This window comes from Ambystoma mexicanum, chromosome 13, assembly GCF_040938575.1.
Source record: "Ambystoma mexicanum isolate Mex_15411 chromosome 13, UKY_AmexF1_1, whole genome shotgun sequence".
Taxonomy (NCBI): domain Eukaryota; kingdom Metazoa; phylum Chordata; class Amphibia; order Caudata; family Ambystomatidae; genus Ambystoma; species Ambystoma mexicanum.
In genome coordinates, this window is record NC_090938.1 from 720761031 (window position 1) to 720905209 (window position 144179).

Genomic DNA, 144179 nt, shown 5'->3' on the forward strand with positions numbered 1-144179 from the left:
GCTGAGACATAGAGCCTTCCCTACACAGTATCTGGCCTCCAGTGGGACTAAAAAGCGGGGAGTAGGCATCTTATTAGCAAAAGGTGTCAGTTTTAAGGAACGATTTATTAAAAATGACATGGAAGGCTGCTATTTGATGCTGGGGGGGAACTGATGGGCCAACTGGTTACGTTGATTTCAATTTATGCCCCTAATGCGAAACAGGACCACTTGCTACTGAACCTATTACCCAAAATTGCACAATGGGGAATAGGAAAAATTCTAATTGGAGGCGATTTTAACGGGGTGATGGATGCAGCAATGGATAAAACACTCCCAGCCACCTCCAACGGTCACACATTCAGACAAGCTCTGGCCAAATTTCTAAGGGAACTACACCTGTTGGAAACATGGTGATTCTTTAACCCACGAGATAGAACATATACCCAATATTCAGCAGTACACAGGGGTTATTCCCCTATCGATTTGGTGCTTATTTCAGAAACAGTGGTCCCACAGGTTACAGGCTTAGAAATCGGAGTGCGATGCCTATCAGACCACGCTCCGGTACTCCTGAAAATAGAACCAAATTACCTGCAACAACAACCCCACAAACCCTGGTGATTAAATGAGGTAATATTGAAAGATCTAACGGTTCGGATAGGCATGGAGCAAACCTTACAGAACTATTTCCGGGAAAATATGACACCGGGGTGGACTGGTCGACTATCTGGGATGCCAGCAAAGCGGTAATACGGGGGGAGTTCATCGCACAAACATCCAACTATATTAAGAGTCGGGAGAGGGTGAGACGAAACATGGAGGCCAATATATGCAAGGCAGAGGTGGAATACAAAGACAGGGGCTCACAGAAGGCGTGGCAGGAATTAAAAAAGGCCAGGGCGATCTTAGAAACCCACCTAGCAGATGATGCAGCACGCCTTCTGGTACAAACAAAACAATTTTACTATATACATGGGGGTAAAGCTAACCGATTCTTGCTGCTAAACTGAGGCACCAGGAACTCCGGAACCGTATAACCCAACTTCGTAATGGAGACGGGGATTTAATGATGTGGGAGAAGGAAATAGAAGAGGCGATGTTCTCATACTATACCAACAATCTGAAAAGGGAAAACCTAGAGGGGGAGGCACAGGTTGCATTTTTAAACCAGATATTGTTACCGCAAATTAACGAGGCTACAGGCAAAAGTTGGAAGCTCCCATAACAGAGGAGGAAGTAGGGGAGGCAATAGGGGCACTAAAAGGACATAAAACCCCGGGCCCAGGTGGGTTAAGCAATGCATATTATAAAACATTAAGGACCATCTTAACAGGCCTCCTAACACACCTATTTAACTTCATTAGGGACACTGGGCGGGTTTCCGGGGACATGTGCCCAGCGACTACGGTACTACTGTTGAAACCAGACAGGGATCCAATGGATTGTGCAAGTTATCGCCCGATCTCCTTATTAAACGGGGATGCAAAGATATATTCAATGGTACAGGCCCGGAGATTAGGAGTGGTACTCCCGGAGATAATCCATTCAGATCAGGCAGGCTTTGTGAAGGGGCGGCACACATACGATAATATTCATAGAGCCATAGACACGATAAACTGGGGACGGAGGACGGTTCAGAGGTTTTCGGTGGTGGCTCTGGACGCTTCCAGAGCCTTTGGTAGCCTACACTGGGGTTTTCTACGGCTAACCCTTGAAAGATTTGCATGTGGACCCGTCTTCACTCACATGGTAATGGCCAATTTTACATACCCATCCACACGGTTAATGGTCAATGGGAAACTTACAGGGAGTATCCCCATTCAGAAAGGCACAAGACAGGGGTGTCCGCTGTCACCTCTGATCTTTGCCATGGCTATGGAGCCATTTGCATGTAGGGTTTGTAACCACTCGGGAATCCAAGGGGTTGAAGTGGGCACTGCAGGACCTCAAAAAGTAGCACTCTACGCGGATGATATTCTTCTGTTTCTAAAAGACACAGCGAACTCCCTACCAACGGCCATACTAATATTGAAAGAATTTGCGACGGTCTCAGGATTCCATATTAATTACCCCAAATCCAAAGCTCTTAATATTACGGAAAAGGCATAACGAATCACAGAATGGGAGAATCAATACCCCCTGAAGTGGGAACATAAGGCAGTAAAATATCTTGGGGTACCATTGAACCCCAGATATGATAGACTATACCGGGCAAATATTCCGGACCTCCCGAAAACACTAGCAAGGGATCTAAAACGATGGGAACTACAGGAACTGTCTTGGCTGGCACGTATTACAGCGGTTAAAATGACCCTACTTCTTACATTTCTATACGTAGTGGGCGCCCTCCCAATAAGAATCCAGGGCCCAGCCATCCAGACATTACAGAAGTAAGTGATGACCTTTATCTGGGGGGAAGGGGGGAGGAGAAACCGAGAATTCCCCAAAAAGTACTATTTAGACCACAAGCCTTGGGGGGACTAGGGGTCCCAGAATTTCATAGGTACCTATGGGCAGCACAGGTAGCACCGATGCTACAATGGACATCTGGGGAAGATTGAAATCAGTGGGTAACATTAGAAAGAGCAGCAACCAAGATACCCCTGGGAAACCTAGGCTTCCTCGCCACACGACATAGGGAAAAAGGAGCTATGCTACTAGAATCAACTAAGACTACTCTGTGGTATTGGGATAAGGTATTGAGAAATAGGAAGATCAAAGTGGGGGGGGACCACTCACACTGATTGCTTATAACCCGGATTTTACCCCAGGAACGCAGGCTAATTTTTGGACACATTGGGGGGCAGGGAAAGTAACATGGTTCTAAAAGACCTCTATACAGATGGGACACCCTTAACGTTTGAAGACTATAAGGCCAAGTTTAACATACCGGAGCGGAAACGATTTCACTATGTTCAGCTCAGGCATTGGGTCTCAAACGCAAGGGTGAAGGAAGGGGCAGCTAGAAGCCCAATAGGAGTGGAGCTAACAGTACAAGAAGGCCAACCAGATAAGGGAATAGCTAGATTATATCGTCTAATGGGGGCGATGGATCCTGAAGAGAACATCACATATATGCAAAGGTGGGAGACAGATCTAGGGAGACCAATCTCTGGGGAAACTTGGGGCCACATTTAGCATAGAACTGCTAAGAGCTCTAAATGTACCTCAATTAAGGAAGCAGCATACAACCACTGTCTCCGATGGTATATGACGCCCGTACGTATGCATTCCATCAACCCAGAATACCCTGCAGCCTGCTGGAGAAATTGTGGACAGCCCGGGGATCTTATTCATATGTGGTGGTCCTGCCCACTAGCACAGACCTATTGGAAGGAGATCTTAAGTCATATTAAAGAAATAACTGGTGTAGAGCTTCCCTTCGATCCGCTTGTGGTGCTCCTGGGAGAGGCGGTTAAGGGATGCTATGTGAACTGAGGGCCTACAGCCACGCTTATCACCCACATGCTGAGCGCGGCCAGAATTACTGTTGCACAAGCATGGAAGAATAAGGAAGGGCCAATAGCAGCCATGTGGTGGTTGAGGTTATGGGGAGTGATGGCCATGAAAACGGTGACGGCAATAGCCCATGGTTCTTACTCAAAATATCTGAATACTTGGCTACCACTACACGAGTTTACAGACGATAAAGAGCAGATGTACTTTAAGCCTAGGTTCCTCCGTGCAATATCTATCATTTTATAAACACGAACTTCAAGCTGGAAAAGCGATCCAACCCGTTGAACTCTTAAAATAAGAGCAGGACACTTCTTCACCCATAAATTGGGGATATGTTTGGGGGCAGTGGGGGATAGTTTGATGGTTATTATATATGGTTATTATATATGAGCAAAGGAATTGAACTGCACTGAAACCCCAAGATGGGGCAGGAAAGAGTTGGCATGAGCAAAACAATGTAAAATTTGTCATTAGCTGTTTATTGATATATACATGCCTATGATATATGCTCTAAAAATTAAATAAAGATGGTTAAAAAAATAAATAAAAAAAAACAGAATGAATAAAATAGAAACCCTGGCTCAAAAATGTATCTAGTTGGAACGCCTATGCAAGAAGGAAATTAATAAATATTCATGATACTATAAGTGGCTACTTTTGGTTCTTTTTTTTCTATTTCTTAATGTTGACTTTACTGGACATCTGTAGGAAGCACGGACAGTGAAGACACACTGGTTAATTATGTTATGGGGGATTAGCGGTCAGTAGTTTACTTCTGGGGGGACTTGTTAAGGGGGGGCAATTACTTCTTTCGGAAACTGCCCTGTGATGTTTAAGAAGTGCAGGTTACTGTTTTAGGGTGGGGGGGAGAAATGAGGGACGGGGCTTGGGCACTGTCCTCTGATTTGGGAGCCGGGTCACTGTCCTCTATCAGAAAGGGAGGGGGGCTGTAAGGCCTCACGGCCACACGGAATAACGGACACACACCAGCTTCGTTAGATACAACCTCTTTATTTCACATACAGGCATAAACTGCCAACTCCTCCCGTTCCTCCGTTGATCCTCCCCTCTCTCTACCATCACATCCGCTGGTGACGTGCACAGGGGAGCACTGTCCTCGCAAGGACAAATGTCCTTGCGAGGGTTAATTGTGAACTCAATAACTGGGGCTTAACATTCTTCAACTAGTCTCGGCGGTCTCTTGATGGCCCTTTGAGGGCGTCCTCGTGGCTCTTGACCTAAGCCACGTCAGTATTGTCAACCTGATCTAACTGACGTAGAACCTGAGGTTCATGGGGGACCCACTCCTCGTCACATACATCATAATGTTCAGGGTCCGGGTCAAGAGGCGGAGGTCTCTCCTCATCTCCTCTTGTGGCGTGCTTGAACAAGGAACTGTTCCTAGTTACCTCCCTTGTATCGCTAGCCGTTTGTTATCATTGTTCCTTTAACAGCAATCACTTGGAGAGGTTCAGGTACAAACTGTGAGTCTGTTTTCTTGTTCATGTTTTGATGGACCCACACTTCATCCCCTACATTGAACTCCTTTGTCTGGGCTCTCCTTCTTTCGTCCGTCTCAGCTCTGGTCTTTTCCTTCCGTTCAGCATCCCTCTGGATGACCTCTCAATCTGGTTCAGGCTGGATTGCCGGGTTGCTGATGATTCTGGTACGAACTTGATATTTGATCATGAGTTCTGCTGGGGTTCTGTTGGTGACCTCATGAGGTGTGTTACGGTAGCTTCTCAACATTCGGCACAGCGCCTGGTGTGGATCTGAGCCGTCAATTCACGCTCTTTGCATCGTCTTCTTGATCGAGGCCATGAACCTTTCTGCCATCCCGTTAGCTGGGGCCAGCATAGGGTAATCTTTTGATGAGTAAACCCCATGTGCCTTGCAAACACTCCGAACTCGTGTCCACTGAAAGGCGGCCCATTGTCAGACTTTATGGTGTTTGAGATTCCCCATTCGCTGATGACTTCATCGAAGACGGCAGCTACGTGGGCGAATGCTGTGGATTTGACCTTCTTCACGATGGGGAATCTGGAGGTTCATCAATGAAGAGCAGCAGGTATTCGCACGTTTCAAGCGGCCCGTAGAAATCTACCGCAACTCACTCCCCGTGGTGTTCTGGGATTTTGGTCGCTCTGAGCGGCACTGGAGGTTCTGCTTTGGCAGTGCACTGACAGGCTACACAGTTTTTTTACCCACCGGTCGACCATGTCATACAAGAACAGGAACCAGACATGACATCTTAGCTGGCTTTTGGTATTGTCAGCGCCCCTGTGGCCTTCATGGGCAGTCTTGATGATTTCCGACCGGAGTGTCGCTGGAATGACTATTTTGCATCCCCTTAGCAGGAGTGATTTGTCCTGGACTGCGAGTTCTGTGTGCACCTTGGCTAACCTTTCAAGTTCATCCCTGCAGGCACATTTGTGTCTGAGCACTGCTAGGCGAAAATCCTTCCACCTGTTATTTTCCGTGAGACTTATTACAAAGGACATGGAGGGGTCTGCTGCTGAAGCAGAGGCAATGGACTCAATCGAGATGGCTGGGGGCAGTTCATTGGCTGTCACATAGCTGATGTATTCGGCGTCACCAGGCCTGGGGACCGGTTTGCCAGTCGGGTGGGTGGTCAGTCAAAAGACCGAAAAAAAAATCTCGAATTACAATAATCTCGAAAAAAAAATATCGAATTTTTTATTTATTTAATTATATGCTTTTTTGGGGTCAGGTAAGTAAAAAAAAGGGGTAAAATAAAAAAAAATGAAAAAAGGGGGTTTGGGGGGGAACCCCCCCATTTCGAACAAAAAACGTCATTAAAAAAAAATTCGACTTTTTTTTTTCGACCTTTTCATTTCGAGATTTTTTTTTTCGGGATTTGTTTTTTCGGTTTTATGACCATGAACCGATGAATGCCCCATCGCTCGATCCTTGGGGGCATTTTCGTCCTTGGGTTCCCGAAGAGGGACAGCAGAGCTTGATGGTCCGTTATGAGTGTAAACCTCTTTCCGATTACAAAATTGTGAAAGTGTTCGCAGGCCCAGACGGCTGCCAAACTTTCTTTCTCCGCCTTGGAGTAAGCAGACTCTGGGGGAGCCAGTGCTCTGCTGGCGTAGGCCACTATGTGTCTCGGGTTGGTATCAGGGCTGCTGGCTTGTGCTAGGATGGCCCCTAGGCCTACCGGGCTGGCCTCTACAACAATCTCAGTGTGCCAGTCTAGGTCAAAATAGGCAAGCTTTCGGGCTTCAGCTAGAGCCTGTTTGATTGTGTCAAAAGCCACATGACATTCATCGGACCAGACAAATGGGATCTCTTTTTGTAACAGGCGTCTCAGAGGTTCCGTGATGGTGGCAAAGTGGGGAACGTAACGGGGGCACAGTAACCAGCCATCCCCAGGAATGATCTTACGTTGGCAACTTGGTTGGGTTTCCGTAAGTTGAAAATGGTGGAAACTTTGTCTGGATCAGGGGTCATGCCATCAGCTGAGAAGATATGCCCGAAGAATTTGAGCTTGGACTTACTGAATTGACACTTATCCAGATTAAGGGTCAGTCCTGCGTCCTGCACGGCGGCACACGCAGCACAGAGGGCTTCATCATGTTCTTTGCGAGTCTTCCCAAATACGAGGATGTCATCACTATAATTGAGTGTCCCTTTCACAGGTCTGATGACCTGCCTGATGGCTTCAGGGAAAATTTCAGCCGCTGACGAAATCCCAAAGTTTAATCGTTTATAACGGAAAAGTCCATCATGAGATGCAAATGTGGTGATCACTCTCGAGTCGGGATGGAGTACCATCTGATGGTAACCTTGGTTTAGATCAAGTTTCAAAAAGAGGACCGCTTTATTGAGTTGGACTATCATGTCCTCAATCCTGGGTCCTGGATGCCCTTCCCTTTGAATGGCCGTGTTGGCCACCCTCATGTCCACATAAACGTAGGCGACCTCCTTCCTTTGGAACAATGACTAGTGGAGAGACCCACGGCGTCGGGCCAGTGGCTGGTTCAATGATGTCATCTCTTAGGAGCGGATTGAGTTCGCTCGACACTGCCGACTGGAGGTGGAATCCAACCCTGTGCGGGTGTTGCCGGACAGGGCGGACTGCTGGACCAATGTGTAGCTTGACTGGGGGACCCTTCATCTTGCCCAAGCCCTGACACAGGAGTGGGAATTCCTTTAGGATGTCATCTTTTGTGATGGTTGGAATTGTGGGTGGTTTGTGATCCATGTTGTAGATGTAACCTTGTGTCTCACATCCGGGTGCTGTTGAGCGGATGGCATCTCCTTCTTGTACATGGATGTTAATAAGACCTAGGCATGAGGCAGTCTTATAGCTCAGTAGTTATCGCCCTTTTGTCAGGCTTCGTATTACATGAATGATGGTTGTCGTCGACTTGTCGCCGTGGATGAGCCGTCGCTTGAACGACCCACCACTGTGCAGAGGGGTGTCGGCACCCCATTGAAATATTCTGGAGGACAACTGTGCTAGTGTGGGTTTGACTTGGATTTGTTGAAACTCCTTCTCCCCCATGATGTTCACTGTGGCTCCTGAGTCAATGAGAAAGCAGAATTGCCTGCCGCAAATGTCTACCGGTATCATTGGTGCTTCTCTTGCCTCGCCGTCATCCATGATGAGGTTCACAAATTTGTCTTGTGAATATAGATCATATTGTTCGCTGTCATAGTCTTGGTGGAATTGTGGCATGGCGTGGTGGCTTAGTCGTGATGGGGGTGGACCATCATATTCGTCTCGAATTGGTGGGTTCAGATCTTGTGGCTCGTATTCCTGGGGTTCATCCTCTGGATAGAGTTCTTCAACTACTCTCACATACCTTCTTGGCCATTGTTGGTATGGGCGTATCTGGTATGAGCAGATGTCTGTGACGTGGGAAAAGGTCTTCCTTCCCTGCAGAAAGCTTGGAAATGTCCTTCCCTTCTGCAATTTCTGCACTTTTGGGTGAGTGCGTGGCATGAAACAGCATGGGGGAAAGCCATGCCACACAGGTAACTCTGCCGTTGCATCCTTGGGACCGATAAATAATTGAGTCCACTGTTCTTTTCACCGCCTCTTACATTACTTGTGTGAACTGCTGCTATCACATCCCCTCTATCCTGCTTGAGCGCCGTCGTGCTAGTCATTTGCGTTGCCTGTTTGTCGACCCTTTCGAGGATTCTGGCCATTTCAATACATTTTTCAATGGTGAAGTTTTTTTAGCAGCTTCTTCTTTAGTGTGGGCGAGAGACACCCTTCTATTACTCTTAAGTGAATGGGTTCCTCTAGGGAAAATGCGTGAAATTGGCAGTGTGCCCCTTTAATTTGCAGTCTGGTGATGAATTTGTCCATGGTTTCGTCTATGCGTTGGGTACATTGGTTGAACATATACCTCTCATAGTCTCTGTTGGGTTCTATTACTAGTCTCTTGTTGAGGGCTGTGATCAATGACGCAAAATCAGGGTGTTCGGCCGCCGGGATGGTTTTGATTAATGTTTTTATTTCAACACCAGCAGTATTGATGAACATGCTACGTAGGCGTCGAGAAGTTTCTTCGCCTGCGGCTGCAATAAAGTTGTTAAAGCCCTCAAGCCATTCCACCCACCGGGGCCCTTTACCTGCCTGCGGGGTCATTGAGAATGGTGGGGGCATGTGCCATGCTGTGGCCGTTGACCTCGTTGCCGGTGCGGGGGTTGGCAGGGCCTGCCAGCACGATCAGGGGATATGCTCATGATTGTAGTATGTCCAGTGGTGGCCCTGGGAAGTTTCCGGGTCAGTTGTCCCTTTTGTGTGGCAGGTGTCACTTCCCCTTGTGTGAATGTTCACTTTGTGTCTTGGCCGTTACACACCACATGTGTTTAATGTTGCACGTTCGGGAGTAGGCCCTGTGGGGGAGGGACAGCACCCACCTGGGACCGTGCTGATAAGATGTCTGGCGGCTCCTGCAGCTGTCAACGAGGGTGAGGAGACCTCTGCCGCAGGGCAGTCTTCCCTGCAGAGTTTGTTTGATGTGCAGTGAAGATGGGGACCGAGTGTGATTCTTAACACACTGTCCGGGCTGCGTGCGGCATGCACCAAGCAGCTGGAGGCCCCGGGAGTGGTGGACCAGATTGCATCCATCGGAGGAGGAGGAAGCGGGCCATGTGCTTCAGGCCAGCTCTGCAGTGCAGCGGGTCGCTGGTGAAGCCTTGCTCATCAGGAGGAGGAGGCGGATGCAATGAGCCGGACCGGCTCTGCTGGACAGCGGGATCGCTGATGTAAATCGGAATTCGCGGCTGGCTGGAGCCAGCGCTTGGCGCCCAGTGGGATCACTGGCGCAGGAACAGGGACGCGTGGCAGGATTGCCAGCGCACGGAGGAGGACGCTGGTGTGCTGGATGCGCCTCGTCGCCAGCTGTAAGGCCTCACGGCCACACGGACACACACCAGCTTCGTTAGATACAACCTCTTAGCGTGGGCACTCAGCGCCTTGCCTCCCCCCCCCACTTTATCCGGCCCTTCTTGCCCCCCCCATCCCTACTACCCCCCTTACCCCCCCACTCCGCATCAGTCATCCCATGCAGGCGGAAACAAAAAATTGACACGACACCAGTTTATGATTGGAAGGTTAACATGCCTCAGCAGCTTTATTTGCATAAAGTCTTGGAGTTATCTTACAGGCGATCCGTAATTCACCGTCACTGATATACTATTCAAAGTGCGGCTACCTAGGGCTTACCCCCCCTCCCCCTCCCCATCGTCCTCGTCCGGTGGACGCATCGGATTGAGCCCGGCCCTGGCTATCCACCTCTCTCTACCCCGGCCGTTGGTGATGTCAATTTTGCCCCCATTTCCCCCTGCCCCCCCATTTGCTAGGTCTTTGTTGCGGATGCCCGACCCCCCCGCACACTTACCCCGTGTCCTGATCGGGCTCTAGCTAAAACCGGCAGCCACTCGGTGCCTCGCTAATGTTCAGGTTCCTATACCGGCACCACCACAAGTGCCCTTACAATTTCCTATACCGGCACCTCCACAAGTGCCCTTACAATTTATTAACGTATCCGTATTTGGGCCGGCACCGCCCTCCGATGCCGTCCCCCACTTTCTGCCTGCCTAGTTGGTCGTCGCTTGCGACGTCCATCTAACCTTTTCTTACCAAACTCTACTCAGCCCCCCCTACGCCTTCGCGTTGTTCCGGTTATTGGCATCCCAGTCCTACCCCCGCTATGCAAAACCCCCCCCCAGGTCTCCCTCCTGTGTCCCCGAGCCCCCAGAAACTTCGCAGTTCCCTCTCACTAAAGGCCCCCCCCCCTCCAACTGCAGCCTTAGCAGGTGTCCTCCCCCCCTTAGCTGGTGTAATATCTCTTCCGGATTCCCTGTCCCTCGTACTATCTTCCTTTCCCAACTGTCTCCCCCATTCCCCCGGTCCCCTTATGCTGCGCCCCGCCAGGCCCCCTCTTTCCTGTCCTTGCTGGCCCTCCTTGTCCGAGCTCCCCTCCCCCGATGTTCCTACCTTTCTTACTCCCTCCTCCAGCTCCCCCCCTCTTGCCCCCCCCTTCGTGACGACTTCCCCATGTTGTAATTTTGTCCCGGTAGCATAACCCCCCCGTATTCTCCTCTTGTTCCCCCCCAACCAGCTTCACTTGCTGCCCTCTTTTAGTTTGTTGTTCGTTCCCTCCCCCCCCCCGCAATTTGGGTCTTGGAATTGTCTCCCAAGTCCCCTACATCCCTCCCCTTTTACCCCAGGGCCTCCCCCAAGCCTATTGCTCTTGGGGCGCCGTGCATTTAAACTCTTGGCTGCTCATTCCCCTGTGGGTCTGGCAGTGCTTTGTTCAGGTATTGGCCTGTGATTCCTCCAAGACTCTCTGCTGGCTGCCGGCGGCGGAGAGTTCCCCCCCAGTTTGCTTCCACAGGGCACTCCCTGTATTTTTAATGGCTGGCATCTTGGGAGGTGCCCCCCCCACTCGGGCCCCTCATACACATCCCGCATTCTGAAATGCCGTCATCCATTCCAAAGACATCAAAGCAGTGCCCACCTCGGACAAGTGGGTCCCGTCCCCTTCAAAATACCCTGGTACTTTTATAGTGATGAGGGGATGCCAAATCCAAATCATCCCCCTGTTTTTCAGAAAACCGCCCATCCGATTATTTGTTTTCCGCCGTGCAGCAACATGGCGACCCATCTCAAAATAGAAACCACATGTTGCTTCCTTTCTTGCCTTAATACACACATGTTGCATTTACTCGAACCTGTGCCGCGGTGGTCATCAGTTTTCGTAAACATACCCTGGTCCCTGCCGCCTCCCCCCCACCCCTGAGCTGCATTACTCGGCCCACCGCCGCCCCCACCGTGTTTGTGCTGCTACCTCCAGTCCCCTCCCCAAGCCAACCTGTCTCCATCGTGTTCCCCAACTACCCGTGTCCCGTTCTGTTGTCTCTCCAACGCGCACCTCCCCACGTCCTGGTTTAGACCAGTTGTTCCCCTGCCGCTTCTGGACACCTGTACCACGCGGTAAACAAAATACAGCCCTAATACCTGGCAGCTTGGCAGCCAGCCAAAGTGAAATCGTAAACCCATTGAATTTTCAAAGACCAAGAGGACGCTGAACCTAAAAATAAAAATTAAATTAATTTAGCATTTATACAGCGCTACAAACCCTCCGGTGTCTGAGCGCTGCTTATTATTGACCAGTGTGTGGTGCTCATTTATCGACCTCGGAAGGATAAAAAAGGCTGAGTTTGCCTCTGCCGGGATCCATTGTCTTTCAGCCTTGAAGCCTGAAACCGTATTATCCCACAAAAGGTTCCTAATCTTAGACCTTAAACTTATGCTTATGGCAGCAGCTCTGAGTCATTCTGGGTGTAATTACCCTTAATTGTCACATTAAACTGGCACGGAGGCCGGGAAGCGTGCAAGTGTTGACCGCAATAACCTACGCCAAATAAATGAATCCACTTTAAACTCTTTATCCTTCATAATGGTGCGGCATTGCATGGAAAAGGTCCACCCCTTAGCTACACCAAAGCCCAACCTGCAGACTTTTTCAATGCTTGTTGATGCATTCGAGGTTTCAGACCTATAAAGCGAGGCAATGGGGAGAACTCTGCCCACCATTAAAGTCAATTCAAATGTGCAGCGCCCGAAGCCCATTGGGACATAGACTATGGGTACTCAGCACCGCATTAATTACCTTATCCTTTCTGCTGTGCCTGTTCTCTTGGTATGCCACCAAGAAAGCAGTGCACAGCCACAGTACCCTGTCTACCCTTCTGTGCTACGTAAAACGCAGATATAGTGCTCAAAGAAACATGTCAACCCTGCCCCTCGAATATTCTCAGCTTTTTCTGTCCTGGAAAATGAACTGAAGCGTGCTTCAAATCGAGGAGATAAAGCATTGCCCTTTGTATTTACTCCACCCATTCCCCGCAGCCCGTTTCAAAATTACCCCAACGGGATTTGTCCAAGATCACACCATTCCGGTCACGAGGGAATGCTGACTCCAAAGTAATCACTTTAGTCTAGAACTGAAAGATAAAGGAACTGGAGTTCCTGGGCGGGTGGCTGGGGTGGGGCATTGTGACTTTGTCATTCAAGTTGAGAGAAAGAGATTGCAATCTAATCGTAATGCATACAGCGCATAAACCGTGACACTGAAGCTCACACCAGAGCGCCGAATATCTCTAAGCCACCCCTTACCTTGCACTGCCAACGTTGAACCACATAATTCCAATTCACCCATCATGCCGACCGCTCCCCATTAGTAATAAACGGCAAATACCTTCAATATGTAACTTGCAGGCAATTGGACAATACAACTCGCACGACCGCATTGCGTTCGCCTGTAGACTTGCATTCCGTTGGGGAGCCCGCGGGAACCGCAATCTGTGCATGTAGACAGGGCTCTGGGGTTCCCCTCGCGCCTCTCTATTAAACCCCTTGCTATTCATGAAAACCCCTGCGAGAACGGTTTGCCCCACACCGTGGGATTTGTCAAACCTTAGGTAATAAGTAACCCCCGTCACCTGTGCCCCCAGTGCTGGTTCCTGAACAAACTAGAGAGAGCCCCATACGCTATATATTTCAGACAAAACATCCACTTCTTCAGATATTCACCTCGTTTTAAGACGCCCCTTGCCTGATTACAGTGACTGCACCCGCGTCCAGCACCATAACTCCCTAGCAGTGGTATTTACCTTGCTCTTTGCAACAATCTGGTGAGTTCCGCTCCCTCCTCACTGCAACTGGCCATCTCCTTCCCTGGAACGCTTCATCCTAACCCTCAATATTGCTTGTAACAGCAATTCCCACTCCCATCGCGCGCATTTTTCTGTTCCCGTTTGCCGACCTAAGCGCGCCCTTGCTTTGAATGCTGCGCCCAACGCCGTTCACCCAGAGGTCCCCAAAAGCGATCGGTGGGGTGTTCCACCATTTGCCCCACCCATCTACCCGGATGTGGTATTCCCCGCCTCCCCCTTCCTATCTCTGGCGCCAGCACCCAAATTGCTTCGATGCCGGAGATTCCAAGTAAACCCCAAATCCGTGTCCAGTGAAGCCCGAAATCGCGCATTAACTGTTTAAATATCTCCTTGATGTCCCGTTGCACATCTCCTACTCCCCGTGGCTTCTGATCTAAGAGCCCCTTGTTAGTACCTACTCGTATCCTTGTTGGCAGTATACTCTACACGTTACATATAGATTCAGCGTCGTTTTTTTTTTTTTTATTATATCTATAACGAATCGCCACGTTCACGTTCCTGGGAAAAACCTAATTCATAGTACAATGCCACACTTGTGACGAACTTGTACCTGCCATACAGCCTACTGCCTCGCCGCCATTGGCCGCGTGGCTTCACCTCACTCGCCCCCTAACCTATAGCCGCACAGGGTCTCCAGAATTTCGGTAGGGCGACCGCTGCAACAACACCGACCAGCCCCACTGGACCCGTTGCGCACATACTTCCCGTCACCCATCCGCCCGTTACTTCCAACGTATTGCGGCCACCAAAACAGACTCGCCAGCTGGGCACCTTGTTGCCACTTCATTCGCTTACCTTACCCACATTATACCTGTGCCTTGGCGCTTTTGCCCACTGCATTTCGGTGTATGTAGTCCCGGGGGTGCATGTGTAATATCATTACTTAACTCATCCTTCCACACCATCCCCGCCCCCATATTATATTATCATTGTTACCCAACCAAGGCCGTACTTAATGGTAGCACCGAGGAATATGCTTGCTACCTGTTCCCCGCTCCTACTCTTTGCCACGGCTGCACTCTTGTATGACCGACAACTCCTTACCCTGATCTGGCTCATTGGTGTTTCGCCCCTCGCCACAACGCTCCATCGTATCCTCTCCTTCTTCCTTCGCTCCGCTCACGCATGGACGGACCCTCCTTCCACGAACGCTGCACCCGGAGCTCTTCCCTCCCGGAACGGCAGCAGGATCAACTCGAACCAAAACGAAGTCCTCTGAAGGCAGGCAGGCGGGCGTCCCACTGGAAACAAAATGAAACCAACAAAATCCCCGATCCGGTGGGGGCAGGAAACCAAAACGACCGCTGCTCCGGCGAGACGGGAAACCGAGGGAGGATGTGTGATTGCTCACACAAGTCCGGCCTTTTATGGCCGGTTTCCCGCCCTGCGCCTCCGCTTTCGCGCCCTTCAGGGGGGGGCGGGCCCGGTATGACATCATCTTCCCGCCCCCCGGCGCGTTATTTCTTACGGGTGGGGGGGGGAGGGCGGCCTGGACCGCCCCCACTAAGGGGCGGCGCCCGCCATGCCAGCTTTCCTGGCGCATTCGCCCGCCGTATTTCACTTACAGGCATAAACTGCCAACTCTTCCCGTTCCTCCCTTGATCCTCCCCTCTCTCTACCGTCACATCCGCTGGTGACGTGCACAGTTGAGCGCTGTCTTAAAGGGGCATGCCCCTGTGACAGGGGCACTGTTCTTTTGAGCAAGGGTTGCTCATCCGTCACCTGCTTCTGCAATTTTCAATGTTTATCACAACTGCAATGTCACCCATAGAGTCTTTTCCTTCAGTAGGGAAAGAAAAATAGGGAAAACAATACTGGTGGTGACGAGTAACAGGTATTATTACTAGCCCATGTAATGCTACTCTATTCATTAGAGTCAGGAAGATGAAAGGCTGTGTCCGCCCCGGCCTCAGATTGAAACTTGCAACGTGCAGGCCACCCTGACGTCATAGACCAACAGCCTTTCACTTGTGAACTATCCATCTGGAGAAGCCTATCCATGACATCATAGTGCAGATGTGTAGTTACTGTGTATGCTTTTTATATCTATCTTAACTTTAATTAGAATTTATGAATTTGCGATATTTTTTTAATTTTATTTGTTGATTGTATTTCAGGGATATCTGTGATCTGGTTTTACATAGTAATGGATAAAGTTTATGATTTTAACCAAAAATTATTTAAAAAAAGAAAAGGTAGTCTGCATGTAGCCGGTGGTCCATGTATTGATGCACCCCGACTTTTGGAAACAGCAGTTAATGGGCACCATGATACACATGGATTTTGAACAAAATAACTCTGATCATTTGTATGTTTTGTTTCCTGCTGTTATATAGCAAAGTAATAATTCATATACATTATGTTTCATTTTAAGTTTTAGTTGGCTCTTCCCTGCTGTGTTCACTTCCCAATGGCCTCCAGTTGCTAAAAGAGCCTCGCTTGCAGTGTGCGAGCTGTGCACCTCCATTCCCAGGATTCATCTCCATACATTTCCCGCTCGCAGTGTGCGAGCTGTGCACCTCCATTCCCAGGATTCATCTCCATACATTTCCCACTCGCAGTGTGCGAGCTGTGCACCTCCATTCCCAGGATTCATCTCCATACATTTCCCGCTCGCAGTGTGCGAGCAGTGCACCTCCATTCCCAGGATTCATCTCCATACACTTACCGCTCGCAGTGTGCGAGCTGTGCACCTCCATTCCAAGGATTCACATTTCCCCCTGTTACGTTCAGCCAATCAAAGCACAATGCAAGATATGTTTCCAAGCTTAAGTGAATGCAACTATGATCAGTGGTGGAAATGGGAAACAATTGGTGAGGGATCCCACAAGCGCCGGGGTGGGGGTGGAGTTTGGGGAGCGGGGCCGAGGATTTAGGGTTTGGGGGGGGGGGCGGGGCTGGCAGTTGACCTCCGATCAAATGAAATGTCCAAGATAATAGTTTAAAACAGCGCTATTTCTTTCATGCTGCTTCTTTTCCAAACTATAGATCAATTCCACTTCCATGGCACTAGTGATGAGTTACTTCACTATGCGGATAATAGTTTTGACCAATGTTGCTGAGTAAATATTCTTTAAAATGCACAATTTGCATCCCATTTTAATTAAAAAAAAGAAACTCCCCCTTGGGTACTATTGGGTACTATTCAAACAGGGTGATTTCTGTTCGCCATAAACAACGTTTTCTTTTACTTGAACCACACCCGGCACAGCTCCTGCAGCTCCCCTCTGAAAGCAGTTGGGTGGCTGCATCGTGTGGGATAGTTTCAATGTTAATAGGGGTATTTATTTATTCATGCAATGTTTGTCGGATACCTGTATATTTATTTATTTATGCAATGTTTGCCAAATACCTGTATATTTATTTATGCAATGTTTGTAAGATACAGGTATCCGACAAACATTGCATAAATAAATAATCAAGGTCCATGTATCTGACAAACATTGCATAAATAAATCAACTGGGTCATGGCTGAGGACCTTAACGTCCTCTTGTGATCCCTTGCACGGGGTCACCAGAGGAAGTTAGAGCTTGCTTGCGGGCACTTTCTTTTTTTCTCCCCTCTCCCCTCCCTGCCCCCCTTCCTCCAAAGCAGAGCGTGGTTTTGGGGCGGCTAACTCTAGCTCGATCCCGAGATCCGGCTACACATCTGGTGCCGGATCTCGGATCCAGTGAGAGCCAGCCCAATCGCCAACGCTGGCTATGAACCTCGTGTTACATGCTGTTTGCATATTCCTAGCAACTATACATGCTGCAGCCGGGGCTTTAGGTGGGCGTGGCCAGAGATTCAAAGCAGCCAAAAGTTCAGGCCCACCCTTGCTGCATTAGTAGCATTTGGACCTCTATACCTCAAACGCAACGGTACAAAAATGTCACTAATAATAAGCAAGCACGCTCGCACCCAGACATGATTTCGCAAGCGCCACTAGGTGGCAGATCCGGACCAAAGATGCTGAATGAACAGAATGAACTCGCGCCGGCTGCGTCCAACAGGGTGCGCCGAAACATGACTTGTGCCCGAAAGGGTGCGCCGAAACGGTCACGGCCCAACGTTCTGCTCTGCTCATTAACTGCTAGTTTCCCATTCCCTAGCTAACACTGACTCTTACTGGAAAATGGAGGAAGGGTTTATTTACATTAATTGGTAGGGCTTAAAACATGTTAGCATTTATTTTAAAAACTGTTCGATGGGTTTCTTGGTGTTATCTCGGTAACATCTTTTCACACACCATGGTCTTCAGCTCTATATCTGTTTTATTTGATCCCGTCAGACAGCTGCACTAACTACATACACATTCATGTTTGCAATTATCTGCTCCTTTCTATGTTTGGATTGTACTTATGTCTCACTATTGACTCATGGCAACTATCAAATCATTATTAAACAGTTGCATAAAACTTAGATTATTTTTCTCCGTGCTAATTTTAGCGCCTTTTCTTACTTTCTTCACTTAATCTTTATATCTTCTCCAGTTTATCACATTAACAGTGTGCACAATATATATTCTGTGCAGAAAACGTTGTTAAAGGGACGTTATGGTTTAGTTGCTCCAATAAAAACCTTTGAAATTCAAAAAAACAACATTAACGTGACGTTATGGTTGCAGCGTAAATTTGACAAAACAATGAAATTCATCAGTTATGGTAAGTTACACCCCACCATGCACTGCATAGAATAACACCCAGGACATCAAAGATGACATCACAAATGGCATCATCGATGACATCACTGATGAAATCTCATTTCCTGGAAAGTTCTTTTTGTTAAGTGACAGCAAGCAGTTTAAGCATTACCTGAAGGTACTGCATTGAAAACATGACAATAATACTTAGAAGGTGCTGTTATATGTAACCCTTCACCTTGCAGCATGTTCCTAAGCTAATTCCCTTGGGGTTTGGCCTCAGCACATGGTGCCCACACATGGAACAGTGAGCAGGGCCCAGACAGATAATACAGTTTGTATCCTTTATATGTGTGATGACTGACTCTAATCATAGATTCATTCGCTGGCTGTAGTATTTGCTTCCCACTTACTAGATGTTACCCGTCTGCGCATCCACCCACGTGTCTAGTAATTCTTGCATACTTAGCCCGTGGCTACACGTTTAACATAACTCAAGGTCCTGATAGGCTTGGACTTATAATCTTCTAGATCTACTCTACTCGTACAGTCCATGCTGGAGCCATTGCCTATATTCATGGATTGTTAGATTGCTATATTATCCACAGACAGTTTCTGTTTGAATGAGGACATTTTGTGATCCATGGACTATTCATGAGATGCCGACTTATCACCCTTCATATATTGGTAGCAATTCCATAAACACAGCCCTTTGTAAGGACTTTGTCAAGATTGGTACACATCAGTGATGTCATCGAAGATGCCATTTGTGATGTCATCTTTGTCCTGGGTGTTATTCTGAGCTGTGCATGTGGGGGCATGAGTTATGGCTGTATAGGTTACCATAGAATCCTGCCCCTGCCTTCAAACATTGGGGCTCATTCTGAGCCTGCCGGTCTGGAAACAACAGTGCCGGTAAGCTTACCGGCACTGTTGTTTCCGGACCAGCATACTACAGGTCTGCCTGCCGGAGCCGCCATGCCCAACAGATCTGATCGTTCTGGGCACAGAGTTCATGGTAGGCAGACCGTCACGGAAGCACCGACACCATTAACAACGGTGCCAGTGCTTCCGTGGTCCCACTCCCATAGAGTTCTAATACCTGTATATTTATTTATTCATGCAATGTTTGTAAGATACAGGTAGCCGACAAACATTGCATGAATAAAGAAATAATCAGGGGGAATGGGGATTTATAATGTACCGGTGCCTGACTTTCCGGGCCGCCAGGCAGGGCTTTAAGTGGGCCGGGGCCTGCCGGGGCTGGGCCCCGGCAGTCTCCGAAATTTCGTTTTGAGGCGGGGCCCTGCCGGGGCCCACTAATCTCCCCTGTCAGCCCCGGCCACTACAGGAAAAAGCATTTTTTTCTACAGCCTGAAGCTCTCGCTCGTGTGCGAGAGCTTCGGGCTTCAGAAAAAAATGCCTTTCAGCCATAATGGTGGCGCCGCACCTGCGAGGCATCCCTTTAATCAAGGGATGCACGTGGGCCGGCGCCACCATTATGGAGAAAACGTGAGGCCGCTGGAAGCAGAGGCCTTGCTTTCTAAATACTGAAGCTCCCGCGGATTCTCGGGAGTTTCAGTCTTTAGGAAAAAGGCCTCTGCTTCCAGTGGCCTCACCCTTTCAGCCTTAATGGTGACGCTGCCCCTCCCCAGCTGGCGAGGGGCAGCACCACCATTAAGGCTGAATAGGCGAGGCGCTATCCCCTGCCAGGCAAGCCTATACAAAATAAATGCAGAGATCAGCACCCTCTCCCCGATAGGGGAGAGGGTGCTAATCTCTACAAAAGGCTGCCTGGCAGGGGTGCCAGTAGCCCATTGAGCTGGGGCTCGTCAAGGGGGCGTGGCCTAACGGCCCATCAAGACCCCCTTGTTAGGCCACGCCCCCTCGATGGGCCCCGGCTCGATTTGTAGTGCCACTTAAGGCACTGCCGCCAGGGTTGTAATCCCCCGGTCGCACCGGGAAGTCAGGTGCCGGTAAATATTTACGGGTCTGGCGGCAACCCGCAGGTATCACCGGCACGGTTACCACTGGACCTGTAATGAGCCCAATAGACTTTTAACATTGTGAAAATTATTAGATGTACATTTTTTTTTATATTTCTTATTCTAACGTATATTTACTTGTAGCATCGACAAAAATAAAATCACATAAATTAAAATTACACTTAGCTTCTCCAAGGATAGTTATAACTTCCTTGGTTCCGCAACTTACATCGTTTGTTGTAAGTCAATAGCTCATTAGTGTTCATAGCAATCTGTCACTTAATGATACCACACATTAATCTCTGCCTACACGTGTGTCAGCACATAGGGCATGAAAGTCAGCTATCCTATGGTGAGCTTATTCAGGGCTATTTCATTATTTACAGTATAAGTCTAATAATAAAAGAAAATATTGATACATTTTTTGTATAGAAATGAAATTGCATAGACTGGTATGGGGGGGAGAATTCAGGAAGGCATTAACATAACTGTGTTTTAAGTATGTAAAAACTCAAATAGTTACCCAAATAATATTCAATGTATATTTACTTGTGGTAATTCTTGTCATAATCGAAAAATAATTTTAAAATAAAGGTCCTACCTGTACTGCATGAATCATCTAATGTTCGTCTGCAGCCTCCAAATGGCTCTCAAATTTGTGTGACCGGCAACTAATTTAGTTTATAAGAATATGTTCATAATTGGTCTGAACCCATTCTATTCATCTAGGTGGATATTTACTCACTGCAATCTATAGTCACACTCTTCTTTGGATTCCTGCGCAATTTATTGCGCTCTGAGTCATTTTTAAGTTCTTCACTTGCTCAAATTCTTTCACCATATAATTATCTGTAAATGCATAATTATCTTTGTTGTCTATTCTATACGGCATATCTGTGTTTACAAACTCCTGATAAATTTACTAGTTGCCTACTTCTTACCTGGTTAGTTGCTTGGGACCTCATCTCTCCTGGAGCATGGTAACCGCGGTTGTGATACCCTAAACACAAGGTGTGGTACAGCAGTGTCTCTCCTGGACATTGCCCACTCTGTTTCTTTATGCTTGAGACAGCAGTGTCTCATGCACTGCTAAGTGTATCTCAAGTTCTAACCCTTTCCGATTCTAGAAAAAGAGCACATTCACCTTCCGTCCGCGTTACCGAACCTGGTTAACTCACACTGTTAAAACTACAGAGACCAGAGTTCCCTCTACCATCATCTAGCTGATATTGAATCCTCGCCCTAGGATCCTCCCACCTAGGACCCTCCCACCTAGGACTACGATCTTTGTGTAAACAGCACAGCTAACTGGATATTCTATCATACTCAGCAAGTCCCGCCCTCCCTCACCTGACCTCCCGGAACTCCTCAAATAGCCCAGCGCTCGCGCCTGTGGATTTCGAAAGGAGCATGCAACGACTCATCAGCTACTGAGAGTGGTGGACACCATCAGCCACGGATTCAACATCAAGAAGTCCACAGGAATCGTCTTCCTGGATGTCGCCAAAGCATTCGACCGAGTCTGGCACAAGGGACTGCTGCACAAGATGATTGGCCTGGGATTTCCGAACTACCTGGTGAAGACGATTGCAAGCTACCTGGGAGGCCGCACCTTCCATGTCACCATGCGGTCTGAGATGTCCTCTTCACATCCCATCCGAGCAGGCGTGCCACAGGGATCGAACCTCGGACCCTTCCTGTTCAACCTCTTCACCAACGATATCCCGACAGATCTCCACAAGACGAACCTGGCGCTGTATGCAGACGATGTTGCAGTCATTCCCAGTCATTCAGCGAAAAGGAAGTGGCGAAGAACCTGCAAGCTTCATTGGATACCATTGCAAAGTGGTACAGCGACTGGCGGATAGAACTCAACACTAGCAAGACAACTGCAACGCTGTTCACCAGAAAGAAGATCAAGGAGCACCCACACATCAGCCTTAACGGGGAGACCATCAAATGGGAGAGCAGCAGCCGCTACCTTGGTGTGACCCTGGACAGCAAACTCAACTGGGAAAGCCACATCGAGAATACTCAGCAGAAGGCAACAGGAAAGATGGCAGCGCTGTACCCACTCCTGAAGAGCAAGTCCATGCCCCTCCGGACAAAGATCAACGTCTACAAGGCGATCATTAGACCAACCCTGACTTATGCCTCCCCAGCATGGATGACCTGCCATGAGCGACACCGGAAGAGTCTTCAGATAGTCCAGAACAAGGCCCTGCGGATATCGTCTGGAGCTCCAATCTTCACAAGTATAGCAGACCTTCACAGAGACCAGGACATCGAGATGTTGGATGAACATTTAGCGAAGCTGAGTAAGAACTTCTGCCAAGAACTGGATCAGAACCCGAACCCTCTGATCAGAAGACTCACTGCCACCACTGCAAACCCCTTCGACCGCTACCCGCGGCCCATCACTGCGAAGACCCTGTGAAACCAGCCCTACTGTGACAAGACCACACAGACCAAGAAGAATACAAACCCACGACTACACACTCAACCTGAGAAGATGGAGTAATGAGGCTCAGGACCCCCCTTGTTATTTGCATATTTCAAGTAACTTTGGGTCGCACCCTAAATTACTAGGGTAATCCAGACGTGGACCCCTTGCTCACTATTCTTAGAGAGACACAGCTATACCCTACTGATGAGGTTCAACCAGACCGAAACACGTGTCTGGGGTTGCTGTTGGTACTCTTGTTCAGAGGAGAATTGCCTATCATTTCGGTGCTGGACTGCCCCAGGGCAGGACAAAGACTGATATGTTTGGGATATTTCTTCTCTGTGAAAGATAGTGAGCTAAAGACTCTGGGTAAGGCTCTTGTAACCAGGACTCATGTCTGGCAGAGAGTCTCCCAGGACCCCCCTTGTTATTTGCGTAATGAGGCTCAAGCCTCGGTATCCAAAAATCACTGCTGATGGATAAGAATCTATCAGCAAGAAGAAGAACAAGCGCCTGTGAAGCCCTGTTGTGAAGCCCTGTGTGGAAGGGCTGTTCCACTGACTTTTCACTTGTACGTGGAACACTTGAAATGATATACTCATTTCATTGTGCAAGTGTTTGGACTATAGACTTGTGGTACGTCTTATTGTTTTTTTTCTCTGCAAATACGTGTAAAAATATGAACATTTCAGTATCACAAGGGTAAAATCTGTTCTTTATTGCAGGTAACCCACACTGTTAAAACTACAGAGACCAGAGTTCCCTCTACCATCATCTAGCTGATATTGACTCCTCTCCCTAGGACCCTCCCACCTAGGACCCTCCCACCTAAGATCTACGATCTTTGTGTAAACGGTACAAATTTATGATCACACGTTTTTGTGGCTGAACACAACTGCCCCCTTTCGCTAGATCACTAAGAGTTTTATTTTTATGTTCTAGGGGCAGCTAACTGGATATTCTATCATCCTCAGCAAGTCCCGCCCTCCCTCACCTGACCTCCCGGAGCTCCTCAAATAGCCCAGCGCTCGCGCCTGTGAAGCCCTGTGTGGAAGGGCTGTTTTGCGGCTGGTCAGGTGAGGGTTTTAGTCTCATAACATACTATTCAAAAGATTATTCACAACTGAGTACGCATAACTGTGTTGCTAAGAGAGCGTGTGCACTCGAGAAGAGGCTTTAGGAAGTGGTCGGTTTAATCTGTAAGGTTTGGGGGCTGGGACGACTGGGGTTGTCCACTCAATCAAGGTGTATTGCTATAGTGAAAAAGGAAAGGGAAAAAGGGAAGAAATAAAAAATAAAAAAAAGGAAAACAAAAAAGAAATGGTGAACAGGTTGAGGAGTGGTAGAAAACTCACTGCAACTCCAGGCACTGCTATAACCATGAATTCTGAAATTAAGGGTGTGGTAGATTCAGAGGCCCTTGAGGCCGTAGAAAATGTAATGGATGGACTATGGGATTCCACACAAACAAACGACAATCCTATGAATCGACCGAGCGGGACTCCCGTATCGTCCTCCACTGGTATTCCACCTTTAACTTTTACATCAAAGGAAGTAAATGACCTGGCACAAGACAGTGTTTCCAATTCTACTGACAGCATACGTTTCCACAACTCTTTTATATGCGGTGAAGAGTACGAGCAGTTCAATAATAAAATATCAGACTGCTCTATCATAGCCCCCGTCATTGAGACTGAATTGGGAAGGCGAATGCGACTCTTAATGGGCCCCTCAACCCCAATCTCACAAAGCAGGGTAGGAATTGAAAATGTCTTCATGTATAAAAATACTGATGTTAATGAGCTTTGCGGAAATAGGCCTTTAAAGACGTTTCCATTAACTTTAGATCATGGAGCACCTAAAACAAAAGAATCCCAGGAAATAACTGATATTCACATTACCAATGCAAGTTCCCCTGTCTTTGGGTTGGAGAATAAATCTTTCCATTCTGACTATGAAAGTCAACGGGCTTCGCAAGAGGGAATCAAGACAGGGATTAAGGAAAGGGAGCCAGAGTACCTTCGACCCCAGGGTCTGCGATCCTCTCCCACTACAGCGGAATGTATTACGAATGAAGATGTTTTGTTCCCTGTAATAACACGTATTTTAAATCTGCTCGATAAGGGGCACGAGCAAACCCACTGGGAGATAAGGGCTATGAAGATGGCATTGGCTGAAATATTGGACAAGATTAGTAAAATTGAGGGTTCGATGTTTGCATGTGACACTATAGCCAATTTGGCAAAAGATGTAAACAAAAATTGACCCACGCATGAAAAATCTGTTCAAACTGGCAGAATTCTTTTCCACAATCAAAGTCTTATGCTGATATTGCAACCAGACCTAAATTGATTGGGGTAATTCGGGAAGAAAAGCCAGTGGAAATGGTAATACAAGCACGTATTCAGACTGCACAGAACAACAAGGACAGGGTTGTTGGTGAGGATAGCTGGGTGGGTAAGATATTAAAGGAAGTGGCATCTAATTCTGTGAAAATTGAAGATCTTACGAAGGTACACACGCATTTCGTTGCCTGCATTTACATCGTGGGACTTTTCATCGCCGACCGTCTCATCGCCAATTTTTTTATTTTTTATTTTAATTTTTTAGGGGGGGGGTGTTTGTGCGGGTTGGGGTATGTTTATTTAAGTAAGGGAGGGTTTTGGGGGGGCAATGAAAGGGTGGCGATGAAAAGTCCCACAATGTAAAATCAGGCGGCGAAATCACGTAGAACCCTTACGAAGGCCGTAAATAACTTGATTGAGGTTACAAAGGCGCTTCAACATCAACAATTTGAAGGGTTGATTACTGGAATTAATCCTTATGAGGATACAGAACGACTAAATAGTCATTCGGCCCTAACTGATCTAATTGATTTACAGTCTGAAATAGACGGGACTAGTCCCCAGATCAATTTCGATTATGAGGAGGGTGAAGATCCACCTCTTGAAAACCAATGGTTGTCCTTACCCGCAAAGAAAGGCGCTCGGCTGCGAGAGCTGAGAAATGAAGAGCAAAACAAAGAAAAATTCAGAAAAAACAGAAAAATCAATTTAGTGATGATGTGATGAAGGTTCTACAACAACTAGATGAGGAATCTAAATCTTTATTAGGGGTAAGGCGTGAGGAGGATGGTAAGAGCCCCTTGAACCCCCCAAATATACCCCAAGTTAACCCTAAAGATAAAACATTTAAAAACATGAAGCCTGTGGCCACCAGGGGGCGCACAGATGAGTGTCTTCTCCGTGTGAGCGCCATCCCAGGGTCCCTAAAAAGTGGTTTGAGCCCCCACTATAAGTACCCCCTCCTAGAGAAGTCGACGGAAATCAGCGTCGGAAGGTGACAAGAGGCAAGGAAACACCCGAACGAAATCGGATGTGATTTCGTCGAGATATCTGCATACATTAAGTCGAGCCCCAGCTGCGTAGTGGCCGCTGGCCTTGCGCGAGGTCCTGCAGCTCCGGTGTGCTGCTATGAGCACGGAAGAAAGCGCTTCCTACCCTAACGGGACCACAATAAGAGCTGCAGCGTCTTGCCGAGACGGATCCCCGTGGCACTGCGGGCGGAGGACACGTGCATTGAAAAGCAGCAGTGAGCAGAGCAGCGATCTCGCTACGGGGAGACGCGACTCCGGTGCGGGGGGCTCGAGGCCTTGGCCCCGTGCGCCACAGTGGGACGTTCTGGCACCCGAGGTGAGCAGCGTCCTGCGCAGCGATTCCTAACGGAAAAGGGTGCATAGTGGCTGGGGGCGCACAGGGCCTTCCGCTGCGCCCCATCATTACTGGGTGACCGTCTGTGAGCCCAGAAGGCAGCTAGGAGGAACCGGGTGTTCCAGCGGCAGGGCGGCCCCACTGACACTGCCACTTTAAACAGAGTGATGAGACCACTGCGACGTCCTGAGCCTCGGTCCTGCAACGGAGTGCCTGGTGAGGGTGTCCGCTGATATAAAATGTGCATAATATTGTGAAGCATCTCACCTCCACGCACTGAATATTGTAAACATCTAGGGGAAAGGACCCTCCCCAGGCACGGGCGATCACTGTATAACCTGGCAGTGGATACCCGGATCCGTACACTGGCTTGGCACAGGTGTCCCAAATAAGCTGGGGACTGGAGCACACTGCGAAGACCTGAACCTACCACATAAGAGACTTCCCAATTGAAATACCCGGTGCGTTTTTGAGGTGAACTAGCGCTCCCATTGTTTTTGTGGAGGAGCGCACGGGCTGAGTTGGTACAGGAGTGAGTACAGCCGCTCTACAGCGGTCTTAAAACAGTGGAGGCGCACAGGAGGGAAGGCTAAAGGCTAAAGCACTTAAGGATTTGACTCACGTGGAGTAATGGAATGGTAATGTGTCCATGCACCTGGAATAACTCTAAAGTCATCCACATCAAGGGCTGACCCGATGGTGGCAGCATAGTGATGCCGGATCGATCAGCACGCTGTACTTAAAGAAAAGTATTATCAAGGGTCACACAATTGGGGGCTCTAATGCACGTGGTAGTTCATCGCAGTGCCCATTACGGAAGACCTGCCTTTCAATCCAACGTCTGCCTGCACATTTCATAGATTGGTGGTCGGCACCAAATGAGGGAATCCACAACTTGATTTCTGATGCCTCTTCCCCATGGGAAGGTGGGAGGGCCCGTCCTGCCATACTAGGAACAACGTGCAATTGAGTCCCGGGGATACTGAACGGACTCCACGCACCAGCGCGAACACAAAGGACTGAGAGCTGAAAGTGGACCTTAGAGGGTTGGGCCCCTGCATATCAGGGCGTGTGCCCTCCTCAACATCAAACTTCCTGGAAAGGCAAGAGTGTGGACATTCCGGGGAAACACTACTCTCAGCAAGGTAAAATGTTTTCATCTCCCTCAGAACTGTAGGAGGCCGGTATGGTGGGATAACGGGTCTGCTCTGTCGCTCTGGCTGCCTCCTCAAAGGTGACACACCTAGGCCATAGGGTGGCACCGCCAGGTCTGATACATCACTAACAGCTGAGAAGGTTGGGCCCCCACTCGTGGGGCGTGTGCCCTCTTCTCCATCTATTGCAGTTGGGTGTTGTGTTCTGCCCTGCACGTGAATCTAGAGAGGACCAAGTTGTGCCGAATGCACGCCTTTGAACGGCCCTGGGCTGAACACCTATGAACGTCAAGGAGAAACTTGCACCATACGAATTCACCCTGTGGGCCCCTCACGTTGCTCCCCCCCCAGATCCCACGATGGCTGCCTCGGGGACACACACGGCCGCAACTAAAGCCGATATTGCAGACCTGCTAAGTCAAATAAAGGGCATGAGGGCCGATATAGGTGCGAAAGTAGATAAAATAACGCACAGAATTGACAAGATGGAAGAGAGAATTGAGGAAGTGGAGCATAATCAGTCCTCGCTCAACACACTGGAATCCCATATGGACCAGAGAATAGCGCACATTGAGGCCAGAGAGGAAGAATTTTGCATGAAAATGGACGATTTAGAAAACAGAGAAAGACGCAATAACATACGTATTTTTGGTAGGGGGAAACCGAACAAGACCTAAAGAGAACCCTCATGAAACTCCTGTTCGAGGATGACTACATCGACGAACCAAAACTTGACCGCATACACAGAGCTGGGGGCACTGCTGGGGGCCCAAAGACAGTCCTGGCACGGTTCCATAATTTCGCCCTCAAAACCAGAGTCCTGGAGAAGGCCAAGCGCAGTTCACAAATCCCTCTGGGTACGGAAAGGGTCTCGATTTACCAGAACCTGTCGTCTCTGACATTAGCCCTGAGGAGAAAATGCATCCCACACGATACCGATTGGGCTACCCCTTTTCGCTCACATTTGAATGGGAGGGAAACACGATTAAGTTGAAATCAGAAAAGGATGTTCAGAATGGTACAGCTGACCTATTGTGTGACCAGGAGGAGGGAGCAAACCAAGAAGGCAGACGTCAAGACAATAGACAATGGCGCATCAAAGGTCCGAGGTGGAGGCGAATCCCGGGCTCCAGAAAATTCAGGAGAATGAGTGCATCACCGTATGCGGAGGCATTACTCTCGCGTGAGCCCAGGCAATGAGGAGATCATCTCCTGGTGAGGTGCTGGCGGCTGGGCAGATATGATGGAGCCCATCTGGCTCACCATTGGAGATCAAAAGGTGCTCAGGTATAAGCCTAAGTAACATTGACAAATTGGGGGAATGAGGCAATGCAGGGGTTAAAGAGGGAGGGGGGTGTTAACGAAAGGGGGCTCAATAGTTAGTTAATTGTTTTGTGAAGGGACCAGGGTTTTTCCGGTTCTCACTGGTGGTCCAACTCCGGCGGGGAGAAATTGGCCAAGCTAGATCGGACGCCGTTGGGAGTTCGGGGGGAGAGAAGGCGAGGGGGGGGGTAAGTATGCAATGTTGTACAAGAATGTGACAGGTGGTCTTTTTAGTCCCATAAGAAAACCAGATTTGTGGAAGTTCGCCATGCGCATGAGACAAGCTCCGGATAGGTAATGGCAACAAGCTCTAACATGGCGAAAGGTGCCCTCACTACAATCTGCACACTTAATGTCAAGGGGCTTAACTCCCCCACAAAGAGGTCTATGGTATACAGAGAATTCCGTAGTTTTCTGCAAGAGACCAAGTATGCTCGGGTGAGGAACGTAGGGTGATACATCCCAGAGTGGGGATATAATATTGGGGATCTGGCCCTCTGAAGAAGGCGGGTGTGGGGATACTGGTTAAGAAGGGGATGGACCTTAGGGTTTCAAAGGTATGGATGGATGTAGAGGGGAGAGCTCTGATGGTGGTGAGTACCATGAGAGGCCTAAAGGTCACGCTGGCAACATTGTACGCCCCAAATGTTAGACAGGCCGAGTTCCTGCAGCGCACAACATCGACAATAATGCTCAAAGCCGCTGGTCATGTGATACTCAGATGGGACTTCAACCTCTGGGCGGACACTGATAAAGATAGGCAAACGACCGCTCCGGGCCAAACTGATCCGGCCGTTGCCGGCAGAAAGGCAGTGGCAGGGATGATGTACACATATAGATTGTGAGACATATGGCGGGAACTACATCCAGATACCACGGGTTATACCTTTTATTCTGCACCTCACGGCACATACATGAGGATTGATAACATATACATCTCAGAGGAACTGGTGGAGGTGACGGCCCACTCGGAAATTGAACTCATCGCCTGGTCAGACCATGATATGGTCTCCATGGGTCTAGAGGTGGGGGCGCTACCACGCAGTGGGAATAAGTAGCGCTGCAATGAGTCCTTGTGGAAAGACCCAGTCTTTCGAGCGGAAATGGTAACTGAAATTGAAGAATACCTCAAGGTGAATAATAAAGGCGAGGTATCGAAAAGGGTGGTATGGGAAGCAGGGAAAGCAACCTGGCGAGTGGTGTTGATCAGGGAGGGTGCCAATAAGAAAAGAGAGAGGACCCTGGTAGAAAACAAACTGAGGGAGGAAATAATACACTTAGATTGGGAGGCCCGTACTGCCACTGAAGATAGGAGGGAGAAGATTGTGCTGGCCGGGCACAGACGGGACAAGCTTCGACCCCTTGAAGAGGCGCAGGTCGTTCGGAAGCTTCAACTCCTCAAACAAAAACATTACGAGAAGGGCGATAAGGCTGATGCGTTATTGGCAGCTAGGCTGCGTGGACAAAGAGAGGACAGATGGGTGGCAACAATAGATGAAGGTGGGGGGATAATCAGGACCCACAGAGTGGACACATCCCAGAAGCATTTGCACAGTTCTATGACAACTTATATGAATCCGAAATGATGCAAAGTAGAATCGAAATAGACAACTACCTGGCCGGTGTGGAGATGCCTAATCTCACAAGTGCAGAGGCGGACGAGGTGGATGCCCCAATCATGGCTGAAGAGGTCGAAAATGCGGTAAAAAGGTTGCCACTGAGAAAGGCTCCCGGTAACGATGGCTACACGGCAGGCTTCTACAAAACTTTCCTATCCCCCCCTCCTCCCCTTCTTGGTTGAACTGTTCAATGATATCTTGGAGACGGGTGTGGCACCGAACTCCTTCTCGGAAGCATTGATCTCGGTCATACCTAAGGAAGGGAGAGATCCCAAACATTGTGGATCATATTGCCCAATATCTTTACTTAATATCAATGTAAAGATTTACAAGAGAATCATAGCGTCACGGTTAGAGACATATATGCCTCGGCTCATACACTCAGACCAGGTGGGATTTATTTTGGGGAGGCAGGGGTCAGATACCATGTGTAAGATCTTGCACCTGATACATGAATCAAAGACAATGGCAGGAGAGCCTGCTCTTCTGTCGGTCGATGCAGAGAAAGCATTCGACAGAGTCGAGTGGAGATTTCTAGAAGCGGTTTTGTCCAAGGTACGACTGGGGGAGAGATTTAGGAGAGGGGTGAAAGCAGTGTACACATCTCCTAATGTCTCGGTATCGGTAAACTGACTACTCGAGATGGTTCACCCTGGGCAGGGGAACTAGGCAGGGCTGCCCGCTGTCCCTGATATTGCTCGCCTTGTCGCTTCAACCTGTTGCCCAGAAGATCATAGCTGATCGGATGGTCGAGGGGATGCCAGTACAGGGGAAATAATTTAAGATAGCGTTATATGCCAATGATCTACTATTGCATTTCATGAACCCACCCACATCTATACCCAGAGCAATACAATTGATAGAACGTTATCGCCTTCTCTCTGGGTTTAAAATTAACAAGAGCAAGTCCATCCTGTTCCCCCTGAACAAACCCACACAGAGTGACAAGGAGAGGTATGCCGTCTTGGGCCTAACTCTTGGGGGTGCCACGTTGCGATACCTAGGGATAAACCTGGTGAGACATATATGCATTATACAAGGCCAACTTCCCCCACCTGCTTGAGAAATTCCACTCTGACTTGACCAAGTGGCAGAAACTCACAGTCTCATGGATGGCGAGGGTAAATGCAATTAAGATGGTGTGTCTCCCAAGGTTTCTATACCCATTCCAGATGCTCCCAATCAAGATGCCTAAATCATTCTTTGGGGTAGTGAAGAAGGCTGTTTTGAGATTCCTAGAAAAAGGGGGAGGGGTGGGCTTACCACACCTTGAGAAGTACTATATAGCGGCACAACTGAGGGTACTAATACCGCATTTGAGGAATCAAACACACTTACAATGGGTAAGCCTTGATGACCAGAGTTTTGCTCCAGCCACTTTATCTGAATGGCTTTGGGTCCCGAGGGACAAATTGACGCGTAGGATATGGCAACACCCAATTTTGAGCACCATCTGGGAAATCTGGGGAGAGAGAGCGCGGCATGGCCATACACCTTAAGCCACATCTGGGCACTGGGAATTTGGGAGGAAATCCCGGATCATGGGAGGTTTCAACAATGGTTTGAAGTGGGCCTCGAGAGGGTTGGGCAGCTCTGGAAAGGGATTTATTTTGTAACAATCATTGACCTCGAAAATGCACTGGGTAAAGGGAAACTGTCGATTTTCCACTTTCTTCAATTTAAAGGTATACTGAGAGAATCATGGAAGGAAAAAATACAAGGGGATCTCACCCCATTTGAGGTGCTCCTTGATACTCTCACTAACACCAAAGGAGTGATCTCAACCATGTATAGAACTCTGATAGACGCTGGAAAGGGATCCACAGACATACTTAGACAGAGATGGGAGACGGACATGAATATGGAAATTGATGCTGACTTATGGTCCAAGATGTGCAAGGGTACCTCTAGGGTATCCATTGCCTCCCAGTATAAGTTGCATGCCACTAAACTCCTTCACAGATGGCAATATGACTCCCATAGGCTTTCCAGGATGTTTCAAACAGTGAGACCCCTCTGTTGGCGTCAATGTGGTCAGAGCGCAAATTATTGGCACATGTGGTAGGAGTGCCCCAGGGTGAGAGTGTTCTGGGATGAAATTCTCGGTTGGATCAAGGATATAGAAGGGATCCAAAGTGAGCAAACGCCTCTTCTAGTGCTGTTTGGATTGGAAAGAGATGAGGAGGTGTACGCGAGGGCAACAGGGTTAATCGTCCCCATACTCCTAGCGGCTAGAGCATGTATAGTGATAAAGTAGAAAGCAGTTGGGGCCCGAGTAAGAAAGAGTGGGAAACTGTTGCCACTAGCATTTGTGTGATGGAGAGGATCACTGTAGCTTTGCATGGGAGATCCACACAATATGAGGCACTATGGAAGGACATCCTTGGTAAGTATATCTCCAGGACCTAAATCAAATTGTGGAGTGGATTCTCAACAGTGAAATGTTGTAACATGTAGGAGGAAGGGGTGGAGGGCAGCATGACGGGAAAAGTTGGACACAACTGGATTATGTGAGATAGTGCTCCGGAGGGCACCCTTGAACTTCGTTGCTTGCTGTTTATTAACCTCTAGTAATGTATGGAACGTAAATCTGAATATATGTGGTAGTTCAGGAACATAGACCTAATGAGGGAATCATTTTGAGCATAACATTGCTGCGGGGAGTGGTGGGAGGGAAGGGGAGAAAGGTTGTTTTGAGATATGGTTCTAGGGTTTATGAGAAGGAAGGTTTGTAGGCTTTCATTTCTTTGTTTGACAATCATTTGTCCGATTGCACCTGTACGATGCTATACATGTTCTGTTGAAAACTTAATAAAAGCAAATAAAAAAAAACATGAAGCCTAACAAGAGTATCAATTCTGTAACCACACATATAATAAAAAAATGAAACCATTAAAGGAGTGCAGACCATCTGCTCTCGAGAACATATGGAAAGCACCTCCGGTGTTGAAAGGCATGTAGATCATACAATGGCCAATTTGGTTACAAACACTTTTTCAGAAGAAATGAAGCATAAGGGGAGAAATGATAAGAGTGGATGGGATCAAAGAGACATATCAGCTGTTTTTAAAAAACCCTCGTAATCCTCCACCACCACTTAAAGTCATACAAAAATCTTCAGTAAATAAACAGGAGTTTGGTATTACTCCTTTACCCAAACTGAATCAGACACAGAAATCAGTGTCAAAAATAACAGACTCTGGATGTAAATTTATACTTAAAACAAAGGAAATTCGGGATTCTAGAACTGACAGCTCCAGGGATGGCAGCTTAATTGATGTGCTCCTGTCCTAGGCCTCAACTGATATTCTTACTTACAAATGTCTGTACCAAGCACTCCTGAACCTGCACAGCCAGTTAAGAGACAGAAAGGGGCTTCACAAGAAGACAAAGAAGAATGCAGAGAGGACAAGCATTTGGATTTGCTCAGTGAATTTAAACAGGACATGGCTGAGATAAAGAAGGCCCTTATTAAGTCAGAAGAGAGATTTGAGGCGGTGACAAAAAGGGTGGATTCAGCTGAAGAACATCTTATTATGGTGGATGAAAGGACTTTAAAGTTAATGGATCAGATTAGAGACTTGAAAACAGCTAATGAAAGGATGGCCTTTAAGTTGTCAGAGCAAGATAATTTCTCCCGAAGAAATAATCTCTGTCTGGCTGGTTTTCCTGAAAATGCGGAAAGGGGTAACATGATGGACTTTCTGCAGAAAAATTTGCCAAAAATACTTCAACTGGACTCTGCTGTTAATTTGGAGATTGAGAGAGCACATCGCGCACTTGGACCTAAACCTTCATTAGGTGAGAGACCGAGACATATTATTGTGAAGTTCTTGAGATTCCCAGTTAAAGAACTTATTTTAAAGAAGGCGCGTGAACTTAAAGATCTTGCTTGGGGAGGAAATAAAATTATGGTTTTTGTGGACTTGAGAAAGGATGTCTTGGAGAGGAGGAAGGCGTTTGATAAGGCATAAGATTAAGGCTCGAGAAAAAGGATTAAAATGTTATATGGTCTATCCTGCCATCCTAAAGGTTGTGGTTGATGGACAATTACATGCTTTTAGTGAGTGTAAAACAGCAGAAGCCTTTTTGACTGATTTGGATGTGAATCCAATGGAAGGAACTTCATATGAAATTAATTCTACAAATGTGATGAAAAAGAAGAAGGGATGGTCTGGCTACATTGACTGATGTAGGATCAGCTATGATTGAATATCTTTACTTTAATATTTGTTTATATTGTTCATTTTTATTGATTTAAGATGGACGCCAGCATTTTTTACCATTTCCGCAACTGGTGGGACTTGAAAAGTACTTGAAATTACACAGAACAGTATGCTCGTGAGTTTCCCTTCTCACTCATCCTATGAAATGTTTTTGAGTAAGGCACCTTGCTTGCAGTGTGTACATGATGGCAGCGAGGCGTGACGTGGAGGTTAGTATGGATGTACGGGAGCGGAAGGCATTCGGTATGCTTAAGGCGGAGCAGAAGCGGAATGGCCTCTTACAACGGTAGAATGAAGGTATGTGCCCCATCCATAAAACAGGCAAGTACTTGGCAAAAGTAAAGGCTCCACCTTCCTGCCTCCCCATAAACAGACAATGAATGCCTTTTGCAAACATCTGCCGCGCTTCGGTTCCCAGGAGTAAACATCACTGGCCACTCCCACAGCAAATCAATCCGGATCAGAACTAAAACGTTCAGTACTGTATGGGGCAGTCCAATACAGTGTCATGTGGGTCACCTGCAAAGCTTCCGACAGTCACTCAAATGCCGGTACTGGGGGGTCTGGCGGGTGCAGAGGATACAGGACCGGGGGTCTGCAGAGTGCAGAGGATTCAGGACTGGGGGTCACCGTTTTGAACAGACGCGGAGATGAATTACCGTGGATTTTGTGTTTTTGGTGAGACGCATCAATATCATATGTTGCCTTTGATGTGTGAAGCAAGGGATACGTTCTGCTACATCATTGAACCTCCCGTGGACCTCTGCGCATTCATGTCAGTTCCAGAAAGCTACGTACTTGCTTCCTTAGATGTTATGCCCACTATGATCCGCAATGTCAGTGCTTTTCTTCATTTTCCTTTTCGTTGTCCCCGAAGCCAATCCAGGCAAGAACCTCTAACTAATTTCTGTACTGCATGAGGAACTACACATGGCCAACATGGTTGTGCACTGAGTGTTATCTCAGGGCTTCATGTGACACTATGGCTTCTGACGGCATTGTTTCACTTTCTCTGTGCAAACATGAGTTTCCTCCTTTTTTTAGTCTGCATGGTCGTGAGTATATATCTGGTGGGATGTGCAGATTCCTTTTTTGCCTGGTCTAGGTTTATTCTAATGTGGCAATGGGGTAAAAGGGTTCTGACATTCTCATATCACAACTGCAGTAGGATCTGTAAGATAAAGAAGAGATTGCAGCCAAGATTCCATGAGCTACATTGTGGCTGAGGTTACTAATGCTATATTACAATTGAAAGATGGGAAATCACCGGGGCCAGATGGGATCATTTCAGAATTTTATAAAAAGTTTGAAGATCAAATATCGCCAATTTTATGTGTACTCTTTAATTATTTTTTAGAGTCGGGAACAATATGTGAGTCGTTGACAGATCCGACAATTATTGTTATTCCCAATCCTGATAAGGATCACAAAAAATGTGGTAATTATAGACCAGTTTCACTCTTAAATGTGGACTTTAAGATTTTTACGAAAATATGGGTGAATAGATTTATGGTAAATATGGGAGATCTGGTGGATGAGTCTCAGGTAGGCTTCATCCCAGGAAGGTATAGATATGATAACATTAGGGCTGTTTTGAATGTCATGGGGATGCATTACAATAAGGACTCAAAGGGAGTCTTAGGATTTTGTGATGCAGAGAAAGTATTTGATAGGGTTAATTGGAGATTTATGGTAAATATGGGGGATCTGGTGGATGGGTCTCAAGAAGGCTTCATCCCAGGAAGGTATGGATATGATAACATTAGGGCTGTTTTGAATGTCATAGGGATGCATTACAATAAGGACTCGAAGGGAGTCTTAGGATTTTGTGATGCAGAGAAAGTATTTGATGGGGTTAATTGGAGGTTTTTAGAATGCACCTTGTTAAGAATGGGTTTTGGGCCAACCTTTATGAAAATGATTAAATGTATTCATCATGAGGTTAAAGCAAGAGTGACTGTGAATGGTTCGATTTCTGAGTCTTTTTCATTGTCTAAAGGCACGCGACAAGGGTGCCCTCTGTCACCATTTTTATTTGACTTGGCGCTTGAACCATTGGCTGCCTTTATTAGACAATGTGGGGAAATTAAAGGTTTATGTGTTGGGAGAGTGGAAGTTAAAGTTTTGTCTTATGCAAATGACATGGTGGTTCTGTTATCAAATCCGGAGCAATGTGGTTTGATACTGAGACAGATGTTTGAGGAAGTAGGTGAGCTTTCTGGACATAAGATAAATTGGGACAAGACTGAGATTTTCCCGCTGTCTAAAAATTGCATACTTGCCAACCCTACGGATTTAGGCGGTAGGATACCGCTTTTTAAGCAGTCCTACCGCCTACCGATTTTCATGTAACAGCTACGGATTTACAGGCCTGGTTGCCTCTGTCTGAGGCCCAGAGAGCTGCAGGGCACTGCAGCATCTCCAAGGGGTTTGTTAATGGCCCATAATGTCATTATTTTGATTGATGACAGAGAGTGAGCGTGCCCCTGGCCAGGCTGGCAAAACAGATACTTTCTGCCCTGCGCACTGCAGCCAGTCTTAGTGTCAGAGAGGGGTGACGGCGCTGCCCGTGAAATCCCTTGCCTCTCAGCTGCCAGCCAGGTGTCTTCCGAATCCACTTGCAGGGTGAGCAGCAGTATTCTTCCGAATTGGAGCTGAGCTCTGCCTCTGCTGTAACGCCGGCTCATGACCATATTCAAAGGTAACATCATTAAACTTGGTTTGTTGTCACTTCTGACATGAGTCTGGCGAAGTCCACCCCGTAAGGCCACTATGAGGCTACGGTTCACCCCTCCAAAAAAACCAGTCAGCCCTCAGTCAGACACAGCAGTATTAAGCTCTGCCATAAACACTCAGAAAAAGTGCACCCACCTCCTGGCACCCCACCAAGCCAGCATGGGTCCCCTTCCCCTTTCATCACGTGTGCTCTTGTCTCGAGCCCCCATCCCCCATTCACCTAGCAGGAGGGAAGAACCACGTCTTGGCCACTTCGACCTGGCAGCGGTTGGTTTGTGCGCAGGGCATTGTTCTGCATCAAACCCAGAGCAATTAGCGTGGTTCTGATTGAGTAGAAATCGTCCACCCAACACCTTTCGTTGTGTTTAGAGGCCCACGTGCAGGCATTATATACTCTGTCTATGCAAGGGAAGGGCAGCGCATGGAGGCAGCTACTGAGCTGCTACTCATAGCTGGAATGGAGGCAGATGTCTGGCTTTACACGTAAAATAAACCTAAATAAATACATTCACGTCGTTGCTACCCGCGCATCACACATTTGGAGGTTATCTTCGATATTTTACACACGTTTGTGGTGGACAGATGCTCCCGCTTTGGAAAATTAGCTGGGCGTTTGGAACCGTTGATATTTTATTGGTGCTGAATGTGTTCTGCTAATTGCCTTTCCCCTGCAATAAGGGTGTTGCGTGCTCTGTGAAGTAAAGGAAAGTATTGCAATTTATGGATTAAAGAGGCTCCACCTTTGTATAAGGAGGTGGTAAAGGCTCTGGAAAATGCTAATCTGGGGGTCCCTTCTCCAAATTGTGGGACATTTCTGGCTTTCTTTTCACAGGCTAAACCACAGGCCAAATTGAATACCTTGAGCCATGTGGTACAGGAAGCTACTTGTGATGATCAATTGTTTGGTACCGTCACAGGCTGCTTCTCGGGATGAGGGTGAGAGCTGTTTTCAAAAGCAATAAAGTGGCGTTTACGAACGGCTGAGTTAGATTCAAACTTGCAAAGTTCAGGCACCCATGCTATACAGGAGGGTCAGTTGTGGTTAGGGGCACTACACTCAATTACTAGGTTCTTCGCTCCCGCTCCTCTGCCCAAGGGGAAATGTGCCTGAGAAACTGCTTTCTGAATAGTTACATGTGATATGAAAGGCAGAGCCATCCCATTAGAGGCCTGTATTTATAGCACTCATTTGGCACCTTGAAACATTCACGTTTTCTGTGTAACAACTTTGCGGCAAATTAAGGCAATGATCTATTTTTTGCTTCACATCGCATCATCCAGTATGTACTCCATCTGGGTTATGGACTAAAGGGCACAACAATATATTTGTCTCTATATCACTTTTGTTCTAGGGATTGTTTTAGAAGCGTAACTTCCCTTGGGGTATAGAAGTGTTATCACCTCGCTTTTCACACACATTCCTAATTGCAGAGACTTGCTGACATAGAAGGATTTATAGATTTTCAGTGGGTCTTTCCTGTTTCAGCTCCCTGCTGGCTGGCCATCTTCTCATAACCATTATATTCAACTTTCCTATGATCTCTACAAGGCCATATGTCACTTGAGGCCATTTCCTGTGATGTCATAAGGCCAAAGTTCATGTGACTTTTTCTGTGAGGTCACGCCCTGCCACTTCATTGGGTCACATTAATGTGACATCATTTCCTATGATGTCATCCTTATGCTAATTACTATTTTTGAAACTTTAAGATTCCTACAGATTTTTTGTCACAGAATGTTGGCATGTATGAAATTGTAGCTAGGACATTTTAAAAGTGTGGAAATGTAAATGGTCCCCTGAGAGTGTTAAATATCTTGGTATATATATCATTGGTGATTTGAAGAAAATTATTCAATATAATATTGATAAACTTATGGATAAAATTGTGTACCCTGATAGAATATGGGAACGGCTTCATTTATCTTTATGGGCAAAAATAAATGCCATAAAGATGGTTTTACTACCAAAGGTGTTATATGTTATTCAATCGATTCTGTTATAGATTACCAAAAAGCAAATCTTGCAAATTGATAAAATGTTTCAATGTTTTCTATGGGGTTTGGGTAAAAGATATATATTGATGCAGCAAGTTGAGGAAGGTGGATTTGTTTATCCAGATTTGTATAGGTATTGTAAGGCAATTCTGCTTAAAAAGGGAACTTATTATTATAAAAATGGAGATTTTGAAGGTGGCTCTTTGGCTGCACATGGAGAGGGACATTTGCAGTCCGTATCGTTTAAATAATCTTTATACTATGGGTAAAATGTCGGTCAGTAGGTTGAAATTAAAGCCAATAGTGGCAACTAGACAAGCTATGTGGTTGTGGTTTAGGGAGAATAGTCAGACATATGGATTTAGTGAGGATGCTTCACTCTGGCATAATGAGGTATTACAGCTCAACAATAGATGCCTGAAATGGCAGAATTGGATTCAGAAGGGCATTCTGAAATTGGGTGATATATTGGATGGAGATCGTCTTTTGACATTTGAAGAAATACAGAGAAAATATGAACTACATGCAAGAGAAAGAAGGAAATATGTTGAATTAATTACATTGGTTAACGTCAGGAAAGGTATGGTTAATAATTCCTTAGGGGTCAGACCAGCTTTGTGTCATCTGCTTACTGGACAGGAATATTCTGTGCGTACATACATGAACTTTATGAAATTAGAAAGCAAACATGTGGTAGTGTGGGAAAAATTGAGAACTGTGTGGTCAGTTGATATGAATATGGATTTCACGGATGAGGATTGGAAAGATGTACTTAGGGTGAGTGCCAATGTGGGTACTGATTTGAATTTGCATGTGATCAGACAGAAAATAATAATAGGTAGGGTGTACTGGACACCGGTAAAAATGTATTAACTGGGACTACAAACAGATGATTTATGTTGGGGGTGTGGATAAGAAAGAGGTACCCTTTTACACCTCCTCTGGAGCTGCTCAAGAGTTCAGGATTTCTGGAATTATATGATTGATAGGATTGAACTGATTTTAAGTATAGTTTTACAAAGGTCAGAGGGAAATATAATCTTACTCCTGCATCGAGATAGATGTAAACGTTCTATGAGATACAATAATTGGATAGATAAGACTTTGTTAATAGCAATGAGACTGATCCTTCGGGTTTGGAAAACTAGGAAGAAGCCTTTATTGGAAGACTGGTTAGTGGATTTACGCACTTTGTCGAATTATGAAAAACTCTAATTCAAGGTGAAAGATAAGGAGGAAGAGTACAATCTATTTTGGGGACCATTCAATGCCATATATGACTAAGTACATATGTCGGGGATAATAATAAGAAGTGGGCTATTCCTTTTTTTTCTCTCTCTCTCTTCTTCTCTTTTTACCTTTCTCTTCACTTTCTACTTCTTTCTCTATTCCTTCTTGTCATTCTTTTTGGGCGGTTTGGTTGGGTGTTGTCGGGGAGGTGTTTGTGGCTGTGTCCTAAATTGGGTGTGTTTTTATCCTTGATGATTTGCTCTTATTATCTGCATAAATTTAAAGGTTCTTAGTATGTCGAGGGAGGTGATTTGATTGTGAGGTTTGTTCATTGATATGCAATTGACCAATTTTTTGGGATTGTTCTTTTTTATGTCTGCTATTCACCTCTGTATTATACTGTTATGTAATTTATTTGTTGACATGCTAATAAAAAGATGTTATAAAAAAAAAACAAAGGAAATTCAACCACTAGGTGAAGTTTCTGTTGTTATCAGAGATTCCTCTGAAATTAAGGCTCAAACAAAATGCATTAATATGGTGGCTGGAAACACACATTTAGTAGAAGCCCCCCAAACAGAACTGCAAGTTGGCCCAAATACCTTTTTAGAGGCTTATAACGAACAGATTGAATACTCAAAACCGCCCCCAGTAATGAATTGTGATGAAAAGAGTAGGGTCCCAGGAAACGGACCTTATATGTCATAAATCCCAAAGTAACTTATGAAAGGATACAGTAATCAAAAAAGGATACAATTCATAGGGGTCTTCCGGATCCTTGAATTCACATGACTTGATAGAAGGGATGTCAATTTAGACCTTCCAAATGATACAACTCTCTGACTATTGGAACAGGCAGAGAGAAGGATCACTGGAAAGGGCGTGGGAGAGTTATAGGAAGGCAGCCTAGGAAAAATAAAGCATAATGAGAACCTATCTCAACTGGCCTTTCTGGTAGAATGGTAATCATGAGATTCCAACACTAATCTGTAGGCTAGAACTGTAGTAGTCACCAAAGTCAATGAAGAATCCAGGAAAGAAAAATAAAAACCAACGACAAAGGAGGGAAGGTTAGTAAGGGAGACTTATTGTTACGCTCACCTGGTTCCCACTGGGGCATCGATCGGACCCCGACAGCTGCGGTCTCCACCAATGTGATGCGTAGTGCAGAGATGACAGTCTGGTCTGGCCCGCCTAATCTTGTCTGCTGGACTCGTAGAAAGGGATTTAGCCATCCGTGGACTTTAGTGATGGCCCCCCAACTGTTCACGTTCCCTGACTAATCACCTCCGATATCCCTTCTTGGTAACCTCACCTTATGTTTTTAACTGATGAGCTCTCCATCCTGCATGGCATGCAGGGGCGCGTAGATACCAGTTATTTCACTTGTTTGAAGGTACTGGAGGAGTTCCGGAGGAATATTGACTCCAGTGTCTATACAGTTCAAAGAGTTCAATATGTCCGATGTTCACTCTTGTTCCATTCCCTCGTTAGGTTGCAGCTGGGTCCAAAAGAATATTGCCTGGAGGCAGCTGATGGCGTTCAGGCAAGAGTCTGTATTACCAAACACTGTCCGGTAAAAGTTGCATGAGTTTAACTTGCTGTTTTCTCTCCCTTTATAGGTGCAGCATAGGAAGATACAGCAAATTAAAGGATAATACCTCCGGTGGTAAAGCAGGTAAGCCTATGGTGGCAAGAGATTGTCTTTGTCGGTTTTCTCGGCTCACCTTGTTATTCCTTTTGTTTTCCCCCCAGGTGCTGGGTTCTGACGAAGAAAATGATGGAGGCAGCACCGAGTCGAAAGATGTGGTGGACTGGTGAGTATAACGTGGCGTTGCTGCTGGCGAAGCGACGCGTGCTGAAATAAAGTCCTTTCCAGGCTCGGAGCTGTGCTGGGTCCGGAATCAGGTAAGGAATCAAATAATGTCCGTGATCTAACCTCTTCTCCTTTCTTTTCCTTTTGTCTAGGAGCTCCGGATTCGAGGTGGGCGTGGCAGAAGAATAGATGCTGACTTGCAGACACAGTGAGTGTTACGCTGCTGGATGCAGAATAACACGAAGCATGGGCTGCCGTTCGGGAGTGGTTTAAATAGTCTGCAAAGTAGTCCCTTGTAAGAAGTTCCCCAGAACCACACCCGAGTGAAAAATAATCCCTGTAATAAAATAGTCCCATCAAGGCCTCATGTTGGCTTGGACTCATTTTGCAGCATGGTCTGCATAAGGTGAGTATAGACTATGAGCCTGGCGCCTATGGCGCCAGGACTGATTTCTATGATGAGCCTGGCGCCTAAGGCGCCAGGACTGATTTCTATGATGAGCCTGGCGCCTATGGCTGTTGGGGTTTTAATAAGTATCTGGATGCCTGCTCCCGGGGCTGATGGACTCGATCCGGATGCCCGTGGGTAGGCATCATGACACTTATCCCGAACGGCACGAGGCTCTCGCTAGTTACCGGGTTGGTGCACCACAGGATAGCGTTCATAGTTCTGTGCACAGACACCTTCAAATGAATGTTGTAGAACCTTCCTTTCCCACAAAGAACAGAACTTAAAGCGAAATGAGTCCACCTGTTACTTCCTCACAGGCTTCAATCAACCAGGTGCGGGATACACGTGAATCAAGCACACGCAGCCAGGACAGCTGCGCTTGAAGAGTTCCAGCGTCCGCGTGCAATTTACACGCAAACCAAGTACACGCAGCCAGGACAGCCACGCTTGAAGAGTTCCAGTGCGCGCGTGCGATTTACATGCGAATCAGTTACACGCAGCCAGGACAGCCACGCTTGAGGAGTTCCAGCGTCCGCGTGCGATTTACACGCGAATCCAGTACACGCAGCCAGGACAGCCGCTCTTGAAGAGTTCCAGTGCGCGCGTGCGATTTACACGCGAATCAGGTACAACTCTGCCAGGACAGCCGCGCTTGAGGAGTTCCAGCGTCCGCGTGGGTTTAACACGTGAACAGGAAAACTGCATCCAAATGAAACAGGACCTGCGTGTAAGAAGATACGTTAACAAAACCTGTTGAGGGTAGATGCAGGAGATCGCGTGTGAAGGAAACACGTCGAAGAAGGCCAATGAAGCAACTGACTGGATGCGAGGACGCAGATGAAAAGTTCAGCTACCAGGTCGCAATCAGAAGCAACGAGTGGCGTATCCACGCTGCTTATAAACGTTCTGCCGTAAAACACGTGACTATCCCGAATCACGTGAATGTCAATGACGTGAATAATGCAGACGTCATTTTCCTTGTTATACATCAAACAACCTCCATCTTGAATAAAACGGTCTAGCAGTTCTATGAGCGTAACCTGTTCTACGTACAGACGGAGTTCCAGATCCAGAGGTACAGTGTCTAGCATGCATGACATTATATTAGTTCAAATGACGCTGGTGGGAGTGGCATAATAGACGGAAATTCTGCTACAGGTTTTTCTACACTGGAATTTTGTATTAAGCAAACTATTGAAAAAAGATTGTCACAAAAAATATTACCTACCGGAACGGATGGAGACTCGGTAATGAGTAAACCCATTAAAGAGTCTGTTAGTACTGAAACTGAAATTGAACAATCCTCCCTATAGTCTTCTACTCATAAGCAGTTGGTTAGGGACCCTGCTGATTTAAAACCTATTTCTGAAATCACCCGTACTGCAACACAAACTTCTGGCGTTTCGGGAACGATGGAGCCTCAGAAACTGGGGAAAACATTGAAAATGGGCAAACAAAAGGATAATGTCTCACAAGGCATACATATGCCACACATTATTCCTGATGATTTCTTAGAGACTCCAAACTGTAAACCAACAATGGTAGATCCAAAGACCATTCAGTGTCGTAGACCAATATTTACTGACTGCCCAAGTATTTTTCTCTCTTTAATATTCGATTATGGGGGCCCGCCCTACTTACACAGAAGTAGTGTGTTATCTTAGCGAGATTCTGAATCTGAAACTCCTGACTTCTGCGGACCTAAAACTAATTGATTTTATCCATCCAGAACGATTTGATTTTGTACGCATCGTTTTTCACTCTAGCAGTCCATGGCTTAGTTCTAAAGGAAGCAATGGAGCTAAATAGACTGGGCTATGACATAAAAGATTTCAATCTATCCTTGAAAATAACAAACTACAGTGCTCCATCATTTGTAAATAATAGAGAGGTCTGGACCGACAGGGAAGTAATGCAAAGTAAGAATTTTGTGAAACAAGAATACGTTCAAAATGAGAATGGGAGAGAAGTAGTGGTTGAACCAGCTTCTAAGCATCCTCATTGGAATCCTCCAAAACATGACGATGTACAATCTTGGACATGGTTAGCAACATCTTTAAGGGATTCCATCGTGCAGCTCAAAACTCTAAAGTTAAATCTTTAGTCGCAACAACGACTTACTTCTGGTATCCTGGAACTCCAGGGATCACTCCCATCTGTCTTCTTCAAAAGAGTTGTGTGCCAAAGTAATAAAAAACAATATTATATGCATACAAGAGTCATGGATGACCCAAAAATTCCATATAAACTGCTATGACTCTAGGTTTCAATTGGCAAGAAAATATCTCTCAGAGGCCGTCCATCAGGTGGTATTTTAATAGCAATTACGACAGACAAGGGTATGAAAATCATGGAGTCTATTTCGGTGGTATTAGGGGGTCTGGCAGTGCTGGTGGAACTAACAACTGAATACTCTATCTTAAATTTGTTGATCGTAAACATTTATTGGAATCCTCAGTATGACTTACCATCTACGATCAAGAAGGTGAACTCTCTTTTCCTGAATATGTCCAATAAATATAATGGTCTCCACCTTTTAGCGGTTGGTGACCTGAATGTTGTAATCCCAACAGGTGACAATGTGAATTCCATCCAGGAATCTGACCTTGCAATTCTGTCTATTGCTGAGGTAAAGGGGAAATATCCAATTGATGGGGGTCCGAATGGCGCAACCAGAAAATGCTTGTAGGGAAATATATGGTACTCCTTTTTTTCGAACTGGGGTCTGACCCATGCAAATCCTATTCTTCCGCAAAATAAAGAACCCTATACTTGGTCCAATGGGACAAAAACATCTGTAATAGACCATATATTTATGTCTAAAAAACTGTTCGAAGCTTGTAAATCCTTTAACTTATCAGATACAAATCTGAGCGACCATAGACTGTTGGCAATCGAAATAGATATTAATATGGGTGCAACCGTGGGAGATCATTTTACTGACAACCTAAATGTGAACACCGGAAAAAACGGAATTACATGGCATGAAGGGAATGTGGCGAAGTTAAATGCAGCATTTATTGCCGATTGTGACCATCTGCAGCTTGTGGAAAGACGCCACATATTCAGTTGTGTGAATTTTCCTGTTTACATAGAAAGAATGATTGGCAGCTCGATTAAAGTAAAAAAGGGGCCACCATCGAGGAATACACACTCTCACGTATTTGATTATCTTGTCAACTCACACAAGAATCTATCTAATAAAGAGATTAGAATAATTAGAAAGCTATCTGTGGACTGGGTAGTGATGTCTGTTAGAATCAGTAAAGAGAAATTCAAACAAAAAAATGGATTAAAGCTCACAGATTTTCAATGCTACAAAAGACAATGAGGCTATGTTGTGTGCACTAAAAGAAGGGTCTGCTTGCCAATTTTGGAAGCTGTTAAAAGACATTGAGACCCCCCAAATCGCGATCCAAGCTAAATGTGTACCAGAGGAAGTATGGTTGGGTCATTTTGGGAACTTGTATGCTGCCAGATACGAGCCCCATGAGTCAATACTGGCCTTGAATGCTCAGGTCTGGAAATGTCATTTTACAGTTGCAGACACTGAGCTACAAATCCAAAAATTGAATCCATCAAGAGCCTCAGCCCGAATGGTTTAGCTAATGTTGTTTTTAAGGGTAACTCTGATATGTGGGCCAGGGCTTTGTATTTGTTGTTTTCCGACATTATTATTACAAAACAAATTCCCAGCTCATGGAAAACATCATATGTAAACCTGATGTATAAGAAGGGCGAGGGAAGTAATCCTAAAATGTATCTCACTATAGCGATTATGGACGCTGACTCTAAAATTTTCGCGGGATTGGTTCTGAACTTAGTGGTGGAATGGATAGAGAAACACTATTTTTTTTGAATAGGCAATTCGGATTTAGGAAACATATGGGTACAGAATTGGGAGGCCTAATGTTTTCATCATTACAAGAAAATGCTTGGAAAAAAAATGCTTCACCGACATATGTTGCCACTATAGATCTTTCTCAAGCATTTGACGGGGTAGATCAAGTTCTTTTATGGTCAAAATGACTTGTACTTGGAATGCCTTGGTATATTTTGTCAATCTTAATTAACCTCCATGAGGTTTCACTGATTCAAGTACGCCTGAATGGTGAAGGTAAATTGTCAGTCGCAATTCCAACAATGAACGGCTTGCGACACGGAAGTATCTTTGGCCCAACCTTATTTAATCTTTGTGTTTCTGATGTTGGGAAAGTATTAGATCCTGTACCATTTATCTCCCGCAAATAGAAGGGGCGAAACTAAACTAGTGTGCTTAAACAGACAATTTGTTATTATTTGACAAAACTCAAATTGGTCTGCAGCAACTGATAAACGCTTTTAAAAATTACACCAAGCTTAATGGCTTAATGATAAATGAGAAAAAGTCTATGATACTTATATTGGGATCTAAAAAGAAAACTGTAGCATTTAAGTGGTACTTAAACGGCTATAATCTGGCAACTAGAAACTCATTTAAGTATCTAGGTTACCCAGTTTTTACTAAATTCACCAAAAGTGCCTACTTGAATGTAGCGGAGGAAAGAACACTCTTGTTTAAATCACAAATGGCAAGAGTTAACAAAAAATATTGCAGATATTCACTGCCGCCGTTACTTCATTTCTATAAACTCAAAGCCATCTCTAAATTGAGCTATGGTCTTGAATTTATCCGTCTACCACTCAGCATGGCCTTAGTAGTATGGAAGTGAAAATATGGAGAAGTCTATTATACTGTCTGCCAAAATGAATTCCGCTTTCGGCCCTAAAATACGAGTTGGGTCTTCAGTCATTGACCAGCATTATTGAATGGAAAAAAATAACACTTTTTAGAAAATTGATTTTAGGAACAGGTAATAATCTATATGCGGTATTAGGAAATGAGAGCAGGTAACACACACTCCCAGTTATTATTATCAATGTATGAATGCCGTCGTCTCTCACTGGATAAAATTGGTGTAGATATGGAGCTTTTGCTCACAAATCCAATGAAAGTCAAACGAAGATTGCAATACTTTGACTGGGGGGAAACTAATTTGAGAGTAAAAATCTTGCAGTTGTACGGACATATGGTCTCAAATTGGAAGATTCTGGGTACCTTAGAACCATATCTCACAAAATTTCAGGACCGGAAGTGGATGAATCTGGTTATGCGATTCAGATTTAATGTACTGTTAACGGGAAATTTTGCAAATTCGAGATCAATCAGGGGGTGTTCATGTTCCGTGTCGCTTTTGTCAGAGTGCAACTGTAAAGGAAACTCTCAAGCATTTACTACTAGACTGTGAATCATTGATGACAAGTTGTTTAGAATATTTTGGTAAATTTGTGAGTGACCCTGAGAGAGTGTTTCCTGAGATAATATGGTGGAATATGCTACATGGACAAACTGTTTCTTTGAAACTGGCAATAGTCCGCTTTCTGTCAAAAGTATGTGGATTGATGACTATCGAATGATAAGGTATAAATGTGAATTTTGGATTAATTTTAAATTTTGCCATATTGGAAATATCTAAATAATTTCTTTTAAGACCATTTTAGATCATTTTATGCCATTGTAACTGGATTTGTAATCTTTTTTACTTTTCTAAAGGTTTTCTTTGTAAAGCCAAATACAAATAAAAATAAAAAAATAAAATCTCCAGGTTTGGTACAGCAGTGTCTTTCCTGGACATTGCCCACTGTTTCTTAATGCTTGAGACAGCAGCGTCTCAGCACTGCTCAGTGTCTGGGCTTGATTCACTGCTAAGTGTATCTCAAGGTTTGGTACAGCTGTGCCTCTCCTCGACATTGCCTGGTGTCTCTGCTCTGAGCTTGGGACGCCAGTGCCCAGTCTCTCGCTCTCTCTCTATGCTTGGCGCAGCGGTCTTTCCTGCAATGCTCATTTTCCTGAAGATCTTCTTCGTCACAGTACTGTCGCCCTTGGATGCATATATGGAATTAGCGTAATACATAGGTACGTCCTCACAATTGTTATTCAGCAAGGAAAATGGGGCCAGTGATCTTGGGGTTCTTACTGCTTGGGGGAGGCTGTGACCCACATGATCGTCTTTGACCGCAGGAGGGAAGTCCCTACCTATGAGGCCCTCCTGCATATTACCACCCCTAGGGGTAGAGCGTCACCCTCCCTGGACCCATAGGAAAGGGTTCCCCCTTGGTAGAAGTGACGACACCTGGTGTATCGTCGCACAACCCTTAGAAGAGCTGGATCAGCAGATTAGCCGCCCTCTCGATATATGTGTTCCTTACACAAAGAAAACAACTGCAGCGTCCCCAAGAAAGAGCAAACAAATAGTTCAATGATATGTGATATGTAATTTGTGTTTCAAGGCGCGACAAGACAAGGGAGGGAAGACAGAAGGAGGACAAGACTAACAATCTTACTAGGCCATGTGTCATTCAGATCGTGCAATTGTGACAGCGCTAAGTGCAGGGGAAGGGAGAGGGAGGAGTGCAGAGGAGGGGGTTGGGGGAGTCCAGTCGGGGCAGCATTGCTCTGAGTAAATGCAAGGAGGCAGGGCACCGTAGAGGTTACAGTCACAGCCACTAAGTGTGCAGTAAACCCAGAGGCAGTGCAGGTGAGACTGATCAGGGGGGGCTGGTCCCCAGTGAGACTCTGAGGGTAGCCAAGCAACCAGTCGGCGTAGCAAACAGGTAGCTCAGCAGGGGAGGGTGAGAGAGAAAGCAAAGGAGAAAGGGTAGGTTTTGAGCTGCTTTCGGAAATTCAGGTGGTCCATCTTAAGTTTGAAAGGGGCAGGGAAGCCATTCCAGAGGGAGGCACCTGCAGAGGAGAGAGATCTACCCCCCACTCTCTGCCTGGAGAAGCGACTGACCCATAGAGAGTTGGAGGTAGCTGAGCGTCGAGCTCAGGAAGGAAGGTATTTTGGAAGAGAGAGTTGGATGTAAAGCGGGTCATGGCCCCAGAAAGCCTTGTGGACGACTCAGAGGGTCTTTTTTAATTTTATTTATTTTTATTCTTTTGTATTTGTAGAGCGCACTACATCCCGCAGACATAGAGGCGCTAAAGCGAGCGTGAGAAGGCTTAATTCAGGGTTACAGGAAAGCGGCCCAACAACAAAAGATCTTGGTACAGGTTACTCAGTGGTATATACAGAGATACATAAAGAAGTACAGGTGGTGGTGGCCACCAGGGGGCGCGCGGATGAGTTCCTCTCCTGCGTGAACTCCCGTCCTGAGGTCCCGAAAAGTGGAATGAGCCCCCACTTTTGGACCCCCCCGGGGTTAAAACTCGAGACGAAGGTTTATGAAGGTATCGGCCATACACGGGAGAAATCTCGGGTGAAAACGGCCCACGCTTCCAGTAAATATTGCCAAGAATCTGTGGCAGTGAAAACGAAACTGGATGCGGCCTTGAGGCTGCTCGGGACCTTTTGCCTGCCGGGAGCGATTACTGCGCTGGCACCAGGAGGAGCGCCCACCGGAGGTTGAGCCCCCACATCTACGTGACACCACTCTTGGAAGCGAGGACCCTGCGGAATAGTCGATGGGATGCAGTAGCGGGGAAAGGGCCTGAAACAAGCTAGACGGTGCAAAGCCGGTCGCCCCGCGGAGTCGACAGAGGCACGGGCCCTGTGCTCCCTCTTCCGCTGAGTCGTACTCCCGCGGAAGGATTACTTCGTCTCCCTCTGCAAGGAGCGTGACCCAAGAGAAATAAGTGATTCCCGCTGGCCCTTCCATCGCTTGGTGGTAGCGCACAAAGCTTTCAGCTCGAAACTGCGACACAACTGATTGCGGCCTTGCCGGCACCTCTCGCACGGAGGAAACCCGCGAAACCGAATATAGGCAACGCGCTACCTTCCAGCCGTGTGGTGCCCTTGGGGTTCCTTTCTTAAGCGATAACAAAGAAGCGGGCACACAATGGGTGCACTTTGCGTCTGATTCACGGGTCCCCACGTGGAGGTGTCCGCGGAACGTTGAGAGACTACGAACAACCCTGCTCCCTCAAGACGATGAGGCCCTTGCTCAGACTGTAACAACAAACGCATCTCCCCCACAGAAGGTAAGGCCCCCGGCGACACCCTTAAAATGGTCCGTCTTGGCCAGAAACCAAAATAATAGAAGGGGAAAATTGGTCTAGGGGGCATGTGCCTCCTCTGTGGTACCAAGTACTTGAGCTTTTGCACTTATGACACTTTGAATCTGCAACACCAAGCGCATGAACGCCCGCCAGAAATTTGCCATATACGCATACGGATTAGCACCCCGAATTGACGTCGGACCCACAATGGCCCCATCGTCAATTGTTGGCACAGAAACCGCCGCGACAAAAGGAGATATTGCGGATTTACTGGCGGAAATAAGAAATATGGGTGCCAGCATAGGAGGAAAAATCGATAAGCTCACACAGCGCCTTGATAACTATGAGCAGTGCAACGGTCATGTGGTTGTTTCGATACCAAGGAAGTGAGTTACAACGGTCAGAAAATATGGATGGTCCTAGATCCCGTCGTTATGATGACCGCTGAATCATATTGCAGGGGTGCCATAAGGGTGGGGACGTTAAATGTCAAAGGTCTTAATTCACCAACAAAAAGATCACTTGTCTACAGAGAATTTCGCAGATCAAAAATTGACATCCTTCTATTGCAGGAGACTAAATATATGAAAGGAGAGGAGAGGGTGGTCCTTGGGAGGCGTTCCGGGATGGAATTCTGGGGCTCGGGACCGTTGAGGAGGGGGGGGGAGTGGGAATCCTCGTTAGGAAGGGGTTGGACTTCAAGATCACAAAGGTCTGGTCAGATGTTGAGGGCCGTGCCCTACTGGTTTCGGCGACCATTGGGAATGTGTCCACTACGATTGCCACGATTTATTCCCCCAATGTAGGGCAAGTTAGATTTCTCTCCAAAACAATTCCCAAGATTATGTTAGAGTCAACAGGTCATGTCATCCTTGGGGGAGATTTTAATATATGGGCAGATCCCACGCTTGATTGGAAACCTGGTAATCCAGAAACGCGCGAAAAACTTGGAGGAGATCACGCTCAATTCAGGTCAATGATGGAACTCTATGGTCTGACTGATGTGTGGAGACACATGCACCCTACAGAGAAAGCTTACACCTTTTTTTCAGCCCCACACAACACCCTCACCCGCATTGACCACCTCTATTTCTCAAGGGACTTATTCGGTACGACCTCACACACAGAAATCACACCAATCACATGGTCTGATCATGACATGGTGATCGCTGACATGGTATGGGAGTCCTTGCCAGTTAGAGGTGGGAATTGGAGATGCAATGAAACCCTATGGAAAGACCCTGTCTTTAAACTGGAAATGGAAACTGAGATCACCAAATACTTTCGATTGAATGATACTGGGGAGGTTTCTAGACAAGGGGTCTGGGATGCGGGCAAGGCGACCTGGAGGGGAATCCTTATAAGGGAGGGAGCCAAAAAGAAAAGAGAGAGGGCTTTGATCGAAAACAGACTCCGCAGGGAAATCACCCAACTAGAAAATGAGGCGAGGGACGGGGATGTGCTAAACCATGAAAAAGCCTGCCAAGCGCGGACAAAAAGAGAGGAACTCCGTCACCTGGAACATGATAAAATAACTCGCAAACTCCTCTTCCTTAAACAAAAGTTTTATGAGAAAGGGGACAAAGCGGATGCGTTGCTGGCGGCCAGGCTGCGCGCACAACAGGCAGAACGCAGAGTGCAGGAAATAGTTGATGGAGGCCCCAACACCCCGATAACTAGCACCACCATTCCCGAAGCCTTTGCAGACTTTTATGAAGCTCTGTACACCCCAGAGACGGTACCGGATTCGTCCGGTATTCGCTCCTACTTGTCTGACATCGATATGCCCAAACTGTCGCCCACTGAGTCAGAAGCTCTGGACGCCCCCGTAACTGATGAGGAGATCCAGGGGCCATAAAACGATTAACACTGGGTAAATCCCCGGGCGAAGATGGGTACACTGCAGGTTTTTAAAAGACATTTACCACCCAGCTTACGCCCTTTCTAGCGGAATTATTTAATGAAATCCTAGAGACCGGGAAACCTCCAGACTCATTTGTTAAAGCACTCATAACTGTCATCCCGAAAGAGGGGAGAGACCCCAAAAAATGTGGATCATACCGCCCCATTTCCCTGATCAATCTAGATGTGAAGATATACACAAGGGTCCTGGCTGCTAGAATTGAGTCATTCATGCCCCGCCTAATCCACCCCGACCAAGTTGGCTTTATATTGGGCCGCCAAGGTATTTGTATTTGTATTTATTTATTTATAAAGCGCAGCCAGGCCCGGGGGCATATGGGCGCGTAAGGTAGAGCTGGTTACAGAGGAGCAGTTAAACAGAGTTACGTTACAGTTACAGGAAGGTTACAGTTACATAAATGTGCAATCAAAACAATACAGTCAGCCAAGTTCCATAATAGTTACAGGTAGGAACATGCATAATAAGCAAGTGCATACGCAGAGATATTAATTCCAGGTGATTGGCCAATGTCCATAAGGCTAAGGTTAGGCTGTCAGGAGTCCGTGTTATGGAGCCAACACTTCGTGCTATGTTTGAACCGGTTAAATGAAGGTTCTGCACGTAAATGCGTGGGGATGGTGTTCCATAGTTTGGATGCTTGTACCGGGAAGCAAGCTCCACCCGAGTTGTGGAGTTTAAATCTCGGTATGGTCAAGGTGTTAGTTTGTGCTGCTCTAAGAGGTCTCAAGGCGGAGTGTGGTGTGAAATGGTTAGTGAGGTATGCTGGAGCAAGGTTAGCCCTAACTTTGTGTGTGAGGGCCAGCGTTTTCAGGGATATTCTATGCTTGACAGGGAGCCAGCGTAGGTTACGTCTGGTCTCAGATATGTGTGCTTTTTTGGGGATGTTAAGGGCAGCTCTGATTGCATTGTTTTGGACTACTTGTAATTTATTCATATTTTTGTGGCTAGTGCCCAAGTAGAGGGCGTTGCAGTAGTCTATTTTGGAAAGGACTAGTGCTCTCGCAAGAGTGATACAATTGGGTGCGGAGATGAATGGTCTGCAGGCAGTGATAAGCTTGCAAGTGTATGCAGCTGATGACGCTACTTTGTTTAGAGAGGGTTAAGGTAGCATCGATGTAAATACCAAGAGTTTTAGTGTTATTTGAGACTGAGATGAGATTGCCATCTATGGTAAAGGCTTTGAATGAAGGATTAAGATTTGTAAGTTTGGCATGAGTGCCCAAGATGATCAGCTCGGTTTTATCGTCATTGAGACACAAGCCATGGTGTGCCATCCATGCTTGTATAACGGAGTAGATTTCATTGAGGGTAGTGCTGTCAATTTCGTAGTCACCCGTGATAGGAATGAGTATCTGGGTGTCGTCCGCATAGTTGGTATACGTGACACCCAAATAGTCTAAGATATCGAAGAGGGGTTTCGTGAATATATTATAAAGTGTCCTGAACACGCATGAGCCTTGCGGGACACCACAAGGTACTGGGGCAGGCTCGGCGGAATCTGTGGGAGAGGAGACCCTCATGGTTCTGTTCACCAGGAAGGAGCTGATCCAAGCCGTGGCTGCATCTGAAAAGTGGGCTGCGGATTTCAGGTGTTGACAGAGTGTTTGATGGTTAACCAAATCAAACGCTGCTGACAGGTCAAGCAACAAAAGGAGTGCAAGTTTGCCATGGTCTTTCATGGTTTGGATCTGGGTGGTAAGGTCAGTTAGTGCAGTTTCCGTACCGTGTCTCGGTCGGAAGCCTGATTGCCTGAGCCCTAGGAGATTATTAGCTTCTAGATAAGCCTGTATTTGTAGGTAGGCTGCTCTATCCAGTATTTTTAATAGGAACGGTACAGTCGTTATTGGTCTGTAATTAGACGGGTTGGCTGGGTCAAGCGTGGGTTTTTTGAGGAGTGGAATGACTCAAGCGTCTTTAAGATTGTCAGGAACTATTCCAGATTTGAAAGAGGCATTGATGAGATTGGTGATGAATGGCGCCAGATCGTGTGCAGCTGCTTTAACAATCGGGGCAGGGCAGGCATCACCTTGGCAGTTTGAAGGTTTTAGTTTCCTGATGATTTTTTCTACTTCCCAATGAAAAGACATTACCAAAAAAAGCTCATTAAAGACTTACCTGATTTCTACAAGGATTTCACCTCTCATCTCGGGTCGGTGCCTGTTCCCCGGCATTCCGTACCCCGGCCCCTATGGGGAAAAATACACTAGCATTAGTACATTAATGCATGGACACAAGGGGAACCTCTTATCAAAAACCTACCTGGAAGCCAAGCAAGTTTGGTTCTCACCAATCCGAAAATCCAGTGAAGTAACTGGATACCAACGCGCCCCTGCATCAGAAGCAGGATGGAGAGCTCGTCCTTCCAGACCCTAAGGTGAGACGCTACGTGGAATCACAGAAGGGTTTCGAGGAGGGTGAGAGGGGAAAGTGGGAGGCTGATTGCATTACCCCGCAGACAGTTAATCCCCTATTTTCGCCTACAGAAGGATACTTCTGCGAGCCAGACAAGCCAGATTTGGGGGCCCGTCCAGTCCGTCTTCCGAACCCTGCGCATCACCTTAGAAGAGGTCACAGCAGCGCGAACCAGGCCAGCGCCTCCGTGGGAGTCAGGTGAGCGTTACAGAATGCGAAGCCTTCCTACAAATTCCCACCCAGGCGCTATGGAAAGTCCCGAGACTGATCAGTTGGCCCAATTACTGGGGGAATTACGGGACGAAGTACATGCCGCTCGTCAAGAGACTAATGCCCTCAGGAGGGAATTAATATTATCAAAGGAAAGAACTGATGACCTGGCCAGACAGCTTTTGCAAGGTCAAGCTGGGCAAACTCCTCTACCCGCTTCCGGAGGGAACCCCGCTCCTGTGGTTTCCAGTAACCCTGTGCAGATTAATCTACCTGGAAACATGCCGCTGGCCCCCCCGAACGCTTTGCTGGGGACCACAAACGATTCGCCGTATTCATGAATCAGTGTCGTTTGCACTTCCTATGCAGACCTGGGGCCTTCCCTAATGATCAGACCAAGGTAGCCTTTGTATTGTCATATCTCAGCGGCTGCGCTGCCGATTGGTCAGTTGCACTGGTTACTCAAGATGACCCGATTCTCCGTGATTTTCAAAGGTTTCAAGCAAGCATGGAAAGGTTATTTGCTCGACACTCTCAGGGGCAGGCTCTGGATGACGAACTTCTATCCCTGTCGACAGGGCAATCAGGACCTCCTATCCTATATTGCAACCTTTAATAGACTAATTGTGGAAACGGGATGGCCAGAGGATAAAAGAGTCACGTTGTTTTATCGAGGGCTACGCGGAGAACTTAAAGATGTCTTGGCCCAAGTTGTAAATTCGCACCAAGAATGCACAGAGTATATAGACTTAGTGGTCCAATTGGATCACAGACTTCAAAACAGAAAAGCAGATCGGTCCAGGTTTGAGAACCGGGTGTTGGTCAAGACCCATGCTAATCTCAAGGGAGTTGATGTCTCTGAGCCTATGCAAATTGGAGGGGTTAAAGGACCCTTAACTCAAAAGGAACGTGAAAGGAGGCGGCAGTTAAAATGATGTCTTTATTGTGGGAATTGTGGACACTTTCTACGAGATTGCCTGGCAAAACTGCCCCGAAAGGCGGTAGGAGCCGCTGATAAAAAACATGAAGACTCTGTTTCGGGAAACGACTCCGCCCGACAAGTGTAGGGGTCCGCTTGCCGAGCTTGAAAACTAACTCTCAGACCTCGCATTTCATTGTGCCAATGGTTCTCGTAGATCCAGAACAGCCTAAGCGGTTGCATGCAATAAAGGCATACATCGATAGTGGGGCTATTGGAAACTATGTGGATCGTGAATTGGTTTCTAGGATTAACCTCCCTCTCCGTCCTAAAACCAGCAAAGATGTCATCACCACAGTCGATGGAACTGAAATTGCCTCTGGACCGGTAACATATTCCACTACTGAGGTGACTCTTATTGGTCCCGATGGCCATCGGGAGGGTGTTGTGTTTGATGTAATCAAGGCTCCACAGTTTCAGGTTATTCTTGGAATCCCTTGGTTAGAGACACATAATCCTCGAATTGATTGGCGAGCTAAGAGAATAACCTTCCCGGATTGTACACAAACCTGCTACCCAGAAAACCTGAAGATTAATCTAGCATCTGTAACCTCTGCCTCCATGCAACTACCTCCGGAATACCAAGACTTTCAGGACGTCTTCCAAAAGGAACAGGCCAACACGTTACCTCCTCACAGATCGTACGATTGCCAAATCGATCTGGTGCCCGGTGCACAACCCCCTTGTAGCAGGATTTATGCCCTTACCGAACCTGAGAATCTGCATTTGAGACAATATTTGGATCAATACCTAGCTAATGGTTTTATTCGCCCGTCAAAGTCCCCGGCATCCTCGGCTTTGTTCTTCGTGCCCAAAAAAGAAGGCGACCTTAGAACTTGTATCGATTACCGCGCATTGAACCAGATAACGGTTAAAAACCGTTATCCTCTGCCTCTGATCCCTGAACTCCTTGACCAGGTGAAGGACGCTTGCATATACACCAAGTTAGATCTCCGGGGGGCTTATCATCTGGTACGAGTTAAAGAAGGCGACGAATGGAAAACTGCCTTCCGTACTAAATACGGATTATTCGAGTACCAGGTGATGCCTTTCGGATTGTGTAACGCGCCGGCTGCCTTCCAATACTTCATGAATGATGTCCTTCGGGAACTCATCGATGTTTGTGTTGTCGTATATATCGAAGACATTCTGGTGTACTCCTCTTCGGAATCTGATCACAGAAAACACGTCAGGGCAGTACTTGAAAAACTGCGCCAACACAAACTATTTGCTAAATTGGAGAAATGTGTTTTCCATACCACAGAAGTCGAGTTTCTAGGTTTCATCCTGATACCCAAAGGAGTCCGAATGGACTCAAGAAAAGTGGATGCCATCCTCAAATGGCCGTCACCTAGCTCTGTAAAAGGGGTTCAAAGCATGCTCGGCTTTGCCAATTTCTATCGCAGGTTCATCCCGGAATTTTCACGCGTGGTACAACCCATTACTGCACTCTTGAGGAAAAATAAACGTTTTGAATGGTCTGAAGAAGCCGAGCAGGCCTTTCAGGATTTAAAAGCTAAGTTTACCTCCGCACCTATATTGAAAAACCCGCGTCCAGATCTCCCTTATGTCGTCGAGACTGACGCATCCAGCCTAGCCATGGGAGCTGTCCTGTCCCAAAGAGATCTCGAAACCAACCAACTGCATCCCGTAGCATTTTGGTCCAGAAAATTCTCGGCACCCGAGGTTAATTATGCAATCACGGACAAAGAACTGTTAGCCATTAAGTCCGCTTTTAAAGCCTGGCGGCATTATCTGCTTGGCGCTCGACATACCATCACAGTGATCACTGATCACCGGAATTTACAGTATTTGAAAACCGCCAAGGCTCAGTCATCACGGCAGCTCCGATGGGCTTTGTTTTTCGCTGAATTTGATTTCGTGATTACCTATCGACCTGGCTGCAAGAATGGCAAAGCAGACGCCTTATCCCGAATTGGAATGGGAGAATCTGATACAAACTCAGAACCAGTACCAATAATTCCCGAACAGAGGATTCTAGGCATGACTTTGTTACAGACGCTTGAAGACATTCAAGCCAGAGTGAAACAACTCCTGGACCCTACAACCTTACAGGATTGGATACAAAAGGGATCAGACTTTACTATAGATAATGGTTTACCTTATTTGCAAGGGCGCTTATTCCTGCCACATAAGGAATTACACAAACTAGTTATTTCCGGTTATCATGATGCATTAATAGAGGGACACCCCGGTATTGCCAAGACAGAGGAAAAGGTGAAACGACAATTTTGGTGGCCCTCTTGGCGAAAAGATGTTAAATCTTTTGTGATGTCCTGTGGTGTTTGCACCCAAAATAAAAGTCAAAAGAAAAGACCAGCCGGTCTCCTTCAACCTCTAGACATACCGCCAGTACCCTGGCACACCCTATCAATGGATTTTATTACGGACCTGCCTCCTTGTTCGGGGTACAATACTATTCTGGTAATTGTGGATTTGTTTTCCAAAATGGCCCACTTTATTCCTTTGAAAGGTTTACCTTCAGCTTCTGTCCTAGCCAAAGAATTCCTCGAAAATATTGTTCGGCTACATGGATTCCCATCTATACTAATCTCTGACCGGGGAAGCCAATTCATTTCCCACTTCTGGCGCAAATGTTGTCAAATGGCGCAGATCGACGTAAGATTATCGACCAGTCACCACCCTCAGACCGATGGTCAGACCGCGAGGACAAATCAGACCCTTGAGCAATACTTACGGTGTATGTTACAGCAATCTGAAAGCAACTGGAAAGACATTCTTTGGATAGCTGAATACGCATATAATAATTCGGTACACTCTGGAACTGGCCACAGTCCTTTTTATACTTTGTTTGGGCATCACCCTCGAACCTCAAACCTTGACTCACCTCAGAACCTCGGAATGCCTGCAGTAGAACATCTGCATTCTACAATTACCCAAGCCTTCAAAGAGGCAACTACGCATTTACAACAAGCCAAGAGAAAATACAAGGAGAATGCTGATCTACATCGGAGTGAAGCATCTCCGTATCAGATTGGGGATCAAGTGTGGTTAGCTACCAGACATTTACCACTCAAAGGGCCTCGAACTTTTAACCCAAAATATCTGGGACCTTATTCTATTACGGCAATAATTAACCCAGTGGCTGTTAAACTTGATTTACCAGCTAGTATGTGAATTCACCCTGTTTTTCATGTGTCACTTCTGAAACCAGTGGTACCCGGAACCCGACTACTCAAACCTCCAGAACCTATTCTAATAGATGGGGAGCCCGAATTCGAAGTGAAGAACATTTTAGACTCAAAAATGTTTAGGTCAAAACTGTTCTACCTAATTGATTGGAAGGGGAACGGACCTCAGGAGAGGTCGTGGGAACCCCGCGACCATGTGCATGCACCTCGATTAGTCAGGAAATTCCACCGACTCTTCCCAGACAAACCAAAACCCCCGGAGGGAACAACCTTGGGAGGGGCCTTGGGGGGGAGTGCTGTCATGATGCCCGCTCCCGGGGAGCCGGTTCAAGCCCTGCGTCCCAGAAAGCGGACATCCAGTCCCCAAGGAAGGACCCAGCAACCCCATATAGGGGCCCTTTGGACAGTGTCCTGGCGCCTATGGCGCCAGGCTCATAAAAGAATCGGTCCTGGCGCCATAGGCTCCAGGCTCATTATGGAAGTGCTTGGGTGCACTTACCTGATGCAGACCATGCTGCAGGATCCCGGCCTCCTTGAGGCCTGAAAGGAACTACTTTACCTGTGGGACTAATTTACCATCTGGGCGTGGTCGGGGAAGGATACATACCTGATTGGAGGAAGGATACATACCTGGAACTTCTTCCAAGGCTATTTAAACCCCACCCGAACAGCCACACGTGCTTCGCGTTGTTCTGCATCTAGCAGCTGGACGCTCACTCTGTCTGCTCCTGCATCCTGACTTCTGCCACGCCTGCCAGCATCCTGGATCACCTGCAAAGGAAGAGAAGAAGAGAACAGAAGAAGGAAAAGTCCTTACCTGCTAAAGCCGCATCCCAGAGACATCTCGCCGACAATCCTGAAAAGGAAGACTTTATTTAAAAGCTCATCGCGTCGAACGCTGCAGCGCCGCATTCCACTCACCTTTACAGGGCGCCTCCATGTTCAGCAGCGATCATCCGGATTCGCAGTCACGCCCCAGCGCCTAGGGAGAAAAAGACCAGAACAAAAGGTGAGAGAGAGAAGGGATTAGGGAAAGCTAAATCTCCATGTTAAGACTTACCTGTTGATTCATTCCCTCTTCATTTCGGGTCCGCGCCGTATCCTGGCATTTCCGGACCCCGGCCCCTAAGGGGAAAAAGAGACATCAGCGTTAATGAGCGAATGAAAAGACATTACCAAAAAAAGCTCATTAAAGACTTACCTGATTTCTACAAGGATTTCAGCTCTCATCTCGGGTCGGTGCCTGTTCCCCGGCATTCCGTACCCCGACCCCAATGGGGAAAAAGACACTATCATTAGTACATTAATGCATGGACACAAGGGTAACCTCTTATTAAAAAACTTACCTGGAAGCCAAGCAAGTTTGGTTCTCACCAATCCGAAAATCCAGTGAAGTAACTGGATACCAACACGCCCCTGCATCAGAAGCAGGATGGAGAGCTCGTCCTTCCAGACCCTAAGGTGAGACGCTACGTGGAATCACAGAAGGGTTTCGAGGAGGGTGAGAGGGGAAAGTGGGAGGCTGATTGCATTACCCCGCAGACAGTTAATCCCCTATTTTCGCCTACAGAAGGATACTTCTGCGAGCCAGACAAGCCAGATTTGGGGGCCCGGTCCAGTCCGTCTTCCGAACCCTGCGCATCACCTTAGAAGAGGTCACAGCAGCGCGAACCAGGCCAGCGCCTCCGTGGGAGTCAGGTGAGCGTTACAGGTATTTCTATATATGAAGGCAAGTCCGCCTCCCTTTGTTTGAGTGGTGTTTCTGTCAAATCTTATAATGGCATAATCATTGGGTATTGCGAGGGCCAGAGATGGGCCGGATGCGGCATTAAGCCAGGTTTCAGTGACTGCGAGGACATCAAGGTTTTCATAGGTTATAAAGTCAGCAATGTCGAGAGCATGGGCAGGAAGAGACCTGGCATTCACTAGAGCTGCTTTGATGAGTTTATCTTTTTTGAGTTTTTTTTCAAATGTTAACGGTGGATTATGGGCTAGATTATCAACGTCAATGGGGGGAGCAACGTGATTATGGGCAAAATGCAAGTGTTTCATGGTGCGGGCCCTTAGTCTGGAGTTTCTGCTTAAGATGCTAGGGTGGTGAGAGTACGGGGAGGTAGGAGGACTGGTTCGGAAGCTCAGTCTAGTATTTCTCTTCAGTGTGCTAGGGTGGAACGAGCCTGGGTGGGTGGGTGTTCTAGTTCTAGAGTTCAGTCTAGAATTTCTGATGGTGATAGTACAGGGTTGGTTAGGTATTGGTTTGGAGGCAAAGTGGCGTATCCAGAGTGCTGGCTCATCCAAGTATGGATTTGCAGGTGTCATGGTACTAGGCCTCAGGGAGGAGGTGGTGGGTGCCATACCTAAGCTAGTGGAAGTGTAATGTTTAGAGTGTGGGTTGGGCTGACTAGACCAATATCTACTGTAAGTATACAGTAGGTGGATGAGCGTTGATAGGCACCAATACATGATGTTTAAGGTGATACTGGTACACAGGGTGACGGGGGTGGTCTATTAGCGAACAGAGGCACAACATAAATTGATTCAATGTGATCGAGGAGTAGCTATGCAGGGCATCATAACAAACAACGTGGTCTGTAGGCGACCAGGCGACCAAAAGGCACAACAACTGGTAAATGTGGTCTAGTAGGCGACCAGGAGGCACAACACAATGGTAAATGTGGTCTGATAGGCGACCAATAGGCACAACACAATGGTAAATGTGGTCTGATAGGCGACCAAAAGGCACAACACGATGGTAAATGTGGTCTGATAGGCGACCAAAAGGCACAACACAATGGTAAATGTGGTCTGATAGGCGACCAATAGGCACAACACAATGGTAAATGTGGTCTGATAGGCGACCAAAAGGCACAACACGATGGTAAATGTGGTCTGATAGGCGACCAAAAGGCACAACACATTGGTAATGTGGTCTGATAGGCGACCAAAAGGCACAACACAATGGTAAATGTGGTCTGATAGGCGACCAAAGGCACAGCGCAATAGTAAATGTGGTCTGATAGGCGACCAAAGAGGCACAACAACTGGCAAATGTGGTCTAGTAGGTGACCCACGGAACAGCACAGTGGACACAGCGGTAAGTAGGTGACCATGAGGAGCAATAGTCAAAGTGGTCTGTAAGCGACCAAAAGGTACAACATAGACCTTAAATGCGTGGATTAGTGATATGTGGACTGTCCAGTGTTATAAGACACCCGACCATCATGGTCCAAGGGCGGCATCAATAAGTGTTTGCTAAGAACAGATGCGTAGACAACAGCGGAGTTGAGCACGCTGCACGAGCTGGGTGCACAACATGTGATCGGAGGATGTGCCATACGGGTGTAATATACCGTAAAGAGAGACACAAGTGAGGCTTCGTATGAGTGCAGAAATAAGGGCACAAATCTTACCAGAGTGTTAACGGGGGTAGCTCTAGCCAGTCAAAGCCTGCTTGGCGATGGGCGGCACGTGTGCATTGTCCTGAAGGCAGCAAAGGTTCCTCCAAGGTCGCACTATGAGGAGCGAAGCAGTGTCCCGCGCCGCGCCGCTAGGTGCGGACAGGGTGCAGACAGGAAGGGCCTTGTGCTGTGTGGGCCTTAGGCGTGGTGGGCCGGCTTCCGCCTCCGGCTCACCTCTTGGCCTAGGAGTTCCACGGAGGGAGGTTGCTAAGCAACCATAATAAACAAAATGAGGAGGTTGCGGGCGGCGGCCATCTTACGATCGCGTGGAGCAGATCAGCTGCTCCTCGTGGCAAATGGTGGATGGGGCCTCACCCAAAGCTTGTGGAGAGGGTGTTGAGGCTCAGTGGAATGCCCCAGTGCTTTGTGGGTGGGTCGGGTCGTTCCGGCTCTGCAAAGGGTGTCGTGTGCACACCGGGCACAGGATGCTGCGAAGTCTAGCTGACCCTGCAGTAAGACGGCTTCGACGGCGGTTGAAGCGGCTCGGCACAGCTGCTTCTGGATCTTGCAGGGCTCCTGCCCTGGGGAGAGTGGGCTGAGGGTGCAGACAGGAAGGGCCTTGTGCTGCTTGGGCCTTAGGCGTGGTGGGCCGGCTTCCGCCTCCGGCTCACCTCCTGGCCTATGAGTTCCACGGAGGGAGGTTGCTAAGCAACCATAATAAACAAAATGAGGAGGTTGCGGGCGGCGGCCATTTTACGATCGCGTGGAGCAGATCAGCTGCTCCTCGTGGCAAATGGTGGATGGGGCCTCACCCAAAGCTTGTGGAGAGGGTGTTGAGGCTCAGTGGAATGCCCCAGTGCTTTGTGGGTGGGTCGGGTCGTTCCGGCTCTGCAAAGGGCGTTGTGTGCACACCGGGCACAGGATGCTGCGAAGTCTAGCTGACCCTGCAGTAAAACGGCTTCGACGGCGGTTGAAGCGGCTCGGCACAGCTGCTTCTGGATCTTGCAGGGCTCCTGCCCTGGGGAGAGAATGCGTAAGACACTATGCGTAAGACCCTGCACCTGATACATGCCTCCCACAACCTGGATACTGATCCTTCATTATTTTCCATCGATGCAGAAAAGGCGTTCGATAGGGCTGACTGGGACTTCCTGATAGGAGTCCTTCGCAAGATTGGTATGGGCCCTAAACTTAGGAAAGGAATCCAGGCAGTTTACTCGAGGCCCACAGCTTCGGTATTTGTAAATGGGACATGTTCTAGGTGGTTCCAATTGAAGCGAGGACCCAGACAGGGATGTCCATTATCGGCCATCTTGTTTGCCCTATCGCTTGAACCCCTGGCGCATAAAATACGATCGGACCCCAGCATAGAAGGGATGCACCTGGGTCACACTGAACACAAACTGGCATTATATGCTGACGATATACTCCTTCATGTGCTCAATCCCTCCAGATCCATCCCACAAGTTATATCTCTCCTTGAGGAATATGGCCAGTTATCAGGGTTTAAGGCCAATCGATCTAAATCCATACTGTTCCCCCTCCAGGGCACACCAGAGGCGAATGAAACGAAATATTCCTCCCTTGGATTGACATTAGAACATGACGCTATGTAATATTTGGGGATTCAAATTACGAAACGAATAGACACCCTATACGAGGCAAATTTCCCAAAACTCCTTGCGAGATTCCATGCAGACCTGGCCAGGTGGGACAAACTAACCATCTTGTGGCTTGGCAGACTTAATGCTATAAAAATGACATGCCTCCCGAGGTTCCTCTATCCCTTTCAGATGCTCCCCATTAAAATTCCGGAACGATACTTCGCCGAGGTCTGAAAAGCAACCCTAAAGTTTTTGTGGCAGGGGAAGAAAGCCAGAATCGCCTACCGCATATTGACACTGCCCAAAGACAAAGGAGGGGTAGCCCTTCCAGATCTTAAGAAGTACTACGTTGCGGCTCAACTTCGAGTACTCATCCCTCACTTACGCAACCATAAAGAGCCTCAGTGGATAGCTATGGACAACCACTATCTAGACCCAGCGACACTCTCGGAGTGGCTATGGTCCCCAAGAAAAAGAGTCTTGAGGAAGACAAGGGAGCATCCGCTTTTTGCCACCTTATGGGAAATATGGAGAGAGGGTCCAGAGATGAGAGAAATCACGACGTGGCCGTCCCCCTTGAGTCACCTGTGGTCCCCGGGCATTAATAACTACATCCCCAATGTTGAAAGATTCCAGGGGTGGTATGAGGCGGGGCTAGAAAGGGTAGGACAGCTCCTCCGATGTGATTCCTTCATCACTCTCCCGGAACTAACAGAGGCCCTTAATATAGGCGTACTATCCACCTTCCATTACCTACAGATCAAAGGGGTCCTAACGAAGGTGGCATGGAAGGCAAAACTTAGTAGAGAACTCACCCCCTTCGAAAAGTTCTTGGACTCCAAAACTGACAGGAAAGGCCTGATTTCCGCCATGTATAAATTACTCGTAGAAGCGGGTGGAGGGAACACACTTAATCTCAGGACGCGTTGGGAGAAAGACATGGGCCTAGAAATCGATGACGACATGTGGGATAATATATGCCGCATGGCAACGCGCACATCCACATCGTGCCAATACAAGCTCCATTCCATCAAACATTTGCATCGCTGGTAGCATGACCCCTATAGACTATCCAAAATGTACCAGTCACCCCCCCCCTCTGTTGGCGTGAATGTGGACAAGTTGCGGACTATTGGCACATGTGGTGGGGATGCCCTAAGATTAAGATCTATTGGGATGAGGTCTTGGGGTGGATTAGACACCTGGACGGGATTCAGAGAACAGTGGACCCTCGTCTAGTCCTTTTCGGTCTAGAGAAAATAGACGATGAGAGTACAAGGCTTGGCCCCCCATCTCTTGCTTGCAGCCCGAGCCTTAATAGCCACCAAGTGGAAATCAGCTATGACCCCAACCGAGACGGAATGGATAGACATATGCACCATGGAAAAAATCACAGCCTCACTCCACGGCAGAGCAACACAGTGTGAGACCCTGTGGTCCGATTTTTATATCCAAACACACATCAAACAGACATCCACCCTAGTGGGGACAAGGTCCAGTGTCCGTGTGGCTCGAATGGGTCCCTCCCCTCTTGATGCTGTCCCCCATCCTCCCTCCGCTTTGATCCTGTTCCCATACTACCAACCAGACATCCAAATCAAGATAGGATAGGAAGCCCTCCCTATGGAGAGCCCCTGCACACATGACATCGAAAAAGTTTCAAGCTGTGACAATGAACACATGACCATACAAGCACGATTCCTTGATAACACGACTTCCTAGTCCATGGGGGGTGGGGGGAAAGTGTAAGAGAATGAAGAAAACGAGGGATCCAAGTAAAACGTTTTCACTGTTATTCAGTTTGGTTCATGGTTACGAAATTGTGCAATGTATTCTGGTTTTATTTCCACCTGTTTAATGCCTATGAATCCATATGTAACTTTTTCTTTTGTTTCTTTTCCATTGAGAAATTGTTATGTGTTAAAACCTAATAAAAACAAAAAAAAAAAAAAAAAGAAGTACAGGTGCAGTGTCATACAAAGAGCTTGGTTTTGATGGCTTTCCGGAATGCCGAGTGAGAGTCAATTGACCTAATGTGAGAAGGGAGGGCATTCCAAAAAGTGGCGGCCATGGATGGGAAGCTGGTCCCACCCGCACGGACTCTGCAGGTTTTGGGTACGGTGATCCTGTTGGAGTATGCCGCTCTGGTTGGCCTGGAGGGAATAGGTCTTAAACTTGATTCTTGCAGCCACCAGGAGCCAGTGTAGAGATTTCAGGGCTGGAGAGATACAGTGACTGGGCTTGAGACCAAGGATAAGTCTTGCAGTCCTGTTCTGGATTAGATGAAGAGGGCGAAGAGTAGAGGAAGGAAGATTGAGAAAGAGGCTGTTGCTGTAGTCCAGCCTATAGAGAACCAGGTCTCTGGAGACAGTGATGGCCTGAACACTCAAAAGAGAACAACTAGAAAGCTAGAAAAAACTGAGGAGACCCCAAGCTGAAGGCAATAAACTATTCTTCAAAATCCAAGCTGGAGGCTGCTATGTGCTGATTGAAAGGAAAACGAAAGCTTACTCTAAAAACCTGTAGCGTAGGATTCCGCTCCCAAACCTTCAAGATATTCTGGGAACTGAGCACCACCCTCAACCTTCCACTACTTAAGTCCCATCACAAAAACCTTTAGAGAAAAAGAGGCATTTTCTGAAACAATCCACACAATCTGTGCCTTCTGAGCCTCGAGTAATGTGCTATTTCCCAGTACCAAACATACCATTGCCGAAAGCCCTCCTCCTAGCACAGTGAGTAACTGCTTCTAACAATACCCTCTGAAACACATAACCAAAATCGTCAAAATGATTACAGCGTCTGGCACTCAAGTTGCACCCGGGCCTGCTATCATTGTCAAAGGTGTATCTCTACATTATCCACTCCAACGTAAGATTAAGAATAATACCCCAAGCCTTTAAACTATACTCGGTCATATAACTTATTTAAAGAAACTCACAGCTGACCAAGAGAACCAAGACCAAGAAAATTGACCTACCTCAAATATGCCCTTTCAGGGCCAAAATATCTTGCGAAATACATTATGTCCAAAATCCTGTTCTGCAGCAAAGCCCAGCACCTACTAGACAACAACCATTCAGGTTTGTAACATTTCAGAATAATTTCAGCCCCCCTCAGCCTCCCTCAGCCTCCCTGCTGGACCTGTCAGCAGCATATGATATGGTAGAGCACACTCTCCTACTAAACCGACTTGGTCCATGGTCCATTATGGGTTTAGGGCATTTGCCAGGCTGACCGGACAACATTGGTGAAGTTGGGGGAGTTGAGAACAACACCCCTCCACCCTACAAATTGTTATTCTCTGGGGTTCTACACCATCGTCCCTGGATGTTTAACTGCCATACTGCAGCTGTTCTCACCAACCTTGATACAAGACTGGATGCCAATAAATCCCCTATGGCTAAACTCAAGCAGAACCGAAAACCTACATTTCAAATTGCAAAAGCATACTCGAGACCCCTTAAGGGTCAAGTTGATGCCTTTAAAATTGTTAATTCTGTCCAGCATCATACAGTCTCTGACCTTGCACCATAACATGATGACAATCTATTGTTGTCCATACGTTGAAGTGGCTTCATTACAACGCCAAGAGCATGCAACTGACCTAATGCAGACATACGCTTGACTGCTTAACCCAATTAATGCCCTCCATCACAACTTTTAAGGCCCCAGCAGCCAGTGATTTGAACCACATCAGCCAAGGAAAATGGCCCAACTAAAACGGAGAGCTACTTGCAGAGGGGTTAGGCCAGATAGAACCAGCTATAGACATTGCTCTAAGCTCATCTGAACATCCCTAAGCCCTCTACATCAGCAGGTCCTGCACAATATATATCTGGAGCGGGCAATAGTGGAGTCCAAAGTGCAGTGTGTTTTCTGTGGTGAGGCAGAGCTAGGATACATGCCACTTGCTTGGTATTAGTGGGCATATATCTGGAGTGGACAATAGTGGAGTGCAAAGTACAGTGTGTTTTCTGTGGTGAGGCAGAGCAAGGACACATGCCCTTGCTTGGTATTAGTGGGCATGAATCTGGAGTGGACAATAGTGGAGTCCAAAGTGCTGTGTGTTTTGTGTGGTGAGGCAGAGCTGGGACACACACCACCTGCTTGGTATTAGTGGGCATTTGATGGTTAGTTGTTGGATTTAAACACCTATAGGTTCTAGGGGATGAACTACATATAATAGGGATTGTCCTACAGCAAATGGTGCCCAGGGAGTACCAACATAAAGTGGGGAGTTTTGTCCAGGTGTCTTAACACCTTAGGGCCCGATTCATGGAATTTTTTGCATGGTTCAAAGTGACCTTGCACTGCCAGCACAAACCCTGAGTCATGGAACTGTGCAAAGTGTATTTTTGCAGTGCATAGTCAGTGCAAAGTTGATTTTGTACTGCAAAAATACACTTTGCACAGTTCCATGAATCAGGGTTTGTGTCAGCAGTGCAAAGTCACTCTGAACCGTGCAAAGAAATTCCATGAATCGGGCCCTTATTTTTTTTTTTTTTTTAAAACAATTTTATTGATTTTATTCAAAAAACAACAACTCAAACCAAACTTACAGTGGATGCATAATGTCAATCACAAATAAACTTACATTGCTCTAGTCAAACCCGCTGTATCTCACCCTCCCCAGCCTACTCCCCCTCGTTTTCAGTCTCTCCCTCTTGCAGTAGGGATTCCTCTTCGACAGAACTCAGTGGGTCTCTATCACTTGGTCCGTCATACGAAGGCCCAAATAATTCAGCAATCAATTGCCTCCAACCCGATAGGGTTCCACCTTCTTCTTCTATCTCCCCTTTACACGCTTCCTACCATACCACAGTTTCTGCCTCCGCCCATTTCTGCAGATCCTTCCACCATGTTTCCGTTTTCGGTCTATGACATGCCTTCCAACCCATCGCAATCCTTCTCTTTGCTAGGACATACGCTAGATCTTTCAGTTTGCTTACATAGCTTACGTGGTCTGGGAAAACCTATCAAAGAAGCCCATGCAGTATCCACCTTCATATGGATACCTTTGCCTTCCATTTTCTGCGCTATTTCCCCCCAGTATCTCTCTATCAATGGGCACGCCCAAAACATATGCACCATGCCCGCATTTTCTTCATTACATTTAGGGCACACCCGACGTCCAGCGTTCTTAAATTTAGCTATCTTTTGAGGCGTCAGGTATGCCCTGTGAGTTACATACAATTGTATCTGCTGTAACCTTGCATTTCTCGATACCTTTATATGGGTTGTAGGTTATAGTTTTGAAAACAAAAGGATCAAATGCCTTTTGTTCGACAGTCAAAGGACCAAAAAAAAGGGTCGAATTTTTTTTATTTTATTTTTTATTTATGGGGGGTTCCCCCCCAAACCCCTGTTTTCTTTATTAAAAACACTTTTTGACTGGCAACCCTCACCTCAGCTAAGCAGCTGGGGTGGCTGCATACACGGGTGCTATTCACAGGAATCGCCACCTACTCCGTAGCCATGTAGCCACGTCCCCCAGCCTTTCCATAGTTAATTGGCAGTCACATTCTTGAGCATTTCAGCACGCCTTCCATCAGCCCAGCTTTTCTGGTGCACTTCGCCACTCTTTCGGATCGCGTTGTGGAACACAGCGTGTCCACTCCCCAGCAGGTTTTGCCTCCTCAACTCTGTCCGTCATTCGGGAGCCATGTTTCTATTTCCCGTACACTCTTCTGCTCTTCGCTCCTCCCTGCTGCTCCGCTTAGGGCTCCAGAGGGCCAGTCTCACACACCCGCACCCGTGCGTTCATGTTCCCATGGGATATGTGGCGTCCCAGCCGGGGCTTTCTCAGTCTGCCGCCCGCCTGCAAGCCCTGTACACACTCCTCTCTTACTTGCTTGGGGGCCTGGGCACTCTCATTAGCTTCAGCTTACCGCCGGTCTCCTTCGCCTATGCTGGGCTGCCACCGACACAATGTATCCGCCATGGCGCAGTGTCAGAGCCCCTTCTTTCACCTCCGCCGCCTACCAGTGTCCCGGTGCCAAGCAGTTGCTCGTGCTTTCTCTAGCTGTGCCGTGTGAACTCCTTTGCATTTGTCAATCTCGCATAGCCCTTTGTTCTATGCCGCCGGCCATTTTCGTTTTCTTTCTTCCACTGGATACATTCGCTTTGTCCGCCTGTTATTTTGTATCTTCAGTTTCTTCAGCCTTTAGATTGTTCCTATGCGTGCGCCTGGTATTCATGCCTCAGACATGCCGTTCTGAAGCATCATCCATCCATTTTTGCACTGTTTTGTTCAAGGATTGTTGCGGATCGGCAGGAGCTCCACAGGAGACACGTCCTTTTACGTGGCCTCGTAGCCATGCCCCCAATCAGGCCCTTAGTTGGTTCTGGTCCAAATAATAAAGTTTGCGGGACAAGGGTGCGGGTGTTGTGCTCCCTGCTCCGCTGGGGGCCTTTGCTGCTTGTTTGCTGTTCGTTCTGCAGGCCACGCCCCACTACAAGAGGACTGTGAACAACCCGCAGGGCAAAGCCCACGGGACAAGGGTGCGGTTGTTGTGCTTCCAGCTGTCCTGGGGGGACTTTGCTGCTCGTTTGCTGCTCGTTCTGCATGCCACGCAGGGCAAAGCCCACGGGACAAGGGTGAGGGTGGCATGGCAGCCTCGGTCATATCGACTCACACAGAGAGGGCCGGTCCCCCACTCCCCAGCCACTCCCTCACCACAGTGTTTCCCAATGTGTTCACTGAATCGAGGTGGGAAATACAGTTAAACGTAAATTGCTGGTGATGTCTCTTGAATCAGATGCCGTCTCTGACGGTGCCGAGGCCCAGTCATGCACTCCCACCAGGGTCACTGGGGAAGGATGTCTCTAGCATCAGATGCCGTCTCTGACGGCGCCAAGGCACAGTCCTGCAGTCCCACCAGGGTCACTGGGGAAGGATGTCTCTTGCATCAGATGCCGTCTCTGACAGCGCCAAGGCACAGTCCTGCACTCCCACCAGGGTCACGAGGGGAGGATGTCTCTTGCATCCGATGCCGTCTCTGAGGCGCCAATGTACAGTCCTGCAGTCCCACCAGGGTCTTGGGGGAAGCCTATAAGCTCATCAAATTGATCCATGATTTTCTTTGGAACAATCCTGGGAGCAAGTTGGATGCTAAGGGGAGTGAAACTACCAAATATAATACAGAGGGCAACCAACTTAAGAGCAATGGCATTAGCAGCACTAATCACAACAGCAGAGCAATTACATGCAGTGCAGGGGGTGGAGGGCCGGACTACCATACTTTTAGCCCTGACATCACCTCCGAGGATCCCTCTAGTCGAGGGGGCTTTGTTCAGGGCAAGGCACACCGAGGGGCCTCACGCCAACTTCCTTCACTTTTACCCCCGCAACTGTGAAGAACATCCGGGCTAATAAGAAGCCAGTACCAGATGCCAGTGAAAAGATATCAGTGAATTGTAATGACAAACCCAATATATCCACTGTGTGTGATTGCTCCAAATGTTGCCATGTCTAGCCCCAGTAAAGTTAAAGACACTACAAGCCAGCATGCAGCACCCAGTCCCTCAATTACAAGGCTGCAGGTGGGAGGGATGCTGTTGTTTACGGCACCGCCAAGCCCCTCACTACCATCTGCATCACCAGGAGCCCTTAAAGATTACAATGATGAGGTGCGTGCCATGTGTGATGCAAATGGGCACCAGTTGGATGCCTATTCTCCCTGCTTACCAGCCCTGGTCAGAACGTCCACTACCCCCACTCCGGACCAATTGGACAAGGGCCCATTAAAGGGATGTAAATGCAATCTTGTTCTAAATGAATTAGCAGCCCTCAAGAAGCCGCTCTTGCTTGTTCTCGAAGAACGTAGTGTAGGAGGAGGAATTATGGGGGAGTGTCAACCAAGAAAGGAGGGCAATTCAAGGGTCCCCCAGATACCAGCGGAGACAACTGACAGTGGTCGAGTGACCCGCTTTAACTCAACCGACATTATTGTCGATAGTATTGGTTTTACCAATGCCTGGCCTGTAAAGAGGCCCCTGTTACCAGTTGACCCGGGCATATGCACTCAAAACTCAAGCCTAGACCATAAACTTGTTCACTTACCCAAGCAGGTAGCATGTGGGCAAGCTGACCAGGGGTCTAGAGCCAATCTTTTGGATGAGAGGATGTGTGGAGGGGCAGGCTATGTTGATCCCAAGCTGAATCACAATGTTATCAGCCACAGGGTCCTGAGATTGCAGAATGGGTATGGTGTGGAGTATGAAAAAGTGAGAGGGGCCCAGAGGGGGAGGACGATATTTCTGCAAAGAGTTCCCAAAGTTGCCCCAGACCACTGAGAAACCAGGGAATCACTAATCAACAAGTGCACCCTATGGTTTCCAGTGCTCTGTGGCTGTCGATCGCTAATTCGTGAAGATATCATTAGTCGCACAAGGTTACATCACAATGGGGGGTGCACTTTTGACTCTATATACGTATTGATTTGAAGGACCAAAGAGTGACCAATGGCATACTGGGCATTGTAACGAGACGTCGCCCATCGCCATGCAGTATGATTTAAATCAGCCCTCACCCCGATGACAATAATGTGCACCCCCGAGAATTTAGGCCACTGTATGCCCCGCTTTCTGGAGTCAATGTAATCCCACTGGGGATAAGACTCGGGGGGAGTCTCCAATGGGTGTGGAGAGGTTGCCCATTTGGTAAACTGACTAGATTGAAACTGAATCATGTGGTTGCTGAAATTAGGAAAGGCCCTGGGGCCATGGATACTATAGAAAATGTTACCCATTCCTTGGAAGGTGGGATCGTAATCTTAGTTACATAATTGCATATGTGTTATGGATTTTAGATGTACTTTGATAGCCTTATGGCCGAATAAAGTTGATTGAATGAATAAAGTTCTTACTTATTCTAACAAATCCTTGTCTATACTTCAGACGCCCTGACCTAAATGTGAAGTCTCAAAATAGATGGCCAAAAAAATGCTTCAACACCTAATCTTAATACGTCTTTTAGTCCACAGGCTCCCCTAAACTAACAGCACAAATTATCCAAGGTTTTGGCCCAATGTCAAGGCTTCCCAAACCTAGTCTTCAAAGTCCAACCCTGTTATCTAGATGTTTTCTTCTGGGAAGGTTCTTGTAGCAGTTTCTCAGTCTGGTCACTCCTTTAGGCCTCTGTTTTCACCTTGGGTCTCAATAATTCATCCAGGTTTCAAGCTTTATGGTTTTCTCTCCAGGCTGTTCCACAGCCTTGCAGCAATTACTTGTAGGCTTCTGCTTCTCCCAGCCGTTGTGTTACTCAGGGTTTACAGTACATTTCTCCCAGTCTTTGGGTTTGTCAGAATTCACAACAGGTCTCTCCCAGACCTCAGGTTTGTCAGGTTTCACAACGGGTCTCTCCCAGACTTTGGGTTTGTCAGGATTCACAACGTGTCTCTCACAGTTTTCTTTCAGCATCCATAGTGGTAATGGGTGTGTGTCCCCCCCTAAGTACGGACCTAGTCAGGCAGCCAATGTTGTCACCTTCCTGCCATGCTCAGGTCTTTCTCCTTTTACCCAAGAATCGCTGGTGGACTGCCTCAGTCTTTCAATTCCCTCAAGGTTTGGGGGATGTGTTTTTCCAGCATCCAGGTCAGCCTCTCTGTCCAGGGCTTCCTGGGCAGCTTCCAGCCTGGCTTCTGAGTTTCTTCCAGATTATCGCATCCTTCCTTTAGGCAGTACTCTTTTCCTGGTTCCTTACTCTAGGGGGGGATCTCCTTGTGTCGAGGGAGTACAAGTAGACCTGTCTGCCTCCTCTAACCTTCTCTCATTCGCTGAACTTTCCCAGTCCCTTTTATATTCTCTTGACTTCCAATGTTGTTCCTGCTAGGTTATTCCTAATTTTTGTTTGAAATCTCAAATCTGATTGGTTATTTCCTTGGGGCTCGTTAGTTATATTACAAGTGTAGCTTTTGTTTCGGGTTATTACCTGATCGTTTTTATGATTGTTAAAAGAGGGACAGTGAGGTTTTAAAGGTGTTCCGGTGCTACCTTGGAATCCCTTTCTGCATGCTGAGTGGTTCCTCCACTCTACCAAGGATGAGGCAGCAGTGGGAGTGCTGGAGCACAGAGTATGCCGGCCTTCCCTGGCTTGCTCTCTTTTAGGTAAGGTTCATAAAATGTTTCTCCATCACACCCGAACACAACTAGTTTGCAGAATCTATGCTTTTCTCAATGACATGGTTGTTGCTTCAGTGCCTGAGCTGTGGGCGCCCATTGCAAGGCTTTTTGGTACATGTAGTTCTGCAGGCCAACGTCCCACAGTGTGACCCCTGATGTTGTGTTACTGCGCCTCTGGGATGACAGTGAGCTGGCGGTATCCCCCATTAATGCGCTAGGAGCACATTGGGTAGGGGCCACGCAAGCCCAGCCCTTGGTGACCCGCTTCCCACCCATATAAGGATGGGGATTTCAGACGGCTCACCACATTTGTTAAAGTGCCCCCGGTGGCAACTGGGAGAATGTCAGCGTATCTCATTAGGGGGCCTCATTAAATTCCACTAATCAGAAAAAGGCACACCTCATTTGATCATGAGCACAAGGCTCTGTCCAGCTTTAGTTTGTGGCCCATGTATGATCTAGATCACTATGGGGTCTGAGTAAAGCTGGCTAAAGGTAGGAGCAGGGACAGTTAATTAAGCTGCACAGAACTGTAGGATTAGGGGGGAGAGAAGGGGTGATCGGGGGGCTTCTGTTCTTCACTGTCAGTCTTCACTTCGGTTCATCCCATTCTGTGCTGTTAGTGGGATTTTCATCATAATACATTGTTCACTCTCAGGCTATTTATGAGAGTCTGAGGTAAGGGAAGGAGTTCGCTGTTTCCAGGACTCTGCTAGTGCAGGAGGTTGGCCCCCTGCCTTCCTGGCTCAATCAATCTCAGATCATTTTCTTAGACTTGTTTAAACTTTTCAGTTCTACCCACCTCCTTCTCCAATCCCCAGGGGTCCAAGCCATAGAAGCTTTGCCTGGCTGTCCGAGATGGATGGGGTGATGTTAGATGGTGGGCACAGGACTTCACCCCACACACCTGTTATTGGGATTTATATATCAGTGTGTATGTGTTGTGATGAATCAGCAATGATTCCCACAGTAAACCTGGCCTGGGACCCTTCTCAAGTGGCCGGGGAAGGGCAGACACTTCCTGATCCGACCCGGGGGTGGTGTTCTGCCGAAAGATCACATGGGAGTCGAGAGGGGAATACATCAGAGAGCCTGGGAAACCCCCTTGTTTAATTTTCCCAGAAATCCCATACTTCTAATGGCTAATTGCAGAGTGGAAGAAATAAGAAAATCTAATTTTGTTGTTGGGGACCTCAAGTCCCATAATTCCATGCACTGGGATGAGGAAGAGGGCTCAAGAGCAATGTTGCAGGAGTGATCAGCTTGTTAAGGCAAATGACCCACACCTGAGGGAAGCAGAGAGGCTTAAAAGGCCCCCTCAGATGCGGGCCATTAGATGGATCAGATGTAGCAGCAGCAGAAGGAGAGCACCTTGTGGCATTTCACGTAGAGGTTGGAGGAAAGAGAGGGAGCCGGGAATACTGTACAGCAGATTCTAGTTGCCGGTCCAGATTTAGAGTGAAAAGGACCCTCTCTGAAGTGCAGAGGTTGCGCAGCGGGAAGCGTAAAGGAAGAAGGCATTCCCCCATGTGAACTGAATTGCAGAGACTCCGCAGCAGGAAACGTGCAGGAGACAGTGGCTGGGGCCTGGTGTGCACCCGAAGGTCTCGGGAGCAAGCCAAGCTCCGTACTCGACTGGCGAGAACGAAGGCAACTTCAGCGAGGAAGTGTGTCCATTCGGAAGAAGCCGCAGCAGTGGAAGTCCTGCAACACGGGAAGGGGTCGAAGACAGAAGCCATTGAGTGTTACCCAGCGTTCCAAATCCATTGCGCGTACAAAGGCACGCAACAGTCAAAGGAGAATCACTGCCAGCGAAATTGCTGTTAACCCGACCGATGATTGTCAGACAATGAATGCAACAATAGCAGCTCTCAAGTATAAGTGAAACTGCTGGAATTGTACTAATTGAATATTAAACTGAAGACAACAGCTGAAATACTAATCATGTGTGCCTAAAAGTGAAGGCTAATTGAAGAAAAAGACATTGTAGCACTGAACCTAAGTCACTGAACTTTAATAATTGTGAGTTCCACTGAAAAAAATAAGCATTGCTCAAAGCCAAGAGTGATGCAAGCATTGTCCAAAGCCAAAAGACACTAACAACTAGGCATATAGCTAATGTAGTCAACAGGAAGAGATGGGGTGAGTGTAACGTCTTAAGAGTGAAGTTTGTTGATTGTGATTGTTCCATAAAAGTAAAGCTGGCATAAAAACTCACATTGCAAGAGCCAAAAGAAGGAAAGGTAGAATCACATCCTTAAGGGCATTTTGTTTATTGGTGTTGCAGAAGGATAAGAGTGGCAAAGAGGCTGCCCTTCTGGAAGGTGAATGTTCAGATAAAGAGTGTCTTGCTTACATTAAAGTTTTGAGGAGCACTAATGTGAATCTGGTCCTTTCTGAAAAGTTGTTGAAAAGCATAAAACTGCAAACAGCTGAAGCTGTTGTAAACTTGTGGTTGTCAGTAGATGTAGATCTTCAGAAGCACTGTTGACTGTGGAAAACTCTCGGGCAGGCGAGTAGACCCTCGTGGTGAATCCTTTTAGAAGTGGGCCTGGGATGAGAGTAAACCAGGTAGAAGTGGAAGTGCTGTGAAGATGTCCTGACATGATACAAACTATGATTTATGGTGTTAAAGGGAGAGCTGAGAGACACTAGTGTTAAAAAGCTGGGTTTCTTTGAATCTTATAAGTTGTGGCAAATCATCTTGACCAAGAGTAGCATTGATGCTATTTGATGGACTGAAAATAACCATTCAAGGAAGAACAGGAATATTGCTTTTGTTGAACATTGGATTAATAGAACTTTCTTTGGACCAGTTGAAAGTGCAAAGTACTGTGTTGGAACTTTGTTATAAACCCAGATTTCCTTGTGACTTTTTGTTGAAATTCGGAACTGAATCCAACCTAAAACCTGAGGAAGGGGAGTTTACCCAGGTTATAAAGAGGGACTGTGAATACTTAATAAAAGCAATCATCATTGTTGTGAATTGCCATATATTTTCTTGTGTGTTTTATTTACAAGCGTGAGGGACAGAATCCTTTTGTTAGTGTTTCCTTTAGTTTACTTCAGGCAGGGAAATCCTTGCCAGGGTAGGGATAGTGAAGCGTTTATTGAAACTTATGATTTAATAAAATGGCATTTATTGAGAAATCATCTACAAGTTGTCTCACATTTCTAACCCCTCACAGTGTATATATATATGTTAGGGCGGCTACCGCCACCCTGTAGTTAAAGTGAGTGACATCAGTCACAGGAAATCCGAAAATTCTATTGCTAATAACTTTTGACTTGGTTGACGGATTTGGATGAAATTTTTTTAAAAGACTGGCAATTATGGGAAAGATTTGTTAAGAAATGGTAAAGTTATTAAGAAAGCAAAATGAAACGCTGTTTTAGGCCTACTTCCATTCAAATTCCCATAGCGGAAAAGTCCAATTCAACTTGGGCACAAAGCGTTGTCTTAATTTCCCAGGACAGGTGTGGGGGTTTTCCATCCAGTAGGTTTTAAAATATTTGATGGGGAAGGTGGTGCCCACTTCTCCCAAAAAAATAGGGAGATCTGCCATGGTGCTTTGCAGCAGAAAGACTTTTCAGAAATGAAAAGACCCAATTTATTTTGCTCAATGCAAGCGATTTCCGCATTAATACTGTGTGAATGTGAAAACAAAAGGGCACCAAAAAAAGGTATTTGGAGGAGGAAAAAGGATGACATTGCATCAGGCTGGATGTGGGAAGGGGGGGACGAGGACATCATGTGAAGTTGGGGAGTTGGGGGTGGTCTGGGGAGCCAGTTTCAGTTGAGACTCGCATTATCGGGGGAATCCCATGAGATTACCGTGGCTACAACGGAAGAGGTGAACGGTATGAAACTGCATCACACAAAACAAAGAGTGAAACAGGGTAACGGAGAGGGCTACGGAGGGAAAAAGCAACTCAGGGAGTGGGGCGACCATGGAAAGATAAGGGGGGTTATTTGTTGAGTGCATGTGAGCGCAGTGAAGAGTTTTTGATTTTCAAGCATTTTTGCATTATAGTGGCAATACCCGGGGAATACCACAGGCATGACGCATGTGTAGTTCTTTGACATTTGGTAATATTGGGGGAATCCTGCGGGAATTTGAAAAGAGTTAAAAAACAAAAAAGAAACGGGTCTCTGTGCCAATTCCCATGGCCAAATTTCATGACTAGTGGGCCTCAAAGAAAACTATTGGTGCAACACGATCAATCACTCAATCCTCCTTGACCGCCTCCACTCCCTAGGAATACGTGGAACTGCCCTTAAATGGATAGCTTCTTTACTCAAAGATAGGCACCAAATAACAACACTCTCCAACTTTACCTCCCAAGCCCGACCAGTCGACACAGGAGTCACACAAGGAGCATGTCTATCCGCCTTCCTGTTCAATCTCTACCTGATCACCCTCCCACCAATAATTCGCTCACACAACATCCTGTGTTACAACTACGCCGACGACACTCAACTAATTCTAAAATTCTTGAACGCGAAACCTAATTCCCGACCTGACCTAACATCCTGCCTCCTCAACATAGAACGCTGGATGACCCAAAGCCACCTCTTGTTAAACCCCTCCAAAACAGAAATCATGGTTTGTGGCAACCCCGATCTTCTTCCGCACCCACTACCCTGGCCCCCCGCCATGGGCAACTCACCGACACCCTCCAACACAGTGAAAAATCTTGGTTGCACCCTGGACTCTGACCTAACACTCTTGCGCCAAGTCAACAATGTCTCAAAGGCCTGCCACTACCACCTCAAAAACCTTAGGCGCATCTTTCCATATCTCTCATTTCCCAACAGATTCTCCGAGGTCCAATCAATCGTTATATCAAGACTGGACTACTCAAACCCCCTATACCTCGGAATAGATGCCTACCAACTGAATAAACTCCAAAGGGCACAAAACGCGGCGGCCAAAATGCTACTTGCGCTCGGTCCAAGAGACCACGTATCCCCAGCCCTTAAGACACTGCACTGGCTCCCAGTAGCCCATAGGGTGGCTTTCAAAACCCTATTCCTCTCCCATCGAGCATTGCATAAAACTGGACCTCAATATCTTCAGGACAAACTAATACCTTATCATCCCACTCGCACCCTAAGATCAAGCTCAGCCGGCCTCCTAGTAATTCCTAAGACAAACTCATGTTAGGCGGATCTTCATTCACAGCCTTAGCCCCAACCCTATGGAACTCCCTCCCACCCCACATCCGCCTTACTGAGGATTTAACGTCCTTCCGCAAACTACTGAAAACCTGGCTCTTCCCCTAAAACCAACCGGTTTCCAAACTAGCATCATCGCAATAACCACCGACCCAACAAACTACCTGAAGGGAGAAACTGACAGCTAATAAACTCGAATGTAAACTAAGAAAGACAAACAGATCTAAACAAGTAATGTAGATCAAAACAATGATAATAGGAATAAATCAGTGTGAAAATAGGAGATCTAAACTGATGAAATGGACACAATAAATGAGGAGGGATGTAGTAGGAAGATGAAATAGTTAGAACGGATGAAGTGGATAGAACAGATGAATGCGCTAAGTGTAAGAGCGCATGGATGGAAGAACAGACGACTAGAAAGACCAAATGAGTATGGAGATCGGATGGAATAGATGAACTTACTAAAGCCAATAAGTGTGTAGAGTGGTTGGTGCGTGGAGAGCAGACCAGCGTGTGGAGTTGTTGAGTATGTGCAGAGTTGATGAATACGTAAACACAGAGAAGAAAATACAACGCAGAAGGGCGTAGAACTGATGACTACACTGAACGCACGAACGTATCAACCGTATGAACGTCTTGACCAGACGAACGTGTAAGAGCGAACGAACATGTAGAAAGGATGAGCGTGGAGAGCGGACGAGTGTGGAGAGCAGACGAGTATGCAGTGCGTACGAGTGTGGAGAGCGGACGAGGGTGGAGAGCAGACGAGCGTAGGGAGCAGACGAGCGTAGGGAGCGCGGATGAGTGTGAAGAGCAGACGAGCGTAGGGAGCAGACGAGCGTAGGGAGCGCGGACAAGTGTGTGGAGCGCAGACGAGTGTGGAGCGCGGACGAGTGTGGAGCGCGGACAAGTGTGGAGCACGGACGAGGGTGGAGCGCGGACGAGGGTGGAGCGCGGACGAGGGTGGAGCACGGACGAGGGTGGAGCGCGGACGAGGGTGGAGCGCGGACGAGGGTGGAGCGCGGACGAGGGTGCAGCGCGGACGAGGGTGAAGAGCGGACGAGGGTGAAGAGCGGACGAGGGTGAAGAGCAGACGAGAGTAGGGAGCACGTCTGAGTGTGGAGCGCGTCTGAGTGTGGAGCGCGTTTGAGTGACGTACATAATATGTTTTGGAACCACCACTCAAATAGAACACAGGGATACTATGACACTATTCGGTATAACTGTTCTCATATCAACATCTCCCGCTCTCCCCCCATCACTCTAAGTAAACACTGCTGGCTCCACACCCCCAGCTAGGCGTTTCTCCTCAGGCCTAACGCAACCACTCTCGGTCGGGATAAATCCCGGCAGAGCGAACACATACTCATGATCTCTCCACCACCACACCTACCGCTAAGAAGCAGCTACCACACGAACTCCGCACCAGCTGCACACATACCTGGTGCGCACACGCACCATTGGACTCTCTCTGCTCTCCCTCTACTGACTTGAACTTCGGTTCCCAAGGGCGTTCAACCTACCAGCGCCTTCAGACCATACCAATGGTATATAAGGCGCTATATAAATGCAAAATAACAATAACAATAACAACATGTACAGTGACCATGGCCGAAGGAACGGGCTAGTGGGCCCCAAAGAAACCTATTGGCGCAACATGTACAGTGGCCATTGTCAAAGGTCAGGGCTAGTGGTCCTTGAAGAAACCTATTGGTGAACATGTACAGTGGTCATGGCCAAAGGCCATGGCTAGTAGGCCCCCAAGAAACCTATTTGTGCAACATCTACAGTGTCAACGGCCAAAGGCCATGGATAGTGGGCCCCTTTAAAACCCTGTTGGTGCAACATGGCTAGTGGGCCCCAAAGGAAACTAGTGGTGCATCATGTACATTGACCACAGCTAGAGGGCCCCAAAGAAACTATAGTATAACAAAACCCTTGAAATTCAGTGAAAAAAACCTTGGTTAACAGAGGGTTAAAGTGATCAGATTTAACATAACAGAACCCCTGAAATTCAGCAATCGCCTTTCGAGCAATTGTAGCTTAACTATGCACCCCTTTTGTGCAGCATATGACCACAATAACATCACTGGTGACATCAATAATTACTTCCTACATGACATCACTGATGTGATATAGTGGTCCCAAAGAAACCTATTGTTGCAAGGTACAGTGGCCACCGCTGTAACCAGAGGTCATGGCGCAACAGGGGGTGCATAGTTAAGGTGGACTTGCTCGAAATGTGATTGCTGAATTTCAGGAGTGTTGTTGCATTAAATCTGCTGACCAGAAGGACCATGGATAGAGTACATGTCACAATAGGGATTATATTTCAAAAACGCCCTGTCAAGGTCCCTTTTGGAATTTCAAAAACAAGTCATGCAATACTCAATTCCGGATAGGCTAAAGGGGGGGCTCACGTGATATTCTCTGCTATCTTTAAGTCAATATCCTGATAGCTTGTAAGAAGAAGTCCCCATATTATATTAAAAAGCCAAACAGTTTATCGTGCAGAATCATTACAGGAAGTAGCTTGCAATAGTTTTCCACTTGTTGATTTATTGAATACTTGTCCTGGAATTCTGTATGTAACTCATTCCTAGGAAGCTCGGGACGTCATCTCCGGTATCCAGGTGGCCAATGAGATGTGATTACTGATGTCGTATAAAATCTAGGATGGATGCACTGATGTTGCAGGAAATGCATTTGCCTAGAATGGGTTAGAGCACAATTCCATAGTGCACATAAGCAAAGCATTAAGAGGACTGACTATCCTCATTCACAAGAAACTTACATTTATATTTTTAAGGCAATGCACTTCATAACATGTGTGACTAGAATGGACATATTCTAACAGTAGGCAATACAGCATAAAGATGTGTTCCTTCCACCGCTTCACTGATCCTAAAATGGGTGCATTTTGTCTTTTATATTCCTCAGCTGAGAACAAGGAGTCCATGATGAGAACACTTGGCATCCATCCTGAGAGAACATGGATTACCATTGCACTAGAGGCGGTTCTCCATCAAAGAGAAAGCATGGCCTCCTGATCAGAACGATTTTCCAAGACACTTCACGTGTTCTCTCTTCAGGGGAAACAGACTTTCCATTTCATAGAGATTTCTTTGGTGGGGCATGAATAAAATACGACAGTAATTGAGCGATGGAAATCTGCAGACCAGTATGAAAGAAGCTGGAGATAACAAATTCATCCTCTTCTAACTATATTCATCTATCTTGGTATATACGATTAGTACAAATTATTAATATTGCTGTGCTAGCCTATTTTAGATGTTTAATGCTGATATGTGAAATTCAGACAAACCAATAAATAAATATTCTTTTGATTGATGAGCGATCACATGGTTTGATCCTTTTCATACAGTATGGAAAGCTATAAGCAGCAACAGGGACATGTTTTGTAGAGGGTTAAAAGAAGCAAAGTTAAGCAATGTCTAAAATGTCCGACACCTTTCTGAGGCTGATGATACAGTGAGTATTGTTATTACATAACCTTTTAATGTTGCATAAGTTACATTTGAGTTGTGATGTCATTTCTACATGGGGAATTCTCTTTTCTACCCCATTTTTGTCAGTCTTGATTTGTGAAGCCACCAGAGATGGGGTTGGGTCAGAATTCTGTCTTGGACGGTTAAACCTCTTTAACATTTCAGCTGAACTCTTTTCTAAAGATGGGGCGCTTATTCTTTGGTAAAAGTAAATGGGTGACACCACCCAGTATGCCAGATGCTCACAGGCTGCTCTTATTAAAAAGCTGCAATATATGTTGTGCTAATTGGTATTCTGCTCAATTATCTGTCCTTTGTTAGCGGAACGTTGCAAAGTAAAAATAGTGTGCAGTACTTTAGAATAGTCTTGCAAAAGATATTTAAACAAGAAAATAAGCAAATCAAAAATTGAGCCAAACAGCTTCCTTAGCGGTATGGGCTCATAGCCAATGCATTTCGGAGTAAAACTCCATCTTCAGGGCTGAGCACTAATGTATATGCATTAATGAGGTAAATCCAGACAAAAGTGCATTCACATATATATGATCAAACAGTTTCAACAAAATTCAAAGGCCAAATGCATACCAAATTGGTTCATATGGCGTATGGAAAAATGTAGAAAAGAGAGAGTAAAATCTAGAGAGAGAGTGACTGTCATGGTGAGTTAATCAATTACAAAGTAAGTATGGGATACACTGTACCTTAGTAAGCAGACCTTTGTGTCTGTGAACGTAACAGAGTGCTTTATTAGCATTTCAAAAGAGCAAATAGGTGTGCGATCAATGCACATCCAAGGCAGTTACCTTTTAGATGTAATGCGCGATCCCGGAAGGCTATTGCAGTAAGATCTGTGAAAGATCCAAGCAAGAGTATAAGAAAATGTGTTTGATTGCCACACTGGCAGAACTGGCGGCCAGAAGCATGTTACTCACCTTCAATTGCGGGCGTGTAGCTCACAGTGGTGGCGTGCGCGAGCACGCACAGCCGATTGTGTATATGCCTGTTGCCCTGACAACCGTGGGCGCTGCAGCGTCATGCACTGGCAGGCGTTGTGACGTCATCAGTGTCTCGTGTCCCGACCCTCCTGTGGATAAAGAGGGGCAGGAGAGTCTGGGCTGGGTTTTGGGGAAGATAGTGCAAACAAATGTTCTAACATGGAGAAAGGTGGCAAAAACAAACAGATTGATATTAAGTGACCATGTATATGAAAAACAAAGGCTATAGACATTTGAAAGTTACTAAAGAAGTGCCATAACAGTAAATGGAAAAATTATAATTCTAATAAGGAGCCCAATCACAGCACCACAGCTCAGAGTCTTGCAAGGGAATGTACAATAGAATAAAAGTAATGTCCACATTAGTTTTAGTCACACAGTGAATGATATCATATAGTTCAGTTCTGGATGACTGAATAGATACCAAAGGGTGGTAGCAAATGTAACATAAATAGTTGATCTCCTCATTCATGCCATTGGGTGTGAGGGTTCTGAGGTAATCAATCCAGAATGTTTCCCTAAGATCAAGTATTTTGCTCATATACTCGTGTGGGTTGTACCTTGTCACAACTTCAAGAATTTGGAATTCTTTTAATTTTTTTTATTTGTTTATGACTCGCAAGTCTTTACAAAGTTAATAAAACAACATATTTGAACCATACCATTAGAGCAATACATTCGTAATGAAAAGAAACAAAAGCAAAAATACATAAAACCATATTATCCTGATCCCTATCCACATTGGTATTTTTGCCAGGATCTGCCTTTACTTCACCTTTCTTTTAACTTCAACACCATCTGCAGTTCTACAGCATAATCTCACAGCTTTTCAACGCGCATATCACCGCAGAAGAAAGTGCGGCGTTACTGCCCGAGACGATTTTGTCCCAGAAGAACTCTGAGATGATATTTTCTTCTTCTTGGACAAAACGGCTGAAGTATGTCAAGCGAGAGTTCCATGTCCCCTTGCATTCCATGAGTAAATGCCGCAATGTTTGCTGTACTGGATCAATGCAGACTTTACATAGTTGTTTTGCACCACAACCCTGATGGCGCCTTGCCAAAACCTCTCCACAATGACCCAGGTTTAACCTGATTCTTAAGAAGTTATTGAGCAGGGAACTGTCTGGAACTTTAATCAGGTAGTTCGCAGGGCATCCTAATTCTTTTTCGACACCCAAAAACAGGTTAACAGATGATCCCATGCGCACTATTTCGATAGTTGTTATCCAATCCATGAGCTCAAGTTTTTGTTTGATTTTTAGTGGGTTGGATATGAGAGTGCCTCCATCAAGGTCAACACTAGAGAGAAGCTCTCTTACCTTACTCTCCAATAATCGAAGGATCGCGGATTTGGTCTTCAGCATATGACATCTAATGTCACTATATAGGGCCATTTCTTTACCAACCAAGATATCCCGATATAGGGAGATTAGTTTCCAACAGGCCATGCACACTAGGGATTTTAAGCCTAGTTCGTATCTAAGGCTCCAATTAGGAGTACGGGCAGGGAGACCTAATACATTTTTCCATATCTGCCCCTCGAAAACATCCCAATTTTTTAAACATTTTTTTTTATTTTGTGTTAACAACATTAATTGTTTTTACAAAGAACAGCTCTTTTCGGACCTTCTTTTCATTTCTTTTCTTTTATTGATTAGTGTGCTAATTCTGTTACTTTCCTCCTGCTATTCTTATTTATCTTTTCCAGTCTGAGTTTCTAGTTCGATTTTCCCTAAGGCAGTCTGTAGGAACATCCCAATTGACTGACCACAATCGTGGTCTAGACTCCAGCCCATAAAGAATGACTGGCACTATGTTTGCCAAATAGTATCTAATCAAGGCAGAGATCGAAAATTTGCTAAATTTCTGGTTTAGTTTCAGCAATTGTGCAGCTCCCTGTACTACCTTTGCTGTAACTTCTGCTTCAACTTTATAAAGAGCTGGGGAGGCATGGATGACATATCCCAAGTATTTGACCGACTCCACAACTTGAATTGCTTCACCATTTAGTTCCCACCTTGCAAACTTAAAGGATAGTTCCGGGACTTTTTTTTATTGTCCCTACGGGTCGGCCATGTGTTTGTAAGCATAAATCGGTAGATCGTAGAAAACTTTCCTATGGACCTTACCCGACTTTTCGCCCATTATCGCCCTCGAAATCAGCCTCCATTTTGTGATAATCCTATCATTTCGCCCCATCGACCTGGCTCACCTGCCTTTGCGGCACTAAATCAAATCCCCCGCCCCTGAGCCTGACATCAGCAGACGCGTACTGCCCATTTCCCAACGCCAAAGCACGTTTCGTGTCAACAATCGCTGCGCCTCAGCTAATGACGTGTCACCATGGAAATGGCAGGACGCCTCTTTCCCCAATAAGTATAAACAGACCGTTTCACAACACACAGCAGCAGATTTTCGATTCAATTCCTCTCTCTGTGTTACTTTGAGTATTCTGTGACTCGTTTCAGTGCTCTGGTCAGCTACCTTCGCCGCTTGTAGCCCGTGTGAACACCTGTACCATCTCGGTAAATTATTTTACTTTCTTTACCACACAATGGCTACAATAATGCCGTATATGTACGAGCCCGAGTACACCGAGGAGGAACTACTGGAAAGGCAAGCACGCAAAAACGATGGGGATTCGGACGGCAGTTGGGAGGACCAGTCAACGGATGAAGAGCCTGGACCATGTCGCATGGACGGCGTCTCCACCTGGTGCACGTGTAATCAGTGCGAGCTAATGCCAACTGAGGAGGAGAACTGCTGCTGCCGTGAAAATTCCGGGTGCTTGGTCTACATTTCGGAAGGCGAGCAAAGTCTGCAGGAAGGCGAGCAAAGTCCGCAATGCATCACCGAGCTGCCAGAGTTCAGGGAAGCCTGCCTCTCACGGACCGTGTTGAGGATGATGATGGTGCTTATGCACGAACTTTGCGGCACTGTTCGTCCGCGTAATCCGAGTAACGAGTAAGTATACTCTGGTTGTGATGTCAGTGATGCCACTACTATTTCATGGTCGTCTCCCACATATAAAATTCCATCTACATATCATTCGAACGCATGTAAATTTGTTCCATATAGTGCATTTTCTAGATATATTTTTTTTCAAAGCAGAATTACATGTTTTACCTGAATCGACATTGATAAGAAAGTTTTGTCATTTTAATACAGTTTGCATCTTTCTTTTTCACAGGTGGTACAGGCTGGTGGCCTATCGTTGCTTCACTTGGTGGCTTCACGGGAGGCTCGGACACCGCATTCGGAGAGTAATACCTGCCTGTGCGGTACTTGCCATTAGACAACATTTCCCCAGCGACAGTGGACAATACCGCGGGTTTTCCCTGGATGTGCTGCAACCGGAACTTTACAATGTGTAATGTTTATTATTTATGTTCAATTGAAATTAAGATCTAAAATAAAGCCCAACATATATTTTAACAATGGTTGTTTTGATTTTTTAAATGAATCTAGTGTGTCTCCATTGAATAGTCTTCCTGTGCCTTGCCTTGTCACACCACATGTCTCCGGCCAGCATCCTCCCTCACGCTGGCCGCCCACCTTCAATCCACATAACCGTTGAACCCATATATGCAGCAGTCATACATATTTTATTTTGCGGGTTGGCATCAAGCCTCCCGGCCTTGCCTCCTCCCCCGAAAATACTTACCACACCACTTTGTTCAAGCGTTGGCAATAAAAAGCCGTTGGATTTTATTGATACAAAACATGGTTATAGGTAAATAATCAATATGGTTGATCATAATAAATCATCCTTTTGGGCACCGGTTACAGAGATGACCCCCATATATTCTCCTGGGAGGGTGAGGTATTTATAAACTCACCCCCCTGCCTTCCATGTACTAGATCCTGCAGCCTGCCTCTTACATGCAGTTAGATGGCCTCTCCTTGGTGAGGCCCTGCGGCAAACGGGTCTTGTCTGCACGACCACCGCCCCAATCCACCCCCCGCCCTATCAAAGGCAGTTCGCACCAGGGTACTTGCGCTGGCAAGTGGAGCTGTCAGGGAGCGATAAAGGCCAAGAGGTGCCAAAGACCATGTACACTTCAAAGTGGTCTATAGAGCATGGGTTGTTGTTCCCATGTCTACCTCCAGACCCCGTGTCTCCTGCCAAGCATCCCCCCCTCACGCTGGACGCCCCCCTGCAATCCACATAAGTGTGTCTCCATTCACGAGTCTTCCTGTGTCTTGTCTGCACGACCACTGCCCCAATCCACCCCCCGCCCTATCAAAGGCAGTTCGCACCAGGGTACTTGCGCTGGCAAGTGGAGCTGTCAGGGAGCGATAAAGGCCAAGAGGTGCCAAAGACCATGTACACTTCAAAGTGGTCTATAGAGCATGGGTTGTTGTTCCCATGTCTACCTCCAGACCCCGTGTCTCCTGCCAAGCATCCCCCCTCACGCTGGACGCCCCCCTGCAATCCACATAAGTGTGTCTCCATTCACGAGTCTTCCTGTGTCTTGTCTGCACGACCACCGCCCCAATCCATCCCCCGCCCTATCAAAGGCAGTTCGCACCAGGGTACTTGCGCTGGCAAGTGGAGCTGTCAGGGAGCGATAAAGGCCAAGATGTGCCAAAGACCATGTACACTTCAAAGTGGTCTATAGAGCATGGGTTGTTGTTCCCATGTCTACCTCCAGACCCCGTGTCTCCTGCCAAGCATCCCCCCCTCACACTGGACGCCCCCCTGCAATCCACATAAGTGTGTCTCCATTCACGAGTCTTCCTGTGTCTTGTCTGCACGACCACCGCCCCAATCCACCCCCCGCCCTATCAAAGGCATATACACGTCATTCATTCACAAACACACCCCTGTTTCGAATTCTTTATAACCCACTTCATATTTCTAATGAGAACTTCTTTGCGCTTTGCTAGTCAACCCGTGAAGGTGCTGGTTATCTGCTCTTTGTCTCTGTGAACTTCCGTGACCACTTCGAGCAAACTCGTCAGTTTGCAACCTGTGAACTGCTCCCTGTTCTACGACAAGAAACTACTCTGATCCCTGCATCTAACTGTTTGTTCGTCAAGGTAAGGCCATGTACCATAATCATTTTGCGTCCAATTTTTTAATTTATATCTATTTGCTAGTAGTCATCAAATTGCATCCATGTTTTCTTTTCGTTCACGACAGTACATGCAAGGAACTAGTCACATGTTCTGAGTTTAGTCAAATTATTTTTCTATTTTTTTAAAGTTATTCAAATACTTATCCACATGTGAATAACGTGTATAGTTCCAAGAACCAAAACGAACCTTGCATTGAACCTTTTATGTGTCATTTAATTTTTTAACACATTGGTATTCATAGAGAATTGTTGATCTTTACTTTTCAGAACTTTCCACAATGCCTGCCTGTTCCATTGGCGGTTGCCCTTCGAAGACCCATAACAAATCTGAAGGTACTATAATGCATGTTTTCCCTAAGACAATAGATCAGATAAGAGAATGGGTCCGATATTGCGGATATCCACCGTCTGAGCTTGAAAGTAGAGTCCTAGAAGTCTTTGCGGACAAGAGGGGTGATCGATACCGCATCTGCAGCAGGCACTTTAGCTCAGACATGTACTCCACATCATTGCTAATAAAGAAGAAAACACTGCGAGCGAAGCGAAAATTGCTCTCAACCGCTTTTCCCACTCTATTCGTCCACATCCCTCCACTGGTGAGTCAAGTTTACGGACTTAGCTCTCGGCCTTGCGGTAGTGTGTAGCATTAGCTAACAATAATTTCCCCATTTATGTATCCACTCAATATGAAGGCGGAAGATTCTCCATCCGTGTCGTTATTGCAGTCATCAGCCACTTCAAGCGCCTATCGGGTAATCTTACTTAGCTATTCTGACACTGACTTGTTTTAGGCATGTAAATCAATAGTTTTAATTTATCGTGTAATTATTTTACCTAATGGTACACCATAGTACTCGTCCTCTAGTCTTTGTTTTCAGTTATAATTATTGTTATCCAAAATAATGCAAGTACTGTCTTTCAGGGAGATGCTGAGGAGTCCAACACATTGACGACAACCGTTGATGTCACTCAGATGCTCGAGGTACGTTTCCAGACAGTTCCATCGATGGAGATCATCAGATCTTGCATTCTTGTAGCGTGATTGTTACACACAATGTTTCTTTCGTTTTTAGCCATTGATATGTCCTTCTGACGTCGCCCTCCTATGTGTCTTCTTTTTTCAATATTGTGTTCATTACTAATGAAAGTCCTATGTTTCAGGGAGTCGATGGAGCATTAGTCCAAGAATAAGGGGGAGCATGCAGTTACGGGTCGGCGCAACAGCTTGCAGAAGTGTGCACCGCAGTTACAGCGTCCCTTGATGTTCTTATGCATTTCGAGGTATGGATACTGACAGTTCGATCAAGCGAGATCATATGACATGATTACATCCGCTATACTTCCTTCTTTATTAACGCAAGTACTATGTTTCAGGGAGATGACGGAGCTTCTTCTACAAGAACATCACCCCTAGTAGTTGATGCAGATCTCTGGGTGGTGACACTTCCAACGATGGAGCAAATCGAATCATATTTAGATATCCATTATTTATTTTAGACAACTGATCATTTGTGCAGGTCTATTTAGATGAGCCGTTGACGCCTGCACAAAGTTTATGTTCTTTTTAACTAAATAGAAAACCATACTAATGCAATTACTGTGTTTCAGGGAGTTGCTGAAGCGTCATCTTCAATAATATCATCAATGGAAGTCTATGCGGAGCCCGAGGTATGGATCTTGACAGTTCCATCTAACTAGATCAACAATGCGTGAATAATTGTCGTTTGAATGTTCTACACAATGCGTTCATTCGTGTTTTGCTATTGAGATGTACGTATGGGTATTGGTCCCCAAGTACATTTTGTGTTTTCAATATTATTATACATACTAATGAAAGTTCTATGTTTCAGGGAGTCGATGGAGCGTCAGTGAGTGATGGATGTGTTTATCATGAAAATATAGTAGTTGCAGCGCGAGAGGAAGTGGAGACATGCACACACGAGTCGGAGCAACAGCATCCAGATGTTGAAGTTCGAGGCAAGAAAGTTTCAAAGAAAAGAAAGCAAAAGAAGGTTAGTGTCCTGGTCACTGTATTATGTTGTTTTTCACTGTTAATAGTTCAATACTGTAAGTTGTGTTTAAACTGAACATCCCTTTTCCAATCTGTCCTCTAGTTGCGAGTGGGTGTACGAACTAGATCTACACAGACAGTGAAGCGAACGAGAGATGTTGCTTGTCAAACCTTTTGGCAGGGACTTGAGACTGGAGATGCATCGTGCCAATGGGAAGAATATGAAGTGATTGACAACGGAGCTATACCACCACCAGCCATTGATAGTGAATGTCCTCCTGGTAGTTCGGATGCAGTCGGAGATCAATTCACAGAATCCACACCCGCAAAAACTAAGAGCGCGAGAAAGTTGAAGAAATTGTTTTTTTCTCCCATTGCGAGAAGGAACAGATGTTGCAATGGAAGAGAATGAAATGGACGACAATGAAACACCATCAATATCACTGAACATAGCGGAAGACAATATCAGAGATTGTACCTTTCATGTGAGTGACATGTCCTCAACGTTACAGGCCGAACCAGCTGGGATGCAGAGTGACAGTATAAGGAAAGAGGCCAAATTCATTGTATTCGATAGTTGTTTGATGGATATTATTATGATGATGAAATGTGGGCATTGGGTTGGTGGGGAAGTATGTGGGGAGCCATTGATTAATGTGACTCGTGCAATTCGAGGCACTAACCTTAAAATACATGCCACCTGTACACAATATCATCCGTTCTCATGGTCTGCACAACCCATGCTGGGGTAACTGCCAGCAGGCAATCTTCTTTGTGCAGCGGCCGCACTTTTTAGTGGTTCAAGTTTTAAAAAGTTACAGTATTTCTTTCAGTTTGTGGGAATCCATTTCATTGCGAAAACTCAGTTCTACAAATACCAAACCGATTATCTATTTCCAGCCATTAGCGAAGCTTGGAGAATGGAAAAAATGTCTATTGAAAGTACATTCGCGGGCAAACGGTTCAGGCTAGCCGGTGATGGACAGTGCGACAGCCCAGGATTTTCAGCCAAGTACTGCACCTACCACTTTCAGGACATGGAAAGTAAGAAAATTGTGAGTTTGGTGGTCGTGCAGGTGTCACAAAGTACATCCTCAGTGGCCATGGAGAAAGTTGGCTTTGTAGCATCATTGCAAGAACTACAATCGCGGGGAATGGTGATCGACCTGATAGCCACGGACAGACACGTTTCAATTGCCAAGACAATGAGAGAAGAGTACAAAAATATAAATCACCAATTTGACGTATGGCATCTTGCAAAAACAATCAATAAAAAAATGTCGGCTGCAGGTAAAAAAAAAGATATGCAAGGTATTTCACAGTGGTCCAAGTCAATCAGCAACCATCTTTGGTGGAGCTCAAAAACATGTGAAGGGTCATTGGAAATTCTACTGGAAAAATGGCGGTCAGTAATGCTGCACTGTACCAACGTTCACCGCTGGTCCACAAACCAACATTTCCACAATTGTGAACATGGCCATTTGTCCACAGAGGAGGCACGGAAGAAGAAGTGGTTGATTCCTTCATCACCCACTCACAAAGCCATTGAAAAGATTGTATTTGATAAAACTATAACAAGAGATTTGAGGGGACTCACGGAATTCTGCCACACAGGAGATTTGGAGGTGTTCCACAATATGTGCCTAAAGTACAGGCCAAAACAATTGCATTTTGGCATGGAGGGCATGATAAATCGGACTCTTCTAGCGGTCTTGGCACATAACCATAATGTTGGCCGTCAACAAAGTAGGACGACCGGAACTTTAGGGACGCTTCGCTACAATAAGGCCTTCACTAAAAGAAGTAAACAATGGGTGATCAAACCAGTGTTTGAGGATATGCGATATGAGTTTATTGAGAGACTTATCGTAGATGTCCTCGATAGGCACATACATGGAGTTGAGAACGAACCTATGCAGGGGACAACTGCATTGCCACCCAACATTGCCTCTGTTCCATGTCCACCTAAAGCAGAGCTCATTGAGAAATACACATCACGGTTTAAATGATTGTAATTTGATTGTCTGTTCTCTCGAGTCTCCTCATGTCGCAGGCCCATTGTACATGCAATGTGTCTCTCCACCCTTGCCCCTCCCTTCAGCGTGCAGTAGTGCGAACCACCCGGGTTTCACCTGTGACTTTGCTCTCGAGTCGCCTCATGTCGCAGGCCCATTGAATATGTGTATCTATGTAATGTGTAAATAAAAGTGATTGCTCATTGTACATGCAATGTGTCTCTCCAACCTTGTTCATTTGCGCATTAAATTAAACCAAACAGTAATATAAATGATTTTTCAAAAAATATAGAATGTCTCCGTATTTATGGTTCTCTGGGGCTGCAAAGCACGCAGACAAGATGGCCTTACACTGACTGTAGCTAACTAGGAATGTGTGCTCGCTCGTTCAAAGTGAAGGTCAGCTGCTTTGATTTTTTGCTCGGGTGCCGGAATGGCCCACGACTCAGTATAAGGTTCTATTGTTATTTGACCTTGACAGGCCGGGACCATCCCGAAAGACTTCTTTTTGGCGGTGTGGTGCAATAACGTAAGAAACGATAATGAATAAAATTTCAGAAACGATAGCCACGTTCATTAGAAGAAATAACATCAGCATAGAAGGAGTGGTATTTCGGGGCTGCCCTACACACAGACACAATGGAAAATGCAAATATAATGTAAGTAACTTTTGATTAGTTTATACCGCAATTTAATTACTATACAGTGGCTTTAAAGACGGGTTAAGTGGTACTTGTTCGTTCTATGTGGCATATTGTTTTGTACCGCGCACTATCTATCTTTTACGGAAGCACCTCAAAACCTGCACTGCCTCACTGTCAACCCCTGCACTGGGGGACTGTCTCAGTATCCTACAGCCCCCCCTTCCCAGCACTTGTTCTGCACTTACCTTGCACTTGCCACCAGCTAGCCCTATGTATTTATTATTTTATGCTACTTACCTTGTACTCCACTTCCCCCCCCTCCCTGCCTCGCCACGCCTTCAAACACTTGTGTACACCCAGTAGCGCTGTCCTAGCTATGAAATGAATAATTTTAATAAAGATCTGATGGTGAGACTAATTTCATTTTTTATGTTTTTAAAACAGGTACATCCTGCATTATTGTCTGTGTCACGAGTACCAGACACCGGCGGATGGGTTTTTTAACCGCCAGTTGCTTCTCCGCGTGAACAACGTTACCACCCTGACCATTTTATGGGACGATCGCCAAGTACAAGTATGCCCTTACGCGGTACTAACGGTTAGATGCAACATACATACCGTTGTGGTGGCCTAGTGCCTCGTTGTTGGAACAGCCATGCGATTATCAGTGCGACCGAAGAGCTTATTTTTATCGTAAACCAACACCCTGTGTACTGCACACGAACATCGCTTCCCTCAAGACAAACTATTTTGGATCGAGAGCAAAGAAAAATGCAAATCGCTGAATATTCTCTAAACATTTGATGTCCGATAAATGTACTTTGCCAAATGTACAATCTTGCCGTTTGCTTTTAAACCACAGTTTCACATTCCGAATTGTGGCGCTGTATTGTGAGATGATCTAAGACCCTGTGTACAGCAAAGGACCATCGCGTTCCTCAAAACGAACTTTTTGGAACGTGAGCAAATAAAAATGCAAATCGCTGAATATTCTCTAAACATTTGATGTCAAATAAATGTACTTTACCACATTTACAATCTTGCGGTTTGATTTAAAAGTACAGTTTCATATTCCGAATTGTGGCGCGCTGTGTTGTGAGCTGATCTGTGTTGATTTCCGGGTTCTGTGTGGAGTCGCGTAGAAGACGCCTGGGCGCGTTTGCCTACGCAGCACAGTCACGTCACGGATAGAGGCGGGGAATATGAATGTTTTGATAAAGTCTGTTTCAGGGGCGGGGGATTTGATTTAGTGCCGCAAAGGCAGGTGAGCCAGGTAGATGTGGGGAAATGATAGGATTATCACAAAATGGAGGCTGATTTCGAGTGCGATAATGTGCGAAAAGTCGGGTAAGGTCCATGGGAAAGTTTTCTACGATCTACCGATTTATGCTTACAAACACATGGCCGACCCGTAGGGACAATAAAAAAAAAGTCCCGGAACTATCCTTTAATTTTCTTTTGTGGGTGTTTAAACATCATAATGTTTGATTTGGCAGGGTTTATGGAGAGTTTGTTAGTTCTGCGTAAGTACTCAGTTTCGTCAGTAAGCGCTACAAGCCTATTGGCGTTCTGTCTAACAGCATTATATCATCTGCATAGGCCAGCCACATCTTTTTCTCATTTAACACAGGGCTGGTCAATGCAGTTGAACTCAGAGACATACTGCCAGAAAGAGGTTGAAAAAAAGTGGTGCCCCTAGGCACCCTTGTCTAACTCCCCTATGCACCTCTATAATTTCTGACAGATGCCTCAGTTCGTCCAACCGTACCCTTATGTTGGTGTCCCTGTATAGCTCCACCAGCATAGAAAGAAGTGTTTCTGGTAAACCCCACTGTCTTAACTTATTCTAAAGAAGGGCCCGGTCCACTTGGTCGAAGGCCTTCGACAGGTCGACCCATTCGCAAAAAAGGGGTAACTATCTATTGCCTTCGGTCTGCTCACTTACAAGATTTAAGATGAGGGCATTTACCGTTGTTGACATTCCCTTCCTGAAGCCCGCCTGGAAGTGGGATAAAATACCATGATTTTCTACCCACTGTGTCATCTCATTCACCAAAAGCTTCATAAAGATTTTACTCTCTATGTCAAGCAGTGCTATAGGTCGATAATTAGCCGCTGCTAGACGGTCTCCAGCTTTGAAGAATGGGATGACCAGGGCCGTTTTCCAAGAATCTGGAAATAGACGCCTCTTAAGAATCTCGTTAAACCAACGAAAGAGAAGTTGTGACCACAAGACAGGCTCTTTTTTGAGTATTAGGGCCTGCTGCCCGCGAAACAGACAATTTAATAATTATCTCCTCTATATCCCCTGCGTCAAATTTCAAATACCATGGTATCTGTGGTGTAGCTACAAAATGGGAACTATCAATGTTTTTAAATACTTGTGTTAAATATCCAACCCTTTTCGGAAACCAGATTACACAGGGTGCCTCCGGGACCGCCTTCAAAATGGTTGATGAGCGTCCAAAGGTTTTTGGTATTCCCATCTCTGAGAAGTTTGAGGACCTTCTCTCCATCATTTTGAAGTGGGGAGGCTCTCTGAAGAAATGACCATGATCTATAGTTTGCCTTTTTTCTGCTCATTTCTACCTTATAAGCTTCTGGTGGATACCCTGCTTGCTTTATTTGCCGTAAAGCTTTTCTGTATTCTCTTTTCCTTTTCTGTGTTTTTTCATCAAAGGAATGAGTATGCCTGTGCTTCACCTGATTGGGAGCAGATGTAGCCCAATGGCAGTTTGTTTCCCAGATCACTTGTGGAAGCTTCTTCAGCTGTCCATTTAGGTTTTCGCCTTCACTTCTATACTTTACTAGTCTAACTTTACCTTTATTCCCACTCAACAGCTGCCTATTTCTGTTTAGAAAAGAGCTGAAAGGAGCAGGAAAAGATAGTTCCAGCCTACTATGGCCGCTACCGCCATCATGCTTCACAACTAAGGCGGAAGGCAACGCATACAAGTTCTGGGAAACAAATACATTGTCTAGAGTCGAGGAGGAATCCCCAGGGCCGTCACGAGGGGGGTCAGGGGGGGCAAACTGCCCCGGGCCTCGCACTTGCAGGGGGCCTCGCGGCCCCCTCTCCTAAGTGGAAGGCAGCACAGTCTACCGTGTCCTTTATTCACACGGGGGACTGTGCTGTCTGTTCTTCGCCCCTGCAATGATTTTGCTGTTTGTTGCAAAGCCGTTTGCCTGCGCAACAAACAGCAAAATAATGGGAGACAGCAGGGCTCAGAAGTGGGCTCTGCTGCCTCCCTTCATTCAGCTGAAAACGTGGACATGCTGAATGACAAGAGAGTACTCCTCTCCTGTCAGTCAGTGTGTTCACGTTGTCAGCATGAACACGCTCAATGATAGGAGAGGAGTTCTCTCTTGTCAGTCAGTGTGTTCACATTGCTCAGCATGACCAGGCTGACTGATGGGAGAGGACTCCTCTCCTGTCCTGTCAGTCAGTGTGTTCATGTTGTCAGCGTGATCACGCTGACTGATGGGAGAGGAGTTCTCTCTTGTCAGTCAGTGTGTTCACGTTGCACAGCGTGACCACGCTGACTGATGGGAGAAGAGTTCTCTCTTGTCAGTCAGTGTGTTCACGTTGCTCAGCGTGACCACGCTGACTGATGGGAGAGGAGTTCTCTCTTGTCAGTCAGTGTGTTCACGTTGCTCAGCATGACCACGCTGACTGACAGGAGAGGAGTTCTCTATTGTCAGTCAATGTGTTCATGTTGGCAGCGTGATCACGCTGACTGATTGGAGAGGAGTTCTCTTTTGTCAGTCAGTGTGTTCACGTTGCTCAGCGTGACCACACTGATTGATGGGAGAGGAGTTCTCTCTTGTCAGTCAGTGTGTTCACATTGCTCAGCATGACCACGCTGACTGATGGGAGAGGAGTTCTCTCTTGTCAGGCAGCATGTCTACGTGTCGGCTGCACGGATGCTTTTTAAGGGTGCATGGAGGTAAGGTAAGTGTTTTTTATTTTAAATTAAAAGTGTATATCTGTATTTAAATTAAATTAGTATATACATGTGTATGTTGGTGTTTGTGTCAATGCTGTGTTTGGTTTTATGTATACATGCATGTATGGAGTTGTGCAACTGGTGGATGAATGCATGGGTCAAAGTGTTCTTTGTGAGTGTGTGTTCAGCACCACCCCTAAATGTAGCCGCCCTGGGGGCCACTTCATTAAGGGGTGGGTTCATGGCATCAGAGGTGCACCTAGGCTAAAATGTCAGGGAGGAAAGGGGACTAACACTTCAAATGTTGGGCGAGGCGCTAACGTCAGAGGCTGTGAGGAAGGGGCAAATTTCCTTTTGTGGGGGCACCTAACATCTTTCCACATTTCGAATGAGACTATTCTGGTGAAGCTTCAATGTTACATGCAGCTACCTCTTGCCTTCATTTCTGAAACGTCACACTTAATGACTGCTGTGAGACTGAGATGTCTCATGTCACCACTTCCCTTCTAATCACTCCCCTAGCATGCAAGTGCTAACCCCACATCACAATTTCAATTACCTAAAAATGTATGGATATGAATGCAGATGCTAACAGTGAAATGACTTCTCATGGCCATGCTGACCCCTATGGCAATTCTCACCCAGTTCCTGCCCTCCCCATCCAAAACACCTCCTCACTGGAACTCTTTGAGCTAGCTTTAAACAGGCCTTGCCATCAAACTTTGCCCTCAATGTAGCAGCAAGTGTTTCCTCAAAGGAGTCTTCTGAGAGTTCATGACTTCATTGGAGTTGTAAACACGGAACTGGTGTAATAAAAATGTCTTAATCAGGTCTGCCTTTGGCCACTCAATTTAAAAACACCCTGCGTGCCTTTCGCTGAAGTTCTTTTAAAAATAAGCATTGGCAAAGCCAACAGTTTTGGCTTGTGTATAGGTATTAGGCATTTACCAGGCACTGCTATTAGCTGCTCAAGTACTCAAACCATTTTGCACTGGCACTATCAATGGCCAGCTAATACCAATACAGAAGTGCCTTTCCCATGCCTACACGAATGCCCAAACTGTTAGCATTGCCAGTGCTCTTTTTGCTTTACCCTTGATGCACAGGACTATGCATCAAGGTTAAAGCAAACATACTACTTGGCTAAATTGGCCCACATTGAATGTAGGCTAATCTAGCCAGTAATAACACTTATGGTACACAGTCAGTTTCTGTGGCATGTCATTTTTACTTGCTGGGAGTCCGTACACGGTAATAATGGCATATATTGATGCAGCCTGCATCGACACAATTAGAACAACCAGCATGAATATATTTTTATACTAGTATATCTCACGTGGAAAGGCGGCACGAAATGTATTGGAAAATGTTCCTATGCACAATTTGTGATTTGCAACTATTGGGAATTTCCATGTGCTTCCATACAAAAACAATTGCAAACTGTATGGATTTCTACCCAATTTTGCAAAGTAGGTTCTGTAAAATGCATACTTTTAACCCAATGTTTCAAACATTTTCTTGGGAGTGAGAACCCCCCTCAAGCAACCCTTGTTTGGTTTGGGTTCCCTCACTTTGCTCTGTTGATCCTGCCTAATTGGCACAGACATTTAAGCCTCTTAAGTTCAGAAATGTACCAGCCTCCACTGTACATCATTTGTCACTGTGTATGATGTGTGTTTTAATGCGCACGCAGGGGCAGGGGTCTCCTTGATGATATGATAAGGCATTTATAACGTGCCTGTACACAAGTGTTCTAGGCGCGACAAGGCAAGGAGGGAGAAACAAAAGAGTAGGACAAAACACAGATCTTACTAGGCTTTGTGTAATTCAGATTGCGCAAGAGCAGGGAAAGGGGGAGGGGAGAAGCGCCGAGGGTGGGGTAGGATGCAGAAGGGCAGGAACAAAGGAGAAACAAGTACAGCCAACGGGTGGCAAGTTTGGGTACTCATAAGTGCAGCCAACGGGTGGAGAATAAGAGCAAGAGTGGGGACAGTTAACAGATACAGACCACAAGTGCAGGGGAGCCAAGAGGCAGTGCGGGATTGCAACAGGCAGGGACCTGTGCCCAAATTCAGAGCTTGACCAGGTGACCAGTGCATGGATCAGGCAGATGATCAGCAAGGGAGAGGAAGAGAGAAGGCAGAAGCAAAGAGACACGTCTTGAGGTGCTTCCGGAACCGGAGATGGTTCTCCTCAAGTTTCAGCGAGGCAGGGAGGCTGTTTCCAGAGGGAGGCCCCCGCCGAAGAAAGAGATCTGCCCTCAACTCTTTGCTTGGAAAAGTGACTGACCCTCAGAGAATTGGAGGTGGCGCAGTGGAGAGCTCATGCCATCTTATATATATTTATTCATATGATAAAAAAAGTCAGTCTGGCATGAACCTTTCTTCAGTAGTGAAATCTAACTTTGCTGTAGTTGTAGTAATAAACCATATTTGTGATCCTGCACACAAACTCAAGGGGAGATTTCTCAAGTCTCCTGTTTGCAGAGGTGCCGCCGCTAGCCGAGTGAAAAAAATTGTAAGGGGGCCTCACCAAATGTATAGCCCATACCTCACCATATCTTCTGAGAGCCCTGGGAATCCCCTCTGTGCCATGTCTTGGAAATCCCCAAATCTCCCTCTGAGCTACCATTCATCATTTTAAGATTCCAAGAGTCCATAAAGTCCAACCACAATTGCCCATTTTTAGTCTTATTTGCAGTTGGGCGATTTTTCATGTCCTTTTTTGATTGCATACATTCCTCATTGAAGTCGCCAGCCAGGATTATACTGCTGTTATACCCAATCGAGGGCTAAGCCTTCAAGGAATGAACTGGCTCTACTTGCCTGAATACCCAAAGGGTTTTCAAAGATAGTAACTATATCCTTGAAAATATGATTTTTCAAGGCTAACAATAGCCCTCCAGATGGCCTCCCTTTTGCTTTTTGCAAAGCTGGCGAACAGAATACACTATAACTCTCAATACTCAAGGGATTCTCCAGCCATGTTTCTTGCAATAGGAACACGTCTCCTAGATTAAATAGGTATTCTCGCATATTTTTCACCTTAAATGTACTGGAACCCCGCGTGTTCCACCTGACAATGTGTAGGCCTCCCCTCCTAAAGCTTGAGCGACCATTTGAACCGGGGAGTGTCCTACAATTTCCGGGTCTGGCAGGTAGGATCCATTTCCTTCCACCTAACTGTCCTTGTCCATGGAGAGCACACTGCGCAACTTCATATCAGCTCTTGCAGTCTGTTTACTATTAGAATGCTGATGGAGCAAGTATTGAACTCTTTTGGATGACTGCTGGACAGAGAGGGCACGTTGTTAGTTCTGTGCTTAGTCTTGCTAGAATTATCTTTGAATGTTTAAACTTAAAATCGACTGTCCGGTCAAATTATGTTTGAGTGGGTTTCCAACAACTTCCACAATAGAGGCCCTCCCCCTTATGTTCTGCGGCAGGGCCTCACTGCGTATAGTTGAAATACTGGAAAATAAAGTATCCATCAAGTGACTTTTTCCTACCAATAATTTTCACAGAGGAATCGAACAGTGGTCTCTGGTCTCACATCAACAAGGTTCAAAGGCTATTGTCCGCAGTTGGCTCACCGATGTCACAAGAGGGTATGCTTTCTATTCCCTTCGGAGTGCCTCTGGAGAGTTTTCCACTGTACGCAGTTTCACGGATCTGTCTTGACCGTCGTCTGTCTTATCAACCACAAACAGCTCTGCGCCAGACACTTGACACCCTGCGCAATGGAATAAAGATGGTACTCACACTTCTGGAAAAGTTTGTAGATTATCAGGAGGACCTCCCAGTCTGTTATGTCCGCTTGTGCCGCGTCCCGCCAAACAGCTCAAACAGTTGAGCGACGCCCTTTTCGCGGAAGGGCGGCATGGCTTATCCTACTAATTTAAACACTCCTAGTATGGTACCCTGGGATCAAAGGAGAAACTCCCGCAGTCTCCCGGCAATATTTAACTCCAGCAAGCTTGCTGAGATGAGCACATAGGCGACGGGTAATAATAGGTCAACAGAGCTCAAATGTCAAGAGTGTCAATAGTGCCAAATCTTGTAGGTGCTCCACGGAACACGCTCCACACACACAGAGCCCTAAGTCACCAGTATTTTCGTAGCTACTAAAAAACAGACCAGAAAATGTAGCATGCAGTTCGTTTTTCATCGCATTTGTTGCATTCTCTGTTTTTTTACACACACTGCTTACTTAAGTACACCTCATATGATTCGCCAGGATCAAAGGAGAAGCTCCTGCAGTCTCCCGGCAATATTTCAGATATTTTTAGCCACCACACGTTTTCCGTACGTTTTTCTTTTTGTCTTTTCCCCCAAAGCAGTGTGCTTGAATGTGTTAAGGGCTCTATAGTCCACAGCAACTGCTCACAGCTGCTCCCGATTTTAGCACTTTTACTATTAACAGGGGGCTCGGAAAACGTTAGAGGGGGGCTTAAGAAAATACTCTGCCAGAATAGTGCAAATAAGTCCTTACCACGGATTTCCTCGGATTTTCTCGGGTCTCAGCGGGCCACCTCGGAAATATTCTCCCAGGCTCGTCAGATGTTATGTTCAGTCCACAGTGCACTTTCACAGCATCACGATGACACGACTCAGTTTATGTATTTATGTAAGTTTATTTCTAACGGGTTGCTTTTGCTATTATCTGTACTGCATGCACACGACAAGTTCCGGTACCTCAATTTAATTTCCCCGATGCTTTAATCTGTTGAATCTGTTGTTCCGATATCTTTCTTCTCCGGGAACTCTCCGCACTAGGGAACAACAGTGGTATCCTCGTCGCCACTTGTTATGTTCAGTCCACAGTGCACTTTCACAGCATCACGATGACACGACTCAGTTTATGTATTTATGTAAGTTTATTTCTAACGGAGAGTTCCCCTCCAGCATCACGGCTCCGATGTCGTTATCTCCACCAGCTCTGGACTAGAGCTCGGCAGACAACGTCACCTGGAACCCGCGCCAGTGAAGGTTCTCTTATAGTGACGTAGTCACTAAGTTACACATCATAACATCAGACCGCTTATCACAGCCCACACCGTCTCTATGTCTCTCTATACCGGCGTCTCGTGTCTACACCGAAGCTCGTCAAAAGCTCTCTCGCCAGCTCTCTCTCCGACTCCGCGCTGAAGCCTCACTGAGGGGTTTGAGGAAAGGACCTTAGCTAGCTCCCAGAGTCAAGCCGCACCTCTTACAGACAGGAAGCAAGAACAACTACAGGATGAGCCCGCTTCCGACACCGTACCGGCTCTCTTGGCTGCAGGGTCAGAAAGGCTGCATGGACACCTCCTAATTTGGAATCTAATTTGGGATAAGTTATGTTTTTTTTCAAGCCAATGTCTGGCTACTGCAGAGTTCAGGTTTTAGTTCCTGATCCACAACCTGTAGTAAAGTCCACAGGGGCATTTGATGGAGTAGATAATTTTAGGTGTATGCACGTAGCATGGTCTCTTAATTAATTTTTTTTCTCCTGTAAGGGGATGGTTGATTGTGTTTCCTTTGTTGATGATGCCGAAATGGCTGATGACTTGAGTTCTGAACCAGAAAGAGAGTATCTAGAGTTCAAACCCAAGAGTACATTTTGTGCGCCGGTTCATATACCGGCAATAGATATTTTTGAAAAAATGGTGTTGAAAGATTTATCCCAGGTTCAGTTCAAAAATCCCAACAGACACAACTTGAGTCGAGGAGAGTTATCCCAAATTAAAAATTTGTTTACCGATGACTCCATCACAATCAGACCAGCGGACAAGGGTGGCGCTATAGTAATACAAAATACTGGAGATTACCACAATGAATGTCTCAGACAACTAGCGGATGTTAATACATATGAAGTATTGCCACACGATCCTACTTTGGAAGTAAGAAATGAACTCAAATTACTCCTAGATGAGGCTTTGGAGAATCAATGGATCACAGAAAAAACCAAATTGTATCTATTCACAGCTCACCCCAAAATGCCGCATTTATACACCTTGCCAAAGATACATAAAGGAATGGAAAAAACCCCTGGAAGACCAATTGTGGCAGCGACAGAGAGTATCTTGCAGCCTCTTGGCACATACATAGACCATTTTTTGCAACCCATTATACAAAATACTTCTACATATGTTAAAGACACTACTCATTTTTTACAGATACTTAACCAGATACAATTGGAAGAAAAGGATATACTTTTTACGATTGATGTGGTCAGTTTATATACCAGTATACCTCACGATCAAGGCCAAGAAGCAGTCGAGAATCTTCTACTTCAAACGGGAGACATCGGAGCAAACAAGGAGTTCCTGATGATCTTATTACAGTTTATAGCCACACATTCTTGTTTTCAGTATGATCATAAATATTATAGACAGATATCCGGGACAGCTATGGGGGCAACCATGGCGCCAGCTTATGCCAACAGTTTCATGTATGCTTTTGAAAGCAAAAATATTCTTGAAAACGAAAGATGGAAACCGTATTTGAAAACGTGGATTCGATACATTGATGACATTTTTGGAATATGGTCAGGCAAAAGAGAAGATTTGGATAGTTTCTTAGGATACCTTAACAGTATAGACACACGTCTACAATTCACACTTGAAATTGGTGATCCTAATGTACACTATTTAGACGTACAAACAGTGATCAATGGGAACAGGATCGATACTACGCTTTACACAAAAAAGACTGATTGCCACAATCTCCTTCACCGTATGAGCTTTCATCCTCCTAACATGTTACGCAATTTACCTTTTGGTCAAATGCTAAGAATAAAAAGGATTGTTAGCAATCCAGAAGATTGCGAGAGACAATTGGGATACCTTAAAGAAAGATTAAAAGAAAGAGGTTACCCTGAAACGGATTTGCAAGCAGCAACTGTTAAGACAGGAACAATGACTAGAGAAGAATTGCTCACACAAAGAAAAGAAAAGACTAAACCTGAACTCGTTTTTGTTACGACATATGCTATACAAAGTAACAAAATAAAAGACATAATTCGGAACAGGTGGAATGTCTTGACGAGTGACTCCCGAATTAAGGATCTGTTCCCACAACCACCCATTTTTGCTTACAAGAGAAGCAACAACTTACGGAATATGCTGGTGAACACAAGAGGCAAAGACTCGAACAGAAAACCAGACAAACACCCCGGTACTTACCCTTGTATGAGTTGCAACAACTGTAACAATGTGATGAAGGGAAACACAATAATGCACCCTAAAACTGGCGCAAAAATTAAGTTGAGGTACCATGCGACCTGTTTGTCAGAGAACGTTGTCTACGCCATTAGATGCCCTTGTGGCATCTATTATGTAGGAGAAACGGCACGGAAAATAAGGATAAGAATAAATGAACATAAATCATGTATTCGCAACAACAACATGACTTCGGCTGTGGCCAGACATTTTAAAACAAAAGGACATTCTCTGGCACAATTGAGATATGCAGTACTGGAGGTGTTATCCACAAAAAAATGTAATAGAGATATGAAGAAATGGAGGGCACAACAAGAAGCTTTTTGGATAGACAAATTGGACGCTCTTGCTCCTGATGGAATTAACGAGGAGTTGGACTTGAGTTGCTTTCTATGAGAATGTTTTCGTTTGTGAGATGCTATAACTATGTGTTAGTATTCATTGAAAGTCCAGGATAGCATAATTACCCTACTTTCGCATTTTCATTCTAGATTTCACCACTTTCTTTCTTACTTTTTTCTCTTTTGTGTACTACATGCACGTGACAAGCGAGCAGTTACTTTCCTTCTTCTTTTTCTTTTTCTTTTTACCGTTTTTTTATATTAAAGACTTAACACTGTATCAGTTTGGTCAAGTATAGTTTCTATTCTATTTTACGTAAGGAGATTTTTTTCTAAAAATTTGTAAGCTATATTTCAGGATTAGAACGCATAGATTTATATGTTAATCCTATTTAGGTATTGTTACTAAGCACATTCGAATTTCCACTAACATTCATTCTAGATAGGTAGCGTGCACACCACTCTAATATGGCCGACATATTTGGTTGACTTAGCAAAGGTATTATCACCATGGGGTTCCCATGGTAACCTTTTTTACAACAGTAGACACTCAGTGAAACGCGCGCTTCTGCGGTTTCACCGTGTATGGAGACGAGGGTGTATACAGCATTAGGTAAGCTTGTGCCGCCAACAGTAAGGATGATAACAAGAGCAGACTTAGAGTACTACCTAATAGATACATATATTTACAGATTGCTGTTTCGAAATGTGTTCGTGTCAGAGGAGATACTGCGATCTCTGCTAACGAACGCGCAGCCATTTTTGAAGGCTTCAATTGTTTACAGGGAGACCAGGCCCTGATGAAGGATTTAGTCCGAAATGCATTGGCCGATCCCAGAAAGCATTTGCATTAAGAGGAAATATTAATTGACGACATTTGCTTTTTTGTTCAAATAAACAGTATATACATAGTATAATCATTTTGTACCAGTGAGATGTTTTTTTGACTCACTTAAAGTAAGCCACTTTGCAGTGGACAGAGGAGTGCAGCCCGCACCGCTGGCCTCACGGCCAAGGTCTTTGAACATTGTCATTTTTCAGTGCTATTCCACGGAGGCACTATCTACAGCGGGTTTGCACCCTGAACTTCTAAAACTTTTACGGAAATATTAAAGAAGATATCACGAAAGATTGGTTGTGCGTACTCACTGTAATTACCCAATATTGCATTCCTCATCCGTGGAATCTTTTTTGAGTTACAGCACACCATACAACATAAATACAGTGAATATGTCATATGAAGACATCGAACATTTAACAGATAAAAGAGCGAAAACATTAGGCTTCACAGCCGATGAAGCAGATGCGATTCTGGGACTTATTAAGGACACCACACGTACCAAGTTGACTAATGACCCAGCAAGCAAGATTAAGCAACTAGAATACTCAATACGAAAACTAATCAATAGGAAGTTACATGCGATTACATTAGGCAGATACTATAAGGTACAACGGATTCCGAGAGGATTAAGAATTCCCTTACGTCCGACGTTGTGTAAAGAGAGTAAGGAATTTGTGGATAAATGGGAACGGATACTCAATAAGTGTTCCCTCGACCTAATTTTGCTTACCATCAAAGAATTATCAGGTAATATCGAACTACTTGAAAGTGAGATCGAGAAATTGTCACAAGAGATCACCGAAATAACTAATAGTGAATCCTTTGCAGAAATTCTGGCGGACATTAACACCAAATTGAAGACTTATGAGCAAGATTTAGAAGCAAGGAAAGTGAGAAAATTCCGAAGAGATACGTACGATTATTTGAATAATGAAGTATATACTTGGGCAGATAAATACACTCAGCAAAATATAAGAACGCAGAGACCAACCAGTGACAATAGCAGCTCAGAATCAGACACCATTGAACAGAGACCACAACCAAGCACTGAGAACGAGATAGTAAGTGGGCCAGGAAGAGATAGAAGACCATCACAACCCATAAACCAAACCCCTGGGGGTTTTTTAGACCTAAGAGGAAGAGGACAAGGCGAGGGAAGAGGAAGAAGATACCAAGGAGTGCAGACCAGGCAACAAATGAGTCGAAGCTAGTGGTCAATCTGTCCCGACGGATTTTATCCAATCAAGAAGTTTGAACATTAGAAAAAGGCTTGAAATTTGTACCTACTCATAGCACCACCAAATTTCAGACAAAAGTGGAATTATATAAACTTATACGCAAATTGAAATTAAAAACCTTCTTTTCCGAAATGGCTGATGACTTGAGTTCTGAACCAGAAAGAGAGTATCTAGAGTTCAAACCCAAGAGTACATTTTGTGCGCCGGTTCATATACCGGCAATAGATATTTTTGAAAAAATGGTGTTGAAAGATTTATCCCAGGTTCAGTTCAAAAATCCCAACAGACACAACTTGAGTCGAGGAGAGTTATCCCAAATTAAAAATTTGTTTACCGATGACTCCATCACAATCAGACCAGCGGACAAGGGTGGCGCTATAGTAATACAAAATACTGGAGATTACCACAATGAATGTCTCAGACAACTAGCGGATGTTAATACATATGAAGTATTGCCACACGATCCTACTTTGGAAGTAAGAAATGAACTCAAATTACTCCTAGATGAGGCTTTGGAGAATCAATGGATCACAGAAAAAACTAAATTATATCTATTCACAGCTCACCCCAAAATGCCGCATTTATACACCTTGCCAAAGATACATAAAGGAATGGAAAAACCCCCTGGAAGACCAATCGTGGCAGCGACAGAGAGTATCTTGCAGCCTCTTGGCACATACATAGACCATTTTTTGCAACCCATTATACAAAATACTTCTACATATGTTAAAGACACTACTCATTTTTTACAGATACTTAACCAGATACAATTGGAAGAAAAGGATATACTTTTTACGATTGATGTGGTCAGTTTATATATCAGTATACCTCACGATCAAGGCCAAGAAGCAGTCGAGAATCTTCTACTTGAAACGGGAGACATCGGAGCAAACAAGGAGTTCCTGATGATCTTATTACAGTTTATAGCCACACATTCTTGTTTTCAGTATGATCATAAATATTATAGACAGATATCCGGGACAGCTATGGGGGCAACCATGGCGCCAGCTTATGCCAACAGTTTCATATATGCTTTTGAAAGCAAAAATATTCTTGAAAACGAAAGATGGAAACCGTATTTGAAAACGTGGATTCGATACATTGATGACATTTTTGGAATATGGTCAGGTAAAAGAGAAGATTTGGATAGTTTCTTAGGATACCTTAACAGTATAGACACACGTCTACAATTCACACTTGAAATTGGTGATCCTAATGTACACTATTTAGACGTACAAACAGTGATCAATGGGAACAGGATCGATACTACGCTTTACACAAAAAAGACTGATTGCAACAATCTCCTTCACCGTATGAGCTTTCATCCTCCTAACATGTTACGCAATTTACCTTTTGGTCAAATGCTAAGAATAAAAAGGATTGTTAGCAATCCAGAAGATTGCGAGAGACAATTGGGATACCTTAAAGAAAGATTAAAAGAAAGAGGTTACCCTGAAACGGATTTGCAAGCAGCAACTGTTAAGACAGGAACAATGACTAGAGAAGAATTGCTCACACAAAGAAAAGAAAAGACTAAACCTGAACTCGTTTTTGTTACGACATATGCTATACAAAGTAACAAAATAAAAGACATAATTCGGAACAGGTGGAATGTCTTGACGAGTGACTCCCGAATTAAGGATCTGTTCCCACAACCACCCATTTTTGCTTACAAGAGAAGCAACAACTTACGGAATATGCTGGTGAACACAAGAGGCAAAGACTCGAACAGAAAACCAGACAAACACCCCGGTACTTACCCTTGTATGAGTTGCAACAACTGTAACAATGTGATGAAGGGAAACACAATAATGCACCCTAAAACTGGCGCAAAAATTAAGTTGAGGTACCATGCGACCTGTTTGTCAGAGAATGTTGTCTACGCCATTAGATGCCCTTGTGGCATCTATTATGTAGGAGAAACGGCACGGAAAATAAGGATAAGAATAAATGAACATAAATCATGTATTCGCAACAACAACATGACTTCGGCTGTGGCCAGACATTTTAAAACAAAAGGACATTCTCTGGCACAATTGAGATATGCAGTACTGGAGGTGTTATCCACAAAAAAATGTAATAGAGATATGAAGAAATGGAGGGCACAACAAGAAGCTTTTTGGATAGACAAATTGGACGCTCTTGCTCCTGATGGAATTAACGAGGAGTTGGACTTGAGTTGCTTTCTATGAGAATGTTTTCGTTTGTGAGATGCTATAACTATGTGTTAGTATTCATTGAAAGTCCAGGATAGCATAATTACCCTACTTTCGCATTTTCATTCTAGATTTCACCACTTTCTTTCTTACTTTTTTCTCTTTTGTGTACTACATGCACGTGACAAGCGAGCAGTTACTTTCCTTCTTCTTTTTCTTTTTCTTTTTACCGTTTTTTTATATTAAAGACTTAACACTGTATCAGTTTGGTCAAGTATAGTTTCTATTCTATTTTACGTAAGGAGATTTTTTTCTAAAAATTTGTAAGCTATATTTCAGGATTAGAATGCATAGATTTATATGTTAATCCTATTTAGGTATTGTTACTAAGCACATTCGAATTTCCACTAACATTCATTCTAGATAGGTAGCGTGCACACCACTCTAATATGGCCGACATATTTGGTTGACTTAGCAAAGGTATTATCACCAAGGGGTTCCCATGGTAACCTTTTTTACAACAGTAGACACTCAGTGAAACGCGCGCTTCTGCGGTTTCACCGTGTATGGAGACGAGGGTGTATACAGCATTAGGTAAGCTTGTGCCGCCAACAGTAAGGATGATAACAAGAGCAGACTTAGAGTACTACCTAATAGATACATATATTTACAGATTGCTGTTTCGAAATTTGTTCGTGTCAGAGGAGATACTGCGATCTCTGCTAACGAACGCGCAGCCATTTTTGAAGGCTTCAATTGTTTACAGGGAGACAAGGCCCTGATGAAGGATTTAGTCCGAAATGCATTGGCCGATCCCAGAAAGCATTTGCATTAAGAGGAAATATTAATTGACGACATTTGCTTTTTTGTTCAAATAAACAGTATATACATAGTATAATCATTTTGTACCAGTGAGATGTTTTTTTGACTCACTTAAAGTAAGCCACTTTGCAGTGGACAGAGGAGTGCAGCCCGCACCGCTGGCCTCACGGCCAAGGTCTTTGAACATTGTCCTTTGTTGATGTACCCACAATTTCTACAGTGGAGGCAAGGGAATGTTCCTTTCCAGGCGGTGCTCGGTCCTTGTATGGGAGGTCTGGTAGAGACAAGATGGTCTCTAAAGTTCCTGCTTCTCTGGTAGGGAAACACAGGGGGTTCCTTGAAAAGATGTTCCAATCTAAGGTCACATGTTAGGGTTCTCCAATTTTTCTTGATGATATTTTTGATTCTCTTGCTCTGGGTCGAGAATATAGATACATACACCAGTGGTGGTGTGGAGGTGTTTTTTTTCTTTCGGTATAAGTAGTTCCTTAAGTTGTATGTTCGCTGTTTTGGTAGCAGCTGCTTCTACTTCTTGTGTTTCATATCCTCGGGCAGTGAATTTCTTCCCCATCTCTGCTAGTTCCCGTGAGTAGTCCTCAGGGTCGCTTACGATATGTTTGACCCATAGCATTTGGCTGAATGGTATATTTTTGATGAGACGCAGTTGATGAGAACTCAGTCTGTGGAGGAGGTTATGGCGATCAGTATCTTTACGACAGATGTTGGTCATGTACCCAGTTGTTCCCACCTGTTGCCACAAATCTTCTTTACCTAATGAAATTAGTAGGGGCTTGACATGTTTACACCAGCTTAGATTCATCCCGCCGCTTTGTGACAGGAGATTTTTCATTGCTTCCTTGTATTTGCTTAGCTGTGGCGAAACCCACAGACTGAGCCAATAACGGAACGGTTGGAAGCTATTGTATCTGAAATCTGCATTTTGTTAAGCTCTACGCAGCGTTGTATTTGGTGTGCTTTGCGGTAAACACATGGCCTTTCTAAGAAATGTATTCTCAAACACTGACAATCTAGAACTATTGGCGTGGAGCCAGATTTCAGCACCGAAAATAGCTGAAGGCCTGGCTTGCAAGTTATATAATTGAAGCCCGAGCGTGAAGGGCGAGCAGTGTTTTGGAAACGCAGGAAGTGGGAGAAACGGACCCAAGCCACGCCCCCAACAGCTTATGAGACAGCGGTGAACCTTGAACGTGAAGGGCGAGCAGTGTTATGCAAACGCAGGTGCTCTGCATAAGCAGGAGGCCTGCACACGAATCTCCTCTAATCCCTCTTTGGGCTGTGTCCCTGTTAGTGAACCGGATCTGTAATCTTAAGGATCTCTAACCAGCTTTACTCAGCCTTACATGGCTCCATCTATCATGTGAAGCAGTGAGACGCCTGGATTTGTCCGGACTGCCTGGATCTTGTGGAAGCACTAGAGCGGCAAAGGTAATTTGGCCAGAAGCTGGGGGCTGACTGTGAGTCTTGTTTGATTTAAGTAGTACCATTCAAGCCCTGCTAAGCTGCTACATTTGACAAACCACAAGGAGTAAAACAATCCCAAAGCGAGTTTCTATATTTTCTATAGTAGATCCTGACTTGCAGAGGGGGTGCAGCCTAGTATTTTCTGCATCCAGTTTGTATGGGTGTTGGTGGCCCAGCTAGCAGCCTTGTCTTTAGCCTAACGTGTGGAGCAGGGGGGAGGAGTCGGGACTCTGGAAGCCGCCTAAGTCAGGCATGCCCTGCTATCAAGGGTGACATTTTTGCTTCTGTTGTCTTCACTGTCTTAACTAATTCCTATGGCTTTACAATGGTAAAAAGAAAGACGGATGACCCAAATCTAGCTGGTGCTTCCTTACATAAAATATCTAGAATGCTCAAACTGATAAAACAAGTAAACCAACTGATCAGTGAAATTAAGGGCCTCTTATCTGATATTGATGGTGATGGGGGGGAAGGGCTCCACAGCTACTACAACGGACGATAGCTGATTTGCAAGGCAAACCACCAGAGACCAACTGTACAGTCCCTGGTGTTTCGGATCTGATCTCTTTTTGTGATGCTGCGAAAGGCACAGTTCCTGCCCCTGCTAAATCCTGCCTCGGTCCCCACATTTCTAAAAGACATCTGGGGGCCCTTCGAAGTGGCTCACAAACCGGGCCAATCAGGAGGCCGTAATTATTTGAGTCATCTAACAATGGGCTGCGTAGGGGACTCGATGAGCTCCAATATAATCGAAATACATCAGCAATCGAACCCTGGAAAGTCTTTGAACTCTGACAACTCTGGCTGATCAGTCAGAGTCTCCACAACCCCAAAATCCCCTAACATCACCTTCTAACCTGTCTCGACCCCTAGACTCTGTTATCACTGGAGCATTGTTCATTGACTTAAGTAATGGGAATCATGGGGGCCCGGTGGTTACTGCAATGACTAAGCCTACCTCTGTATTATCTGTATTGCCCCTCGGCAATCGTTATCAACCCCTCAGTGTGTCCTCTCCAACGGCCGATGGTGTCTCTCTCCCCTCCCAACCTACGCAGCCTACACAGAATTAATGTCAGTGGAAGTTGGCCCAACAGAAAAGAAGGCTCAATCGTGTTGGGAAGCCACCAGAGTTAGGTGCTCCTAGATCTTATTGTGAAGTTGGTTCCCAAACTTGTGACCCCAAACTGACCCCTAAAGATTGTCCTACTAGTTGTCCATCTGTCAAGTCAGTAGAACAAATGTTAATTGATATTAAATGTCAATCATATCAAGAATGGTCAAGTGGGAGGGGGGAATGGGGAAACTGGTGTAAGAAATCAAATCTGCAACGGCCAAGGTGGCTTTCCCGACCCCAGGATCTAATATTTTACGGTACCCACAGGCAAGCAGTACTCTGAAGGTGGTATTGGGAGTAAAGGTGTTTTTTTTACTGGTCCACAGGCCAGAACTACACAGGATACTGAGTAAGTCGTGTACTCGGGGTATGAGTTCTACAAAACCCAGCACTGTTTGTACGTTGGGGGAGGTGAACTGCAGTCGGAGGGCATTCCGCCCCAACGACCGGGCACCTCCTCTGACCGGCCCTAGTGCCTTTCCACTATTTGGTGAAGCACACGCCTAGGTCAGACAGATGCACCTGAGTGACGTAGGTGGGCGAGTTAATAGACCTTCTATAGTGATGACTAATGTTCCTAAGCTTGCCCCTCGCTCGTTTGAAGATCAATAATCACTAACTAACAAATGCATTTGCTGGTTTCGCCATGTTAAAGGATGTCTTTCAGTTATTAGGAATGATATCCAGTACTGTTAGGGGCTCAATCTCGAGCATGGCCCTGGATTATATACAGGTTTTCTTCGTATTGTGGCACCTTGTAGAAGGACTTTGTGGCATCGCGTGTAGGGTATACCCTACCGGAAACACTAGTATCTTGTTAAGGTCTGCTGAGATCTTTTTTAGGGTACATCCTGCGCAAGGGCCATCCATTAATCATTCAAACCAGTCCTTTCTACCTCGGGGCTCACAGGGAGTACCCCTGCAGGGAATTTTCCCTCCTATTACCAATAACGAGGAATATGGCGCTGTATGTGTAGTTTTGGAAGAAGTAGATTGACTGGGAAGTAGAGGTGGCCTAATAGAGGGGGGCCCCCAATGGAATTAAGTTGCTATCCTGGAATTTAGCAGGACTTAAACGGCAATCCCGATTGGTGTAATTATAATTGTAACACATTATAATGCTACAGGAAACATGGGCAGTAGATCTGATACATCTCCAGGGATACCAGACATTTGCCATCCCAGCAATTAAGGGCCACAAGGGTCGCCCTAGCTGCGGTATGTTGGTGTGGACTGACATCACTTTGGGATGGAGGGTTGAATCTTGTTCCTCGGATTGTGCGGACAAGTCCTGTTATTTTAAAAAGATTTCGGAGTCCCACTGTGCCTTTATAACCTCTGCAACAGACCCTCTTCATCCGTCGGTCTATCCACATTGAACTCTCTGGAGATGCACATTAGCAATAGACCAACATCAGGGCTCTCTAGGAGCAGCGTTCTTGCTGCTGGGGATTTTAATCTCCTCTTTGAACCAGTGCTGTTGAACATGTGGGATGACCAGGATCATGCCTGGGATATTCCGTATTTGGTAGCCACTAGCCCAAAAAGATGCCACAAACTAGCTTTGGCCTCTTGCTGTTTGCTTGCCAATCTAAACATGAGGGCCTGCAAAGGGCGGTTTAGCAAAGACCAACCGGCTAAATTTACCTTTAGGGGGCCAAATGGGAACTCCCTCATTGACTATGGGCCTCATTCCGAGTACGGCGCTAACCAATGGCGCTATTAACGCCTTGGTTGACGCCGTACCCGGACCGGCAGCGCCTTGGTGGATGGCGGAATTACCGCCCCATTCCAAGGTCGGCGGGGCGGTAATTCCCCATTCACCAAGGCTCTTCCCCATTCCCAAATGAGCCCCCATAGGGCTCAATGGAAATGGGGAAGATGCAAATAACGGTGACCGTTCATTACAGTCACCGTTATTGGCTTGGAGGCCCCTTTGCGCCCTCGACTTTAACACCTGCTCAAAGCAGGCGTTAAGGGCGAGGGCGCAAAGGGAACTCGGAGTATGGCGGTAAGGGATTACCGCCACCGGTCTCGTTACCGGTGGCCGCTATCCCTTACCGCCATACTCGGAATGAGGCCCTATATCTTTATTACAGGTTTGGATTGGTCAAAGATCATTGATTTCGAAGTGATCGAGAGATGGGAGAGCAACAATTTTTCATTAACTGTGAAAATAAGGGTATCTGAGGCAAAACTGGGCTCCCTTAGTAATAATGTACATTCTCATCCCGTGATGATTAGCGGCCATGGCCGGAAATCCATGAGATGGGCTGAGTCAGTATTAAAGAGTCCTGACCTTAAGCCAGTGCTTTACATTTCTATACTGGCGAGTCGAGAAGCTGTTTGCAATGGAAGAATTAACGTCCAAGAGACCTTGGCTGAATAGGAGTATAAGCTCATTCCTCATATCTCAGTTCTGTAAGGAAGGCATGGTATCAAAGTAAGACAGACACAAGTGTTAGGCAGAAACCTGTGCAGTTCCCTCTGGGACCACTGCAAAAGATTTAGGACTACAGGTGTTTGGCAGTAAACCCACTTGGTAGCAGTCTGTACCACACAGATTCACTTGGTAGCTGTGGTTGAGCAGTCAGACTTCCCTCAAGAAGAGTTAGGCAGTATACAGAGTATTCACAATAGGTCAAGAGAACACAATAGAACAAGTAAACACTGACCAGGGCTTGGGGGTAAAAGAGATATAATTATTTATTTAAAAACCACATCTAGAAAAACACACAGGCACTAATAGTAAGCAATTTAAAACACGGTCACTAAAAGATATACACTCCCTTAAAAGAATATTAGACAAGTCTTAAGTAAAGCCCCACTTACTTTCAGACAGCGGTGAGCGCTTAACGTAGATGGCACTCCAATAACTCGTTTTAAAAAGGGAGAGAAAAACAGAGAATAAACTGAAACAGATCCCAACACTTTTTCACGAACACACAAGAGAGGAAGGCAAAGTAACACCGTGAATTCAGAGTCAGTAGGCCGGATCCGCTTTAAGAGGATCCAAACGAAATGTGTCCAAGGTCACACGGTTGCAGTGCACAAAAGTCTTGTAGCGGTTCAAAAGGAGTTGGACCAAAGAAAGGGACCAGTTAGAGGGTCAAGGCGGTCAGCCCAGTCCAGAAGGTTAAGGGGTTATTATTACCTTGTAGCAATCTTTAGAAAGGGAGGCCTGGCGGACACGGTACCTTAAAGTGGTGAGAATACTCCAGCGGGGGCAGTTGTTCCTGGCAGCGGATGCAAGTCGGTGCTTCGTCCGGGGGAAGAGAGGATCTCGTCGGGGAGGAAGACAGGAGTCAGTTGCACTGCCAGGGAAGAAACCAGCCGCGGAGTTTCTCAGGTACAAGGAGCGGTTCGTTGATTCGCGGTTCAGTGGTGAGTGGCTATCCGGCCGCCGGGGTGCTTGGCACGGGCAGTTCTACCACAAACCGGTCTGGGGTGTGAAGAAAGAAGGTAAACTGGTTTTGCCCACCAGTCAGGGAAAGAAGCCTCTCCAGCCGGGAGATCTTCTCTGTCGTCGGGAAGTGGTGAGTCGGTTCCGCAGGGCTCCACCGGTGGTGTCGTCGTGGTAGGTCGGCTCAGCTTCTCCCTCGTCGGATTCTCAGGTCCTGTGGCGTCTTCTGAAGTTCCAGTCCCCAAAGCCCTGCTTTTATGCAGCATACCCCCATTCACTCAGCCTAGCTGTCAATCAAACATGCTAAGTGGTGAGCCGGCCGGCTCACCACTTGGGCCAATCACACAAGAGTGCGACTTGAGTTACCAAGGTAACTCAGTCCAGGGTGCCTAAACCCCATCCTACACCCCCTGTGGTACCCAGACAGAGTGGCACCACTTTTGGAGGCTTCTGTGGAGAAGCCCGCCAAAAAGTGGAACAAAGGGCTCGACTTGGGTTGGAGTCACAGAAGAGAACACAAACGCCATTTTAGAATCGAGTCCTGGCAAAAAATACCAACCGGCGAATTAATATTAATTAAATAAACCGGCGGTATGTTCGAGGCTATGAGAATTAAATAATTAAAGTTGGTAGCCTCGAACAATGGGAAAATCCCATAGGGAAATATTCGCGGTCGAATATAAAAAGTTGTTTCCACTGCCACCAGCCAAAACTCGATCAGGGGGGCGGAGACGTGCCCCCTCGACTAACAGACCCCGGGGCAATCGAATTGCCCCGACCAGTACGTCTACAATATGATGGTTTGCACTGGTTCCTGTTAATAATTTGGGACTAGTAAAGCCAATGGTGACTTTACATGCCCTGGGAGACAGTAGTCAGTCCCAGGGAATGGAGTCTATGGTGGGGTGTCACTATGACACCCCTGTGTTACTGCACGGAGGGTGCTGTGTAACACACATAGTAAAAACACGTGAGACCCTATGGAGTAAAGGACCCCATAGCCCATAAAAAACATTAACAGTCAAAGGAACACCATAAACATGCCCAAGAGTGGGAGAAAAAGAGTCTCACTTTTGGCAGGAGAAAAAAACAAAATCCAGAAATCCAGCAAAGCTGCTGGGGGACTCACTACGTTAGGAAATTCAGCCTAAAGAGAGAATTCTCCCTAACAACAAGTGAGTTCAAGGGTGTTTATTAAACTGTACAATGGATGAGAAAAACACCTAATCTAAACCTAAATCTAAGATGGGAGCAAGCTACAACCATCAAATAATGATACTGTCCAAGTAGAGTCTAGTCAAACAAAAAAGGGCCTATTCTAAAAACCTTTTGCCAATCCTTACCGCTATATTACAAAATAGTGTGGGATAATGTTCACAAGAAAAGTGTTCACAAAATAATAAGTCAGGATGTTATGGCCCTTCACCACGTTTTTAGCACGGGACAAGGCGGGACTCTTGAGCACAGCACACTCCTTGGATTCTCCGGCACAAGATTACAGTTCCTCTTCTCAATATCAGGACCTTCTGTGTCCAAGTCTCTTTCATGCAAAGTCTCTTGCTTCAGAGGGCCTGATATGCCATTGACAACAAAACAAAAGTTCCTTCTGCTAATCTTCACATTGGTTGATTACTCTTCCCCCTTGGATCCCCCTCAGCCGGGCTCCGATCCTTCTCTCAACGTTAGCCTCATTCAGTTGGGCTCAGACCAACCACTCTGAACGTTAGCCTCCCTCAGTCGGGCTCAGACAAACCACTCACTGTGGACATCCCTCAGTCGGGTTCACACTTGTCATCACAATGTTCACGGGCGTATTACTGCTCACCCTAATTCGTAGGCATCCCTCAGCCGGGTTCACATTTGCCAAAATACACAGTTTACTTGGTTCTCTCATAATGCAGGATTCACTTCCCTTGGCTTTCTCATAGCATCCCTCTGTCGGGTTCTCATTGCCTTTTTAACACAGTTCCCGAAAGAAAGTTCTTTGAGACCCCCTAGGTTCTTCCCTTACCTAAGTCCGGGTCTTAGCCACCAGTCAGGCTTTCCCTGAAGTCCCCAGTCAGACTTCGCACAGTTCTATCATCACAATGACTTTGCATGGGTTACTGTTTTACCCTAGTTTGCAGGCATCCCTCAATCGGGTTAACACTTTCCCCATTTACATAGTTCTCTTTCCTTCCACAATGTGCCAAAGACTTTCGATTGTACAAGTGGTTTGGCTTGACCCTCGTATGACCACTTTGACACCTTACGCCGGCCTTCCATAGGGCCTCTTGCTACATGTAGTTTCTACAACAACCAAAGACTTTCGACTGTGCACGAGATTCAACATAACCCACTGCAGGACCACTTTGGTTTCTCAGTTCAACACATTCTCCTTGTTCAGGAGTGGGACATCAGTCAGAGTCCTTTGAATGAGTGCCCACATGACGCTAGACCACTCTTACTCTGATGCCAATTTTACTCACAAAAGACCTTTGTACTTTAGTCTTCTTTCTTCATAAAATGTTTTTGCAACCTTGAGCCCAACACAGTCCGGTCTATTATCAGCTCTTTCCGACTCACTGGATGTGGCGAACTCTGTTGGCGTCTCCTGTCTCTGGTGTCAAGGACGGTACCACGGTGGCAACTGCTTCTCCCCGCCCTGGCTATCAGTGCGGGAGGGTCCCATGTACCACTGACATCCTTCGCACCAATCGCCAGCTGCCATTCCCGGTCTTACGTTTCCCTTCACAGAGGCTCCGCTGGTCTGGGTTGAAAAGGGCATGGGCAATTCCCTCCTCATCGTCCTTTCAGGTCTCGCCGCCTTTCTCCTCCGTTTGAACTGCCATCCTGGAATAGCTTCTTCCACATGTGTTTGGCCTTGCTCAGAGTGTACTTTCGTGCTCTGCCTTTTATCTCTATGGGGAAAGGGAAGTGAAGTCAGGTGTGTGTAATTATGGCCAATTGCTGACTGTGCCTGACCATTGTGTTGGGACATGTCTGGTATACGGCTGGTGTTAGTCCGTTGTCTTTCATGGTAATCGGTCTGTGACAAAGTGTTTGTGTCAAGAAAGAGGGGGGGGTTGAGTTTTTAGATATCCTATGGGGTAGGATGGGGAAAAGGTGTCGTAAGGAAGGGAGTACTGCATCTCACCCTTCGGTGTCCCACTTCCACTCCCAGACGGTCCCTCATCCAGGGGATCCTCCTGCACTGGTCCACCCCCAGGAACTGGATCCAATAGCGATGGCTGTGTCCTGGCCACCTGGATGACGGATCCCTGGGGAATAGCGAGTGAGACACCTTCATGTTTCTCACAGTTCCAAGGAAAATGAAAAATGATAACCAAGCAATTACTAAAGAACCCTGGTTGGTACAACGGTGAATGTCGCAAAGCAAAGGCCGATATCCTTTCTTGTATAAATTCGAGCTTGAGATTGGATAGAGAAAAGCTCTGCGAATATCACGCAAAATATAAAAACTTGGTGCATAAAAACAAAAGGGAGTTTACTCTCGGTAAATGGGCCACTCTCTATTCAGCTACGCAAATTGGGGATTACACACTGTTTTGGAAACTGGTGTCGAATAGCGATCTGAAGGGCGACCAGTCACTACTCTGCCACATTAACGAGGATGGGTGGCGGTCACACTTTGCCAATTTGTATCAGAACACTCTGCCTCCTTCGCCACCAATTATGTTTTTGTGGGATTTCCCCAGAGCTTGACACTCTTGACACTATGACAATGACCAATGAAGAGGTGGCTATAGCCTTAAAATCCTTAAGCATTGGAAAAGCAGCAGGGCCAGACCTTATTCCGATTGACCTATTAAAAGATGAGGTGGTTATTTCGGCCCCTGTACTTTCCAGGCTGTTCAGTGCTATCCTGTCCAGAGGGGATGTTCCAGATTCATGGAGAAGGGCAGTGATTATACCAATCTATAAAAAAGGGTGGCAAAGACAACCCAGGAAATTAGCGCCCAATCTCCATTCTGGACTGCATTGTAAACATTTGTGTAAGGTGTGATATGGCATTTATAACGCGCCTATACACAAGTGTTTCAAGGCGCGACGAGGCAAGGGAGGGGGAACAGAGGGAAGACAGAGACAGCGATCTTACTAGGCCAGATGACATTGAGATCGCGCATGTGTAGGGTAGAGGGAGGAGTGCGGGGGGGAAGAGGGAGAGGGCAGTACAGTACATACAGTAAAAAATAAATAAAAACAATAAGTAAAAAGTGCTGTCAGCTGGTAGTGCTGAAACACCTTCAGGACTGGGTGGACAAGGGCTGCATAATTCACGATATTCAGGCGGGCTTCAGATAGGAACAGTTGATCAGTGTTTCATGTTCTTTCTTTTATTACACAAATATACTGTTTTAAAGAAGATGTGCCTGTATGTTTCTTTTGTTGACCTAAAAACTGCATTTGACTCAGTCTGAGGAGCCGCTCTCTGGCAAATATTGCATAAACACAAAGCCCCTCGTGTTTCGATTAACATATTTTGTCAGCTTTATTCCTCAAACACGGCTAGTGAACGCTTTGGAGTAGGTGGTGTCCTGACTCAGCCTTTCACTGTTGAAAGAGGGGTCAGACAAGGTTGCATATTGGCACCCTTCCTTTTCAATCTCTATATACAAGAAGTGATTGACATACTACTGAAAGAGGGTCAAGATTGCCCCAAAAGTGATGGTGATAAATACCCAGCCCTATTTTACGCTGACAATGCAGTCCTTATAGCAACAACCCCTCAATGGCTGAAAAAAACATTCTGTCTTTGTGAAGAAATGTAATGAGTTAGACTTTACATTGAATAATGAAAAAACTAAAGTTATGGTCTTCCGACCCAAATGTGTTAAACGTAGGCTTTTAAAGGTGGAAGTAGGTGGCTCTGTGCTTGAACAGGTGGAATTTAATGACTATTTAGGGCTGTGATTCAAGGAACAGAGTGGCTGGGCAGCCCAGGTTATTAAATCCTCCACCACCTTAGAGAAACTTGGTGGAGCAATCTTGGCATTCCACGCCAAACACAGTAGAGGTGCAATTTCTCCTGCGTTGGACCTATTCCATAAACGGGCCATCCCTTCTGCTCTGTACAGCCCTGAATGGTGGGGTACTGTAATACCTTGAAGTTAGGTGCCATTGAACAAAATGTTTATAAGAAATTGTTATTGCTACCTGCTTATGCTCCATCAGCTTTGGTTTTCCTGGACCTGGGATGTGCCCCGGTCGCTTCCTTGGTACGTGCTAGGCCAGCCCTATTCTGGGCACGATTATGGAGGCAGCGCAGCTTCGAGAGTTACCAGAAGGCAGCATTTCACCTCTTAGCTATGGCAGGAGGTAAAAATGTACAGGGGGCTTCTCATGTTAAGTCGTCTCTTCAGGATCTTGATCTGCTGGAGTTATGGCTAATCCCTTCACGTATCAGGCCCTCCACAAGTGTGACACTAAGAGAAAGGATCAAACAGAGTGGCAATTAAATCTTGCTGGTGGATGCTGCTGACTTAAGACTGGGTCCTGGTTATTTGGAATTGAGACAATACACAGCGGGACATAAAATGTACTTGGACTTGATATTCCCAGCTTTTGAAAAGGCTTTGTACCTGCGTTTTCGATTGAGAATTCTTCCGGTAGCCGGAGTAACACAAAAGTGGTCAACCGGCAATTCAAGTGTTTGTCCACTTTGCAAGGAGGGCACTGAGACAGTTATGCACTTTCTTTTATCCTGCAGCGGGTCTGCTGCTCTGAGAAAAATGTATTTGACCCCACTTTGGAGATCTGCTGGGATTCGGCAAGCAGTTAGTGTTCTTAGATAATTGGGTCAGTGTCTCGATATCCATGTTGTTAGAGCAACTGCACATTATATTCACAGAGCACGGATGCTCACAGCCAAGCCTCATGCCTTATTGTTAGCTATAATTTCAGATTATAGTGGTTATGAAAGTGAGGCTGCAAACTGTTGACTCTCAATTAGTTTTATACACTGTGATAATTAGTGACTCAATCATACCAAGTTCACGAATTCTGCTGCACGCTTTTATCTCTGCTCTTAGATCTAATGTACTGTATCTTATTGTTACATTAATTTTGGTTATGAAAGTGGGGCTGCAAGCTGTTGACTCTCCTCAATTAGTTTGAAAACTACAGTCATGTCTTTTGAAAGATCAGCTAAAAAAACGAAAAACTCCACTGGTATCTAGAAGGATCAAAAATGTAGCAAGTGAAGGAATTTAAATACCTTGGCGTGACACTGAACAACAGTACAGTAGAATCCCTGATGCAAGTTGTCCTCTTCGATAAGATCAAAAAATTGGCAGCTCAAACAAAGGCCGTCGATAGACAATTTGGCAGTTTCTCCATAATACTGATTCTAAATTTTTATAAGGCAAAGGTCATCCCCCCACTGACATGTGTTATGTTAGTTATGTTACTTTGCATTTATATAGCGCCTTATGTATCATTGGTATGACTTCAAAGCGCTGGTAGGTTGAACGCCCTCGTGAACCATAGTTCAATTCAGTAGAGAGAAGGAGTGTGGTATGGTGCGTGGGTGCACCGGATATGTGTGCAGCTGGTGTGGTTGTTGGATGATAGTTGATTAATAGCGTTAGGTGTGGTGCTGATGAAGTCAGTTGGATGTGTTCAGTGTGGTGGGTGGACACCTAGACTGGGTTCTGGCTGCGTTAGGCCTGAAGAACGCCTAAGCTACCTGGAATGTGCTCAGCTAGCTGTGTTTTATTAGGGTGATGAGGTATTCATGGGGTCGTGTTCGTATGAGAACAGCTAGGCCGAATTATCGTGGTATAGCTGTGTTCTAGTTGAATGATGGTGTATAGAAGAGAGTAAGCATAGTGGTGTAATATGGTGGATATCAGTGAGCAGGACAGTGGGGACGAACATAGCGACATACATATATATATATATATAGCGACAGGATGGATAGTGGTATATATGGGATACAGATACCTAAGGGGATACTGATACATGGCATAAAGGCGATACAGATATTAGGTAGAATCATGGTGAACAGGTGTTGTAACTATCCGTATCATCTGTAGCATCTGCACTATTTGCACCATCCGTGACATCCGCGCCATCAGTATCATCCGCGCCATCCGTAACACCGCACCATCCACACCATCAGTTCCGTCTGTTCCGTTCACTCCATCTGATTCTATCTGCTCTGTCCGTTCCGTCCACTTCTTCCGTTCCATCCACTTCTTCCGTTCCATTCACTCCGTTAGTTTCATCCACTCCATCTGTTCCATCCACTCCATGGGTTCCATCAGGTCCATCCACACTTCCACCTACCTGCACCAACCGTTTTATCAGTACCTACCGTTACATTTGTTCCATCCGTACCAACCGTTCCATCCGTAGCAACTGTTACATCCGCGCCAACCGTTCCATCTGCGTCAACCGTTCCATCCGCGGAGCCAAGGCAATGCCAAAAAATCCTGAAAAAATCGGGCTGATGTTAGAAGGTTATTTTTGGCGACAAGTCTTAGGCCTTCCTATATATACACCAACGGCATCTATATGTCAAGAGTTGAGCTAGTTTTAACTTCACGCAACGGTAGACCGGAACAGCTTAATGCTTTACAGGAAGTTACTCTTACCAACTCGATCGAAAATCTTTGATATCATTAACAGCAAACTCATGAGGGGAAACAATAAATTGCTGACGAATTGGTCAAACAAAAACAAAGCTAAATAGGAAGAGATCGGCTGTATGGAAGAGGACCTCAGACGAAACCCAACAAAAGTAAAGAAAAAACTGGAAGAATGGGGCTGAATACGGACCGTTGATATAGCGTCCAGAAACAAACTGACAACTAGCCTAACAATGAATACAAAGAGGCTAAACCAGCTCCCAGAGTATATGAAAATGTTTCCAAATCGAACACTTCGAAACACTTTTTTGATGGTACGCCTGAATCTACTTTCGACTAACGAAATTATGGCAATCAGAGGAAAGTCTACTTCAAACAAGTGTCGATATTGTGAAATTACAGACCAGGTTGAAACAGTGAGACACCTCCTACTATCTTGCCCGGGCCTCAATAAAGCCAGGAACATTTATTTGGGTCATCACTTTTCTGACCTACGAGTCTACAAAGAAGAAGACTGATGGACCCGCCTAATGTGCGGGGAAAAAACATCACTAGTGATCGCGGTGGCATCATTCTTCCAAAACATTGTGCTTTAGTAAAGAGGAGAGAGCAGTAGTTAAATAAGGAGCTAGAGGAAACAAATGCATGCGATGGTGGAAGAAGTTGAGCAATATCAGAACAGACTATTGAATTTTATCAAGCTCGTGAGAACGAAGCAGGAGACGTTCTCTTGTAATTTCTGTTTTGTAAAAATTGTAAACTAATTGAATCAAGTAAAATAAAAAGAAATTTCTAAAAAATTAGTTTTATTCACTGTCATAGTTAGTGACTCAATCCTACTAAGTCAATGGGCCTCATTCCTAATTTTGCGGTAAGTATGGGTTTTTATCGGCATGGTGGAAAGACCTAGTCCGGTCTGGTACGACGGCGCAATTTACAGGCCATTCCGACTTCGCGGGCACGAGCTTTCCGCCATGCCGGTAAATCCCCTAGCGGCATACCACTAAAGGGCCCGTAAAACCCCTTAGCGGCATGAAGCGAGACGGTCATTACAACAAGCTTCGCTGTCCGTTATTAGCGGTGACCGTAATTTACGGTATCCGTAAATTACGGTCACCGCTCATTAACGGATACGGAAATTACGTCATCGCACAGGAACGGGAAGGAGCGCGGCGGCCATCTTTAAAAACACAATCCACTGCCATCCTCTTAATACAGTACCCGGAGGTATATTTTGACCCTCAAAAAAGCCATCAGTGACCAGTATCATGCTGAAAGCACTGAAGAAAGGTGCCGCCCGCATCAGGAAGGAGCGTTTCACGCAGGACGAGCTCCAGGTCCTGGTGGACACCCTGCACGCAAATGCTGAGACAGTATTCAGCAGTGACATGCGTAGGACGACCAGTGCCAGGAAGAAGGAGATCTGGGACTTGGTTGCACAGAGGGTGAGCGCCGTAGGGAACACCCCCCGTACGACGAGGGACTGCAGGAAACGGTGGGATGACCTCCGTCTCAGGGTGCGGGCCATCCTATCGGCCAACCGAACACAGGCCCTGGAGACAGGAGGAGGCCCAGCTTCTCCCATCAAGATGATGCCCTGGGAGCAAACGTGTGCGGTCATGATGGGCACTGAAGCCATAGAGGGGGTCGGCGAGATGGAGTGCGGTGCCCCGTCATCCGCAGATGGAGGTGAGTGTCATGAGTGAAGATAGTAAATGCATTCCCAATGTAAGGCACCACCAAGGGCTGGGCAAGCAGTCACATCACGTATGGGAACCCCCCCCCATCAAATCATGCCATCACAAGTAAGACCCAGGCTGATGCCAGGTGCAAGGCTCCAACCCCTATTGGCCAGAGTACACAAAGAGGCAGTCAATGTGAGTCAGCGCAGTACTCCACCAACATGAGTGACCCAGACACCTGCATGCATTTACCGTCCAAGCCCAGATCACTGTCCCACTCCCAACCCAAATGTCAACAAAACGCTGCAATCCCATTGTCATACCATAGGCTTGAAGAAATGCTGACCCCCAAATCATAGCTCATGCCATCTCTCTCTTCCCCCCCACAGGCAGCGGCCATGAAAGTGAGGGCCAGGAAGCCACACAGCCCTGTACCTCCAGGGGCACAGCCAGGGGACAGCGTAAACCTGCAGGAAGGAAGAAGGCACAGGCAACACCACCTGCACCAGCAACCCCCATGGAGGCTGCACAACCCACACCCACACCCCTACCCATACCTGCATTGCCGACAGAGACATGCCCCACGGTGCACTCAGAGGAGTCCAGTGTGGCAGGGGAGAATGCTGCCATGTGCCACCCCGAGTAGCCAGATAGCCCAACATCAGTTCCCGTATACGACGTGGAGGAGCCCCATGACATTGTGCACAGCCCAGACACCCCATCCTACAGTCAAGTTGCACACAGCGACTCCGGGGAGAGTGACACCCCAGGCCTCACAGGCCAAGGAGCACCACCTGCCAGTCCTGGATCCACCTCCCCTGCAGAAAGCCCCGAAAGGGCTGCAGGCTCAACACCACGGCTGCCTAGCACATCTGCCACACCGGCCATGGATGGATTGCACTCCCAGAGCCTCACGGGCCTGATTGAGGACTTTATCCGGGACAACCGTGAATCCAGGTCGGAGTGGCACAATGACCTGCAGGCCCTGGGCGAAGTCATCACTGCCAAGACAAACCGGCTCTGTGAGGTGCTGGGCCGGATCGCTGATGCCCTGGAGGCAGCACCCCCCAGACCACAGCCCCAGTGGGAGTGCCCACCCTCACAGTGCTCCTCCACGCAGACCAGCCCTGTCTGTCAGTCAATGCGCACACTCCGCCGCCAGAACATGGATACCCCTGGCTCTGGAAGCACACAATGACCATACTGCCACACACAAGTGGCCTATGTTGCACTGATGGGACTATTGTGGGGTTGTTGTGGGGGGAGGGGGAGGGGGTGAGGGTGTGTGTGGGAGTTGGGGGGGAGGGGGGTGAGGGTGTGTGTGGGAGTTGGGGGGGAGGGGGGTGAGGATGTGTGTGGGAGTTGGGGGGGAGTGGGAGGGGGTGAGGGTGGTGGTTTTGTTGTACACGTTCCTACATAAATGTTGAATACACTGGTTGTTCATTCCCAAAAAACAGAGTGGACATTGCTCATTTTGCGTGTGTCTTTTGATGTCGCACATTGCATGGTGTACATGTATCCACACACCCAGTGCCCAATGTCCTCTCACCCTCACACCATCAGCTGACTTGTGAGTCAGAAATATTGTCCAATCAATGATTGACGCACTGAACGTCCCTCCTGTGCATCGGCACCGTGCTGCTGTCCTGCCATTCCTTCCTCCTCCCCCTCATCATCATCTGATGGTAGCAGTTCCACGTCAGGGGGCAGCGGCACGTTCCGACGGATACACATGTTGTGTAGCATTACACATGCCATGGTGATCTTGGACACCTTCTCGTGGCTGTAGATGAGTGCCCCACCAGACCGGCTGAGGCAACGAAATCGTGCCTTCAACAGGCCGAAGGTCTGCTCTATCACCACCCGTGTACGGGTATGGGATCTATTGTAGTCCTCCTCGTGCCTGTTCTGTGGGTTGTGGACCGGGGTCATGAGCCACGGCTTTAGAGGGTAGCCAGCATCACCTGCATGGAAGTGGAAAGGAGGTAATTGTGTGTGCATTCATGGTGGAGAATTGTACTAGTCTTACATGGCCACAGATGATTACTGGGATGAGTGTGCATCCCCCCCCTTTCCCACCCAGGTGGAGTATGCACCCCCCCCTTTCCCACCCAGGTGGAGTATGCAGGCGACCTACTCACAGCCCCAATGCACTGCCATGGCCCATTCAGGTTACTCACCAAGCAGCCAGGCACGTCGTCCGGCATGTCGCTCCATGTAGCGTGGTAGTGTTGAGTTCCGCAGGACCAAGGAGTCATGAGTTGATCCGGGGTATCGGGCATTGCAATGTGTGATGGCTTTACTGGCATTACACACCATCTGGATGTTGATGGAGTGGTATTGCTTGCGTTTGCGATACGGCACCTCCATGGCATGCGGGACCACTAATTCCACGTGGGTGCAGTCAATGGCACCTATGCAATTTGGCATGCCTGCCAGTGCATGGAAGGCAGCTTTGGTGTCATATATCTCCTGGGGAGTACGGGGTAGGGATATGTATTGCCTTGTGTGGGTGAGGAGGGCATCCAGCACTTGTTTGAGTATCCATGAAAATATGGGCTGTGAAATGCCATGCATGTGCCCCACTGTATGCTGGTAGCTGCCTGTGGCAAGGAAGTGGAGCACAGACACTACCTTCAGTAGAGGGGGGATGGCAGTGCGGATTTCTATGCGGCTCACTGTATCATCATGTATCATGTCCACTATGCTGGTAATGGTGTCCCAGTCAAGCCGGTACAGGGTGTGGATCTGCTCTGGTGTGAGGTTGAAGGGGGTGGCTCTGATGCGGGGGATTGGGGGCTGCCGGCGTGGTAATGGTGGCTGCACCGGTAGGGCATGCTGGGCCTGTCTCACCCTCCTTCTCCTCCTGTGTATCCTCTGTGGTGGGGGTTGTGGTTGTTGTAGTTGCTGTTGTTGTAGTTGCTGCCTTGCAAGCAGGGCCTCCAGCTCCAGGAATGCTGCTTCAATTGGTATCATCTTGGTGTGGGAGGGGGTGTGGTGTGTGGGTGTGCTCCTTTTGTGCTGTGCCAGACTCCATTGCCTCCACCTGTGCTGATTGAGTGCACCTGTTCCTCTTGGAAACACTACTCAGGGTCCTTAACACCTTCTCGGCGATGCCGGTATTTACTCCATGGCGGTAAGGTACTTTGCGGTCTTGTGAAGGCCGTTTTTTCCATGTCTGCTTTACTTGGGATCAGCTCCGGTTTACGCCATGCCGCTAATTACGGCATGGCGTGTCGGGCGCGCGCCACTAAACCGCTATTTACGGCATCGTACTTTACGACGCCGTAAATAACGGTCTGGTGGGTCAGAATGGGCCGTAACGGGAAACGATGCCGGTAGTCCTTTACCGGCATCATTTTCCCCTTACCACCCAACTCGGAATTACCCCCAATGTATTCTGCTGCACACTTTTATCTCTGCTTTTAGATCTACTGTACTGTAGCTTATTGTTACATTATTGTTGTTATGAAAGTGGGGCTGCGAGGTGTTGACTCTCCTCCAAGTTTGATCGACTTTTATAATCATTGACTCAATCATATTAAGCTCATGTATTTTGCTGCACACTTTTATCTTTGCTTTTAGATGAATTGTGCTGCATTTTATTTGATATTTTAATTGCGTAAGGACAGCTATAATGAAGTAAATGTATTCCTTTTTAGTGAATTTATCGTCCTATTCTATACTGTTATTTTATTCACATGTACTTTTATGGTTGATTAACCGAAATAAAGTTGATGATGATGATAATTGAAGGACAGGTGAAAATGCTCTGTTGCCATGGATGCAACTAAATTTCAGTATGGTATTGCTAGTTCTTTCGAGAGAGAGAGAGAGAGAGATTTTTCCACTTGGCCTGATCACCTGCCATTGCTCCTGAAGCTAGAAAGTGAAAAAGAGTATCAGTGCAAGTGCACAGCCTTGTCTCGCCCCCGCACTGATATCTATTGGTGCCGTCACATCCCTGCCAAGACTCCAATGGACTCTTGCTGTGTTAGTTATAGAGACCCTGGATCGCATACACCAATTGGATTGGGGCATCCAGAGCGTGCAGGACCTCACAACGTTTTGCCCTAGGTACCCGACAAATGCACTGTTCAGATCGGTAAATGTTACATAAAGACTCGTTATTCTGAGAGTGACATACTTTTGAAAGATATATTTATAGTCTAAAAGATTGGTCCACTGTGCTGGTTCCTGGATGAAAACCAACCTGGAGGTGAGTAATAATCTTATTTTGCACCCATCCTTCAAAGTGGTAAAGCAGTACTTTTGCATAGTCCTTTCCTACTGCATCCAGCAGGGAGATACGTCTATAAATGGCAGGGCCCTCCCGGCCCTGTATTGCTCTCCTCTGAAAAGTGCACAGAACTACCATAAATCACCAATGCAATTATAGAGCAAATACTTCAACCCAAAAACAGACACAATAATTCACAGCCACGCACGCTTTAGAAGATAATCAGCTCTTTACGGCTATTTATTCAAAGATTACAAGTACATAGAAATAACTCATAAAACTAACATGGACATAGATCACAGAAAACATAAAGAAGTCAAAGAAAGAATACATCACCGTGAGCGTATTATCATTCTTCATCTCGCCCATTTACGGCTGGTAGACCCCGAGGACAGCCAGTACGAGAGTGCCACAGCTCACAGGAACGCCACACGGAGCGTCCTTCTCTGGCTGAAGTCTCACCTGACCCCTCCAGATTTTCCGCCTATATAGGCACTCCAAAAAAAGGAGTTAATTCTCGAATCTTCTGGAATTGCACCTGCGCAGTTGAGGAACAGCCGTCGGTTGCCAGCTGGGTCAATCGAGAGCTCCCCCCCAAGGAATGCAGGGCCTCCCTGCTCTAAAACTCCGAAAAAATATGCTCCACGGAGAACAGTAGCAAGTCATAACAACGTTAGCTTTTCCCAGCAGAAATGGCCTTGTCTGCATACCAAGTTTGAAAAAAGCATGTTTGTCTCAGCACTGTGAATCTAACACTTCAGCAAAATGTGTGCAGCCTTTCACTGCGGAGTGAAGTAAATATCCAACATGGCTCCGAGCACTCCCAGAATGCATTGTGCCTGCGCCATTTTGAACTAAGCATAAATCGAGCAGAACAGGCCCCCCCTTTTATATAATGGTACATTGATCACCCTTGTTCATGAACCCAGCACTACTCATGATTTTAGGATGGCATTAAAAAGGCGGTAGAAAACCAGGGCCAGGAGCTTCCCCCATCTCTGCTGTTCCGAGGCCTCATTGACTTCTGCCATTGTACATTTCAGCATCGATGGATTCGAAGGAGGCATTCCCCGGCAATGATTATCATCCCGGGGTGACCATCAGGCACTGTATAAAGGTTGGTGGATTGATCTAACCAATCCTTTTCCGGGATATTGACATCAATTATATTCCTGTCATCAGATTTTACTAGTATTAATCTCTTCCAAAAACATCTTATCCTTGTTCACAACTGTGTCTAATAAGCCTTGCCATTGGCATGTGATAAAGGCTTCTTTTTTCCTTTTGGTTGTGTTCTTCTAGAATGACCTTGCCAGTTTTTGGGCATACCAATCAAGGTTGGTGTCTTAATTTAATTGATAATGACTTGTGGCATACAGCAATCATTGTCATACCATGTTGCTTGGTGGAGTGTAGAACGTAGGACCTGTACTTGTGGTTTGGTGACGAATGTTTCAATCTTCGCAATGGCTGACACATACATATCAGGAGAACTGTTTGAAAGTATGGCTTCCAGCTCAATCATGATGTTATCATAAATATGTGGGTCGATGTCATTCTGTGCAATGTCGGATCATTTAATTTTGTTTCCCTCGGGTTGCCAGAGATAGATGTGGTTGAGCGATTTGTGGCAATAGCTGTCAATCTATTCAAAAATAGTTGTAAACAGAGTGGCCAATGATCACTATCTGACCTGTCCTCGACTATCCTGTCTTTCACCATCTGCCAACGTTTTACACTTAGAAATGCAGATTCAATGGTTATCTCGACTTACAAAGGTAATTTTGGCAGGTTGATCGCTTTTAGTTCTGCCATTGCAGGCCCTGGTTCGAGATTAATCAGTGCCTGGGACAGTGTGGGTGCTAATTTATGCATTTTTCTGGGATACTCTGCAACTGCTTTAGGAATTTTCCAGGCGGCATTCCCCTCCTCCAATAGATTGTATTTGTATTTATATAGCGCTTTCGCCAAAGCGCTTGACATAAAAGACAACAGTACAGAAAACAATGCAAAAAGTGGCGGTGCAAATCAGATGTTTAAGGACCAGACAGAGGAGACGGACGATGAGCTTTAAGGCTGGTGCAGAAAATGTGGTAGTAGAGGAAGAGCGGATAGTAAAGGTAAGAGAATTCCAGTGAAGCGGGGCAAGTAGGGAAAAGGAGCGAAAGCGAGAGGAGGACGCACAGGGGGTGGGGGGTTGGGAACAGCAAGGTGGAAGGTAGATTGAGAGTGAAGGGTGTGGGAATAGAAGGAAACTAATGATGCAAGATAGGGGGGAGCAAAACCATGCAGATATTTGAAGACAATGGAGAGGAAATGAAACAGAAGGCGAGATTTGAATGATAGAATGGAGGCAGATAAAAGTGAGGAGATCGAGGCACGAGGAGGGAGGCAGAAGAGAAACTAATTGCAAGTTATAAATGGAACGAAGAGAGGTGAGATGAAACACAGGGAGTCCAGTCAAAAGGGAGGAACAATAATAGATTCAGGAGACAATTTGAGCAGAGTTGAGATGTTTGGATGCATGGAATGGCAGGACAGGACGCGCATAACAGAGATTAAAAAGAAGAAAACAGTTGTGCACGATAAGAGTGATGTGTGAGAGGAGATGGAGAGAGAAGAGTCAGAGGACACAGATTCTGAGCTGCCTGAGGGAAAGAAAGCTGTGAGGGAGGATGCAGGGGAGGGCAAAAGGGAAGGAGATGATGGGGGAAGTAAACTACTTCTCATTTGGATGAGTTTAGGTGGAGAAAGTGGGAGAGCATCCAAGATTGGATGGCGGAAAGACACGCAGAGACTTGGGAGTAAAGGGTATCAGAAAAGGAAAAGAACATTTCGGAACCATTGGCATAGAAATGAGAGGAAAGATTGATGGACAAGATAAGAGAGGAACGAGGGATAGAATAGAGCGAGAACAGGAGTGGGCCAAGGACAGAGCCTTGGGGGAAACCGTGCAGTAAGGGAAGAGGAGGAGAAAGATAAGCTGACCAGGAGACAGAGTAGGAGTGACCAGAGAGGTATGATTTAAACCAGGTGAAGATGGAATCGGAAATGCCCAGGGAGGAAAGATAGGAGAGTAGAGTGGGGAGTCAAGGGGTCTTGGGGTTTGAAGTTGCATGTTACAATCACCCACTAAAAGAATACACAGTTCATTTGAATACTTGTCTCTAGCCAGTCTGCCTCTGTTCTTGACCAGATCTGTGATGCTATGGTTCGTTTTTAAAACCGGGCGATTGTAGACATTGAATAAGATGACCAGATGTACCAGTCCTTTAGTAAAATGTATCTCTTGTTGCTCATCGGAGCCGGTTTCAAGAGCTGTTGTGTCATAATTGAGTTTTGGGTCAATCCATGTGGTTAAACCTCCCCATTTCCGACCTTTATGTCTCTTTTTCACTAGAGTGTTGTAAAGGCTGGAGGGGGGTATCTGTACTTCTGCCCACTGTATGGTTGGGGTAGAGGCACAGAGGCACCCCAGCCAAGGCTCTCAGTTGGTATGCATGGGCAAGGAGCCAGGCTGAGACTCTAGGGTACAGTGAGTCCCCAAGCTCCAAACAAAGGAATGTCCACAGACTATGTTATGCACTAACACAGTTCTTTTATTATATAAAATAAGGTTTACGTAAGTATATAGCAATAAATAACACACTTTGTACTTAGGCAACACTATTCTAGAAATGGTAAATATATACAACTAGCTGGGGGACCTGGCGTTGTCTGTGTCCTGATCGAGTGGTGCCTCATGTGCCCTGGAGGATGTTGCTCTTGTCCTCTGGTCGGCAAGTTGTGCTGCTGTTTGTTGTTGTGTTTCAGACGCTCTTGATATTGATTTTCGCTTTGCATCTGATGGAGTTTTTTCAAGTGATGTTCGTTTTTTGAATGGCATGTTTAAGTCACTTCATAGCTTCAGCACATTTGAGAAAATGTCCAAGAAAGATTGATTGATTGTGCTCTCTTCTCGTGAATGAACTTAAGTAAACTGTAACCTTGTCATTTCTTATATTTGAAGTGGCGTGATCATTTTTGTTTTACATTTTGTTGTACTTCCCTTTAAAAATGCTTTAATAAACACTTCCGAACTGTATACAGTAGTAATACATTTCAAAGGAATAACCAACACATCAAGCTTTTTGCTTCAGACAAATGTCCAAATGTTGCCTCCTTTTAGTACCTACTGTAGTGAATCGGGGTGAGCATCAGTAAATGAGGGTGCCTACGTAGTGAATTTTTTGCATCCAAACATAGACTACAATCTTTCCCCAGACAAATGAGGAATCCATGCAAAATTTGGTAGCAGTGGGTTCAACGGTGTGGATTTGTATAGCCAGACAAACATACACGCATACATACATTCAGCTTTATATATAAAGATTCCATGTGGTACCACAATATACTTACATTCAGTTAAAAATGCACCAACTGCAGGCAGTTATTTAAAGGCATAAGAAATACCAAGCATTGGGTAGTTGCATAGACATTAGTGTAGAAATGCAGGTAATATGGTCCTGATCTATACACTCTATACTGGGGGCTGTATGCACATATCCCCTCGAGTAATTGTGCTGTAATACTGAGCATGCCGTGAGGACATGGGGGCCTATTTCTCTGCGGCAGAGCCTGCACAATGGCCCCCCATACGGCGCTTGGACCATGTTCATGTACATTCTGTAAAGTTTTGCAATGTAAATGTGAGAGCCGCCAAAACCCTTGATCAAAAGAACAGTGTCCCCCCCTTTCAGATATAGGACAGTAACCACCCCCCACATCAGAGGACAGTGCCCAAGCCCCCTTCCTCATCCCCCCCCCAAAAGAGGCAAAAGTAACCTGAAGTTCTTAAACATCACAGGACAGTTCCCGAAAGAAGTAATTGCTGACGCCACCCCTTAACAAGTCCCCCCCTCCCAAAGTAAACTACGGACAGCTGAGCCCCCCTATAAAAGACACTGCAAAGATGAGCAGTGCCCCCCCAATAAAGATAAGATCCCCTTTATCTTTATACACCACTGGTCAAGGCCCCCAGTCCCCAGTCCCCGGCCCCCACCCCTGCAGACACAGCCCCCTTACGCTGCTGAACTCTGCCCCGTCCTGCCCCTGGGCGGATCCGCAGCCCCTCCTTGGGGCTCCATATCCAGAAGTAGGCCCGCAGGGTGCGGGGGAAGGAGGCCCTGGAGAAGGTGAAGAGCAGAGCCCGGTCCTGCGCATCGTAGACCGAGAGCCTGCCCGCCTCATAGTCCAGGAAGAGGCCCAGGACCCTGGGGGGAACGCATGGGGACAGCAGGGTGGAAGGGGAGGTGAGAGCCCTGTATTCACCACCCCAGAGCCGCACTGTCCAGAATCCTCCCTCAGGTGATAGTGTGGGCCACTCCTTCCTGGGCACAGACTCATCACACACCCCCAGGGCCCAGCCCAGGATGCCCCCCACCTCCACCTCCCAGTAATGCCCCCCTGAGCTCAGCCCCTCCCTCCCCAGGACACAGGCGTGTCGAGTGAATCTCTGGGGGGTGTCAGGCTGATACTGCCCCTCCTCTCCGCATCTCACGCTTCTCCCGTCCTCAGACACAATGAGCTCAGGATGAGCGGTGCCAGGATCCAGAGTCACCTCACCTGCAAGAGAGAAGCACGGCTCAGAAACCAGCCAATCCTAGTGCTCAGACAGCCTGTCCATCACACCAGCAGGGACAGCACAGCCAATCACAGCGCACCCACAGCCTGACCATCACACCTACAGGGACAGCACAGCCAATCACAGCCTCCCAACCTGACACCTGGAGTGGGAATGCGGCTGAAACGAAACCCGGTGACCCCCAAATTCCAGAGATAACGGGAAGAACCCTCCCCCTCACACCAGCACAATTCTCCATAACCAGTGGACCCAAGAGGTTGGGGGCTGACCCCCCATCGTCACCCCTCAAGCACTTACACGAAACATTGGATTGAGTGTTGGCAATAAAAAATTATGTGGGTTTTTGGTTGTATACTAATTGACCTTTTCACAATTGACCTCGGGAGAATTGACCTCGGGAGAATTGACCTAATTTAGAAGGTCAATTAGGACATATAAACCCCCGCAGCCCCTACCCAATCTAAAACCCCCTGCAACCCTCCACCCAATGCCCTTATATTATTTATAATCCAAAACCAACCCAATACATATATAAAATAACTAAAGTAATATACTAAAGTAATATAAAGGTCAATTGTGCAGAAGGTCAATTAGGACCACTATAATTAGGTCAATTGTGCAAAAGGTCAATTGTAAAAGGTAAATTTGGGTAATGCCGGGTTTTTATTGCACATCATTATGTAATAACACAGCAAAACAATCATAACCATAATAATAATACATAATGTGTACTTTTGGGCATGAGGCCCTGAGGTTACTCCCTCAGGCCCGTGCCACCTTCTTGGTCCCACAACGTTGCGGGCCCTTGCGTGACCCTGCTTATCTATTCTTCCTTCTTTTTCTTCCTTTTACTTGGATGGGAGGGTCCTTGGGAGAAGAAAAAGTAAACTGTGTAAGCAGGATACTTTGTTTGGTACTCTGTAAGGAGTTCCAAACAGATTGTGCTTCTTGGCTGCTCTGCAGCCCCTTATATTGGCCAGGGACTAGCCCTGGCCTTTGTCTGCCTGTGTGGGGGCTGTGTCTAGCCCCTGGTCGGCTGGCACCGACTGCATTTTGCACCTTGTGGTGCTTCCTTTGTTCCTCTCCTGTTGCTTCCTGTTGCCCCGCCCTTGGGTGCTTCGCACCTTATCCCTGACCTGTTCCGAGATGTTGCACTCACCCATCAATTCATCCTGCCTGGCTCCAGGAGTCTGAGGGGTAGGGGGTGAGGAGAGGGGGATGCGCATATGTTTGTATCCAGCCCTGGCTGGTGCTCTGCCAGCCCTTGCACTGATGCCCCTCTCCTTACTCTTGTCTTGCCCTCCTTGTGGCACAGGTTACTGGCCCCCGCTTTCGAGCGGCGGCGTTCCCCCTTTGCAGCGCTGGCTATAACCAGTGGACCCAAGAGGTTGGGGGCTGGCTCCCCATCATCACCCCCAAGCACTTACACGAAACATTGGATTGAGTGTTGGCAATAAAAAGGCTGTGGGTTTTTATTGCACATCATTATGTAATAATAAACCAAAACAATCATATCCATAATAATCCTACATAATGTGTACTTTTAGGCACAAGGTCCTGGGGTTACTCCCTCAGGCCCGTGCCGCCACACCTGGAAGGGTAGCTGGCCTTCCAGGTTCCCCCAAAAGTTGCTACCGACATCCCCTTGCTGCCAGGTTGTCAGGTATTTCCCTGTAGAAATGCCCCATTCCTATTTCTGACAGGTGTGTCCCATCTTAGTGGAACAAATCAGGGTTTGCTAAGGATATTGCACTAAGTTTGATAAAGAAAAACACCCTGGTTGCGCAGAATTATTCTATTCCTCTGTTCAATTTTTTCCTGCCAATATCTATGGCCTTAAAAGACTCCGCTCCCACCCATGTTTTCCTGAGCAGGAGGGCTGAATAAAGGATCTTTGTGTTTTTCCAGTTGAGGGCTATGCCCGCTACTGACGAGCATGTGTCTTCTAATTATTTCCTTCTCCCCATTTTGACTAGATCATTTCCCCCCTGATGTATAACCAGGAGTTTAGGGGGTTCCCTTTAAGCTATCAGCTCGCCCAGTCTGTCATTGATGTCTGGCCATCTTAACCCCCTGTAAGCCCACCATGAGGTGATAGTGTCTTTGAAGGCTGTTCCCTCTTTTGTCTCCTCTGCCCATCTCCCTGTTCTGAACACGAAGGAGTGTCCAATGATCCAGGTTGATTTGTTGGGGGCATCGTTATCTGTTCATGAGAAAAATGTTTTAGATTAGTTCTGGCCTTATGTACCTTTTGAAACATTCAGATTTCCATCCACCTATTGCTTTTAGTTGCTGGGCCCCTAGACTCCCCTGCCATGCAGTTGTCGCTACGCCTATTTTGAAAGAGTGGGTCCCAAATTCTTTAGGGTCCCACCCAGCTTTACCTATGGTTTTCATCAGTATGGCTTTAAACTGAAAATGGCTTAGGGCGGAAGCGTCCCTATGAATCAGAAACCGACCCCCACTAGCGGGCGGTGTAACTTGTACTCGTTAGTGGTGCATACTGGACAGTTGCAATACAGTATACATGTATTACTCTTTTGCAACCTGTCTTGGATTTTTGGACGTCACTGGTGATGCTGTTTGTTCCCACCCTTATGTCCATACTCCCCAAACCATTGTTGGCTTTGGTGCTTGATGCAATGAGCTTGCTCACTCTGACTGCCCCAAAGTATGCTAAGGGGAATGCTGTTTTAAATAGCAATGATTCAAAAGGATGCACGCATATCCCTTCCAGCAGCTCTGTCAGTGTGACTAGCTTTTGAAAATCTAGAGGGTGTCTTTTATCTATCTGTGGCCCATCTGCATTCCCCCAGCCTTTAAGGGGATATGAAATTAAAGATCTCCTGGTGGGATCTGAATCCCCCTGGATTTTAGAGAAATAGGCCACAGCTGTTAGATGCCTTTTTGCCCATTCTTTCTTAAAACCCTGCCTGTAAGCACAACCTAGAAATGCATTAACGTCTTTTGTCGTAATCAACTCTGCATGGGTTAAACTAGTAATATTTAGTACTGTTTCCAGAAACTTACTATATTGTGCTGTGGTGTTGTCCATCAATGCTATCTTGGCCAGGTCTAGCAGTAACCCAGTGTCAGGGTCTATGTTTTTTGCTGGCAGTACCCGCCTGCTTTCACCCGTATCTGAGGTGTTTTATGCTGTTGATCGTACATCCCGGCCATTCGGTGTAGGTGTTGATGGTGCTTTTTTCAATTTTCCAGAATATCCCAGCAGTCCTTTGTGATATATGACATCTCTTTTTGGGCATTTGGAGCCATTTGGTGAAAATGTGTTCACTGAAAACAAGATAATGCATCAGCAATGTTATTATCCACTCCTGCATTGTGCTTCGCTCTTACCACAATGTTTTCAACCAGTGTAATCCTGGTTATGGCTCTTAAAATTCTTAACACTAGCTGGCACTTGGTGGTTCTCCTGTTAATGCTTCCCACCACTGCCATGTTATCCGACCACACGGTTAGCTCTGTGTTTGCCAGCTGTCCGCCCCAGATATGTAGTGCTAGCCGGATTGGTATGATTTCCAGAAGCGTGATGTTGCGTGTCCAACCTGCCGCATGCCATGTGTCTGGCCATTTTCCTGTGAACCATGCTATTCCCAGCATGGCCCCAAAACCTTTGGTCCCTGCTGCGTCAGTAAATAGCACTCTTCTGTTGACCGTGTTCAATGGCGTGCGCCATAGTGTTGTGCTGTTGACAGTCTTTTTTTATTTCTTCCCCTAGCCTAATGTGTAGATGTGGCTATTTGCAGCACTTTGTTTTTAGCTCTAAACGTCTCGCAAATGTTTTGCCTTACAGTATGACCCTGGCTGCAAAGTTAAGGCTACCTGCTAAAGCTTGTATCTCTTTTACTGTGCTCTTTCCCTTTTTACTTAAAGTCCTGATTTTTTCTAGCAATTCCTCTATTTTTGTGTTGGGTATCCTGCAGACCCCAGCCTTGGAGTCTATTTCTATCCCTAAGAAAATTATGCTAGTCTCTGGTTTTGTTGTCTTTCCTTCTGCCAAAGGTATGCCCCATTGCGCAGCCATTTTTATCATTGTATTTAGTGCGTTCTGACATTCCTTAGTATCAGGGTGTCCTATTAACATTAAGTCGTCCAGGTAGTGTACTACCTGTGCTTCTGGTATTTGTCTTAAAAACGCCCATTGAGAAAATGAGCTAAATTGTTCAAAAAGTGCGCAACAAACTGCGCACCCCATTGGTAGGCATTTTTTCACGTAAAATTTCCCATCAAAAGTAAAACTTAACCATGGTTGTGAGTCTGGATGCACTGGTAATTGTCTAAATGCTGATTCAATGTCTATCTTGGCCATCAGCGTCCCTTTACCGCAATTCCTAATTATTCTGAGGCCTCTTGGAAATGGGTATACGTTACTGCTGTTTCTGTTTCAGGGATTCCATCATTCACAGAGTGCCCTTGATGGTATGATAGATGGTGAATCATTCTCTTTTTTCCCTGCTCTTTTTTAGGCACTAGCCACAGCGGGGGAGCATATGAATTCTTTGAAAGGCATTTGTTCCCACGGCCCCCTATTGTCCCCAAGTCTAATTCTTTTAGAATTTTCTCCCTCATTATTTTGGGGTTATTTCTTGCTGATTTCAAATTTTTGGGGATATTGAGGGACCCTGTGCCCCTGCAAGGGATGTAAAACCCCTCCTTGAACCCTTTCTCAATTATTTGGCTGACGCTTTTGTCTGGGTAGGCAGCTAGCGCTGTCTTAAAGCAGTTTATGTTGATCAGAGATTTCCCAGATTCCGTTATATTTTGGTTTCCTATCCTAAGGCGCTGCTGAGGTGTTCTTCCCCGCATTTTGTGCAATTATGCTTGTATTTGCATAATTTGCCCCAGGTACAATGCCCTTTCTCAAAATTCCTGCAAGTGGTGTTTTGGGCTTTGTATTGGCAGTGGGTATTGGACCTAGCCCCTCATGGCTGCTTCTTCTGAAAGGGTTGCTCAACCTTTCTGTGCTTATCTGGTTCAGTGATTCTATTACTGCATGGGTGTTCTGCTTTATTATGTGACTGAGTTTTTTATCCATTCCCTGTTGGCTTTCCATTCATTAAATATAAATCATTCTGCACCTCATCCCATTCTATCTCTGGTCGATCAGACATTGCTCTCCTAAATCTTTCTTCACATGCCAGCCAGGTGTCTCCCCCATAAGTTCCTTTAACCTCTCTGATTTTGTCTATGTATGCCATTAATTTTGTCGCATCCTCAGGAGTTTTCACTAATATTATGGTTGCTAAAATAATAAAAGCATTCAACCAATTGTCCAGCTGTGTTCCACCTGTGCATTTCTAGCTATAGTTTTTTCTTCAATCTTTTTAGGATCTTGAAAAGCATCCAAACACTTCCTCTGCGCTTCTATTAGTGAAAATATTTCCAAATACCCTTTTTTCCACAAGGAATCCTTGACCATTTGGTCAATGTTCCAGGCCAATGACCTCTTGTACCTGTTCAAAATCCCACTTTCAAAGGCGTTCAACCTTTCTTTTAGCTGTGCATTTGTAACCATTATGTCTTCTTTTTGTGCTGCTGTAACTTCATTAGTATCCCCCTCTACTGTTATTGATGGTCCCCCCTCTATTGCTGGATTTGCTAGTTGGAGTTCCCCTATGCTGTGTCTCCCTAGGCTTCTTTGCACATTATACTACTTGGGCCGGTCCATGCCTTGAGTGGACCTTCACTTCCGCCCCCTTGCTCTACCGTTATTTCTGCCATCACATGCTGTTGCTGATTCTCCCTCAATTCTGACATCATTTGCTCTATTTTATCACATTTTTCATTTACCACATTTACTTGCTGAGTCAAATATTTGTTTGCAAAGTCATCTGGCATATCAGACATATTTGCTTTCTTTTTAACTTTCTTGCCGCCTTTCTTTCCTTGTGTTGGTGTGGTCTGCTTGTCTGTTCCCCCTGGCTCTCGATTTCTTTAGCTTTCTTTGGTGGTGGCGCTGCAGCTTCCCCCACCACTAAAATGTCTGCATCCTCCTCATCTGAGTCTTCACTCAGGCGTTTTCTTACCCACTGCCAGCCGTGGATGCGTTCCGGCTCTTTTGCCCAGAGCATGAGCTTTGTTTTCTTTATCCCAGCTGTTTCCATGACTGAAGAAATGCGTGAAAAACCACAATAGCTTACTTAAACTAGTAGGTGCTGTGATTTTGAAAAAGACGCATTGTGAAAATAGCTGCTTTTTCCCCCCATTGTTTGATTTTTGTTTTGCACGTTTTTCACATATATTTTTTTTGTTTGTAGAATTACTACTCAGCTGTGATTGTGGCTGTCGCGTTTTCCGTGCGAGCTCCTTCGGCCTCTCTGCAGCTTCGGCAACTCTTCTGCCTAGAAGTTGCAGCTATTTGATTTATGCACTTGGTGCTTGCCGATATCCGTGTTACTTCATGTTTTCACTTCGGTGAAATGATGAAAAAACTGTGCTGTTTTTGCAGAAACGTGTACACGTGTTTTTTGTCTCTTTATCTGCGGATTCTTTAGTGTTTTTGCTTTTCAAAAGTAAAATTGCACTTGCAACTGTGGCCGCTCCTGCTGCTCATGTTCTGTGTTGTATTTTGCTCTGTGTGGTCTTGCTTCCAAAAAACCTCTGTGTAGCCTTTCCTTCTGGATCCCCTAAATTACTTGTAGAGTCTCCTGTTCGTAAGGCCTTTGTCAGTTTCTCAAACCGTTACCTGGCAACCTTCACCGGGTCTTGCTTACCTCGCAGCGTTTCCTTCTCGACTGTACTGTATCACATGGTTCGCTGTGTCTTGCTCTGCCCCACTGCTGCGTTTAACCAGGCTTTTCTTCTGCGAGCCACCGGCTTGTTCTGTTGGCTCCCGCAGCATTAGGGCGTCGCCCTTCATTCCAGACCAGCGCGTTCTGTGCGGCTTATGGTTAATGCAGCAATAAGCCACAAAAGGTATTGTTGCACGCTTCCTTGATGGATAGGGTGTTTTTGGGAGGTTCTGGTTCCTCTTCTCTCGGCCCCCACCTTCGTGCTTTCGCCGCCTTTGCCCTGCAGTACGAGCAGTGTATTCGATGCCCAAACTTATGCTCAGCTGTAGAAAATGTAACTTTTCAAACAACCGCAAAGTTCGACCGAAGCAAGGCAAAGCTCGCGGGATTTCCAGAGCAGGTCAATGCTCAAAGTGTAACAGTAAACTGCATAAGCAAATTACTAAAGAAAAAGTAAACTGCGTAAGCAGGATACTTTGGTACTCCGTGCGGAGTTCCAAACAGGTTGTGCTTCTTGCCCAGGGACTAGCCCTGGCCTTTGTCTGCCTGTGTGGGGGCTGTGTCTAGCCCCCGGCCGTTTGGCGCCAATGGCATTTTGAACCTTGTGGTGCTTCCTTTGTTCCTCTTCTGTTGCTTCCTGATGCCTTGCCCTTGGGTGCTTTGCACCTTATTCCTGACCTGTTCCGGGGTGTTGCACTCACCCATCCCCTCATCCTGCCTGGCTCCAGGAGTTTGAGGGGGTAGGTGGTGAGAAGAGGCGGGTGTGCATATGTTTGTATCCAGCCCTGGCTGGTGCTCCACCAGCCCCGCCCCTGATGCCCCTCTACTTACTCTTGTCTTGCCCTCCTTGTGGCATGGGTTACAGGCCCCCGCTTTCGAGTGGCGGGGTTCCCCCTTTGCAGCGCTGGCTACAATTCCTCATTCTCCACCTCCATCAGTCACCTTCATCTCAGGCTACAGGGGGGTATTCAGGTCTGCCAGTAATAGGGGGTTGGAAGGAAGGGGGGGTGTGAAAAAGAAGAAACAGAGAAGAATGCAAAAAGGGAAGAAAGAGAGAGATGAGACAGTAGAGAAGAGAGAAGGCACTGACAGAACGGAGAGACATACAGTAGAGACAGACTCAGAAAGATACATTGAAAAACATGCAGAGAGGAGACGGACTGTGAATGCCGGATAGAAATAAAGCAAATTTGCATATTAAAGACAGAAAAGAGAGAGCAATAATGTCAGAGTGAGACACACGAGAGGGGTACTGCCGAAGATGCAGAGAGAGCGGAACATGGAGGACAAGATGAGTGGAAGAGAGAGACATGTGAAGAGGGAGAGCGCAACATGGACATCATGAGAAGCAGAGAGAGCAAGAGAGGAGAGACAGTGAACAGGAGACAGGCTAAGGTGGAACAGAGAGAGACACTTATAATCCCTTTCATGTTAATCAGAGAGAGTACCTCCCGCGCAGGT

General features: G+C 46.2%; 1 long non-coding RNA gene across 1 annotated transcript; it reads left to right on the forward strand.

The window, feature by feature from the left end:
* Positions 1-26005: 26005 nt before the first annotated feature.
* On the forward strand, positions 26006-83377 carry LOC138521805 (uncharacterized). Its single transcript, XR_011283127.1, has 2 exons — positions 26006-28872; positions 82967-83377. It is a non-coding gene; the product is annotated as an uncharacterized lncRNA (long non-coding RNA).
* Positions 83378-144179: the final 60802 nt, after the last annotated feature.